This window comes from Saccostrea echinata, unplaced genomic scaffold, assembly GCF_033153115.1.
Source record: "Saccostrea echinata isolate AGI-Se365-2 ecotype Australia unplaced genomic scaffold, CSIRO_AGI_Sech_v1 ptg000058l, whole genome shotgun sequence".
NCBI lineage: Eukaryota > Metazoa > Mollusca > Bivalvia > Ostreida > Ostreidae > Saccostrea > Saccostrea echinata.
Genome location: NW_026889807.1, coordinates 4,200,379 through 4,344,557, shown reverse-complemented (window position 1 = coordinate 4,344,557; position 144,179 = coordinate 4,200,379). Strand labels below are relative to the sequence as shown.

General features: G+C 33.0%; 10 protein-coding genes across 11 annotated transcripts in view; 5 read left to right on the top strand and 5 right to left on the bottom strand.

The window, feature by feature from the left end:
- Positions 1-40,589: 40,589 nt before the first annotated feature.
- LOC133174567 (toll-like receptor 4) lies at positions 40,590-75,602 on the bottom strand. Its single transcript, XM_061309674.1, has 5 exons — positions 74,614-75,602; positions 61,433-61,468; positions 58,899-60,102; positions 41,562-41,684; positions 40,590-41,234 (listed from the first exon to the last, which is right to left on the bottom strand). The coding sequence occupies exons 1-5, from the start codon at positions 75,516-75,518 to the stop codon at positions 40,590-40,592; spliced, it is 2,913 nt and encodes a 970-aa protein (XP_061165658.1). The 5' UTR covers positions 75,519-75,602.
- LOC133174673 (toll-like receptor 4) lies at positions 57,807-58,513 on the bottom strand. Its single transcript, XM_061309763.1, has one exon. The coding sequence runs from the start codon at positions 58,443-58,445 to the stop codon at positions 57,807-57,809; it is 639 nt and encodes a 212-aa protein (XP_061165747.1). The 5' UTR covers positions 58,446-58,513.
- A 3,947-nt stretch (positions 75,603-79,549) lies between the features above and the next one.
- On the top strand, positions 79,550-86,608 carry LOC133174427 (toll-like receptor 4). 2 transcript variants are annotated; one of them, XM_061309549.1, is made up of 4 exons: positions 79,550-79,630; positions 82,540-82,632; positions 82,827-82,895; positions 84,164-86,608. In XM_061309549.1, exon 4 carries the CDS (start codon positions 84,165-84,167, stop codon positions 86,445-86,447), a length of 2,283 nt encoding a protein of 760 aa, XP_061165533.1. In that variant the 5' UTR covers positions 79,550-79,630; positions 82,540-82,632; positions 82,827-82,895; position 84,164; the 3' UTR covers positions 86,448-86,608. The 2 variants fall into 2 exon arrangements, with proteins under 2 accessions (XP_061165533.1, XP_061165534.1); XM_061309550.1 differs by lacking the exon at positions 82,540-82,632 and having other exon boundaries at positions 79,588-79,630.
- Positions 86,609-92,031: 5,423 nt separating this feature from the next.
- Positions 92,032-97,243, bottom strand: LOC133174715 (procathepsin L-like). The gene is made up of 8 exons (XM_061309799.1): positions 97,110-97,243; positions 96,811-96,916; positions 95,945-96,094; positions 95,020-95,143; positions 93,826-93,926; positions 93,239-93,404; positions 92,869-92,974; positions 92,032-92,162 (listed from the first exon to the last, which is right to left on the bottom strand). Exons 1-8 carry the CDS (start codon positions 97,241-97,243, stop codon positions 92,063-92,065), a joined length of 987 nt encoding a protein of 328 aa, XP_061165783.1. The 3' UTR covers positions 92,032-92,062.
- Positions 97,244-99,938: 2,695 nt separating this feature from the next.
- Positions 99,939-107,479, top strand: LOC133174566 (uncharacterized). The gene is made up of 2 exons (XM_061309673.1): positions 99,939-100,011; positions 106,838-107,479. Exon 2 carries the CDS (start codon positions 106,862-106,864, stop codon positions 107,477-107,479), a length of 618 nt encoding a protein of 205 aa, XP_061165657.1. The 5' UTR covers positions 99,939-100,011; positions 106,838-106,861.
- A 5,489-nt stretch (positions 107,480-112,968) lies between these two features.
- On the bottom strand, positions 112,969-113,954 carry LOC133174684 (uncharacterized). Its single transcript, XM_061309768.1, has 2 exons — positions 113,843-113,954; positions 112,969-113,309 (listed from the first exon to the last, which is right to left on the bottom strand). Exons 1-2 carry the CDS (start codon positions 113,942-113,944, stop codon positions 112,971-112,973), a joined length of 441 nt encoding a protein of 146 aa, XP_061165752.1. The 5' UTR covers positions 113,945-113,954; the 3' UTR covers positions 112,969-112,970.
- A 6,173-nt stretch (positions 113,955-120,127) lies between these two features.
- On the top strand, positions 120,128-123,702 carry LOC133174712 (procathepsin L-like). The gene is made up of 7 exons (XM_061309796.1): positions 120,128-120,270; positions 120,615-120,720; positions 120,824-120,988; positions 121,346-121,469; positions 121,958-122,058; positions 123,032-123,297; positions 123,584-123,702. The coding sequence occupies exons 1-7, from the start codon at positions 120,128-120,130 to the stop codon at positions 123,681-123,683; spliced, it is 1,005 nt and encodes a 334-aa protein (XP_061165780.1). The 3' UTR covers positions 123,684-123,702.
- A 2,146-nt stretch (positions 123,703-125,848) lies between these two features.
- LOC133174714 (procathepsin L-like) lies at positions 125,849-128,641 on the bottom strand. Its single transcript, XM_061309798.1, has 7 exons — positions 128,495-128,641; positions 128,153-128,258; positions 127,492-127,644; positions 126,955-127,078; positions 126,715-126,815; positions 126,285-126,556; positions 125,849-125,980 (listed from the first exon to the last, which is right to left on the bottom strand). Exons 1-7 carry the CDS (start codon positions 128,629-128,631, stop codon positions 125,881-125,883), a joined length of 993 nt encoding a protein of 330 aa, XP_061165782.1. The 5' UTR covers positions 128,632-128,641; the 3' UTR covers positions 125,849-125,880.
- A 4,765-nt stretch (positions 128,642-133,406) lies between these two features.
- LOC133174713 (procathepsin L-like) lies at positions 133,407-137,094 on the top strand. The gene is made up of 6 exons (XM_061309797.1): positions 133,407-133,546; positions 133,997-134,102; positions 134,537-134,813; positions 135,088-135,188; positions 136,079-136,350; positions 136,853-137,094. The coding sequence occupies exons 1-6, from the start codon at positions 133,407-133,409 to the stop codon at positions 136,950-136,952; spliced, it is 996 nt and encodes a 331-aa protein (XP_061165781.1). The 3' UTR covers positions 136,953-137,094.
- Positions 137,095-141,361: 4,267 nt separating this feature from the next.
- LOC133174682 (PML-RARA-regulated adapter molecule 1-like) overlaps positions 141,362-144,179 on the top strand; it is a 12,048-nt gene continuing 9,230 nt past the window's right edge. The window contains exon 1 of the mRNA XM_061309767.1: positions 141,362-141,421. Coding sequence (XP_061165751.1) covers positions 141,382-141,421 — 40 coding nt within the window. The 5' untranslated portion in view covers positions 141,362-141,381. The remainder of the gene's footprint in view (positions 141,422-144,179) is intronic.

The window sequence follows — 144,179 nt, the reverse complement described above, 5'->3', positions numbered from 1 at the left end:
TTGTACGGGAAATGCTTACTATGACTTCACACAAAAAAGCAAATGTCTTACAATACCATAAAATAAAATACTATGCGATTTTGCGACTGTGTAGTAGCTCATGAGTAAAATTTTAATGTTGATCAATGCTGATTTTTTTCACAATGAAATATAGATTTAATTGTTAAAGAAAATGCCATTTACAAATGTTAGATAGACCATTAAAACCAATGCAAAACCTTTGTTTGAATGTAATTTTTTAAATAATTTATTTAGAATGTACTGAATTAATTCTATCTTGTGTTTGTGTAAAGGGTTGGCATGTTTAACATTTAGGTGCCTCATGAAATCGCCCTTTCGCAAGGGCATACACTTAATAGATCTTGACAATTTTTTAATATAAAAAAGGGAATATTGCTTATCTTGAAAAGTGCTGCTGCTTTCTTGAAATAGAAAGCTTGGCTTAAAAAGTACATAAAATACTTGGTAAAGGTAATACATTTTTTCCAAATACTTGAAATTTAAACTAATAAAATGCGAATTCTATTTAAAGCAACAGCACTTTCAAGAACCTATAGAATAAGCAAAAAAAAAAAAAAAAAAAAAAACAGTTAAATCTTTAATTTTTAATTTCAACTAGGGTATGCCCTTGCGATATTGAAAGAACAAGTCTCAATAAGGCTTATCTGTGGTCCCTGGTTACTCGTCAAATTTCGAACATTAATAATTTTTTTTAAAAATTAAATTTTATTATTGACTAATGCCTTTTTTATTTGAATCATCATCTAAAAATGTCAAACAATAGACATAGGCAGCATACGAAGTGCGCGTTGAAGGAAGGGTCCTTTGATTTTCATGAATATCAAAAGAAATCGGTGACAGGTGCAAACAGGTGCACACTTCAAAGCTTTTGTAAACAACGAGCACAGGTTTGTTCAGAGTCGATTTTGAAATATAATGTGTATATTATACGTGTAAAGGTTAAGTGAAAATATCTTTGTTGAACAACCTTGTGCTCTATGTTTTCTAATTAAAAGTATTGTGATTTTGAATCTCTTCGCTGAATTCATTTACATGCGATTAACCTCTTTATGACATGTTTAGAATCATAACAAGCCAAGTGGTCTTGTTTGGTTCATCTTGTTATAGCTTTGATTTCCAAAGTTTTGTAAATAGAAAAGTGTATCTGTAGTTGATTGTGAATCTTGAACATATAATTCGTCTTTGAAAGAAAAAATATCATACCAAGATCTTCTCTGTATAGTATCTTTCCATGTAATACAGAAACCGTAGTCTGATCGGGGGAAAATGTTCCGGCATTTTTTAGTGCGATAGGTGTTAAAAAAAGGCTTGTATTTTTTTTTTTTCTTTTTTTTTTTTCTTTTTTTTTTTTGTATGTTTAATTATTCATTATAAATACACAATGTTTTAATTAGAAAAGTTCGTTATACACAATGAATACAAACAAAATACTGCATGCTATTATTTAACCGGCAAACCAAGTGTGTAAAAAGGGACCACACTACTATACTTAAGTATAATACTCCTTTGTGTATGACCTCCATGCAGTACACACTATATGCATTCATCACGCGACTGTCCAACCAGGTGACCAAACTAAATTCAATATAGAATGGGGTTTCAATGAGTATCAAAGTCAACAGCTCTACAAAATAAAAGGTCTTGATTTTTTCTCCTCTATATTCTGTTGATTTCTTCATATTACGCCTTACTAGTGCTGCGAAGAAAGACTACCTGTTTGAGTGAATAACCTGAGGATACTTGATAATTAATACTGGAAAAAGTTTACTTCTGATAAGATGGTTTTGAAACTGTTCAATAGTAGCTTTTGGCTTTTAAGAGACGAGCAATGTTTTCCTTTCATAGCATATCTGTATATGCAGGGGGTTTCGAAGTAACAAGAGCAGTATAAGTTTTAATCCCAGAAACAATTTTATAAGCATATGAAATTCTTAATCCTCTACTACTTAACATGTTTATAAATTAATTTTGTAGATGAATGTACTTTCTACATCTATAGAGATAATAATATGCATTCAACGTCTAACTTTTGTTAAGAAAAGGTTTTAGCATCTCAAGATGACATTACACCTTGAATTATATGTTACGCTTCGTACAAAATGTAGACTATCCGTTAAATCTTTATTAATAATTAAACGCAAAGTAAACACAAAGAGTTTGATTAAGAAGAAATGAAAATTTTATTTGATCATAAGGCTCAGCTATGGAGCATTTCTATTCTTTTTTTTTTTTTTTTTTTTTTTTTTTGATAAACATAACACAAATATCAATAAAAATGCATTCAGGTAAATTAATGCTCACGGTAGCTTAGTCGGTAGAGCGCTCGCTCCGTGATCGGGAGGTCGTGAGTTCGAATCTCGGCCGCGACTAACCTAAGTCGATAAAAATAGGAAGCAACTGTTCCTTCGCCATGCGTTCGGCACTTTGACTGAAAGTTGCGGGCGTACGTAGGCACGATAAAGATCCCTCACCGCTTAATGGCCTGAGTACCGAGTAAAGGTCAAAATTTGAAGCCCTTCACCGATATATGGTGACGTCTCTCTATATGAGTGAAAAATTCTCGAATGGGACGTTAAACAACATACAATCTATCAATCAATGTTAAACGGCTAGGAAAGCATTTCACTGAATGAGATAAAAATGCAATATATCGTTCACTTATATACTTGCCTCATTTAATTTAATGCCCTCGAGCGTGCACGTGATACTTTATACTCACCAAGATAATCAAAGATTAGAGGAAACTTAAGATTGACGAATAATTTTTTTCTATGAAGGTAAAATAAGCACGTATAAAAATATGCATTATGCATTATGCATTTAGTCAAAACTACCATTATTGAGAACCAGAAGTGCCATTTCTCTAGAAATATTGAAAAATATACGAAGTTCAATCATCCTGGAATTTTAGATAAAAAATACTGTGTTTTATATTTCCTTCTGTTTATAGTTATATTTACGTTTATGTGTATGTTTTGCCTGCTGTTTATGTATATTTACATTTTAAGTCTGTTAAATGTGTAACCAGTCAAGCTGTGAAAAAAATATTACTGCCACTACTACTTCTGATTATGTATCTTTGATTTTAGGAAAAAAGGTAGTTAAACTTGTCTAACACCACTGGTTCCAATAAAAATTGCCGGATTAGACAACATTTTAAACGAATGAATTTCCTAAAATTGACTTAAAGTAAATATCGTTTTAAGCAAGATCTCGAATTATACAACATCCAGATTAGACAAGTTTCAGTGTAGATCTTCTCGACAAACTTGTTTGTGGGGGATAGCACCTTTTAGATATCTTGTAAAAGAAAATTTGCTTAAAAATAAATTTTGTTCTATGTGTTTTAACAGATTATTTACATGTAAACAAATATTGACGAAAAAGTGCTTAAAAACTTATAATTTCTTTTTTTTTCGGACCATAAAGACGTGTGGCATATAAGTTAGAAATAAAATACCTTATGTACAATTTGCATAGCTTTACCATACGCAGTACAGTTAAGGTGCCAAATGGAAATATCGGCGAATTTCTTAGACAGAAAATACATTCGTTACGAGGATGGGCGATTCTTTGTAGGACTTTACTATTAACGGACAAATGTAATGTGGCTGAAAACCACATGTTGAGGACGTTTATATTTCTTATTTAGATCTGTCACGTAATGTGGCAGTCACGTGATTTTAGCAAATATACCTGCAGTATTGAGGTCATCTATGAATTACAATATTGCAAGGGCATAACCAAGTTAAAAATCTAAGTTTAATTTATAATTATTTTCAACACTCTTTGTAGTTTGTGAAAAGTGCTGCGAAGCTATATAGAACCTATATAGATTATACTATATAATTGCTAAAATTACATTTGTTAGACCGTATGTTGAATATTTTGCTAGTCAAGTACATTAAATGTAAATATAATTAATTCATTTGAAAGATTTCATCAGGTTCGCAGCACTTTTCAAATATCTTCATACCTCTTGAGTTTATGTGTAAAAGCTTGTTGTAATTCATCGAGGTTATGCCCTTGCAATATGTCGATTTTTTACGACCCTTCTATTACCCTTCAATGAATCTGCATACAAATGTACGGCAGTTTACTTGTCTAGGGAATGTACGGAAAGTATATGAATAAAATCATAAAATAGACATCGCATCCAAGTTAATGGCCTCTTATATATCTGCAAATAATATTTTATTTAATTACAAAATACATTTTTCATTGAATAAAATATAATTTGATCCGCCTCTCACTGTATACAAACTGCGTCAAATTTTACGATATGACGTCACATTGAAAAGTGCATTGCGATCAGTGAATTGTTTATATAGTGCTGTGTGGATTTTAACCAACGACAAAAATACATGCAATAGTAAGTATTGATGTAGTTTAAAGCTATCCAACAGTTTAAAATAGCGTATCATTTCATTTTGTGGTAATTTGAAGAACATTTATTTTTGTGTGATGTCATAGTAAGCATTTCCCGTAAAAATTAGGCTCCGCCTCCTTATTGCAGCCTTAAACGTGCTGCGTACCTGGAAGTTTCATGTTTCTATCTGAGCCGTTTATGAAAAAATCGGAGAACTAAGCAACCTTTCAAAAATCAATAACATAACGATATTTCCCGATCGGAAGTGCCATCATCAAAATCGGACTTATGTTGCTTAAGTTCTATAAGTTTCATAAGAATCAAATGAGCCGTTTTGGGGAAAATGCGTGCACAAAATCGGTAAGAAAAAAAAAACAATAATAACTTGAGCAAAGCTCTTTGGAAAGCAACAAGTAGGTCTTCCCTTCGATTTTAACTATCACTGCCTGTAAGAACGTTTCTTCATAAAAAAGTAGGCTTTTATCTTTGAAAACATAGTCAATGAGTTTTGGGGTTGCTATGGATTTTTGTATCCATGGAAACGAACCTAAAAGTTGAAATACAATATTTTTTTTCTTTACTTATTTCGATCCTTCACTGCTGCTTTGTACAAGATCGAAGAATGTTACTGACCAAAAAAGTCAGAATTACAGGAAATAAAAAACAGGGACTATTCGTAATCAATGGTTTTTAGGTAGTAAATGTGGTTACATTTAAAATACATCTTCAAATTAAAACTGGATCTTTTTTAAAAATCTTATGCTTTTAAGTGACAGATGGATACATGTAGGTTTCTTTGTTTCACAAAGTTGGTCAATGGCCACTTTGAAATACGGTGTCACAAATACTATCGACTTTGAAGCCATTCTCTATGTAGAGTTGTCTGCCGCTACTCTCATAACACGTATGTGGGAGCGAAGCGGAAATGATATCTCTGGATATAGAATGCCTTGAAACCCGTATTACAAATTATCATTAATCGCTCTTTACATTTTGATTGCACGCTTTTGATTCTTATCGGCTACAAAACGACCTCTACATGCACTTTCAATGAATACGACTAACAATGTTTATTTTCATTGCATCGACTCTGTAAACATGCTAGACAATACAATACTCCTAATATAAATGTAATATAATATTTTAGAAGATATTATTTAAATCGCATGTTTTGTGGACCATTAACCAACAGCTGTTGAAAATTTCGTTTTGATGTATTTGACACTTTCTTGTGTTGCTCTAGCTATAGAGCCAAGTCCTAGGTATAAATATATTCAACGAGTTCTTGATGGTCAAAACTCAACAAAGGAGAGTAATTGAATCTTAAACTGCATTTTGATTGGTTAATTTAGATATGTAGATTCGAATTTTGAATTTCAATTATCGTATTTTAAGTCTCGTATTTCGAAACTCAAACGTATGAGCCTTCTGGGCTCCCGTACTCTATATTTAACTTTTATGAAAAAAGAGAAAGAAATGGCTTAAAAGAATAAAAATAAAATGAATTTTTAAAAGAAAATGATGGCTTGACCTTCGACCTTGACTGTTTGTTCAAGGTGAAAGGTCAAGGATCTCATTGCAGTTGATCCCTTGTTTCTGAGATTATTCGATTCAAAATTAGATAATGAAAGCAAGGATTTTAAAGAGTAATAACTCACATAAGGGGTCATCAGATCCTTCCGCACTAAAAAGATTAAAGCTTTGTATTCGTAAGGTTTCTAGCAACAGGGACTTAAACTTTGAATGGGGACACTTCAGGTTTAAAGAGATAAAATTCTATAATGATTTAACAAGTAAGATGACATCGATTGCTTAATGAGTTTGTGTCATCTAATCTTGAATTCATAAAATAAAACAATCATTGTTTTTTTTTTTTTTTTTTTTTTTTTTTTTTTGGTGGGGGGGGGGGGTCAAAACGATGAATTAGCCACCTTCGGAGCACGATATTTACCTTGCCCTTCGACCTCGGAGAGTATTGTACTACTCAAGTGTCTAAATCATCGTACTGACCCCAAAACCTGCAATAATTGTATAGATATTTTTTAAAAAAAATAAACGATCTAAATTTCCCATATTTTAAATGACTCCTACCTTTGACCTTGCCAAAAATTCAAGGTCAAAAATTGAAGAATCTGCTACAATTGGTTTATTATCTCTAAGATTTAAGGTTCAAAAATAATTTCTAACCATCAGAAACCTTTAGGACAATATTTCAAAAAAGGCTTCGACGAATCAAATTTACAATGAATAGATTGTTTGTTTGTATGTTGTTTAACTCCCTCTGGAGAATTTTTCACTCATATGGAGACGCCACCATTTGCCGGCGGAGAGCTGCAAATTTTGTCCTATACTCGGAACTTACGGCCATTGAGCAGTGAGGGATCTTTTTCGTGCCAGCACCTACTGCGACACGGGACCTCGGTTTATATGATCTCATCCGAAAAACCGGACTCCACGTCCCACATACAGTGGGATTGAATAAATTGAAGAGGCTTTTTATATAGCTGAAGACGTTGACGAAGGTTTCATATCTATGGTGTACGACTTCAAGGGTGTGCCGATAATAAGGTTTCCAGTAAAGCGGGCATTAACTGCGAAAGGGGTAAAAAATCACATACTTTGGTTCGTTTTTGGAAATAAATTTAGATGTCGAGTTATCATAGAATATAAAATTTGTCAGTAAGTCTTTCGGTGTTATCAATCCTAGCAAAAAATAGTAATAGACATAAGCATTTTAAAAGCTCTTTTAATAGCAAGATGGAAAGACCTAATAATAATAATAATAAACATAAGCATTTCGAGAGGACTTTCCACTTAAAGTTGAGAAGAAGTTATGTATTTCAAGAGGTCTTTCGAGCGGAAGAATAGAAAAAAGAGATTTTAAAAAGTTTGAATAGTCATATTTTGAATGAACTTGACCTTTTTTCGTTTTAGCATATCAGATTTATCAAAAAATTAGGGGAGGAAATCAGAAACAAGAGTAAAATGAAAGCATGGCAAATCTCTTTTACCTTCATCTATGTAATAGATAACTATATTTTTCAGTTTATATTCTTTTCCTAAGTCCACCAAAACCCATGCCTCTGATTCGTTTACCGCAGTATATGAACAGGTTCTGTATTTCTGTAGGATTCTACCGTCGATCACTTTATCTGCTCCTAGGCTATATCTTGTGGAGCTTTGTGTGGCTGTACACGTTGTTTCTCTACATATGTTTTCTGTTTTTTTGATAAAATAAGATTATATTTTATGTAGTAAACTTCTGATTATGTATATCAAATTAACAATACATTTTTCTTGTTCAGCCAGATTTCAATATTCTTTCTATACAATATTTTTTTTCTCAGATTAATGTTAAGTGTAATGTGAATATAATTTTTATTTAAACCATCTCTCTTCTAGAGCTTTAAATAGTGTTTTAAAGACTAAATGTCAATATTTTCATAATTATTCTAAATATGTATGTACTCCGGTAATGTATATAAGGATGTTATATCATTTTGTCAGGAAATTAACATATAATATTTCTTTATAAGTTTTTTCATGACTTCCTAAGACCGTAGAGATGTGTACGGGTTCAAATGTTAAAAGGTGCAGATTTCTCTACTTTTTTCCCCACTGAAATATATTCTCATTGGATTAAAGTCTAAAATAGTAATTTCTAAGTGTATGTACTGATGTGCATTCATATAACTCAATTTTATTGATAAATAAATCTTTTTGTTTTGGGCTACTGAACATCCAAAGTACGATTTTCATCATATTTGCTTTTTCGTCCCCGTTAACACTTACAGTTAAACCAGAAACCAGAAACAAAACCTTACTAATATGTCAAATCTTATAAATGAAATAAGAGACAGAGGATTGGTGTCTTAATTTTCAAAGTGTTGTTAAAATTGAGTTTGCTACAAATGACGTCGTCAAAAGTGTTCGCAGCGCGAAGGGATGTAATAAAATTGTTTTGAATGTGGGTTGTCCACTTCAGAGACGGAGAACGACGTAAATATGACGCTACACACTAGAATGTTTGCAAAGAAGTTGTTTATGTCTGGCATAAGAGATTTAAGGACACTTTTAACCCCCCACCGAAAATAGTTAGAACTATAAGAAGTTTGTCAAATTCAGATAGCGAAGAAAGATATGGGTCACGATCGAAGTACATCTTTGTTTATTCTCGGCTTCTAACAATGCAAGGCGACCTCTTGACTGAGGTTTGAATATGATAAAAATTATGGACATTGAAGAATTTAATGAGGCCCTCAGTCAAGAGTGATTTGCCAGTTTGGAAACAAAAAGAGATGCTTGAGAGACGCTTGTTGAGCACACGTGGCAGTGCTTAAAAATGATCGTGACGTAATGAGATTTAAATTACGGGTGTTTTTGTGCTCCCACGTACATTTATGTATTTAATATATTTGTATTATTTTCTTATTAAATGTGTTATTATTATGAAACTTTAAAGTTTTATCATTAAATGTTGCTTTTTACTATGAAAAAAGAAATGAAAGTCAGCAAGGAGAAAGTTAATTGGTTTTCCTGTCTACGACGTTCTGAGACTACCCTCGTATAGCAGTATCTATGTAAATGAGCTAATTAAAAGGCATACGAGCTATATGAATTATGCAGAAAAAGTTAAAACTTATTTTCAATTCTACTACAGTTATTGCTGAGATCAAAGAAATACCGCGGACATTATTATCCAATAAATCACGAACTTCATCGAAAAATTATCAAATCAGACACACGTCAAACCTGTACGGTTGAAATGTATATTTCACTGTAGAATCTACATGTAATGCTTATTTAGACCATATCGATGTTTCGTCTTACGCAGTCTAAACATGTGTATGTCTGCAACAGCTATGTCCGTTTTTATAGCTTTTATAGCTAAATTCTAATTCAATATCCACTTGAATTTAACAAAATCTCATGATCAATTATGTGACAAAGTTGCCTTTGAAATAAAATATTTATTTTTTTAAAAGACAAGAATTGAGAGAAATGCCAGAATTAGTGAGATTTCAACATGTTCAGTTCAGTCCTACCAGGTATGTAAGAATCATGAAATATTTTAGCGCATTCCCTACCAAAAAATATTATAGTTAATTATAGTTTACTATAGTTAACATTAGTTTACTATAGTTAACTATAGTGATAACTTTGACACTATGAAAATTTTGGTTTACTATAGTGATAACTTTGAAACTTTGATTTATTAATGTGCTAACTATGAAAACTTTGATTTACTATAGTGATCACTATGAAAACTTTGATTAACTATGGTGAAAACTTTGATTTACTATAGTAATAACTTTCAAAACTTTGATTTACTATAGTGATAACTATGACACTATAGTAATCACTTTGGAAACTATGATTTACTATAGTGATCACTATGACACTATATTAATCATTTTGAAAAGTTTGATTTATTATAGTGATGTTTTTGACACTTTGATTTACTATAATTAACTATAGTAAACTATAGTTAACTATAATATTTTTGGATACGGTTTGACGACATTTTAACTGTGACGATATTGTATTCAGTTGTGACGGTTATCACGTCTGAAACAATGCGGCGTGAAAACGCACGCGATGACCAGTTATTCGGGTCTCGTTAATTACTTTGCAAAACATTTGGTTGATATTCAGAGTTATGCCAATTTTTCTATAGTAGTTCCCGTGGATAATTTATCAAGCAAAAATTATGTTTTCCGCTTTTAAGATTTTTTTAAATTATTTTTTAACGGAAATATTATTTATAGGTTAAATGTGATTTATAACAAAACCATTTATGTCGCAACTAATTTGAAGTTAGGCCAGAATTTGCGTTTAAGTGACTGGTTTATACACAACTTCTCAAGAACCACTGGGCGAATTTTAACCAAAAAATGGTACAATTTAAATTGGTAAAATGAAGGACCAGGCCTCTATTTCCAGGGTAGATACTAGTGATAAAGAAAAGGCAAAAATAGGATGGGGTCATCAACATCTGGACCAGTAAAGAGGACTTTCATATGATAGCTATCTGAGGAAGTCTAGATTCTGAACTGTTCAAAATATGGTGTATGGGGGTAGGTTGGGGCCACAACATTGAATCAGGTTTAACATTGAAATGTTAAGAAAAGATCTCTGTTTCAAATATTCTTCACGGGAATCACTGCATATACATCATGTTGGGGAAAATCTGATGCATAATAGCAGGGCAAAAGTGACCTAGGTTATTGTTTAGGTCTATTGGCCTCTTGTTTGAAAACAGTATTATTTGCTTTTAAACCATGTATGTAGTACACAACACGTATTTCACATAAATATGAAACAAACAAGATTGTAGCTGCATAATTTAGATGTGTTACTTAATACATTCGGTTATATACTCGATAATAATTTTTAAATGCTGCGGGATTCAGTTTTTATACTGTAACACACAAAATAATTTGAATATTAAGACCAATGAAGATTTGATGGGAAGGAAATTTTCTCACCTTTAATATTTTTACCTATTTTAATATGGAAGTTCAAGTTAAGCATATTTTTACTTGAAACGTTCGAATAAAAAGTAGAAAAAAACTCAGGCATACAAATATTTATATTTTGAAACATATTCAGGAGACTTTTTTTAACCATATTTTCAGGTAGATATATTATTCCTCTAAAATATATCGACATTTCTGTTAAGTAAATTTTGTAAAAGAATAATGACCTAATAATTGATATGAATTATACCTGATACCACCTCTGTCTTTACATGCGATTGGTTAAAATAAACAAAGGAAAACAAAACAAGAAACCAAACAAGCACATAGAATATCAAGCAAATAAAAAAAAAATAATACCAACCGTAGCAATAAATAACTCCAAGCAATATTGTAAAACATGTCCCCAACTGAACAGACATTTTGGAAGAGGGAGTAAAATGAAAATAACTCTTGAGTAAAACAATAATCAGAGTGACTGTGTTTGAAAGGCTGTCCAGTTACAATTCTTTAGGGTGCAATAAATGACGTCAACATCGATAGTCTATACAAAAAATAAATAAATGAATAAAAAAAGCACAGGGTCGGATTACAACACTTGAATTTGTTGAAAAGATAATCTGTTAATCAGTAAACTTGATGTAAAAATTATGAACTTCCCTATTTCTTTTTCAACGTTTGGGTTTTTTGTTATTGAAATTTTTAATAAGAGATATGAATAATATGAGAATGGAAATTATATGCTAATTTTTTTCTTTTTTATTTGAATATAAAACGAAGGTCATAGAGCAGGCATAGTGCAAGAAATGATTTCATGTTTGATAATAGAGAACTGTCATTGTTTACAGATATTTTAAGGTCGCATGAAGGCTTAATATGCATACAAACTGCACCTTTTTATTTTAAGCTAGATGTTTCTCTTTAATTTGCATACAATGTATACATGTGCAGCTAATTTACGGAGAGAATCTAATCAGGATTCTAAAAAAGCATTTTTGTGATGTCACATGACATTATTGATCAGGTGATAGATACTTCTATTTTTTCTCAGATGTTGCACAAAAATTCACTCTGTTGTTTGGTTACATCTGTTGAATATATTAAGTTAATATATTAAGTGCTAAGGGCAAAACTGAAATTTACTTGTTCAGTAAATATTTCATGAGAACTTACCTGCACACATGAAGGTATTTTTCCGTTCTTCGTCGCAATTTATACAAAGGAGGTTATACTTCGTACAATTCCCCAGAGAGATTCAGTTATAAAAATACTTCCATTATAGATTCACAAATCTATCTATCCTTATTAATCATTGATCTAATATACACAATTTTATAAATTCAAACTGTGTCTACGGACGTAAAGAGGGGAGCTCCTCGCATTCTACTTTTTTATAAGTACATGAATACGCCGCATAACAGACGAGAGAACGGGGTAACGGTATTATTATATAAATACTGCACGTAGTTGAGTGTAACATTGAAAATGTTCACCCCAAAGAAAACCATTGTCAACCGAGGCGCAGCCGATCAATTTAAATTTGTTGATAGAGGACAGATAGTTGACTGATTTTTGCATGTTTATCTTGTTTGTTTTTTTTTTTTTAATTTTAGGAAAGAAACAGAAAAAATATCATATAGTACATTTATTAAGATTAAAACCGAAAAAAATATGTTATGGGTAAATTTTACAATTTTAGGGGAAATGTTAATTTACTCCTCTTTATCTTCAATTCGCTTATATCAAGTTATTTTTTTTTTCCTTCAAAAAAATATCATATTCAGAAATCTTATTAAAATTGATAAAGTCAAATAAAATTGTTTTTTTTTTAAATTTACGTGTTTTCAAAATGTGTAAAATACTTATGAATCTACGATGACATTTTATTAACTCTAAATGCTATAAAAACAAATTTACAGTGTTTAACTATATAAGTAAGGGGAAGTACAAGGAATAATGACGTTGTGTGAATAGGTGGAAAAGATATCTCAGGCGATTTCTAATTATTCAGGTATCATATTAAGAAACTGTATAATAGCGATAAACCGCATGTTAAATTGTAAAATGGATTTTTTTCTCTTTTTCTTTTTTTTTCTTTTTTTTTCTTTTTTTTTTTTTTTTTTTTTTTTTTGGTAATGTAAGTGTCAAAAGGGACACTGATCATTTGTTTGTTTAAACATTACCTTCCTATATCCCTTCCAAGGAGCTTGTGAATACCGTTTGTGTAATACTAGTAGACTGTAAAGTTTACCACTGATTAAAATAGAGTTATTCATATTCAGTAAAACTTATGAATTAATAACTTTTGCAACAGCTTTCAGATAATATCATATGGTAAGCCATATGGCTTAAGGAATAAATAAACAAACAAATAAACCAATTCAGTACAAAAAAGAAATAAATAAGTGAACATTTGACTGTTTAGAGTTGCAAGGAAATTGCAGATGATGAAAAGTACATTAAATCCGATTTGATAATACATGTACTCTTATGTGATTATACTTTCCATTTTGTTTAATTCCTTACTGACAGAGTTTGTAACCTCTGCCAGGTCTTTATCATTTTCATGTCAGATTGGTCGGGTCTTTTCGCTGGTCAGTTATAAAAACTTGATATATGTATTATATTATTTATCATATTATATAAGTAGATTTTTTTTAAGTTTATTTGGTCAAGTCATTTCATATTTGGTAAGGTCATTAAATTTTCATGAAATGAATTGTAAAATGACAATAAATTTGTAAATGTTTTTGCATAGACATTTTTTAAATCTATCTATCTATCTATCTATCTATCTATCTATAGAAGACTCCGAAGTGCGATGGTCACGCCAAAGTGCGACGGTCTCGCCAAAGTCCGATGGTCTGCGCCAAAGCCCGATGGTCACGATGACTCGTTTCCTATGAGACCCACTGCGTTGAAGTGCCATGGTCCCATTCGCCAAAGTCCGATGGGGCGGAGAAACAATCAACGTTTATGACGTCACAATATTCCGACGTCATTCCTTGACGCCGTTGTCCTGCATTCAAAAGTTATCAATTCAGTATTCGTCCTCGCGTGCTATTTTACTAACTTTGCTTATTGTTTGCACCCAACAGAGATATTATGTTAGTCCTCGCACACCACTCGACTGATCAGGGTTAGTCCTTGCACGCTATTGGACTCATTATGGGATATATTCGCACCAACCCGAGAGACTTATGGTAATTACTTGCACTCTATTCGACTGATAAGGATTAGTCTCGTACCCGCCCAAGATATCTAAGTTATAGTTCTTACACACTTTTTGATCGATTTGGGTTAGTCCCACACCTATCTGAGAGATTAGTACTAGTCCTTGCATATAATATTTATTTGAATTGATTTAATATCTTTACATGGCGCGGCATCGCAATTTAGTGCAGTAGTACTATGACGTCAAAAACGTTTATTTTTTCCCGCACCATCGGACTTTGGCGTGTCAACCCATCAGGACTTTGGTGTGGCCATCGGACTTTGGAGTCCCATTGCACTTTGGAGTCCTACATATTTAATCTGAAAGTACTCAGTAGAACCCCCTTTTTAATTCCTGAAGACAACCCACCTTTGACAAATTGTCAAGGGGTTGCGAACTGATATTGAGTATCAAATGCATTGTTGGATCAATGTTGATTTCGTAAATTGAAATCATTACACAAATCAGGACAGGAAAAAAAAACCACATTTCTCAAATATTTTTTTTATATGAAAATTGTCTTTAATTTGTCAAAACATGCTCAAATTCCATAACACACTAAACAAAAGTTCACAAGGTCTACAAAACAAGACATTCACTTTAATTTGTCATGATTTGAGTTTTGAATTCCATTTCGCCATACGTCGTTGTATTTGTTTATCTTGTTGGAATCTCGTAAGAAATTGCTATCCTTGTTTCCTTCATCCGTTCGGTTTCTCTATAACAACAAAAAAATACAATGAAAGGAAGGGAAATGAATGCAACCTTGATGGGAAATAAGAGTTCTTTAAAGAAATATTTAGAAATTCATTTCAAAATACAGTTTAGTATTTATTTGGTTTCACAAAGAAATCATTAAGAACTCACCTTACAGTGATCAACACAAGGAACAGCATTCCCATCCCAAAAAGAATTCCCAAAAACAAAAAAAGTACTTCTGAATTGTTGGATTTTTTGTTTGTTTTCAATTTTTTTCCCAGAACAGAATATCCTATAATAAAGCGTGAAGATAAAGTAAGTAACCATGCTCAGAAGTCCAAATAAAAATTTTTAAAAAAATGTGAGCAATACAAACAAGGATCTCTAAAGAGGTGCCTGTCGGCCTGCTATATACACCTTTTTCCCCTTTTCATGTTCGTGTACGAATTAAGAAACCCTTAGATAATTCAGTATGAAAGTAGTAGCCTAGCACATTGAAATGAAAGACTTCAGACAACAGTTGACAGTGATTGTGTTTGTTATCAAGGTTATTAACCATAGAACTGGCAAAAAAAAATCATTTAATGTCAAGTTCTAGGAAATGAAAATGTCCTATAGATGTCTCTAATCTGATACATGAATTTCTTCAATGATATTTTATATGTAACGCAGCATAATTTGTTTAAGATTATCACAACAAAAACATTTTAAACTGTCATTTTTAATGAAAACTGAAGAAATTAACTCATCTTTTAGTATTATGCTGGGGAAATTTATCCAAATTGTCTCTAAGAAAACAATAATTCTTATGCTCTTGACCCCTTCTTCAAAGTAGTATGAAATTCAATATAGGTATCGGGATCACTTTGAAAAGTCTTTAAAATGAATTCTTCAAGATTCAATTATACATGTAGCTGTTAAATACGAGACAAAAATTAAAGTATGAATTAATTATGACAAAATATGGATTCAGCACAAAAATCCCATTTACTAGATGTTGATCTTAGTGACATTGTTATTGTAACAGCATTGTTTACGTATGTTGCTGATCATTCAAAAACTTATTTTTATATTAAGACTAAACCTAATTCTCTTAAACTACTGCACTGAAAAGTAAACTTTGCTTTTGATACATCTGTATACAATGAGGCACTGTGTCACGAAAAAAAGAGGCAAATAAAATTTATATTTTGAATTATGTCTTAAAATTTCATTCGATTATATTAAATAATTGATAAAATTTTAAGATTAACAAAATATTAAGTTTTGTAAATCGCCGCACTGCAATATGACGTTACTTTTCTCTTCATCTATACTTTTTAATATAAGTTTAAGAAATATAGTAACGTTTTGTTACTTTAAATATATGGGAAAATTTACACGTGTATACTTTTCTACAATTCTAAAGCTATTCTTTTTAGATTTCCGAGAAATCTTGTAAAAAAAAAAAAGCAATTTATTTTTTTGTGACATATCTGTTGAAAAAATCTTTTTGATGTTTATGTTGGTGTTTTGAAAGTTCAATGTAGATTTTTTCCGTTTGTAACACAGTGGCATAGGCTGTGGCGTCATATTCGAACAGTTAAAACATCATAGCCTGGCGATTGTGACATTTAAAACGCTGTGCTCTTGGATTTCAATAAATATCTTGAACCTTTTTTTTTTAATGAAAAGGGAGAATTTTGTCGCACTGTCACACAGTGACAGAATATCGCTTTGATATTCTGTCACTCTGTGACAGATAATCACTTTTATTCATGAATGAATTACAATATTTCAATGTTGAACATGTATTTAACTAGTCAAACTGACAATTGATATCTTTAAAAGTACTTTTTGTATAATACGTAAAAACGCCTTGCATGATTAATTTATTAATTATTAATTAATATTAATTTATTTAACTGACTAAATTACGGTATTCTTTTATGAAAATCATAGGGTATAGCATAAGGGAACTTCTTTCAGTGACGTACAATTTTTAACACAAGATCAACAGCGCTCTGTCAAGACATAGAATATTTCGCCAAGTTCTCAAAAATTTACATGTAAAAAAAAAAACAAAACACTTTTTAATTACAATTTTGTGTTCTATTTTTCCTCCTTGAGACAAAGAAACAGGTAACATGTTCACAGCGTTAATGAATCTGGAGAAAAGGCACTCTTGTTCGTTACATTTTTTTCTTTTCTGTATGCCTCCCAGAGTCTAAGGAACATCGGAGAAATTTTCAGAAACACGCATTTTCGTTATGTAATTAATAGAGCAAAACCTACATCAGAACTTCTTAATTTGTTTGCTTAATACCAAAGACCAGAGTAGACGATTTTTAGAGAATAAATGCATTTTTACTATAACATCAAGAGAACCAGTGACCATAAAATTCATAATGTGTGAAGCTGCACACTTGCTTTTCCTAACCATGTACTTAATTTATCTGCTAAATACCAATGAGCAGAGGAGAGGTTTTTGAAATGAAAAATGCACTTTTACTATATAATAAATAATGTTCTATCTAATACCAATCTCCAAAGCCAGGGACACCTCATGGCGCAAAAAAGAGGGATATGAATTAAGTAAAAGATCATGATGAGCAAATGGAACATTTTATGTTCAGGATTTGTGTATATGTAGCGTAGTCGAGCAGTAAACGGCTCTATCTAAATAATCCAATTGTGAGATAACTCCAGTTTTATTAATAATCCTTGTGACTTAAATAATCCAGCCTCCAAAGCATATTCTTTAGGAAACGCAAAATAAAATCATTTACAGTTTTTTTTTACATCACAATAAAATCCAAAGTTTCACAAATAATTAATTAAAACATCACTGGCCTAACCGCACTTTCACTACTTGCACCGTAATAGAAATACTAATACTGACCGCGCCTAAGCTTTTACTCGACCTATATATATATATATATATATATATATATATATATATATATATATATATATATATATATATATATATATATATATATATATATATATATATATATATATATATATATATATAACAGGGTTCTCCACAAGGGGTTTTACCATGGCGGCCCGCCATGGTTAAATTTATGTGCGCCATGGTTAAACGAGCTGCGCCATGGTTAAAATGGGCGGCCGCCATGGTTAAATTTTTTATTGCATTTTAGTATATACGAGGGGTTATCAAAAAGTTCGTGGACTAGCGCCATAAAATTAAAACCGCTTTAGGTACATCAATGAATTTTAAAACATTTAGTTAGCATCATCTTTTCTATCTATAGAATAAACCATAAATCATAAGTTTTATTTTTTAATAAATTGTTAACGTTTTTGTAAGTAATGGTATGTCCAGGCGGCGCACCCTCAATTTTGGCGGTTTTTCTACGTGAGTATAACTGAGAAAAACTCTTTTGATATGAGCATTTGTCATCCAAAAATCCCGTTAATTCAGGTATGTGGTACGACACATTTGTTCTTTAAAATTTGCAATTTTTACCCCATTCCGTGAGTTCTATGAAATTTTATCGTAAATTTTATATGAAGTGTCCAAACAATTAAGGCTTGAAAATGACGTCAAAAAGGGGGAGGGGTTTCTTTTCCAACATTCTATAAAGTTTCGCTCCTAGAAAAACTGGTATAAGACCCAGGGAAAGTTTAAACAGGCTACAGAAAAATAAAAAGCATTCAGAGTAATTGTTTTAAATACCCAAAAAGATTCAGAGAGATAAAAAAAATGTACAGTTATTGTCGATTTGTAGTCAGGGTGTCAAAAGTCAGTCATTTCGAAAAGTGACGTTGATCATGTTTGATAGAAAATGAACTCCAACAAGCTAAGTATCCTGGCAAAATCAAGTGAGGATCTTCCCCTATGTATATATCCATTTACAATACTATATGCATTGAAAGCAACTGTTCATGACATTGTAAAGTCATATACACAAGATGGGCTTAAGTCTTTACTTTACTCCAGGTAATCTCATCAAGATAAGTGTATGAGGTAGAGAGAGCGGACATTGAGAAACAATGACGTTGTCGGACGTATTAAAACAACATGGCGATAGCGCCGGGTGATCATATAATGTCTTTCTTATTTTAGAATAATTTGGCAAGTTCTCAACGAATCAAGCTAAAATTTTTAACATTTCTTAAACTTTTGTTGATTTATGTTCCTAATAAATTTTGTAAGCACAGACTACATGGTATTAATATTATCGCATCAGTCCACGAACTTTTTGATAACCCCTCGTACACCTACTTTTTAATGAATTGAGTAGTTAATTGTGTTTGTATCATGACTGTGGTGTTTTTCCTTTGAAGTCAAGTGTACAATAACTGGAGATACACCGATGGGCGGACCCAGCCAAAACTGTGCCGTGTAAATAAATTATTGAACACCAAGGCGATTTCAACATTTTAAATTACATGTATATTGAATCTGATTTACAGAATGAAACGGGCTTTGTTATATACAGAGACAAAATTTCGAAATGTTTTTACGGAACTCTGCAAATATTCGATCCACCGCATCGAGAAATCAAGTTCTTGACATGAATTCCACAAATAAATATCTTAAAATATCACACCTATTGTAATAGAACCTTCTAGCATCTTTGCTGTATTCTTTGCTCAACTAGAATAAAGTTCAGCTGTACTGCATCCATAGATGAAGAGTTATTAACACAGCGTTTTTGTTCATGCCACAGCTCTCGAATATGTCAAATGATCAACGGGTATCTTTTTTTTCTTGATTTTCGATTAACACCTGAATTTCCCTTCTTCAACTTCGAATTTTTCATCCTTGATATCCAAGTTGAAGAGCTGCAATCCGACGTCCTTTCTCATGAACACACACATAAAATGTGCGAATTAAAAAATACTGGCGGGAAGGAGAGAATATCCATGCGGTCACCTGACAAAAACTATTTTTTTTATTGGTGTAATGAAAAGTCATGCTTGAAAATTTGGAACATAACAATTATTGACGTTTTGATTGGCCATGATACAAGAAAGTTATTGAATATTTATTATGGTGTATTCTGATTTATTTGGACGAAGGGGCGGAGACTCGTGCTTCGCACTCGTCACCGCCCTTCGTCCAAATAAATCAGGATACACCATAATAAATATACAATAACTATTACTTATACTACGACTGCCATGCATCTGGCATGCCTCGAGGGAAAGCGGACTGTGCAAACAAACACGGTCGCTGATCGGCGACTATGCCGGGAAGCGTGACAATGGAGGGTCAATCAGCTGAAGATCAATATCTTGAGAATTAATTATCCTGTAGTATACAAACATGTAATTTCGGGAAATTCCAACGTGTTCACTATTTGATAAAAGATCATAACGAGCAGTAGGTATGCCCAGAAAAAATAGCCCTTTCAAAATTTCCTATTCTTTGTATTTAATCAATTCCCCATGCTTTGTTTTCAAGTATTAACTTTATTATCTTTCTGATAAAATGTACGTAAGTGCCAATCGTCGTCTTAGTTTTAGAGTTACCTCCCGTTTTTACGAAACTTCGCGTGGCGCTATTCTTAGCACGGGCACGTGGAGGAATAAACAATGGAGGAAACTCAGCAAAAATCCAATATATAGAGAAAAAATAACGTTTAGAGAAAGACAGAATAGAGAAAGCAAAATTACATTAATGCAAATTAATGCCCCCGGTTATACTACGTTACTTTTACCATGTATGCCACCAGTAAGTTTTCAAAGATCATGCAGTTAAAAAAAGCTTAGGCATTAGTAGGATGTCGGCTTTCGTTTGTTTGTGTGTCTGTTAACTTTTTTTTAAAGTACTACCAATTCATCAGTTTTTGTCATATTTAAATAAAACTTTTTATATAACAGGCAACATCAATTCTGTATATCAGTTTTTGAAAAACTGTTGCCATGGTTACTCTATCAAAACATTATTTTGAAATTCCTTCAAAATGTTCCTACAGTTTTGGACCAATTTTGGTACATTTGTAGAGTAATTAAGATACATAATCCTTTTTATTTTTAATTTTTTAGCTTAAAAAAATTATTTGTTATTTCAACTTTTTGTGCTGCAGTGGTTAAGTTTTGTGAATTAACCAATTGATTAATGAAGGTTAGGAAGTCTAACATGCATTCGTGTTTTGGTCGCATTGCGCCTTCACGCAGCTTCCTCCATGGTTAAATTTTCAAATGTGGAGAACCCTGTATAACATGCATTGCTCATGAGGAGCAATCTTTCTAAACGTGGTCAGTTATGTAAAGACATTGCTCGCGCGGAGCAATGATATGTAAACAAACATTGCGTAACAATAAAACAGAAGAATACTTTAAGATACCGTTACATATACCACAGAAAATTAAACAGATGAGATATGTATATTTATAATGCTTGTAGATTGAAACGAATCATGCATGGAATGTCACACTTTTGTTGGAGCCCTGAAATTTCAAAAGAGTATGGAATATGACATATTTCATCGATATTTAAGTATCCAGTGATTTTTAACTTTTTGCGTATATAGAGAATGCGCATTTTTACGATGTTCAATCTTTTTGAAGATTTATTAACTCTAATTTTCTTTTCATTCCAAAAATACAGTTTTCAGAAATTATCAAATTGTGCAAACTTTTGTCAGTATTTGGGTAGGGAAACCGTTTCCAAACCCACACCCGATCAAATTTGTGAAAATCAAAACCCACTCAATATTTACCCAATTTCCCGACATATTTGGAATAGATAAAAAAATATGTAAAAAATTTATTTGACATTATAATATCAATTTAATAGACGTACACTAAAATTTCTACGTCTGCGCCTTGCGTTGTACTTGCTGTACCCTACCAGTGCTTTTTTATCTTATCATTATTGCATTTTATGTTTTGTATATAAAACACAGTTCGAATCACGACCGCGACTGATCTAAGGCGATAAAAACAAGAGGCCCAGGGGCCACATCGCTCACCTTAGTATTCTGGCCAGGAAAAAGTAGAAATCAGTTCAGTCTTGAAATGTTTTGATATAAAAGTGGTTCGGGGAGGGGGGGGGGTTGATTTGAACTAACTTGAATCTATACTTCATAGGGATGCTTTTGAATTAATATGACAAATAATGGCTTTGCTGTTTTTAAGAAGACAATTTTTATTGATACATCATTTGTATTCAATGTTTAGCTATGATCCCCTGTTATAGCCCCTCTTTTCTCCTGGGGGTCATGATTGGAACAAAATTTGAATCTATATTACCCGAGGATGCTTCCATTTAAATATGACTAATTATGGCTTTGCTGTTTTTGAGAAAAATATTTTTAAAGATTTTTAGGTCACCTGAGTCACTCAGGTGACCTATTGCTATCCGTTTTTGTCCGTCGGCGTGCGTTGTGCGTCGTGCGACGTGTGTCGTGCGTCGTGCGTCGTGCGATGTGCGTTAACATTTGAACATTTTTAGCTTCTTCTCTGAAACCGCTCAACCAATTTCAACTAAATTTGGCATATAGCATCTATGGGTAAAGGGGAACAAAAATTGTGAATTTCATGGTCCCTGCCCCCCTGGGGCCTGAGGGGTGGGGCTAAAACCACCAAAATTAATGCAATCTTTAAAAATCTTCTTCTTTACTCCTGGACATCAAGCAGTCAAACTGTTGGCATCATTGTGATAAGCATTGAGTCCTCTACCAAAATTGTGAAATTCATGGCCCCAGGGTCAGGGGTTCTGGTGCTAGGGCGGGGCTATATAGATCATATAGTGAAAGTGCATTATTTCTTTGAAAATCTTCTTCTCTGCTCCTGGGTATTAAATAAACTAACTAAGTATATAGTAATGATGAGTAAGAGTACCTCTACCAAAATTGTGAAATTCATGGCCCCAGGGGCAGGGGTTCTGGTGTTAGGGCGGGGCTCTATTGATTATATAGTGAAAATGCATTAGTTCTTTGGAAATCTTCTTCTCTGCTCCTGGGTATTAAATAAACTAACTAAGTATATAGTAATGATGAGTAAGAGTACCTCTACCAAAATTGTGAAATTCATGGCCCCAGGGGCAGGGGTTCTGGTGTTAGGGTGGGGCTCTATTGATTATATAGTGAAAATGCATTAATTCATTTAAAATCTTCTTCTCTGCTCCTGGGTATTAAATAAACTAACTAAGTACGTAGTTAGGATGAGCAAGAGTGCCTCTTCCAAAATTGTGAAATTCATGGCCCCAGGGTCAGGGGTTCTGGTGTTAGGGCGGGGCTCTATTGATTATATAGTGAAAATGCATTAATCCTTTGAAAATCTTCTTCTCTGCTCCTGGGTATTAAATTCAGTAACTAAGTACATAGTTATAATGAGCAAGAGTGCCTCTTCCAAAATTGTGAATTTCATGGCCCCTGGGTCAGGGGTTCTGGTGTTAGGGTGGGGCTCTATTGATTATATAGTGAAAATGCATTAATCCTTTGAAAATCTTCTTCTCTACTCCTGGGTATTATTGAAACACATTAAATACATAGTTATGATAATCAAGGATGCCTCTTTCAAAATTGTGAAATTCGTGGCCCCTGGATCAGGGGTTCTGGTGTTAGGGCGGGGCTCTATTGATTATAAAGTGAAAATGTTTTAATTCTTTAAAAATCTTTTTCTCTGCACCTGGGTATTATTTAAACAAACTAAGTACATTGTTATGATAAGCAAGGATCCCTCTTCCAAAATTGTGAAATTCATGGCCCCGGGGACAGGAGTTCTGGTGCTAGGGCGGGGTTATATAGATCCTATAGTGAAGGTGAATTATTTCTTTGAAAATCTTCTTCTCTGCCCCTGGGTATTGCTTAAACAGGCTTAAGTACATTGTCATGATACACAAGGATGCCTCTTCCAAAATTGTGAATTTTATGACCCCAGGTTTAAGGGTTCTGGTGGGGGGGGGGGGGGGGAGGGGGCTTCTATTGATTATAAAGTGAAAAAGCAAAATTTCTTTGAAAATATTCTTTTCTTCTTCTGGTTAAAAAAGCAAAGAAGCTAAGTGTATAGTTATGATGAGCAAGTGTGCTTCTTCCAGAGTAGTGAATTTCATGACCTCTGGGTCAGATGTGCTGGTGTGAGGGTGGGGCTCTTGATAATTTAGAGCAAATGCATTAATTCTATTAAATAATCCTGTTTGCTCCTTAGTGTTAAGCAGATAAACAAAGTGATGATGAGCAAACATATGGTCCCAGGGTCAGAAGCTCTGGTGTTTTTTTTTTTTTTTGGGGGGGGGGGGGGGGGGGCTCTATTGATAATATAGTGAATCTGTAGTAAAAATGCATTATTTATTTAAAAATCTTCTCCGCACCTGGGCATATCTGAGGCAAACAGAGTAAAAATTTTTATAAGGAAGGGAATTTTTACCAGATTTTTGAACATCTGGACCATTTGGTCAAGTGTTCTGGTCCTGGCCAGGGCTCTATTAGTTTGTATTCTACTGAGAGGAGTTATTCCCCTTTGCCATTTACTTTTGATAATTTATCACTGTAAATAATGTACTTGAAAGGTAAATAGAGAATTATGCAAAAACTTTTATTGTATAATACAAAAAGTACTTTCATAGTTTTAATGATCAGATAGATTTGTAAGTAGTAGATAAATAAAAATGAGACAAAAATAACTTGTCTTATTAAATATTCATCAAAGACCAAGAGATGCCAATGTAAGAGATTTCAACAAAGGATTAAAATAGTACAGAAGCATTGATAATTTGTTAATATACTGTATAGTGATAGTGATAAATGGGGAACAGATTAGAACCTAATTTATGAACTGTTAATGAATATTAAGACCAATTATTTTGTTGATCATGATCACCCTATTTTTCTTGCTTTTGGGCAACAAAGCTTCACCTTTTAGTTCATTTTATACTCTATGCGTCCTTGAAATTGTTTTATCATACTCAGGTGACCGTTAAGGCCCTTGGGCCTCTTGTTTCCTATGTATTCTTATCTAAAACTTTGATAGCCCGTTGTTGCCCCACCCTAACCCCGGGGGTCATGTTTTGAACAAACTTGAATCTACATTACCTGAGGATGCTTTCATATAAATATGACTAATCATGGCTTTGCTGTTCTTGAGAAGAAGAATATGTATTCCTATGTAAACATTTGATCGTCCATTGTGGCTCCACTCTTCCCCTGGGGGTCATGATTTGAATGAATTTGAATCTTCACTACCTGAGGATGCTTTCATATAAAAATGACCAATCATGGCTTTGCTGTTATAGAAAAGAAGATTTTTGAAGATCCTATATATCCCTATGTAAATTTTTGATCGTCCATTGTTGCCCCACCCTAACCCATGATTGGAACAAACTTAAACCTACACTACTTGAGGATGCTTCCATATATATATGACCAACATGGCTTTGTTGTACTTGAGAAGATTTTTACAGATTTTTTCCTATGTATTCCTATGTAAAACTTTGATCATCTATTGTGCTCCCCCCCACCCCCACCCCCAGGGGTCATGATTTGAACAAACTTGAATCTACAACAGTTGAGGATGTTTCCACATAAATATGACTAATCATAGCTTTGTTGTTCTTGAGAAGAAGATTTTTAAAGAGTGTTTCTTTATATTCCTATGTAAAACTTTGATCGCCCATTGTGGCCCCACCCTACCCCCAGGGGGTCATGATTTGAACAATCTAGAATTTACACTACCTGAGGATGAGTCCACATTAGTTTTATCGTTCTTGTCCCAGTGGTTCTTGAAAAGATTTTTTAAGATATCTGCTATATATTCCTAAGTAAAACATTGATCGTCCATTGTGGCCCCACCCCACCCCTTGGGGTCATGATTTGAAAAAAAAACTTGAATCTACACTACCTGAGGATGATGCCACATGAGTTTCATCTTTCCTGGCTCAGTGGTTCTTGAGAAGAAGATTTTTAAAAGAAGCCATTAATTTTAAACTAATTTGTAATTATCTCCCCTTGGAAGACGACGTGGCCCTTCATTCGAACAAAATTGAATCCCCTTTACCCAAGGATACTTTGTGCTAAGTTTGGTTGAAATTTGCCCAGTAGTTCTTGAGAAGAAGATGAAATTGTGAAAAGTTTACAACGACAACAACGCCGACGACGCCAACGACGACAGACAACGGACAAATTTCGATCAGAAAAGCTCACTTGAGCCTTCGGCTCAGGTGAGCTATAAAAGTGGAGCAACAGTTCCTTCGCCAAGCTCTCGGAACTTTGAAGTGAAAGTTGCGGGTCCTTCGGAGGAGCCTTAAAAACCGAGATCCTGTGTCACGGTTGGCTTTGGCACGATAAAGAACCCTCACCTCTTGAAATCATGATGGGGCTAGGCTTGGGCCATCAAAGTTATACACAGGAGTATATACGATGCAAAGCATTGTAATGAATTAGAAAGTCAGAGTTACCGTTATTGCACTTCCCTTACCAGCTGATGCACACCAACAGAATTTAACCTTGATGTAAGTAATTTAATCGAATTATTTACAAATCGGTGGCACTTAAAAATAGAGATATGAAAAGGAAGAGAAATTTGTAACAAATATTATTGATGTTGGCATATGTCACCGGGTCTACAGGTGCCTGAAAGTCAGTCAATATATCGGGTCTCAATAACTCAGTGGTTAGAGCGCTGGCACTGTAGGCCCTGGGTTCGAGTCTCGGTTGAGACTAGATTTTTCACCACATGTGACACATATTCCATGTTTTATTAAGCTTTCAATAAATAATCACGCGAAGTTTAAGCGAGGTGAGGCGAGAAAAAGAGTTGCAAGCCTTCTCCCTTTTTATGTATCAGTCGAAAACGATATATTTAAAAACAGCTTATTGAGACAAAAGGGTTGCATTATCGATATTAGGTAGTGCATATTAGAGTACAAAAAGGGGAAAAGCTGCGTCGATCCGAAATAAAAAAAATGGAAAAGGGGAGGGGGTCCAGTCCCCAACTGCCTGTGGATTAAAGTTATACATAGGGATTCATAGGAATTTTTTTCTTAAAAAGCAAAACACAAAGCCAATGATGGTCATATTTATATGTAAGCATTCTCAAATAGTGTAGATTCACATTTATTCAAAACATGACCCCGGGGATATGGTGGGACCATAATGAAAGGAAAAATGTCAAAAAGTATAGTCAAGGAAATATGTAAGCATCCTCATTTAGTGTTAATTCAATTTTGTTCAAATCATACCCCCTCATTTTAGGGTTAGTCGGGACCACTAATGTATTAAAGCTTTTAAACACTAAACTGATTTTTGCTTTTTTCCTGGCTACAGTGCTCAGGTGAGCGATGTGGCCCATGGGCCTCTTGTGTTTAAAAAACTGAAATGTCTTGTCGATTTACAATATTTAAATATGCTTATTTTTATCATTGCTGTAACATAGTAACACTAAATAATATCAAATTTTAAAGAAATGTCTGTTTGCTTCTGTTAATTCAATTACGCACAAACTACGTTTCAAAACTATGGAGAGATTACCCAGAGATAGCAAAATTTTAGAAAAACGTTTGTAAATTGTGAATTCTGTACCAAATGACACATTAAGTCCAATTTCAAATCATTTCTTTAACAAATCAAAAGCACAGTATCGGAAAAATATTTCCTTTTTCCTTTTTCACAGAAACGCGTTACATCATAAGAATGCTAAAATTTCATGTGACAGGTCAATGAAATTTTGACATTTCAAGTGCACCCATATTCCTGCCGAATGGCAATCGAAACCGCCCTCGTTCTTTACAATTTACTTGAATAGGGGACGGGGTGTTTCACTCTAGAGCAAGGCTTGGCCTTAGAATGGACCTGTCTCAATGAGATAGCATCACTTTTGATCTATTCTTGTGGGGGAAATACAGTGTAGTGTTATAAAGTGAGGCTTCCCCCTGCTGTAGACTTACTATCTTTTGATAATTTTAAGTGACATATGGCTATTGAAGGGAAGTATGGCTTTAGAGTTAGTTTTCCGGGAAAGGATCACTCTAGAGCAAGGCTTCCGGGGGAAGTCTCACTATAAATAGGGGAGGGGGTCCTTCTACAGCAACGACAGATATATTTAATTAGTATTTGGGCAGGTCCTAAAACGCCAGCTATACATTTGACCCTTCTTTCTACGTTTAGAACATTAAATTGAAAATCCCCGAAAGCACCACGAACAAAAGAAAAGAAAGTAATGCAGTTATAGTAAAATTATTTTTTTGACATATAAGACGTATAGCTTGAAATAGAAAATATAAAATGTTTGTCATAAATGTCGCTCACTCACCAGCTAACTAAAGAAATTTGTGGAACTCATTTTTTTTTTTTTTTTTTTTTTTTTTTTTTTTTTTGTAAATGTACATGATTTTTAGCTTTCTGTGTTCTTATCTTCAACATTAAATAAAATAAATGTTAAAAAATATATGGATATTTTACTAGAAACAGACATTAACGGTGACCTTTTAGCACAACTTTATGATAAACGTGACAACTTCAAGTTTTCTATTGTAAATTCCCCTTAGTTATGTTGTAATATACCCTTATGACCTGCACATGGGGTATTTGTCTCCAAATTGATACAATACGCAAGAGCATACTCTACGTACGAACAATTTCTGAATCGAGGCATGCATGCTATTGACAAATAAGTCAATGATACAAGGAAATCAACAGTCCCCTTTAAAGTCATCATTTTACATGTTCTATGATTGATACAATGGCCTTGCCATCAAATACAATCTATCCTTTTTTTCGTTTGCCCAATCATGACAAGAAGTACACGGGGGTGTAATCTGTAGACAGGGAATGCTTACTCATCCATGGTACCTGATACCACCTCTGATGTTTTTCTGATGTTGGTATCTACTCTTCTACCGCTTTGTATTTTTTAAATGGAATACCTGTAATACAATGTACATGCATACTTTGCTATATATTGATTAGAAGAAAAGAAATCTTACCGTAAATTTTAATTTCACAAATTTCAAGCACAGGACCCATTTCTGCATATTTATCATCTTCTGGAGCATCATATATTGTTATAATTCGGATATATCTTGCCTTTTGTTCACATGAAATATACTGTATGCTTTGAGGCAAATCAGGGTAGACAGTGACATCTTTGTAACATTGAATCCAATGTTCTGCACAAGAGGTATTGGATACTTCTAAGCTATACTGCCTCAATCTGTATGGTTTCCAAGTTTCTTTAAAACATTAATTTCAATTATTTTTCATTTACTTTATTTTTTGCTTCAGAAAAGATTAAAAAGAATGTCGACAGAAAAAAAAAATTTAGTTGTATAAATGTGATATGCTTGAGATATCTGAAAGGTTCGAATATTATTTATCTTTTTAATCGATACATATCTTCTACTACAAGAGTTCATGTGTAACATGAAGTTATATTGCATTTTATGAAATAAGAAATAATACGTTTTTTCCAACATGCAAAAATACAACATTTTTATTATGGTGAAGCGAATCTATAAATCTCACAGACCATTCTTTATACAGCCATGCATGGGAAAAAAGGTTTCCTCTGAAAAATCTGAGAGGGGGGAAACCTGTATCATACTATGTCCTCTAATGTTTAAAAAAAATCTAAGACAGACAAATATATATAAACAAAGGGGCTCATGACAATAAAGATGATATAAAGTAATTCTTGTTTTGATTGATTTTCGTTGTGTTACCATGATAACTCAATTCTGGTAAACATTTCTTGTTTTATCCGAGTTTTTGAAAAAACTGTCAAACTAACTGCAACAGCGGCTTGCTACATGTAGGTACCACTACTGCTACTTAAATATGTTTGATTTCAGAGAAAAAATAGATATTCTCTATTATCTTTTTAGTTGTGATGTTTTCTCTTACTGAAGTTTGGAAAAAGAAAACACATGTCTCTTATGATTCATATCCTAGATAGTAATACTAAATATACTTGTTAATATTTCTAACTCAAAGCTTTCAAACGCACGTTGTCTTTTCCTTGTAACAATTTTTTGATATATAAAAAGCATCTTACAGACGAGTAACGTAATGATGAACTATGATTAAATATGAACCTCAAATGATGTCTTAATAAAGCTACCTATCTTGCATTTTCCTTTGTTTTGTTTGTTAGTTTTTTAGACAACACTTACTCTGCATAAAGCTTAATTGCCCGTAATCCCCCTTGCCTAATACCCCTGCAGATACTCTTGTGGTTTAAATTCAGTCAATTGTCATAGTTGATAATTTTAAAAGTTATTAGGTAAAAAAAAAGTTCCAAAAAAGCAATAAATAGCAAATTGCTACAGTCTATTTGTGTTAAATATCACAACAAAATTAGTTTCAAGACCCTTTTTCATAGATTTTCCTGATTTAAAAAAGTGTAATTGCAATGGCAATTAAACATCTTTTTGTGATTTTTTGAGGTAAAGTTTGGAGCTTAATACCCTTACAAAAATTTACTATAGTTTACAATAATTTACTATAGTTAAAACATGGATAGTTTGATTTACTATAAAACTTTACATAGAACTGTTTTGGAAATTAAGGTCCATAATATCTCTCTAATTAAAGAGCAGTGATGAAATAATATGTTATATACAAGTAACATTTTCTTTTTATATAAAGAAAACGCATTTAAGACTTGAAGAGAATAGAATATAACGGTTCAAAATCAAAATCAAAAAGGATTTACTATTGTACAAATTTAATTTACTGTAGTACAATTTTTGAAAATTACTAATCTGTGAAAATTGTTAGAACAAACCCACCAATGTATAATTTTTTAGTTTAGTATCATTCATCATGAATTGATGCGCAACTACAACAACGGATGAAGCATTTTTTTTTTTTTTCTATTAGAGGTCTTCAATCTTTGCTACTGTTTTGTAAGGGGATATCAACTTGTCGACATACCCACCTTTATTTAATAGAAAAAAAATTAAATTTTCTGGCAAGATATTCATATTGTCTAAATGCTATTTCCAGCCTTTGACAAAAATATGTTTCTACATGTAATTGTTTCATATTTTTTTTCTTTTATCCCAGAAAACTTAAACAAAAATATGAAGAAATGTATTTGTTTATAATGAACATTTGCGAGAATAACATCTCGCAAACTGCTCTCCCCTTGAGCTAACCCACCAATCGTTCTTGAGCATACTCCTATTGACATATGCAGCACTTTTTTTACACTAATTATTTGTGTGTTCATAAATATCAGAGGTAAGAGAACACAGGAAAACATGCCTTCTCGAAATCAGGACAGTAAATACACTCGGACAAAAATAAGTTTGGGAATTGAAAAAAACAATACTTGTAACAATTTGCTTATTTCTAGTTCTGTTCTGATCTGTGCAGATTACCTTCAAGCACACGATATTTTAAACGACAAACGTATACCTTAACCTCTTTTGAAAAAAAAAAACCCAAGAAATTCTGTAAATGAAGAGAAAATTTTGACAAACATTAAGGAAAACAACACACATAGGAGAAAAAGAAAAAATATCAAAATATCGAACAGTTTGAAAAAAAAAAACAATTGGTAGTGGACGACAGAAGCTTGGAGAATATTATTTTACCTTCATCTCTGTAATAGACGATTATTTCGTCCAGCTGTAATTCTCTTTTTAAGTCCACCATAACCCATGCCTCTGATTTGTTTACAGCAGTTTGTGAACAAGTGGATAATTTACCATCAATCACTTTATCTGCTGTTAGGTTGTATCTTGTCGAGCTCAGCTTGGCTGTACACGTTGTTTTTACGCAGATGTTTTCTGTATTTTGATAAAAGCGAGATTATACTTTATATGGTGTGCTCTCTGGCTATGTTTATCAAATACAATGCATTATTTCTTGTCCAGTGATATCTTACATTTTTTTGGACTTAAGAGATTACATGTACCTGAAATTAATCCTACGATTATGTTTTATGTTTGTGTTAAAGAATCGCATGTGCAAATGGGGTGATTTTAGATATGATTTTTGGGATAAAAAAAAAAGAAGACATAATTCATTTAATTTTGCTTTAGATTAAAAATAAATACAACAAGGGAGTTTCGAAAACTATTCAAAATTTTAATTTTTGATTGCACATTAAAAAAAAATTATAACATATTATAAGGCCATTATTTTTGTACTAGATCCGTCAAAGGATTCCTCAATTTTCCCAGGTGACCGGTCGACAGAAGATTCCTAATTTTTCAAGGCACCAGATACCATCGATTATATATTTAAGGAATTGCTTTTGCTATAGTTTATGGTTATTATGTAATGCATATTTGAAACTTTTAGCGTGGATTCTAATCGTTATATTCCTTTTTCATGCATACGATGTAGCTTAATTTTATCTCTGAAATATCAGTGCACTCTTTGATGTCTCTTTTCTGAATTCTTCAGACATAACGCTGACAAAAGATTTGCAAAGACGAATTTTATAAGCTCTATTTCCGTTCCATACTGCATATAACATTATTTTTATCACCTAAATATGGGGTATATATCTCTCAGTTGATTCGATACGCAAAAGCATGCTCTACGTATGTAAAATTTCTAAAGGGAGGTAAATTATTGACAAACAAGTTGACGAAACAAGAATATCAGCCGTCTCGTTTAAAGTCATCATTTTGTAAGTTCTATGGTCGATTCAATGACCTGTCAGCAAATACAATTTATCATTGAGTCAAATGCTGACTAACGTTTTTCATATTAATTGTTAGGCCATTATTTACACACTGAATTGTCGACGGATTTTTCCGTTATTTCCCGATCATGACAAGGGGCACGCGGCGGGTGTGACCGGTCGGCAGGGGATGCTCACTCCTCCATGGCACCTGATCCCACCTCTGATGTTTGGAGGTCCGTGTTTGCTCTGCTCTTATTTTGTATTGTTTAATGGACTTTTGAGCTTGAATACTGTTCGTTATCTCCATATATTTCATACTATTGTCAAATCCATGAGCCTGCATAAATAATTAGAATGATAAGTTAATGTAAAGTTAATGAGATGTTAACTAGACACATACTTGTTTCCGAACAATTAAAAACCATCTAAAGCATAAAAAAAAACTTTACTTAGAGGTTTAATTAAGATAAAATAATAAATATTCAAATCAAATTAAGTCAAATATAAGAGCATGGATAAAACATTTAGCCCCCCCCCCTCCATTCCCAGTACCTCCCCCTAAAATGAAGAAAAGGTAATCTTAGTTAACAGTTATGAAGCTCAAATAACATTAAAACAATACAAATTTGTGGACAGGGCATAGATCATGGACCTCTGCTGAAAATTCAGAAAGTTTGACAAGATGCTTAAGAAAAGAAAGCAATCCCTGTTGATAGATCACATAATCCGTGATCCGAATGTATTTATCAGAAACCTAAAGTTAAGTTAATTTAACTGTATTTATGAAGACAATCTTATTAACAACCATAGCATTTCTAAAGTTTGCTTTTGATCGGGGCTGTCGGGGAAAATAAGGAAAACAAAGAAAACAAACAAGCAATGCAGCAAAAAAAAAAAAAATAATAATAATAATAATAATAATATTTATAATAATGATGATGATGATAATGATAATAATAATAATACCAACCATAGCAATAGATGACTTTGAGTAATAATATAATCCATGTTCCCAACAGGATAGACATTTTGGCAGAAGGAGTAAAATGAAAATGTACTCATTAAAATTGTTTTGCAACGTAGTTCAAAATGACATTTCTTCGGGATGTTAACAGTCGGATTTTTATACCAACACCAATTTTCTTAGCAAAAAAACGAAACAAAACAAAACACAGACAAAAACCCGGATGTCAAAGCTTGAAGTTGTGGAAAAAACATCCTGCGTTTATCATTTATCCTAATGCATAAAAATATAAACTTCCCTATTTTTCCTCGCGATAGGGTGTCTTCTTATAGAATTTTTTATTAAGTAGAAATACGAGAATAGATAAAATAAGCTGATACCTGTGTTTTGTTTTTCATTGTCGTTTTTGTGTGAATATAGAATGAAGGTTTTTGGGCAACAATGATTCAAGAAATGACATTCCTGTTTGATAATAGAGAACTATAGCAAGTAGTGTAAATGTTGATGTGATTTTTACAGGTTCACTTTGTTTTCCAATCTAACTAGAGTTTACTAAGGCAAAATAGATATTCTTAATATTTTACAAAACGTGGTTTACATTTTTTAGTTGAAGGTGTTTTGTTTATTTTATTTTATTTTTTTCTTGGGGTGACTTTTTCTCATCATTGTGTATAAGAACTTAAGAGATTCTTAAAATGTACCTAAAATGATGTGTAAATTTAAGGATGCAGGCACGTATTTTAGAAATATATTTTGCTTATCTATTGTATTCAATCTTTCAAATGATTCCATTAGAATTAACAATTATATGACAAGAATCTTTCCTTTATTTAGTTCCTAAACGCTTTTTCATTTTTTATTGTTCCTGTCATTAGCAGATAAATGTTTTCCCCTTATAACGTAGCAAAATAAGCAAAGATTACTTCTCTGAACATATTTAATCTTGACTGGTTTTGCTGTACATTATTTTTATTTATTCTCCTACCATACAAAAGACTTTTCTTCCTATCCATTTAAATCGATAAAGACTTTTGTGCATTTTCATACTTTAACTTCATAATTTTTGAATGTCAGCCAAAACAAGAAATCCATAGGTCACAGCGATTGATGGAAGATTGACTACGTCAGTTTAACATTGATTGTCTTCAAAGAATTTTTTTTTTTGACAATCAAACGTTCTTTGGTGAAATTTTATTATTTCCAATATATTTCAATGATCTCCATTGCTGGACCAGCTATCAATACCCTAAATCCAGTAAACAAAACAAATCGTAAACATGGCACATGGACACCTTAGCACACAAGAGGTGTGTTCAGGTGCCTTGGAATATTAAGCATCCCTTGTAAACTGGTCACACATATATCTTGTTAAGGTAATGGAAAGGTAATGAAAAACTCCACAACCGTATTTAGAATAAAAGTGATGAACTAACAAATGGTATAAAACAGGTCAGCCAAAACACGACCCAACTCTAGCTTGTGTTTACAATATTAAAGGTCATCATAAAGACCATGGAATTTGCGAAAAAAGACTTCTAATTGTGTTGTTGAAATCCTTGTAATATCGAAGTAGAATTGTGAGTAGAGTGCGTCGATTTAAAATTGATCGTGCACGAAGACATTACTCTTGCATATCGAATCATGTGAAAGACATGAACATAATATGCAGGTGATTTTTTTAATATTACTATATTATAAAGAGAATATGACAGTTGAAATGCAGAAGTCACCCTGTTTGACATACATTTTAGTTATTAGCTGATCAGTATCGTCTATAATTAGTACAAAAAAACTAAATATAAAACAGATGTGGCAGCTTCTGAAGAATATTTACTTCCGCGTTCATTGAGATATATCGGGTTAACATATCACTGAAAAATATTATGTTTAACTCACAGAACGTTGTCGGTATATATAAATGTCAAATTAAAATCCATATCAAGTGTTTTATTTTATCTTCTCAATTGGAAGGCTTTTTTTAAAGTAGGTTCTGCTTCATAAAAACAAGTGAGATAATAAAAGGTCGCAATTAGTGCCAATCCTACGTCTAAAAGAGTGTTGGAAGACCTGGTCTAGATCGCCAAAGACTTCATACATATTGTCAATAAGCAACTCCAGCATCCCTTAAATATCATTTATTTTTTCTAGAATTAGACTGATTTTTAACAAAGTTAATTTTTAGATGACCAAAAAAAAAAAAGATTTGAAAAATGACCATTTCCTATGTACATTTCTATTGAGGAAGGGAGAGCAGACTTCTCTTTAATTTATCATGAGGAATGGTTGTATAAAGAGTAGAAAAGTCATATGTTTTGATGCTTTTGATGCTTGAGGATTTTTGAGATCCTTAATTTCCAACGCTCTTTATACTTGTATAGAATCCACATTTGTTTTACACAACTTCTTAAAATTGTAGTTGCGCAATAGCTTCTCCATCATAGCTGTAAATATTGTAAAGAGAAATTCCTTTTCCCAGAAGCACTGCCACCAGCTTATCAGCAAGGAAACTTTTATATGACATCTTATCAAGATAAAATGGCCTGACCTGCTCTACTCAAATTTCAGTATTTTTACTCTGTCCCTGATACTGACCATTACCAACATCAGTACGGAAGACATATTGTGATGAGACACAAGTTCATAAAGTTAACAAATTTATTCATTCAAATCAGTATAACAAACAAAATTAAAACAAGGCGGTCGAGGATTTCACTCAAATGCTAAAAATACGTTAATAAAACCGACAAATAGCACAATTAAAGGGGAACAACTCGAAATAACTCAAGAAAGTCAATCACTTTTATAAAAAAAAAAAGAAAAAGAAAAGAAAAAAAAAAAAGCTAAACTTATTTGAGGCTATTACTCATGACTTTCCTACCAGAAATAAGAAATAAATAAGCTATAAAATTCATAGGGGAAAATCACCCTTAAGATTCTAAAAAGTTCCCAGCAAAATTTATCTGTGGTAAATCGATCATATATTACTTTTGAGAATTACCCTAGGTTTTCAAATTACAGTAATTAAATTAATAATCAGTTAGAAAGACCACTTGAGGCAATCATCAAGTTATATTTTCAACCAATACTTTTCCAAAATATGATTTCTTGCTTAAATAATTGATAAAACCTAAGTTTAGAAATCAGACTTTGATTTCTATGAAATCAAGTAATTTTCATAAAATTTCTATTTCTTTAAAACCAGACTTTTCTATTAAGTTTAAATTAAATAACTAGATGAAAATTTACCAAATCTTGTTTGCTATCAAATCGCAGATGTCAAAAGTCTTTAACAAATATCCAAATTGTAAAGAACGTAAAAAAGAAATATTGCAGATCATATCAGAAAACATTTATTTTTTTACATACGAGTATTATCTGATGGGAGAAAACTGTTACTTATTGCTTGTTTTGTGGAAATAAAAGTTTAACTTTGAATATTTGCCCTTTTGTTCGAAATGAATTTTCACATATCTATTTTTTCTTTCTTTATTTATTTTTATTTCAATTCATTTTATTTATTCTTAAAAGGGAACCCTGGGAGATTGGATAATGTGTATCGCTTACAAAAACTTCAAATAATTTTATCTATTTGTTTAACTGATCGGATTAGCAGAGATAAGATTAGACGTAGTAATTAAAAAATATATATTTAAATTTCTTGAAACTCCCAGCTAGGATTATCAAGAAATAATGATTAAATTATCACAAATTTTATTTAAACTTTTTTCTTGTCTTTAGAAATATTTCTGTAAGACTCCTTTAACATGTGTGAAGAGAAGAATTTAAAAAGACGGGGTAGTTGTGAGTGTACCTGTCACGTCAATATTACGTAACCAAAATGCTTGTGAAATTCGGCAAGTGCTCTTCTGTATATATAACAGTGATACCATTTATCTTATTTTCTCTTTACCGCAATGTGTAATTCACAGCGCTTCCTTTTTGTGTAGCACTTCCCAGCGCTTCCGTTTGTGTAATTCTTCATAGCGCTTCCGTTTGTGTACATTACTCATAATGGTTTTTGAATACGTTGCTGTGTTAAATGACTCCGTAATCAGACAAAACCATCTCAGTGGAACAATATTAAATGTACATATTACTTAAAATAATTATTTCCGATTACGCTGACCTTTTTTTTCCAAAGAGAGTTCATAGTATAGTTTGAGTTTTTAACCTCTGATGGCAGTAGTTATTTTTTTTAAGAATGACGGGAAAATAAAAGTCAATTTTTGAGTTAAACCTGCTGAATTTTACTGTAAACACGTGAAAATGTTAAAAAGAAAAAAAGAAGAAGGATCGGATAGAAAATTCTGAAGCTTAGAACGTCCATTCAATTTTGACAATTAAATCCACAGGATGATGGTCAGTATGACCTGCTTTATTAAAAAAAATGTATACTATTTAGAACCTGTCAATATGAAATAAAAGATGGATTTTAAAAAATAATAAATATAATAATATATACCAAATACTACTATATCGCAGAAAGGGGTCGTGTACTTTTAAAAATACAATGAATGCTACGAAAATTAAAATGTTTGATTAATTTTTGAAGAGCCGAAATTGCAAATTAAAAGTTTTATAGAAAGAGATATATTTCTTACCATTATCAAATTCCTGTGAATCTCGTGTCAAAGAAATGTAGTTATTATTTGGTTTCAGCAAACGTAAGCGAAATGTTATCAACCCTTAAAAAAAATTAGTAGGCAGAAATAAAGTGAATGCTAACTGATAAATTTAATGAAGTTTTGTATTAATGTTCTACTTATAGAATGATACAGTTTTATATGGAGCAAAGAACTTTTATTTAGCTATAAAGAATTTCAAATTTTGATATGAAAAAAATAAAGACCCTGAAATTCTCTCGGCATAAAAGATACACATGTTAAAAAAAAGAAAAAAAGAAGAATTTTGAATCTTTATTTAGAAAGAAATTAAAGACACTAAAATTCTTTCGACATATTGGATACACATTTCAATTTGACAAAAAAGAAGACATTTTGTTTAAACAGTTATTTAGAAGTAATCATAGGACAAAAGTCCAAACATATTCCTTGGAATATTTATAAAGGCAATCCTTCGAAAATCGCCATATTTTTCAATCGCTAGGTTTTGTTAAATCCTATTTTACAAAAGTTCAAACTCAGCTGACTGAACAATGGAGTCAGAAAACTCAAAAGATAGACACATTCATATCCACAAAATCATGAAAACATAAAAAGAATACGATTTAATTAAACACGGTGAAATGTGTTGTCTATGTGATGACAAGAAACCACAAAGATAAGAACGAAAAGTGTATATCCAGTTTATCTAGAATGCAAACATACGATATTCTAAGTGAATTTATAGTGTTAAGAACTGTTTCAGAAAGCTTTCAAAGAGTTACTGTAAAGATTAAGTTTCAATATGGATCAGTTCAAATGTTTTGAATGAATAACACTCAAAAAGTGCATATTGAAAACGGTATGGTTTTAAAATGAGGTGCTGGTCAGAAATCAAGAGGTCCGTTTACAAAACATATAAAGGGAAAAAACTTAATTATGAATGTTGGCGTTATTGTGCAATTTCATCATAATTTAAGACTTACAGTGAATTATCTTTTGAAAAGTGATCAAAAAAGGACATGCGCGGATCTAGAGGGGGTTCGGGGGGGGGGGGGGGGGGGGTCCGTATCCCCCCCCAGGAATTTTCAGAGTTATCAAATGTATATACTAAACAAACTAAAAGTTACCTATGATCCCCTTAGAACACGCGGACCCCTCTTCATCGAAACCGTGATCTGTGTAAAGTAAATTTGGTGTGGAAAGTTATGGGCATGAAGCTTTAGAAGTCGACTACCCCCCCCCCCCCCAAAAAAAAAAAAAAATAGGTTTTCCAGGTTTGGGAAAGGAGTTCAGTTTTTCTTTTTTTTTTTTTTTTTTTTTTTTTTTTTTTTTTTTTTTTTTTTGCTTGTCAAGAATTTTCTAGGTTAGAATTTTTTTATTTTGACTGGGATGACCCCCTCCCCCCTTGGAAAAATATCCGGGATCCGCGCCTGCTGAAGGACATGGTTGTGTTTTTGTTTTTTTTTTTTAAGAAATTGAATTTTATCGTATACATGTATGACACACACACACACACACACACACACACATATATATATATATATATATTTCTATCTTTGTCTATAGTACTGTCTTATCATGAATACGACTTCTAGAATACTGCAATTTCTTGAAGTTTTCTCTTAGATCATTCACAATTGCAAGATATTCAGATTTCACTTTATATAGTATAGTTAGCATTATTACAAGTTGACGGACAAGGAATATCGAGATCGTAAGATTTTTTTTTTCTGTCAATTTCACAGTAGACATATGCATTGTATTAGATTGATTGATTGCTTATATGTTCCATTCGAAAATTTTTAACTCATATAAAGACGTCACCGTATGCCGGTGAAGGACTTCAAATTTAGTCCTATACTCGGCACTCAGGGTCATTGAGCACTGGGTGGTATTTATCGTGCCAACGCCTACCGTCACACGGGACCTCGGTTTTTAAGGTCTCATGTGAAAGACCCGCGAGGTGACATTCACTTCTAGTGCCAGGCGCTTCCGAAAGAACAGTCACTACCTATGCTTTACGACTTTTGTATGACGCAGTGCGGCGAACGAGAATCGAACTTTGGCCTCCTGATCACGAAGCAACCACCTTACCACTAGGCAGCCGTCTAACCACTAGGCTACCATGACAGGTAGGTATTGTATTAGAATACATAATAATAAAAAAACTTATCTATATATGATTCATTGAGTCTGTGTTTTGCCCTGTTCGCAATTCGTCTTTTTTAATGAATTCATGCGGTTGATCATTGGAGCTTTAACAGACCACAATATGGATATTTTTCCCATGGAATTGAGGAAAAAATCTTAAGAGCTAGAGGATCAAGATTAAAGCTACCTTAAGCTATTGTAATCTATGGTTCTCTTACTCCATTTCCATTCAGAGAAGTGGACACGGTACACATATACCTATTACATATGTTATTTGATTGACGTTTACATATTAGTCTTAAATATCGCTCATCTAATGAACAAGAAAGTAAATTGCATTCAATACTTTTTGGTCTAATATGCTTCAGAAACCTTTCATTTATATTGGTATATAAAAATTCTTTTTTTGAAAATCTAACTTTATACGAAATAAGTGTGAGAACTAAAAAAAAAACGATATACAATCTTATTTTTTCAATACAAAATAACATTTAAAACTAAAATTATAATCCGATTAAAACTAATAAATTTTTGGCCAATAATTTTTTTCCTAAAATTCATTACTGTTTGATTTTAATATTTCCCCAAGTCTAGATTCAAAGACAGTGCAATCTTCCATTTTTTCTTTGACCGGGTATTCCAAGTACGAGTGACTATTAATAAGATCCATCAGATACAAAGGGATATTTTTCATTGCCTTCTTCTCTAAGATTATTAGAAACAAAACATTTCCGCCGTTACGAGAATAAATGGCTTCCATTCTTGCCATGTTTAATTCAAACATGCACCAATATGAGTCTAGAAAATGTGACGTCATAATGCAGATTGTTCGTCTGCTACAATGAATGGCATTTGTGATATTGTCCATTATTCCTGTACCGGGAATAAAATCTCTATGATGAATACACAATCGCAAGTTATATTCATTTTCAATCTTATTCACAAGTTTAACGACAAATTTTCCATCTTGGTCAGCATACGAAATGAAGGCATCAAAACGGTAAAAGCGTTGATTGTTACCATCTTCTTCAACACCGTGACCGTGATATTTTTCTTTAGCGACATAATACATATATCTAAGTTTCCATCTATATCTAAATACGATGCGACTCACTGTTGTTCTTAAAGCAATGATTATCAATGACGTCATCACTACTATAATGAGAGTATACGAAGAACACTTTCTTTCCATTTTCTGAAGTAAATTTCCAATTTCACTCAACGGATAATTTTTAAATTGTTCAAATTCACATGTGTAATTCTCCAACATCAAAAAATTCAAAGTCTTTGAATAATGTAGCCACTTGACAAATTCGAGATTTTCGCAAGAGCACTTGAGTGGGTTACCCAACAAACTAACATCAACTTCTTTATCTTTTGCTATGGTATTCAAGGCTTTAATAACAGATGATTCGACAAAGGTCAATTGATTGAAAGATAGATCTAGTACGGACAGATTTCTCAGATGATTTATATGAACAGTAAATTCATTTAAAGAATTATAACTTAGGTTTATATATACCATCCTGTTATTCCCTTGGAAAGCAAGATCTGAAAGTCTATATATTCTGTTGAAAGATAAATCTAGAGACATCAGTCGAGTTTGATATAAAAACATTTCTCCATTCTTATCTTTTTTCAAAAACTTGTCCTAGAGCATTATTGGAAAGATTCAAAAACTCGATACCGGTAAAGGGTTTCAAAAATGATTTTGAAATATTACCGCAAAAGTTATCAGAAAAGTCAATATATCGAACATTTTGAATCCCAGTAAGTGGTCCAATAACCTCATAGATAATATTTCTCTGCGCATATATGTGTGTTAAATTGTTTAACGGTCCCATCGGGACTTTGGGGATGGACATTTTATACAAATTATCATGGTAATAAAGTGTTCGTAAATTAGGAGGAAAGTAGATGGTGTAGTTCTCAGGATCATCAAGAAATTCAGAAATGGATATGTCAAAAGATTCCTCATTTTTTATAGCATTGTTCTTGTTGTTTCCTAACGCAGGAGAACCTAGTTGGACCCCTTTAATTTTCCTGGTGTCATTGCATTTCTCAAAAAAGTCGCCAATCATTCCCACCTGATGAAAAGAGGACTGATAGCTTACGTTCAGTATCTCCAAGCTCTGTAGAACAGCAAATTCTATGATGTAGAGACCAAAACCTAACACATTATCTGCCAAATTCAGGACTCGAAGTGATTTTGGAAGTGAAACTAAAACACCTTTTTCAAGGCTATTGATCCTGTTTGACGCTAAGTTCAGTTCCAGTAGATTCGTGGTTTTCAAAAATGCAACATGATATATTTTAAGATCCTGACTGACCCCATAGGTGCATTGAAGTTTTTCAAAGTTTAACGTTTTTATTTGTGAGTCTTTCAAATCAGATGATATATTTGAAATGGCTTCAATGGTAAGCATATTATTGTTTGATATGTCAAGATTTTCAAGATAAGAATTATTTAGAAATGTTCCACTCTGAGTGTTGACAAGTTTATTCCAAGAAACACTTAAGTTCCGAAGTTCTCTATATCTTGCCACAGAGGAATTATTTAATGATTGTAAATAGTTATGAGACATATCTAAGTACATTAGGCTCTCTGGAAGGTTTTGGGGTACATTTAAAAATGTATTATTTGCAAAGTTGATGCCAATAACATTAATTGGAAAATCTGGTGTCATATTAAGATTACGACCCGAACAATCAGCAAAAACGTTTCCTTGGTGAGTTTTAAATGTGCAGGGATTACTGGGAGGGTATCCACATCCGGTTCCTGTATCCAAAAGTTTAAAGACAGGAATCAAAACCACGAGCTTTTCTCCTAATGTAGCCATGACTGAAAGCATAAAATTTGAAACTGTTTTTCATACAAACATATGAGAATGTTTTGTAACAATGAATTTACTTTTTTTTCGTTTTCTTTATGTACTTGTCAAAGATACAGGTATTTTATTTTATCATTAATTAAATAACGATTATGCTTTTGTCTTAACATTAAAACATGTCAAAAGAAATTCGATGAAGTAAGGTCCCGAACAAATTTTGTTTTTTTAGCACACTATTTGATTGAAGCCAAACAAACTCTTCTGATAAAATTTCCATCTAAATATTAATAAAAATGAAAATGTATCATGTTCTCCGGTTATCTTTTAATATTATACAACTATATATCGTTACATATAATGTAAAATATACTTCAAGGAGTTTTCATATTTTTAAAAACTTAAGATATTCGTTATAATTAGTTTTTTTTTCTGTTCCGGACGAAAAAAAAAAATCAAATTTTTGGCATTTATTTTCGCGATATCTTGTAGGACCCCCAATTTGGATGACTTCATTTGGCAAAAATTTGTGCTTTAAGTTAAGAGTTCTGTCTCTCATTAAACATGAATGATCAAGGTGCTAATACGAAGTCAAAAACGACATTCTCGCCGAAGAAATTCTGCATCGAGCTGTTACGAAAATTTTGTATGAAGGCAGGAAAATTCGAAAAATGAGACTTAAATATTTTGGATAGTGTTGTGCATGGGTCATTCCTGTCTAGGACTATGATGTGCAGATAGTATCAGTCATTTTTAGACTGGCAGGTTGGATGATATACGATCCGTAGGACTGCAGAAAGTTGATGAGTGCATTGTTAAATTGGCAAGGTACTGTATAGAGATGCATTTTTAAGTTGATGAGTAGAAGGGAAAAGTCTGTAGACCGAAAAAAAAATACTTACACCTATTTAAAATTTATAATTAAATTTGATTGAACCTGTCTTTTGTCTGCTATTCATCAATCTACATTCATTTAGGAAGACATTTGGCAAAACTCAAAACACATAATGATTTTTCTATAAATGACTTCTTTTCCACCCGTGATCGGAAGGCCGCGTGTTCAAATCACCTAACCTAAGTCGATAAAAAATAGGCAATAACTGTTCCTTCGCCAAGCGCTCGGCGCTTTAAAGTGAAAGTTGCGTGTCCTTCGGATGAGACCTTCAAAACCGAAACTCCATCTTACGGTAGGCGTTGGCATGATAAAGAACCCTCACTGCTCAGTCTCCCTGAGTGCCGAGTAAAGGTCACAATTTGAAGCCCTTCACCGGTATACGGCGAGGTCTCCATATGAGTGAAAAATTCTCGAACGGAACGTAAAACAACATACAATCAATCAATCTTTTCCACCCAAGTTTACCCCATATGATACTCACAAAAGGGAAAAGTGACAGAACTATTAGATTTGAAAATTGCATTTGTCGAAAAAAAAAAACTTACTTTTCATTCATTTATTCCTCCTAAGTTTTGCTTCAAGATTGTTTAGAAATATAGTTTTTTTTTTCCAGACAGAGGTATAACTTGATTTTAACTATGGAACGTTTGGTTCCCTCCAGTTTTCCAGTTCTCCTAGCAACGACATTTATGCTCCAAAATTTGTACACACTTCAATCGCTGTTTAAATGTTTGAGTTGCGGACGTTTTTAAATTATTTACTCACTTTTTCCAGTCACGTACTTCCTGAGAGAGGACTTAATTATCCTAATCAATTCAATTTCATATCCACCCTTTACTGTATCAATTACATTCAATCTGCATAAATATGTCATAAAAAATTAACACAAAATTGTTCTCAACCCCTCCTTATTGATACTAGATGTTTGAATGGCATTTGAAATTTTTCGAATGAAAAGAAAATGCCAAAAAAAAAAACATTCAAAAGGTAGTGGCATTGGAATTAAGTATTAACAGTATTCTATTAAAATATATACCTTAAAAAATAACACTTTTAAACGTCACGTTTAGTTAAACCTTAGAGGCAAGAAGATCTTCAATTTTAATGCTCTAGTTACATTAGTTTGTCACCCTTACTGGGTTGTCAATTGCAATGACATATACAGTTATTATGTACATTATTAAATTTTCTCCTTACTTCTGAAACTGATACTTATAACATGTTCTCAAAATTCACAGACAAGGGCTTGGGTACAGTGTTAAAGAAATTTCCATATATATATAAATATATATATATATATATATATATATATATATATATATATATATATATATATATATATATATATATATATATATATATATATATATATATATATATATATAAAAATCCAAAAAATCACAAAATATTTTCTGCAAGCGCTTTCGCCATGTTAGGCTCTTCAGGCAGTTATATATATATATATATATATATATTGTTTAAGGCATTCCAACCTAGCAAAAGAAGTTGTCGGATGACAACATGTCATTTGTCGATTCTATTCCGTTTTGCAAAATACAAATCTCTCTGTGACTTTAATTTTACGCGGAGTGGAATGAAACTAAGGGGAGCTTAAGATAATATCATACATTGCAAAAATCATATCGTTTTCAATAAATCTAATCTTTTTAAACAATAAAAGTGACATCCCTGCTGTTATATTATTTATTTCAAAACGAAATCCCATATAAAGAAGGAATGAGTGACTTTGTACGAAAAATAATTACGTCGAATTAAACATCAAATATCAAGCATAGACCTGTAAGGCTAATGTCATTTCTAATCGACAAAGTCTAAAGTTCTACAGAAGATATTTTGGAAAATATCTTAATCTTTAAATGCACCATGAGCATTTATTCTAACAGTCATTCTGCATCTATTTATATTTTTTTATTTATCTATCTGTATATTAATTTCAAAATAATAATAATAATAATAATAATAATAACACATGAACAAAGATACGGAAGAGAAAAAAACCGCAAATGGTTCCATTTCGCTCATGAAAATACCAATATTACACGGATATCGGTGCTTCGTTCACAAAAATACCAATATCTACACGGATATCTCTGCTATGAAGATGTTGTCACATTATATAATATTTTAGAAAACTACTAATGAATAATCGGAGATAAGTTATGTGCTCTAATGATAAGGAAGGTTTTTATCATATTTGACCACATTCTTTTCGTGTCTGGAATTACAAGGAAGTGAAATATCTTTTTCTCACAATGCACTCAAAAGGAGACCTAAAATTTCAGTTTTTCACTAACAACAAAATTATGGGGGGGGGGGATACAGAAGGAAAGTAATATTGATCATTTTTTTTATCCATTCAATCCGAAATAATCCACAATGATATTATGTATTTTGCAGAACGGAACGGAACTAATTCGTTTTTTATAATTAAAAACAAAAAACACCTTTTGTTGATAAAGATATCAGAATGCTTAATTTAGGGAATAACTATCTTCTCTTTTTCATTTCCGACCGTGAATGCTGATTTGAGTGTCGCAAACTGAATTTTACCGAAAGACGCGCCAGCGTAAGAAAGCAGATATTTTTCTCCATTGTAATGCAATTTATACATATCATTACATGTTTACGTCTTATTTTTCTGAGTTTGAATTTGATATAAGTCACGAAACGTTGTGTTTTAAAGTTGTTTTATTATGATGTCACAATAAGATTTTTTAATCCCAATCATGCTCTTTGAACTGTCTCAAACTTCAGTGCAGTGCCAATAAAAATTCAGGTTACAAAACAGTTCTATTAGATTTTTTATTATGTCATGTATTCGGAATGTGATGATGATTCTTTATTATTAATGTATTCAAGAAAAAAATGGTTTTAGATGTATTAAATCGAATTTAAAATGCGATTTTTATACATATGTTGACTCGATTATAAAGGATGCTACATAGTCTGCAATAATCTATTTCATTTCGGGTGTTTTATTGGCTAAAGACGAGTATGGCCATATAATAACTAAACTCTATGACGATCGGAATGGGTAAGGTTTTCATCGTCAGCTTCCCTCATTTATGCACAAATATTTAAATATCAAAAGCAAATGGTGTTTAAGTCTCCCAACTGATTTGATTCACAAGAGCATGTTCTTAATACGATCAATTTCAAACCGAGGCAAGGTACATGTACTGACAAATAAGTTGATGTAACAAAGATTAAAAAAAAAAGGTTAAAGTCAGCTTTTTTAAATGCAAAATCTATGATCGTTATAATGATCTTTTGCATAAATATAACAAAGCGTTGGGTCGTATTTTGTCTATCATGTTTCATATGAAACAAGGATTTCAACAGTACCCGTTTAAAGTCAGCTTTTATTTGAGGCGGGGTGTCATTTAGTGAGCTGATTGCTCACAGTACCTATATTTTGTAGATCTTCAATTTTATATCAATCTGAATACAAATTATTTCTTGCACCTAATCAATACATATTGCTTATAGGACCTCCTAGCTACATAGTTGTATGAGTAGCTTCAAATTTGAATGTAAAAGTTACAATGTATATATGCATCTGTTTGGGGCATCCTTATATTGTTGGCTCATTGCACACATTGTATTTGCATTTGATTTGAAATAATTATAATAGTCGTGCCCATACTATTGCCAGGCTTATTCATATAGAATTTAAAGTTGGCCATTTGTCTGAGATACACCTTTCCAAGATAATATCCAATTCCATTTAATTGGAGGCCTTGACGAAAAAAGGGTTGATTTCCAAAATAATAGACTATTTAGATTCAAGTTAAGTTAACGAATAGAGTTATTCACCCTGAGTTATTTTATGTTATAAAAGTATAAATTTAAAATTGTATCGTACACAAAAACGACAATGCAACTGTGTCAAGGCCCTTTTAAAAGGGTTACACTGCTTATTAAATAAATAAAATTTATAGTGTACTTTTCATGGATATCTAAGCACATAAAATGTATTTTGTTCATTTGCATCGAAGGGTTAAATTCATTCAACACCGTACAAAAGTTTGTGTTGTGAGGTTCTAAATATACTGTCTCTGCACATATTTTCTTTCTTTTTTTATACTTATAATATTTTTAATACATTTGCATTTTGGCTTACCATCATTTTTCCATACATATAATAGGTTAATATCGATATATCGATATTTGCTAGAACATTAAAAAACGTAAACATATTTAAGGTGATTCGTGATCAGCGTTGAGATTCGGCAGCGAAGATTTCAGATCAAGTTAGATCACAATCATGTTTCTCGCAGCCCGATTTTCAGCAATTTCATTTTTTAATGATTCTAAAACATGAAATGTAATTGAAAAGTATTAATTGATTTTTCCCACTCTTTTCCTTCTCATACCAAATAAATGAATTGATTGTTTAAATGGAACTATCCGAATGAAAGTTTTGGTGCATTTACGATAGAATAAGAAATGAGCTGTTAAGAAGAAATAAGCATACTACGTCATCCAAAGGAAAATACAGAAGACTTATTATTTATAGAAAATGTTTAAAAAGTTATTTCGATAGAATAAATCAACAGACAATATTGCGTTTGGAAGCTTTTGACTATGAAAAAAAATAGAGAAATGCATAATTATTCAATGTAAACGATTATAATTTGATTGATTAATCAAACAATACTGCCTTGAATCAACTGGAGTTGCGGAAAATTACGACATTAACCGAAAGCCGAAATCAAAGCAAGATCGTTTGAGTTATCTTTCTTGCATTTACTCTATTCATTTCCATAACATTACTTAGCTCATAACCTAGCCTGAGTCGGATTAACTTGAATTATCCTAGGTAAGTGTTAATCTTCGTATCATTTAATTTCTTTTTTGATTTGACAGTGAGATCCGAGTTTCCGGATCATCACATTGTAAATTTCATCGCTCTCTGATACTGAAGACGTAGTAAGAGGTACACTTTTTTTCTTGCGTATCAAAACACAATGAGTTTAACGTTACATAATCGACCCCAAAATTTTTTTTATTATTTTATCATGCTTTATAACGGAGGATTATATGATTAAGTCTCGTTTTCTTGACAGACACAGATCATCATATCGAACTCGGCGCTTTGGGTCTCTTTTGATCTGAAGATCTGCAAATCCACAATGTGAGCTGGCTCTTTGAATCAAGATTTTTAATGTTATTTACACTAAAATCCAGGCTTCTAAAAATTTGTCGTTTTTTGAATTGTGTATTTGACTAACCTGAATGCATTTTAAAAGAAATATCAGAGATCAAGTCTTTTAATTTTTAGAATACTAAGACTTCTATTATAACTGATTCCTAAAGTATCTATTTCTATTTTATATGTATGCTGTTTGCTTTCATTATTTTAATTAGTATTCTTTTATATTCAAATCATTAAGAGTTTAGATTTGAATAATCTTAAATCTTTTAAGAAAAAATTGTGCATTTATCAATAATTATTTTCATCTTTTGCACATGGTACATGTATATATACAATATAAATTGGTGAATAAAGCATAAAACGCGGACCCCCGGCAATTCATGAGGTGGATCTGGTGTCTAGGAGGAGTATGCATCCCCTGTCGACCGGTCACATCCGCTGTTAGCCCTATGTATAAGTCAAGTAGATGGAACATTCCGTAGTCGAATTCAGTATTTAAAGAAGGACCTAACATTTTTGAAAATATCGAAAATTGTGATTCATTTATCGTTTGTTTTTGAGTCTGTTTTAAGAAAAACAAGATACAAGTAAGAAATGTATTTTCTTGCCAATTGAAAGCATGATACGTGATGTACATGTGTAAGAAAGTGTCAAATCGCCATTGGGTATGACTAGCAGAAAGACCACGCATAGTTTTCTGGCATCAATTTCATACATCACTGGCGATGCTGGTAAAGAATAACACTTATATGTAGTCCGATCTTCGGACCTCCAATGTACTTGTTTTAAGAAATATGCTAATAATTGTTTCGATTTAATTTTAAGCAAATCTAAGGTAGTCACTCGGGTTTTATGCATGCTTTCTTTAAAAACGCTTACAAAAAAATAATTTGAAATAGTGAAAGTGTTTTTTCATTAATAAAGAGAATAAATTCGGCAAGTCAATGAAAATAGCAATAACAAAAGTATACTACTAGGCAAAGATTATATATAAATCGTAAAATCTATTTTTAGCTAAGTCTGGCCTAAAAATAAGCCATTCAACTCAATCAACACATGATATACATGTATTTTCTAGTAAAACATACGGAAACAAATAAGAATTAATTAAGGAATGAATTTAATAACTACCCAAGTTATACTGGTATAACCTGGGTTGGGGCAGTTTACGCTGTATAAACCGAGAAGCGGTTTATAAAAATGCGTAAACTGTCCCAACCCAGGTTATACCAGTATAACTTGGGTAGCTATTAAATTCATTCCTTATAATTTAATTTTTCATTATTAAGTGTAAAAAAAAAAAAAATAAGACAATTTCTCCTTCAAAAAAGCCTTCAATTTGTACGTATTTTAAATGTAACGTCAAGCGGATTGATACGTTTCTGACGTAAGTCATTGTGACGTAGGCAACCCAGGTTATACGATATAGTCTAATTTCTTTTTATCCAATCAAATTACGAGTTACAGCCGAAATTAAATTATTTAAGGAATGAATTTAATAGCTACCCAAGTTATACTGTATAACCTGGGTTGGGGCATTTTACGCTCTGTAAACCGCGAAGCGGTTTATAAAAAAGCGTAAACTGTTCCAACCCAGGTTATACCAGTATAACTTGGATAGCTATTAAAGAGCTGGGTACGTTAAGACCGATTTATGGCCCTGTAAAATCGGCAAAAATTAAAACGCACGATTACATTCTCTCAATTGCATCAATTAACTGTTAAGGTTTCCCTGTGTGTGAAATAGGAATAAATTTTTCTCAACTCACGTGCCCTTTCATTTATATAACGTTCAAAACCGGTCTAATATTCCGGAATTCCCCTTTTTGGACGTTTTCCTCCTCTTCAAGTCTATATTTCGATATGGCCGCACCCGAGTATGTCTGCGAAACTTTGCAGAAAGAACAAATACACTACGATTTTTAATATTAAAGAGAAAAAATAACCTTACAAAAGTGCGGCCACGTCCGTTTTTACAAAAAAATTGAAGTAAAAAGTGCTACAATTTTGGACAGACGTCACCTTTTCTCCACAATAAAATCTATATTTTTAAAGAAATTAATTGTTTAATTCTATATCTGAAGGCTTTATTACTTTTTATTGTCTTTTAAATTCGATTCTGCATTTCAAAAAAAATAATTTAATACAGTTATTTATGCAAATGAACACCATACAAACCTTTCTCAGTGAAATTTACTATGGGACATTACATGTAAATTAGTGACACAATGCATTGAAAAAAATGACGTCACAATGAGCAGTCATGTTGAAAAGATGTACTTGAAACAAATTCTTCAGTCTTTGCAACTATAATAAATATTCAATCAATATTTACAGCGTGAAAAAGTAATTTAACGACATAAGTTGAGATGGTTCAGACAATCAATTTACATTTAACCCTACATGTACCTCCAATTAAAACACGCGTCTCCTTCATAGTGAACATTGACTTTATTTGACTACAACAAAAGATTATTTTTTAACATTTTTATTGAAAATCATCAGCTTTCTTAAGTCTGTTTTATTCGTTTTCAATTTATATATGTCTGGGATTCATGAATGTCAAAAGACAATAGCTAATGATTGGGGCGGGGGAAGGGGGGAGGTAGATGGGAAGCTTGGCGTATAGCAGTCACCATTTGAACATTTCTTTTCAAAACTTGTTATCCTTGTCACTGTATTGTTGCAGATTTTTATTTGACAAAATTAATCATGTCAGAAAGGATTCTAGTGTTTTATCGCAGAATCAAGAAGTGTTTTATATATGACGGTACACTTCTAAATCTGCCACTGCCGACCTACATTTACGTATTGAAGGTCCGCAGCTGGGAATGGAAAAATTCTTACATGTATTTACACTTATCAATTATTTATACATTTATCATGCTGGAATATTGACATTAGTGTTTTCAGGTAAAATCGGGTTTAATTTATAATTTACAAGGAATTTTAGATAATTAAGTTGACAAAGTTTATAAGGCTTAAAAAACGTATACAGTTGTGTACGCTTTCGGCATTTTCTACAAAAATTTAAGTGAAACATGATACAATCAACCATTTTTATTGTCTATCTGTTCCCAGTTCTGTAAGAAATACAAACACGATCTTGCATTACTTGTGGACAAGACACACACCCCCCCCCCCTTTCCGCTCCATAATCGATGGTTTAACTCGTTAATTTTTTTTTCCAGAAATTGTTTTCCTAATACATTTTTAAGGCATTCCAATTGAAATGAAAAAAAAGATTACTCTATACATAATTATATTTATATTTATCTGTATAAAAAACGAATGTACATATTAACTACATGTACACTATTGTTAATCTTGGAGTAAGTGAGTATTTTTAAAAGGATTTTATCCAGATTAGTAATATATTTCATAAGAAATATGTTAAGTATTCCAATAGATGTTCATCGGGGCTGGAGGAGCGTCCTGTCAAATATCACCTCTGTGAAAACGGTGCACACTATCGCTAAATTTTAAAGATTCAACGTACGTCTATGATGATAATCCGTTCCAGAAAAAAAACAAAAGTATTTTATCGTTACTACAAGGACAAATGCACAGAATTGCGAAGGAAATGCCCCAGAGAGTTAATGTATCCAAAGGAAGTGATAAAATTATCATTGTCACCGAAATATATCAAATATCTTACCTACGGCTAACATGTAAACAAAGGGAGGAGTTCTAAAGAAAATCTTTATCTATTTTAATGCAGTTTTTGTCTTAGTAGATGACTAGATGTATCGTCTCGCAATTCATGTCAGCAGTTTGTTAGGTATATCTTTTAAGATTTTTTTTTTTTTATCAGACACTAACATGAAAAAGAAACATAATCAAGCTAGTGTTATAATCCGGGAATGGCAAGGATAACTCTATAAAGAAGCAATGTGACGTGTTTTGTGTATTGTTCCCACAAGTAACAAAATAACATCAAATTTCGTATAATTTGATAACTGAACTAGAAATAAAATCTCTATGTAGCTTATAAAAAGGGACGTGAAAGTGAATTTTGATTCTTCTATGTGAGTGTTCTGTTATTCTGCATTTCGATTATTTGTATTTTGTCTCTAAGTGAGGGGGGGGGGGGGGGGGGTGTTACTGATAATCAAGTTATACATGTACTATAATGAGTACCAATAAAAAATTATATCAAGAATTTGATTTAAAACTAAATACATCCCTTTCCAATTTCCTTTGTCTCCCCACTCGACTGTGACCGTTGATCGATCTTTTACTGATCGATATCAATGCAAGTGTCTGCCGTTTCATGCTGCATTGCTTTGAAGACGACATGCGCATATTTTCATAGCTGACGTGGATAAACTCTGTTTGTAAATCATACACACAATATTATATCCTTATTTTTATAACTTTTAGTTTTAGGGAATTATGCCCGTTAGAGTGTATTACAGGCTTCTGAATCCCTTCCCGAGAATTCGTGTGCATTTCCTGTCGAATTCACTACTTATAATTTTCGATTTTGTTAATCAAATAATGAGTATATACATGAAAAGTACTGTGTTTGTCTATAAAATTAAATTGTTAGCATTGGCTATATAAAATATTTTGTTCATCGAAAAATGGATCTAAACAAATCGCACACCTTTTTTTTAAGCCTTCGGAGATTCGCGGTTTTTATTTGAAACAATTTTTTTTCAAGGTCTGTAACGCAAGTTATGGTAAGGCCATTCCAAGTTTTTTTTTTTTTTTTTTTTTTTTTTTTTTTGGTTGTTTTGTTGTTGTTGTTGTTTTTTTCTATGAGCAGTGTACGCGGACGAATTGGTTTTGAGGTTATGAAATTAAAAACAAACACAAATTAAAATTAATAAATACAAAGCTTTGAAACGCAAACACAGAGTTAACTCAAATTAAAATGAACAAATACGAATCTCCGAAATGCATTTCACTCTTTTGGGATTGACATCTCTCTTTTTAAGTGGTGTAACATTTTTTTTTCAATAAACTATAGTAATTTAACTAAGTTTTATGGCGATGGCGAGGAGAGGTCTCAAATGATAATAAGAAATTCTAGAACTGTTCTGAAAATTCTGCGTTTTCCCCCCTTTGGTTTGTGTGTTTTCTCGGATAGGAAGATAGGTTTTCGAATTTAGGATAAACGCTAAACAAAGAAAAAACTTGGAATGGCCTCATCAATCAGGACTCTTATAATCGGTCTCCTCTTCTGGTTTGAACATAGAAAGTGATTGTGTGTAAGTATATTGGGGATTATTCCTGGTTAGTGTATTTTACATGAACCATGCAGTAAAGCGGATCCACTGGAATGAATAAATAGCGATCCATAAAAGAAATCCTAACATAAAAAAAAAAACATTTTAACGCAGTTTAAGACACCTCTTAACCCCGTAATAGTGATCGAGTAATTTATACGTTTATCCAAAAAAAAAAAAAAAAAAAAAAAAGAAAGAAAGAAAGAAAGAAAATACGAAAATAACAGCACTGCCATTTGTTGGAATGGAAAAGGGAAGTGGTGTTGATGGCTTTTTCATTGCCAAAAATCCAATTTTGACAACTTAAAATGGAATGTTTCAATTTTCTTTTTAATATTGATTCGTGTATTTTTAAAAATTTTAATGTAACTACATAGACAATGCGGAAAATGATCGAAGAAATCATTAGGACATTTTTACATAAAAAATAATAAATTTAATACGAGCACAATTTTAAAAGAAGTACTACCTTGTCTCGTCTGTATGGATGAATCAAGCTTCATTACTTGTCTGATGAAATCGATTGTAATAAAATTATATTTTCCTGTCAATTATTATACTCCTTCCAGCTATCAAACATACATTACGATGAATTGAAATAAAAGTTCAAAATTGTTTTCTGGAACATAAGGCAGGCTAAAGTAAATAGTTTCCGGTTCAGAGAATTTACAGATTTCTTTTAACGTAACGTTAAAATCAATAACGCCGTGATGACGTTATCACGTCAAAATTTGTAATTTATAAAGAAAACTCCCCATTCTTCGAGAACTCTGACGGAAAAACGGTTTGTGATAATAAAAAAAAAATAAAATGATTTCGAAAGGACACATCGTAGACATGTTTGTAAAAAACTGAAATCAAATTTGGAGACAGGGCCGCTCTGTTATACGTAACGTACCCAGTTCTTTATTCCTTATAATTTAATTTCCCATCATTAAAGTATAGCAAATAAGACAATTTCTCCTTCAAAAATGCTTTAAAATTGTACAAGTTTTAAAAGTAACGTCAAGCGGATTGATACTTTTTTGACGTAATTCATTGTGACGTAGGCAACACAGGCTATACGATGTAGACTAATTTTTTATCCAATTAAATTACGCGTTACAACAAAAATTAAATTATTTACAGATAATTCGTAAATTGGTTTAATTTGGTGTAATATAAACCAATGAACTAAATTTATTGTAAAAATCGTTTCGTGCAAACCGTGTAGCGTTTCGTGTAAACCGTGCAGCGTTTCGTGTAAGCTCCAAAGCGTTTCGTGCAAACCGTGTAGCGAGCGTGCGAGAAGAGTGTGAGAAACGTGCGACTTTCGTGTAAGAACCGTGTGAGAAACGTGCGACTTTCGTGCAAGAATCGTGTGAGAAACCTGTAGGATTCATTCGGAAGTCCTTTAAATTTATTTTTAATATGACTATTGTTGGATTAACATGTCATTCTGTGTTGTTTGTAATGAATATTATTCGGATATATCATACCGGTGGTATTTTAAGAGTGAAAAAAAAATACGGAAACAACAAAATAAAATTATTCGGTAGTGTATTACATATTTGTTTGATTTTCTTAAAAATTTAATAGAAAATCCAGATCGAGGCTAAAGCGTGCGAGAATCGTGTACAAAGCGTGTGAGAAACGTGTACAAAGCGTTTCGTGCAGGCTTTCGAGTAAACCGTGCAGCCTTTCGTCCAAAGCGTTTCGTGCAAACCGTGTAGCGTTTCGTGCAAACCGTGTAGCGTTTCGTGTAAACCGTGCAGCGTTTCGTGCAAACCGTGTAGCGAGCGTGTACCGTTCGTGCAGCGTGCGTGTGGGATAGTAGCACGTTTCAGGGTCTGTACATGTGATAAATTATTATTTAGTGTAAAGGGTATTTCCTTGTATAATTTTTCTTTGATTGTTTGTTCTCTGATTTGATTGTTTTAATTCTGTTAACAATTCAGAAATAAGAATCGCATAAGAATTTTATGTGTGTATGTAAATCATATTTCTCAATTCTTACCAGAATTACAGCCATCAAATCAAATTGCAACAAGGATTGTTACAAACGTAGACTGCATTTAGATTAATTATTCTTTTTTTTTTTTTTTTTTTTTTTTTTTTTTTTTTTTTTTTGTTTAGACAAACAATGTTGTCATGGTTACTAAAATAGAACTTCCGCGAAAGTCGTTCAAAACATTGGGCACAGTATCGTAGAGGCTGTTTTTTTTCCTTACCTTGCCGTAAAAAAAATCGACGTTGCAAACTTGAAATTCCTTTTTTTTCAGTGCACGTTTTATTCCATTCTATAATTACAGGTTCAATAAGATGTTTAAAGTTCTATCATGGTTAGTATATGGTCGACACATCTGAATATGTAGTATTACCTTGTATGAACGAAAATACATTGTATTATGCATATCTTCACCCTCATAGAGAAAAACCAAAGTCAAAATAATTTTGAAATAAATAGATGTCTTTTTGTGCTGATGGCTTGAAACTTGCATAGGCGTTAAACACGCATGTGCCAAATTTTCTTTTTTACAGTACTTAAGTAAACATCTAACCTTAGAGGGAAAATAGAAATAAAATGGTCAAGTAACTAGAGATACGCTAGTATCATGAGAAAATAAATGAAAATGATAAAAAGAAAATCGTGCGATGGAAGCCTTTGAAAATGAAAACTATGTTAAAGTACAACAATTATTAAATATGTGTAAACAAATCTACCTTTCGCAGTTGCAGAAGCAAACGTTAATCATTTAAGAGAAAAATCTTTTGGAATATAAATACTTTGAATGTTGTTGCAGATTGAATAATCATACTGTTGCAATAGAAATAGTATTTTCAAATGTCAGACAAGTTCTACCTGTGCTCATTGATTCAGTGGCATAATTACGATTTAAATTGTTTTACTACAATATTGCATATTTTTTCATGTTCATTTAATTATCAAAGATTTCAAAAGTTTGTAAAATAAGTATACACTAACTTTTTAGATTTAAGAAAAACTGAATCATTTAACCAGTCATTTTTTGTGTATCAGAACGCATATTTTATCCAAAAAAATTCTTGTAAATCGTACTTTACTCCTGGCTCTCTGTCTATCTGTCTTCTAGTTTATCGGGTGAATCAATATCTTCCAATTTTGTTGTCTGTATCATTGCATCGATGACGTTCCTTTCCCTCTTTAATGTAAATCATATACGACACCAATTTTGATGAACCACATGCGGATTTCGACAAATTATGTCTCTTCATTGATGCTCATGCCGAAACATTGGAAACCCCGAAATATTTAATTTAAAAAAATCAAAGAGGTGTGAAAAGGGGGTGCCAAAGACTGGAGTCTACATCGAAGGATCAGAGCTATGCATAAGGGAGATAGTGGGCACGAGTTACACTTAAGAATAATATGCATTATTGTACTGTCTTTAAGACATTTTGCTAAAATACTTTTAACATAGATTTCTTGGATGGGGATGGGGGTGACACAGAAAACAATTTTGCATCAATGCAACCTTCTAAGAACAAGAGAGAAAAAGTCAAATATTTTATTAATACTTGAAAAAACTAAGGAAATCGTGCAAGTTTCAATAAAAATGGTATTTTAATCTTAACACAAATGAAAACGTGCAACAGAAAAACCATTTTCTTTCTAGAAATCACAGTCATTTGATTTTAACGTTTCCCCAAGTCTAGATCTAAACGCTATTTCTTCCTCCGCTTCTTCATCCGGGTATTCCAGGTAGGATTGACTCTCAATTAGGTCCATCAGAAATAAAGGAACATTTTTCATGGCGTTCTTTTCCAAGATTATTAGAAACAAAACATTTCTACCCTTTCGAGAATAAATGGCTTCCATTCTCGCCATATTTAACTCAAACATGCACCAATAGGAATCTAGAAAGTGTGACGTCATAATGCAAACAGTTCTTCTGCTACAGTGAACAGCATTTGTAATATTGTCCATTATTTCTGTACCGGGAATAAAATCTCTATGATGAATACACAATCGTAAGTCATATTCATTCTCTAGTTTACGTGTGATATTAAAGACAAAACTGCTGTCTTTATCTGCATAGGAAATAAAAGCATCAAAGCGATATGGGCTTTTCCTGATGATGTCATTATCAAAGACCTGACCATGATATTTCTCTTTTGCGACGTAATACATGTATCTGAGCTTCCATCTATATCTAAACACGATGCGACTCACTGTTGTTGTTAATGCAACAATTATCAATGTCGTCACCAATACTGTGATAAGTGTATACGAAGAACACTTTTTCTCCATTTTCTGAAGTAAATTTACAATTTCCTTCAATGGATATTCTTTAATACTTTCAAATTCACATGTGTAATTCTGCAACATAAAAACATTCAAAGCCTGTGAGTTATGAATCCAGTTGACAAAATCCAGATTTTCACAAGAGCACTTGAGTGGGTTACCCAACAAATTAACAACAACTTCTTTCTCTTTTGCTATGGTATTCAATGTTTTCCTTGTTGAAGATCCTAGATGAGTTAACTGATTGAAAGATAGGTCTAATAGTGATAGATTTCTCATGTGGTTTATCTGAACTGTAAATTCATTCAGAGAATTATGACTAAGGTTTAAATATACCAACATGTCGTTCCTTTGGAAAACGTCGGCTGAAAGCCTATGTATTCTGTTGTAAGATAAATCTAGCGATAACAGTCGAATTTGATTTAGAAGGAATTCCCCCTCTGTGTCTTTCTCAAATACTTGTCCGAGAGCATTGTTAGAAAGATTCAAAAATTCAATACCAGTAAAGTTTTTGAAAAATGATTTTGAAATGTAACCACAAAAGTTACCTGAAAAATCAATATGTCGAACATTTTCAATGCCTGTAATAGGTCCAATTGCCTCATACATGATATTTCTTTGAGCATACACGTGTGTTAATTTGTTGACAGGTCCTATGGGTAGTTTGGGTACGGACATTTTATACAAATTATCATGATAATAAATTTGTCGAAGATTAGGGGGCAGGTAGATTGTATAATTTTTAGCTTTTGTGAGATCGTTAAAAAAATCAGACATGGATCCGCCAAAAGATTTTTCATTGTTAATATCATTGTTATTCTCATTTTTTCTTGATACAGAAGAGTTAAAAACAACTCCTTGAAATCTTCTTGTGTCGTTGCATTTTTCGAAAAAGTCACCAGTCATCCCCATTTGATGAAATGAGGACTGAAAACTTACATTCAGTATCTCCAAACTTTGTAGAACAGCAAATTCCATGATATAAAGTCCAAAGCTTAGCACGTTATCTGCCAAATTTAGAACACGAAGTGATTTTGGAAGTGAAACTAAAACACCTATCTCCAAACTATTTATTCTGTTTGATGCTAAGTTCAATTCCTGTAGAAGAGTATTTTTTAAAAATACAATGTGAGATACTTTAAGAATCTGACTGACTCCGTAGGTGCACTGAAGTTTTTCAAAATTTAACGTTTTTATTTGTGAGTGTTTCAGATCAAATGATATATTAGAAATCGCTTCAATAGTAAGCATATTATTGTTTGAAATTTCAAGATGTTCAAGATTCGAAATAGTTTGAAATGTACCAATTTCAATATTGACAAGTTTGTTCCTAGAGACACTTAGATTTCGGAGTTGTTGATATTTTTCCACAGAGGAATCATCTAGTGAATGTAAATTGTTATGAGACAGATCTAGGTACATTACGTTTTGTGGAAGGTTTTGGGGTATGTTTTGAAAGTTGTTCTTTGCAAAGTTGATGCCAACGACATTGTTTGGAAAATCTGGTGCCTTATTCAGATCAAGACCTGCACAATCAGCAAAAACGTTTCCCCCTGATGATGTACAATGGCAACGGTTACCGCAAGGATACCCATACCGAGTTCCTGCCTCCATAAGGGAAAAATCTGGATGAAATTCAGAACTCTGTATAATATCGTCATACCTGAAAAAAAAAAACAAATTAGAAACATACTTTGTAACGGTCTGAGATTTTGGAGTAATCAGTAAAGGTTAGGGGTCGATTACTTTCAAAAGAAATTTATTAAGGACAGATGATTCGTACAGTATTTTGTGCACATGAGATGGATTAGGTTGATCGTCTGATTTCTGTCTAACATAAATATCTTTTTTATATTAAGTTTATTGCGATATTAAGTAAACCCGAACTGTTTTACATTCAGTGTGAAAAAATGGAAATAAACATACAATAGAACTAAGAGTCATCTACCCACCGTTTGAGCATTAAAGTGTGTGAAGAAAAAGTTGTCGGTCAAACTTCCGTTCTGTGCACTTTTTTGTTAGTCGGACAAACGCATTTATTCTAAATGATAGTATGTTAAGTAAGGAAATATATTCTATTTCAACTGGTGTACCAACACTGCAGTAAAAATTCATTTTCAGAATGACAATGAAACATGTGATTTACAGAGTCTGATTAATAGACTGGAAGAGTATAGTAAATGAAATGGCTTCTCTGAGTAATAAGCAACGAGAGAGAGAGAGAGAGAGAGAGAGAGAGAGAGAGAGAGAGACGGGCAAACATAACAACATAAATTTTGGATATATATTTTTCTACTTCAAAAATAATTTTTAATGCCTTATAGATTCGATTTTTTTATTGATAGGTTGCATTGTAAATAGGGCACCAGTCTTCACTTTTCAATTACTTTTATCATTAAAAAAAAGTGAAGCGGCGATATTCATGATGTTATTATAATAAGGAAGATTGGTAACAAAATCAATACATGTATAACAAGATGTGTTTTTGAAACTGTAATGAGTTCTTTTGGATTTTGTAGAGTTGAGAAGGAAAACAATATCAATCAGAATAAACAAATAAATTTATTAACACAAAATAAATAAAATAGAAAGCAAATAAATTCTATGTCACTCACTCACTCTCACATACAGGCTCACACACCGGAAAGATTGATTGATTGATTGATTGTATATTGTTTTACGTCCCATTCGAGAATTTTTCACTCATATAGAGACGTCACCATATACCGGTGAAGGGCTTCAAATTTTGACCTTTACTCGGCACTTAGGGCCATTGAGCAGTGAGGGATCTTTATCGTGCCAACGCCTGCCGTGACACGGGGCCTCGGTTTTTAAGGTCTCATCCGAAGGACCCGCAACTTTCACTTCAAAGTGCCGAGCGCATGGCGAAGGAACAGTTGCTACCTATTTTTTATCGACTTAGGTCTGTCGCGGCCGAGATTCGAACTCACGACCTCCCGATCACGGAGCGAGCGCTCTACCGACTGAGCTACCGTGAACGGTCACACCGGAAAGAAACAAATGTAATAGTAAACTGTTAACTCATTTTTCACCAATTCCGGTACTTTACATTAATTCAATATTAACTTCTACAATTCTGATTCAGTAAGTATCAGATATCATATCAAATGAAAAATTCACCAAAATTGACTTAAATAATATTCCGAAAAAGCTCAAATAAATTTTAGTTAATAATTATATATACTTCAAAAAATAATTTCCTTTTCTTAAACGGCTGAAAGTTACTCAATAGTTACTATATCACAACTGCTTATAAATGTTCACCGGAACTCACACCACACGTGCATCCGCCATTAGCACTCATCTAGGAACGTCTAAGTCCTGTACCGTTCTCTCGTCACCACGTGGTAGTTGCTTTAACCGTAGCCCCGGTTCAATCGCCTCCCACTGCGGTTATCCTACCAACATCGGTTCTTGTTCAGCATCGACGATTGAACATGACACGACTGGCCCTCCATCCAACGCTCCCCACTGACCTCAAACGCTTATAACAGTCGTCAACTGACCCTCAGCCCGTCTTCTATGTGCACAATATTCTCTCAGCACCTTACGCACTGAAATGAATTTACGTTTACAAAAACCTAACCTATATTACAACTGAAAACCGGAAATTATAACAATAATCCAACTATTTACATTATTCGAACACTCTTACCGGCTAGAACTGCATACACACGCTGCAATAGTCCGCCTAACAAGTTATATGGCTACCCGTTAAATTCGGTGCTATATCTCACCGAAATATATTCGCCACTTGTATAATCATGCAGGGGATAAAGCAAACGTGGCACACCTCCGGCTGGTCACGCTACGTATACCGGACACCAAACTAGATCTGACCACTCCGACAAAACCGGTCCCTTTATATACTCGTAACAAAACAACCTCAATAGTAAGGAAACCCGTTAAAACCAAAATTAAAACAGTATATACAAAAAAAAATCAACTTCGTCACAGAAACACTGATGCCCCCGTATGGCAGCTTATGGCGAAGGTTAAAGTTTCTCAAATGCAAGTCAAAATCCAGGCCAAAAGATAAAAGATGTTGATACCCAAAGAAAGGTCTTGTCTATATAGGAATATACCTGTGAAATTTGAAAGACCTAGCTGCAACTGTTCAAAAGTTATGGCGTTGGTTAAAGTTTTTTAAAATAAAAGTCAAATGTCAAGGTCAAGGTCAAAGTGGTTTGTATCCAAAGGAAGGTCTTGTCACAAGGATTACATATGTGAAGTATGAAAGCCCTAGCACCAACCATTCAAAAGTTATAGTTTAAGAAGTATTTTATTCATGATATACATAAATGTATATACAATGAATATGGATTGAACAGCAGGTAAAAATGGCCTATATAAGTTCTCTCCATTAAAGATCAAGGTACAAATTATGAAATGTTACAATAATATATATCATAACTTTTACAAAGACATGTATTTTAAACTAATTTTTAAGGAGGATACAATGTACAAAATTGAAAAAAGAGGGGAATTGAACAATAAAGTGGAATAATGAAAGGAAAGAGAGAGAGAGAGAAAAGAAAGAGGGTGGGGATAACGGAAAAGGGGAAGAGGCTCAGAGCCATATATATATATATGTACTTTCAGTGTACATGCTGCACATTAATGCTTATTACATTTTCACATTCTAAAATCTTTTAGTATTTTTTTTATAAAATTATGATCTTGATCAAATAATAACAAATTTTCTTTAAGAGATAGACAATCATAACCAGACAATACAATATTGTTATCTCTTGGTATGTCATGATCAATCATATATGAAATCAAAGAGTTCCTGGCAAGATCATAACATGGGCATTGAAAGAAAAAGTTATGACCAAGGTTAAAGTTTTTAGAAAGTAGGTCAAACTCCTATGTCAAGGTCAAAGGGTCAAAGTGGTTGGTATCCAAAGGAAGGTCTTGTCACACGGATTACATATGTGAAGAATGAAAGCCCTAGCACCAACCATTCAAAAGTTATGGCCAAAGATAAAGTTTTTCAAAAGTAGGTCAAACTCCTATGTCAAGGTCAAAGGGTCAAAGTGGTTGGTATCCAAAGGAAGGTCTTGTCACAAGGATTACATATGTGAAGAATGAAAGCCCTAGCACCAATCATTCAAAAGTTATGGCCAAGGTTAAAGTTTTTCAAAAGTAGCTCAAACTCCTATGTCAAGGTCAAAGGGTCTAAGCGGTTGCAATCCAAAGAAAGGTGATGTAACAAGGATTACATATGTGAAGTAAGAAAGCCCTAGCATGAACCATTCAAAAGTTATGGCCAAGGATAAAGTTTTTCAAAAGTAGGTCAAACTCCTAGGTCAAGGTCAAAAGGTCAAAGTTGTTGGTATCCAAAAAAAGGTCTTGTCACAAGGATTACATATGTGAAAGATGAAAGCCCTAGCTCAAACCATTCAAAAGTTATGGCCAAGGTTAAAGTTTTTTCAAAAGAAGGTCAAACTCCTAGGTCAAGGTCAAAGGGTCAAAGTAATTGATATCCAGAGGAAGGTCTTGTCACAAAGAATACACGTGTGAAGTTTGAAACCCCAAACACCAACTGTTCAAAAGTTATGGCCAAGGTTAAAGTTTTTCAAAAGTAGGTCAAACTCCAAGGTCAAGGTCAAAAGGTCAAAGTTGTTGGTATCCAAAGGAAGGCCTTGTCACAAAGAATACACATGTGAAGTTTGAAATCCCAAGCACCAACTGTTTAGAAGTTATGGCCAAGGTTAAAGTCTCATAAAATTTTCCAAAAGTGGGTAAAACTCCAAGGTCAAGGTCAAAAGGTTAAATATGATGGTACCCAAAGAAAGGTCTTGTCACAAGGACACATGTGAAATATGAAAGTCATAGCTCCAACCAATCAAAAGTTATGGGCAAGGTTAAAGTTGACAACAGACAGACAGACAAACAGACAAACAGATAAACAGACAGACAGGACAAAAACAATATATCCCCGGGATCTTTCGATCCCGGGGCATAAAAACGAAGCATAATGAACCTCCAAGTACAGAAAGTAATTTTAATACTTCAAGGTGAGGAGTGATACGCCGACCTAAACTCCGAATTTCTGCTTACATGCATGAGCTAGCAACTCTTGATTGGTTAAGAATATTTAAATACAGCTGATATTGGGAAAAAAGAAAAAAAAAAATAATTATTAAACAATGTTAGATTATTCCAAATTAACACTTTAAAAGTAAGTCATAAAAGATTGGAACAGTCGATATGCTTCAATTTCATTACAATCATGCATCTTGATATGAATTATGACATATATATATATATATATATATATATATATATATATATATATATATATATATATATATATATATAGAAAGCACAAATAAAATTCACTTTTTATAAGGATACCACTTCCGCCCCAGCTCGGGGTTGAACTCTCGACCTACGGAATCTGTCTCCTAGCAGTACAGGAACAGCGCACTAGACCGCTCGGCTATCTAGGCAAGTCAAAAAACTTGCTTTCGATGCCGATGGAATTCTCGCGGCGCTGCCCTACAATACACTGTCATTGAGAATGAAAGTGAGATGCAGTTATTTGGACATTAGTTTTATTAGAGGATTGTTTCCAATACACGTTGTAATGAAATTAATTTTTATTTATAAAGCACATTGTACAACAACTCTTAAACTAACATAATTGTCCTAAGTGAAGAAATATTAATATAGAAAGCACAAAGAAATTCACTTTTTATAAGGATACTCATATATATATATATATATAGAGAGAGAGAGAGAGAGAGAGAGAGAGAGAGAGAGACTCCTGAAACTTGCTACTACCCAAAAAAAGGTGTGTCTTTCGTGCGCTTTTCGTTTCGTAGAAAGCGTGAAGCGTTCGTGTAAACCGTGCAGTGTTTCGTGTAAGCTTTAAAGCGTTTCGTGTAAGCTTTAAAGCGTTTCGTGCAAACCAAGTAGCGAACGTGCGAGAAGCGTGTGAGAAATGTGCGACTTTCGTGCAAGAATCGTGTAGGTTTCATTCGGAAGTCATTTATTTCAAATATGGCTATTGATGGATCAAGATGTAATACGTTGTTGTTTGTAACAAATATTATTCGGATATATTATACCGGTGGTATTTTAAGAGTGAAAAAATACGGAGGCAACAAAATAAAATCACGCGGTAATGTATTACTACGGAAGCCGGTAGGTGCCAGGTAGAAAAATATTTTATCTGGCGGCCGCCAAATAATTAACTGGCGGCCGCCAGATAAATAACTGGCTGCCGCCAAAAACTTACCTGGCGGCCGCCAGATAAAAAGATCTGGCGGCTGCCAGATAAGTAATCTAGCGGCCGCCAAATAATTATCTGGCGGCCGCCAAATAATTATCTGGCGACCGCCAGAAAGTTATCTGGCTGCCGCCAGATAAAATATTTTTTCTACCTGGCACCAACCGGCTTCCGTATATTACATATTTGTCTGATTTTCTCTCTTTTTTATTTAAATAAAGATGGATAGAAAATATGGTTAATGTAATTACATGTAATTATATGTACAACAATTTTATGGTATTTTATTTGATACTTTTTTAAAGAGAGCAATAGTGATTTTTTTTTTTTTCAAACGAAAATTCATCAGGAATCCGGTCTTGTCCTTTTCATTAATTTATTTGAATATCTTTGCCATTTTACAATCAAAGTATATAGAGAATATAGGTGATCAATACAAAATAATTGATAGATCAGACAAGCGTGAAAAAAAAAATTTAAAAAAAAAACTTTTCTATACGTTTCTATAAATGTGAAGTATGGGCATTTTAGGACAGGGAACACATTCTATTTATTTTATTTGTAAACGAACATAATTTTCTTATATAAAAAGACTGTAATACAAATAATTTTTGAAACCATGAGTCATTCATAGTACTAAAGGCATAAAATTGTTTGATTTATAATTATCAAATAAATGAAGTATGATTCGCATGCATCGGCAAACATAGGGTTAAATATTTCCGGGGAGGAGGGGTTCAATGAAAACACAAACATTTTAGGTTTTTCTTTAATAGATAATTTGTGTTTAATAGATAATTTGTGTAAAGGAAAATTATCGCTCTTTTCGGGGTGCGCCCGATACACCCCTTAAAAATATACTGGAATCTTTATACTTTCTTCTATATAATCTTCTTACATGTACGACTGTGATTAAGGTCATTTACAACTGCATCACGGACTTCCGCGTACCGGGAACTGAAAACTTATTCTGCTATTATTTCTTGTCAATCATGGCTAAAATGACACCCGAGAATAACAAATCAATTTTAATTAATGGTTTTATTTAGTATTTGATTGATACAAATAAATACTCCTGGATTTTATTTCTTAAATTTATCTTATTTTCTGTAAACAGTGAATTGATTTTGACAGTCTATTTGTGAATAAAAAATAGATAAAGAAATAAATATAATTATATATTAGTTGTTTTAATAGTCACACATTTCTAGAGCATAAGGTTTCAATTTTAGGACTTTGGACATGTATACATGTATATTGAATGTATTGTTAAGGATAAATAACACAAACAAACTTTTTTTCAGAAATCAGCAATATTTTTCAGATTTATATTCAAATAGGTAACCTGAGTAATGTTTGCCGTGTGAAGTGGGAAAATTTTGTAAGATTTTGTCACAATGTTAAAATAATGTGCAAAATTTTGAATAGAATTATATAGAAACCAAAACAAAGTCGCATATTTAAGCACCAAAGAAAACTTACCATTTCTTTATATTTTAGGGATTTATTATTTATGTCATCTCCATTCAAAATTAGTCAAAAAATATATATCAATCCAGGCATCAGATTTTTGTTTGTGTTATGTATCCTTAAGTGCCGAGACTATTGATTTCTTTCTTTTTTTTCTCTCTCTCTATTCTCTAGCCGGGCTTTGAATTAAAGATTTTACAAGGTGCTTGGTATATAAACACAATGCGTCAAAAGAGCTAAAGAATTACAATGCTTAACCCCCCTTCCCCCCCCCCCCCCCCCCGGTTTCTTTACCATATGAAATTTTAATGATGAATTAAAGTTAAAGTATGCAATTAAACTTTATAGTAACCATTCTGAATTAAGTGCATTTAATGATTTATCTGGTCTTGCTAGAGATATGAATATTTTTTCTTTTTTCTTTAGCGCGGGCACTTGTTTCTATAAGCAATTTTTTTCCATGCCAGTGGTATAGTTACTGAAACAAGTGCCCAGTATCTTGAGCCATGTACAGATTTGTAGATACAACAGTGTAAGAGCTCGGTAATCTAACCATCCCCCCTTCCTGCACAATGTTTCTATTTGACGCAGTATATATATTACGTTTGCAAATTATGAACAGAACCTAAATTATTCGAATGAATTTTTTTTTTAATAAATCACAAAATAAATAAATCGATCAATATTCTTTAAAAAAAGAAAAAAATCAATCCGTTAACAGAAATCAAACGCAATTCAATCAATTTTTTTTTCCAGATCAATAACTGAATTTATTTGTCAGTAATAAAACGACTTTTTAATTAATATCAAACTATAATTGCAAAAAATATTGAATGCTTTAAGGGATTATGAATGACATATTTTTTTTATTTTTCAGTGAGTCTAGCGGAAAAGGTTTGTACAGGTTTATATGGACGATGATAGTAGGCATTTCACACGGTGGGTCTTTTATGCAATGACAACTATAAGTATTAATTAATTACAACCGAACATTGAGTATTTTATCAGTTTATATTTTACTGGTGTAGCGAGTTTTGGTTTTTTACTGAATGTGAATAAATGCGATACTTAACTAATCTTTGTTTAATCCGTAATGATTTAAATAAAGTCCGAGAGATTCCGAATAGAAAATCCATATCGAGGCCAAAGCGTGCGAGAATCGTGTATAAAACGTGTGAGAAACGTGTACAAAGCGTTTCGTGCAGGCTTTCGTGTAAACCGTGCAGCCTTTCGTGTAAACCATGTAGCGTTTCGTGCAAACCATGTAGCGTTTCGTGTAAACCGTGGAGCGTTTCGTGCAAACTGTAGCGAGAGTGTACCGTTCGTGCAGCCTGCGTGTGGGGTAGCAGCACGTTTCAGGGTCTATATATATATATATATATATAGATAGATAGATAGATAGATATATATATATATATATATATATATATATATATATATATATATATATATATATATATATATATATATATATATATATATATATATATATATATATATATATATATATATATATATTCTTTTATTTCTATGAAATAATTATCACGATAAAACGATGTACTAAATTTTTATCAGTATGACTTTGTAAGGTAAAGCCTTGATTAGAGAAAAAGTCTGGTGCCTACGTTATACAGAAGCTAGCTATTGCTAAAATCCGGCTTAAAAAGGAATACGATTTATTTTAATTTCTTATTAGATATAGGTAGCATAAGATTAAATAAAATATAATGAAAAAGAGTATGTGAGTGTTGTGGGTCTGGGTCGAGATGCTTAGACTAGGGCGAGTGTTCTAAATCGAGGGCGGGTTGTCTCGGATTGTCGGGTGACTTGTTTTAGTGGCGAATTATCTTGATACCTATAGAAAAGCTTAATTTTTCTTAAAGAAATATATATCTTCGTTTTGAAAAAAAATAAATGCCTAAGGAACTTAATTTTAAACATATGAAAATATCTTATAAATTTTGAAAAACATTATCAGCATTTATTAAATTTATTAGTTTAATCAATTCATTTTAAAAGTCAATACGTATCTTAAAATATTTGTCATGTAATCATTTAAGATTAAAGTGAAAAAAGCGATAAACCATTTACCGATTAATATCGCTAAAAAATATATGCTATTGTCTTTTACTTAATTATTTTGCAAATATAATGGATGTCATCGACATATAGTACCGTCGGTGTTATAATTTATTCCCTTATATTTCACATATTGGGAAATGTAACACCAATGTTTTGAAATGAACTTTCCCGAATTTTAAAGCACACACAAACACACACACAGAGAGAGAGAGAGAGAGAGAGAGAGAGAGAGAGAGAGAGAGAGATTATAAAATCTTACTTTTCAGTCAATAAATCCCGAATGTGGTTTTCAAAAACTGATAATAACGATACAAGTTGCTCTTATATATTTCGTCGGATACGAAAAAATCTGCACATTTAAAGTAGAAAACCTGGCTTTTTCACAATTTTCCAGCTCAGAGACATTACACGTGATCGCAGTATATTTACACACTTCTATCTTCATAAGAGAATGTTGAATTTCTGATCATATATTAGGTATAGATTGGATTTAAATTTTTTTCTAGTGACTCAGCTGCTCTAGTTATTCAAGTGTATTTCGCAATACATTTCTCCGAAGAAAAATAAAACCATGGTGAAAGATGCCATCCCCATTCCTTATTTACTGTAGTTCTTTAAGTTGGTCAAGTTTATCAGGATGTTTATAACCTTTTAAACTTTATCTCTCAAATATTTAAACACCTTAAATAAAGCAAAACGGAAGCGTTGTTAACAATTAATGTCTCTTAGTGATTTAAAGATTTTTAAAACACCATGACATGCTAAAAAAAACATTTGATACTTAACAGAGAGGTCTTAGCACTTTAGGCATAACATAGTTCTCTCCATATACAATGATACATTTATCAAATGACATTCCCCTAATTATGCTTTTTGTCTTCAACACACGAAAAGTTCAATTATTAATTGTAATTATAATTAATATACATTGTATTATATTATAATATGACTTATTTGGAATTCTGTTTTTTTTGGGGGGGGGGGTGTTTTTTTTTTTTTTTTTTTTTTCTGTTTGTTTGTTTGTTTTTTTTTTTTTTGGATGAATGTTGTTTTTCTTTAAATACAAGTGTTTTCAACATGCTGAATAAATGGTATTAATTGTTGCAATTTACTGAGGTTAAATGTACAGATATATTTTAATTTTATATGCCGTATCTGTTTTTGTATTTTTTACATTGACAATCATTGCCTGATTCCAATGATCTGGGTCACGATTCAAAGTACTTTATTTCTGAGTGTTATAAAGTACCAGCCAGTAAATGTTTTCAAGCTAATAGCTAATAGCAAAATAAAATATTTTTAAGCTAATAGCAAAATAAATATTTTCAAGCTAATAGCAAAATAAAATACATCAAATTAGATAGATATTTACTTCATAAAATTATTTATTGAATCGATCAATCATAAAAAAAAATGAGATAAGTAAAAACTAACAAAAATGGACCTTTTTTGCAATTAAAATCCTTTTGTTAAGGCATACTTACAATAGGATAATTATATTGTTGCAAATATTTGGAGGTGACAGTTTCAAGAATCATTCTTTTCTTGCACCGATTTTTTTTTTTTTTTTTTTTTTTTTTTTTTATAAACGCCATTTTTATAATAATTAAGCAAACAGAAATAAACTTTGTAATTTTTTTGGTCCTTATTTTTATAATGAACTGCATTTAACCTCTAATAAATGAATAAACAGAACACCGTTGTGAACAACAAATATTAGCATTCCTTAGCTCTTAAGATCTTGATAAAACTGTACTTGATAAAAGCTAAAGAACTTCCGGGTATGTCTTTCCTAATAGAGGTTAAGTTGTAATACTGACCTTCTTAGTAAAACCAAGGCGATATTTGACAAGGATTTTTTAAGACCAATTCAAATTTAGGACATGCTCTATGTAAAAAGATTTTAAACTTGAAATGAAATTCCATAACCTTAAAACGAACTATTTTCAGAGGACATAAATCCATTCATAGATAGATAACCATTACTTTATTGTCCACCTCTTTCGCAAAGACGCGGAGATATAAAATCTCATTCTTCAGTTCGTCTGTCCATTTAGCTGTCCTTCTGTTCATCTGTCAGTTTATGGTTGACTGTTCCTTCGCCAAACGTCCTGGATTAAAAGTGTAAGTCATGATCTTTCGGTCGAGACCTTAAAACCAGAAGCCCCGTGTCATGACAGGCAATGGCACGGTAAAGATCATTCACTGCTCAATGGCCCTGAGTTCCGAGTCAAGGACTAAATTTGAAGCCCTTTGCCAGTGGTGATGTCTTTATTCGAGTGAAAAAAAAAATGGAATGGGACGTTAAACAACATGCAATTAATCAATTTTAATATCTGTATTTTGATTTTTTTTTTTTTTTTTTTTTTTTTTTTTTTTTTTTTTGGATAGATGTTATTACATTATTTGAAAAAAAAAGTCAAATGTGAGAAACACAAATAGCGTAATCATTTAATTAAATGAATGCGTAAGAAATGCTCTGTAAATACTTTTGATTCTAAGACGTGAACTTAATAATGATTTTTTTCTTCCTACAATTTATTTTACGAATTCTTTCGTACTTTAATAGAATATAGATTATTTTATCAACAAACATTTTCTTCATTTCTTTAAAATATATAAATACTATATTTAGGCGTTCTGAAATTCAAATGGTACCTTAAATGTTAAGCTGATTTTAACCAGTTACATATATATAAAGAACAAAGAAAGATATCCCTATATCCTAATGCTTAAACACTGATCGTGTTCATGTTACCATTGAAAAAAATGGAAAGCCTTCGAAAAAATACATTAATTTCCATATAGAGTGTTACTTTCCATAGAGTTATTTTACTCTTTAAGTACTTCACTGTTAATTGCTATTATACTGATGCAAATTTAAGACCAAATATCAAGCATCTTCAATCTTTAAGTATTCTTTCCCACTTTGAATCAAGGAATATTATTTCTAAGTGTTTTCGGAAGGCCCTTCTTAATTTTTGTCCATTCGTTCATATGTCCTGCTTCCATGATTGGAAGGTCGTGTGTCCGAATCACGGCCGCGACTGACCTAAGTCGATAAAGAAAAATGGGTAGCAAATTTTCCTTCGCCATGCGCTCGACACTTTGAAGTGAAAGTTGCGGGTCTTTCGGATGAGACCTTAAAAACCGAGGCCTCGTGTCGCGGTAGACGTTGGCATGATAAAGAACTGTCACTGCTCAATGGCCCTGAGTGCCGAGCAAAGGATTAAATCTGAAGCCCTTCACCGGTATATGGTGACGTCTTTATATAGTGAAAAATTCTCGAATTGGACGTAAAACAACGTACAATTTACCAATTAGTCATATGTCCAGCTGTTCACAATGTTAAAAAAATTAACATTTTCTCAAATTTATTGTCTACATGTTGGTATACATGTATATCATTGATATTTATAAATTTCTAACAGTTTCAATTTCTCTAGTCTAATTACCAGAGTTGTCTGGTAGAATTGTGAACAAGTTGTCTAGAGTGAAAAATAATCGACACTGTGTTCTAAAACTTTCACTACTCTTTAGTACATATTCATCAATATTCAGAGCATGTTCCAAATGGATATATGCTAAAAAACAATCTATTGGATTTTATGTTATGTGTTATATTGCCAAACGACAAACGGATTATGACGTCAAAGTGTCTAACGGAACGTTAAATGATTCCGCCGAATCGTGAATTTCACTGATGCAAACACTGGAATTCCCTTTTGTTCTATCATAAACAGTTGAGGGACCAAAGCTGCACACACACGCAACCAATAAAATGTTGCTTGTCCACGAACATTGACCCCCACGAATTTAAATGATTCCACAGTATTCAGAGTTAATACACGGGGAATCTCGTATGAAACCCTCACTTTTTGGTCTTACGCTGAAGTACCGTAATAAAATTCTTATTTTTGTCCAACCATTGTATTTCAAAAAACAATATTCAGATATACTCAAAATGATGAAAAAACACTTGTAAAAATTTAAGCTCCATGTACACATTATTTTTTAATAAAAACGCTTTGTCTACGATTTTACTTAGCAAGGCTTATTAATGAATTTTCTTCCGACACATTTTCCGGACATGCAAATGCCTCTACCTAAAAGACATTTTTTTTCCTTCTTCTGAACCTCTAGTTCTGTCCCTTTTCATTTAAGAGAAGGGGTACTCGTTGCATGTACCAAGTATATGCCCTAATGCATGTCTTTTAGAATTTTTTTTTTTCAATCTTTGTAACCTAATTTGAATGAAGAGTCATTTCAGGAAGTCTGTTTTGCTCTGGAATATTAATCAACTATTTCATTCTTATGATACCTTATTAATAAAAAAAATTCACTAACTTTGCACACAAAAGTAATTTTTTTTAGAAAAGAGTCAACAATTCTAATATTTTCTTATTCAAAAAAAAGGAAATAAGAACTGAAAAAATCACGGAAGTAAAAGACAAAACAAATCTAATTCCAAACAAATTTACAATACATCATCCCGTCTGTTGATAAGCACAATCGGTTGATTTTAATGTCTCTCCAAGTTTAGATTCGAAGGCTGAATATTCTGTCTCTTTCTCTTCTTCCGTGTATTCCAGGTAGGACTGACTCTCAATGAGGTCCATCAGAAATAGAGGAACCTTTTTCATGGCATTTTTCTCTAAGATAATTAGAAACAAAACATTTCTACCGTTTCGAGAATAAATGGCTTCCATTCTCGCCATGTTTAATTCAAACATGCACCAATAGGAATCAAGAAAGTGTGACGTCATAACGCAGACAGTTCTTCTGCTACAGTGAATGGCATTAGTAATATTGTCCATTATTCCTGTACCGGGAATAAAATCTCTGTGATGAATACACAATCGTATGTCATATTTATTCTCTAACTTACGTACAAGATTAATGACAAATCTACGGTCTTGATCCGCGTAGGAAATGAAGGCGTCGTAGCGATATGACCTTTTCGTGATGGTTTCATCATCAAAGATCTCACCTTGATATTTTTCCTTTGCGACATAATACATATATCTCAGCTTCCATCTGTATCTAAATACGATGCGACTTAATGTTGCTGTTAAAGCAACGACTATCAATGACGTCATCACTACTATAATAAGTGTATACGAAGAACATTTTTTCTCCATTTTCTGAAGTAAATTCTCAATTTCAGTCAACGGAAATTTTTTAAAATGTTGAAACTCACAAGTGTAATTCTCCAACATTACAAAATTCAATGTCGAAGAATAATGCATCCACTTGATAAAATCGAGATTTTCGCAAGAACATTTCAGTGGGTTACCCAACAAATTTACATAAACTTCTTTATCTCTTGCTATGCTATTCAAGGCTTTTCTCGCAGATGATTCCAGAGAAGTCAATTGATTGAAAGATAAATCTAATAAAGACAGATTTTTCATGTTGTTAATCTGAACCGCAAATTCATTTAAAGAATTATAACTTAGGTTCAAGTATTTCAACATGTTGTTCTTTTGGAAAACGTCACCTGATAGACTATGTATTCTGTTGAAGGATAAGTCTAGGGATAAAAGTCGAGTTTGATATGAGAGCATTTCTCCATCCTTATCCTTTTCAAAAACTTGTCCGAAAGCATTGTTAGAAATATTCAAAAACTCTATACCTGTAAATGGCTTTAAGAAGGATTTTGAAACATAACCACAAAAGTTACCGGAAAAATCAACATATCGGACATGTTTAAGTCCTGTGAATGGTCCAATTACCTCAAAAATAATATTTCTTTGCGCATATATGTGTGTTAATTTGTTGTTTGGTCCAATGGGTAGTTTTGGTACAGACATTTTATACAGATTATCATGAAAATAAAGTTTTCGCAGATTTGGAGGCAAATAGACCATGTAATTGTCTACTTTTGTAGGAAAATCAACATCATTAGACATTGATCCGCCAAATGATGAATCGTTGTTTAGGTCATTGTTTTTGTATGCCTTTTCAGAAGATTCAAGATCAACCCTTTGAAATCTTCTTGTATCGTTGCATTTTTCGAAAAAGTCACCAGTCATGCCCACTTGATGAAATGAGGACTGAAAACTAACATTCAGTATCTCCAAACTTTGTAGAACAGCAAATTCCATGATATAAAGTCCAAAGCTTAGAATATTATCTGCTAGATTTAGGACACGGAGAGATTTTGGGAGTGAAACTAAAACACCCTTCTCAAGACTATTTATCCTGTTTGACGCTAAGTTTAATTCCTGTAGATGGGTGTGTTTCAAATGTGCAACGTGATACATTTTGATAATCTGAGAGATTCCGTAAGTGCACTGAAGTTTTTCAAAATTTAACGTTTTTATTCGTGAGTGTTTCAAATCATAAGATATATTGGGTAATACCTCAGTTGTAAGAATATCATTGTTGGAAATATCAAGATGTTCAAGATTTAAATTTGTTTGAAATGTACCAATTGGAATGTGGAAAAGTTTGTTCCAAGAGACACTAAAATTCTGAAGTTGTCGATATCTTTCCAAAGAGGAATTATCTAATGACTGAAAATTGTTATGAGACATATCTAGGTACATTAGGCTCCTTGGAAGGTTTTTGGGTATATTTGAAAATTTATTCCTTGCAAAGTTGATACCAATGACACTTTCTGGAAATTCTGGTGCTTTATCCAGATCAAGACCTATGCAAACAGCAAAGATTTTTCCTTTGTGCGTTTTAAAGGTACACGGATTTCCAGAAAGATATTCAAATTTGGTTCCCGTCACGCCAAACAAAAAGATATAGATTACGATCAAGAACCTGCATAAGGCCCCCATTCCTGGAAACAAAAGAGTAATAGTTTAAAAAAGAAACATTTTCACACGTCATATTTTAAATAATATGCATCTGACAACAGTTTAAATTTTAGACTGAAAATTGATTAAGTACACAGGTTGCATACCTTTACGTCCCTTATGTTTATTTGTGAATATATATATATATATATATATATATATATATATATATATATATATATATATATATATATATATATATATATATATATATATATATATATATATATTGAAAAATTAGTGTTTGCACTTCGATCAGTATTGAATCACAGATGTAACTTACAATAATTAAGTTATATATTTGACTGTATTTTTCCTTCATGATTACTGATATATACTGGAATTTGGAAGATATATGTGGTAAATGAAGTCATTCTTTTATTTATTGTTTATCCCTGATCTTACTTATATTTATAAGTATCTTCTTAATTTTGAAATTCACATTTTTACCCAAGAAAAAGAAAATTAGAATCTTACTTTTCCAAACGAATTATCCTGAATAATTCTTTCCCAATCCCGTAGATGTAACAATGAAATTGAGAGATTTTTTTTTCACTTGGACAAACCCGGAAATTGACATATACTAGAAAACAAGCTCCAAGTTGTTTTTCCTCAATATCGTCATATAATGAATGTGTAATCACATAATACGCAGTCTACTTTGTTTCAACATCTTGAATTTCGGATGTCATCACTCATCTATTTTCATATCTGGCAAGATAAGTGCACTTTGAAGGAGAAAACAAGTAGGCCGATCCAGCTACTCAGTCCTATTTCATTAGCATCACATACTAATCATTACTAATTACAAATTGACCCGAAATCTCCGAGTACATAAATCGATATATATCCTTCCTTTTTGTAATTTCTCAAATAGTCAAACCTTTCTGAGAGATAAACTGGATATCAACTTCCTGTTAAATCTGAAGATCCTTACCGTTTTCATTTCATGAAGAATACGAAAGGTACATATATGATGTATTATTAGGGTTTTTTTTTTTTTTTTTTTTTTTTTTTTTTTTTTTTTGAGTATCATATTACGAAACATTAATAAAAACCACTCAACAATAAATGTAAAGGTTTGAAAGAAAATTGACATCTTATGACTGACGAGTTCACCGGAAAATCCATGAGTGCCAGTTTGTGTCCAAATAATATTTCCTGTCTTCAAACTTTGCACTATGTGACTAAGTGAGATATATTAGCCGGAAATATAGAATTCTATTATCAAATTCCATTATAAAGAGCTTTAAGTACTTGCACAGTTTTTGTTCATACATGCCTTTAAGTACTTATACAGTTTTGGTACATACATGTAGGGTTACTGATCGTGATGCTCTTTGATCATAATACTTTCTAATGCACATTAAGTGATAAACAGGTAAATTTTTAAATGTCGTTCTATAATGATATCTCAACTTAATTCAAAGAATCCAAAGGTATTTCCAGCAAAGGTTTATTCATTAACCGAATTCTTCTTTATCAATGTCAATTTTCAGTGACTTAAAGTAACGCATTACATGTATAAGGATAGCTTATTTCTCTGTATGATATCATGTAACCTACAAACGTTGAGGAGCAATATATGAATCAGACTGGAAAATACCTTTAGTTAACTAAAATCGGGGAATAATCCCCGGTCATTTTCTCGATTATAGAGAGTTGAATAATTGAAGTGTATAAATCTCAATAATGCCCCCCCCCCTCCTCCTTTTTGTAAATGTTCATAACGGATTGACCTGATACTTCTTTCACATGTTTATTTTTAATGCACTGGGGTTTGATTTTACAAAAGAACTTACAACTTAGACTAAAATCTCAAATTAACGTAAAATAGAAAGTTATTACATGTGGCAGAAATAAATTTTGATCGTAGTCGTAAGTTCTTTTGTTTATTTTAAAGCACTGCTTCAGTGAATCTTAAAATTTAAATGTACATGTATTTCTTAATTCGGTACATATAAAACGAATATTTTACAATTCCCAATAGCTTATTTATATGCAACAGTGTAATTTGATAAATTTCAAGGTATGGTGCATTAGATTATCCTTGGCTAAAATCACCGTAAATAATTTCAGTTTGATGCTGTCAAAATAATACCTATATGTTTCCTGATTTCTATGAGAGTTTGGCGATTGTCTATGTTTGAATGACAAATATTTGCCATTATTTTTAAGGTAAAAGAGTGAAAATGAAAAACTTATTCGAATGAAGGACTTCTATACACTGTATACTGAAGAGTTCTAACTCTATGGTATTTTTATGCAGTTTGAGTGTTCTGCCCTTAGATCTGAAATAAATAAATTTAATTAAAAATTGAATTACTAAATTTGAAATCACTTCAAGCATTCTTTACATTTTATTAGATCAAGTTGGATGAATTGAACAATTTATTTGCAATTTTCACCATCCAAGTAAGCAACAATGATTTCTGTTCATCAGTACTTCGTTATCTTCGAACAATTGTAGTGGGGTAAATGGCCGGAACCCTATTTTGAAAATGAAAAAGATAAACCCAATAGTTACACCTTCATACAATATTATTATCTTAATGTTCAAATAATATTTTCGTTGGTGTCTAGAGGGTCCTTAAAGGCGCGTGTTTCCCCTTGCATAACCTTAATGCTTCCATTGCTTCAAATGACAATTAAAATGTTCAGTTTGCACTTTGGTTTGTTAACATCTTATATTAAATAAATGCAACTTCCCGTTATGTATCTGCTTTCATAGAGACGTGATTAGAAAAGTTTAATCCTATATTGTGTGTACATGCATAATGTAAAGACAAAGCCTCTTTGTGCAGAAGACATGTGGAAGATTTTACCCCCTCTGGCACCTCCAGTCCTTCTCTTTTTAAAATAAATTCTATCGATACAATGCACTTTTAGTATGAGGTTGTATGATTTTATGTACTATGAAACAATTTTAGATTTTTTTTCGGTGGGAGAGGGGCCGGAGGGACACATCCTAACTCTTTAACAAGCAAGAGAAAAAAGGCTATCAGTTTTTATTATTAATTATCTTTGTTGAATATATCTTGGGAAATTATAAGGAATGGGGCAGGTCCCCCTGTCGCCGGTTGCTATAGGTTACACGATGCTTGCTTTCAAGCTTGCCTTTCAATATGATGATTTTATGATGATATATTGCACATTTCGCATTAGGACAATATCTGATATAGAAAAAAACTTGTAATTTTTACAACGTTTAGTATTTTTTTTTTTTAGTTTCTTTTTTGTTTTATTTCTTCCATTTCTATCAATATGTCTTAAATTACATGTATTTCGTTATTTGCGGACATGGACAATTCTGAACTTTCAGTAAATAAATCAGTTTCTACGTGTTGTACCATTAATGAACTTAACCGTATTTTATCAGTGTTCGTATGCTATAGGGATGGAAAAGGAAATGCACAGTACGCATCTGTTTACTGGAGTGTTTTGACCTCCTACTTGACTGTGTCTTTCCACGAGACGTGATATTAAATATCACGTTATTATCCTAAATTGTGGATATGTGTATGACTGACTTGTTTCATAAAAAAAATCTAAAGGCCGAATCTGTTGAGGTAGGTATAAGTTATTCAGTGTATATAACTTTTTACTTAAACTCTCTATCATTATATAACGAACAGCAATACATATATGATGTTATGCAAGATCAGTTCATGACAATGTATCTTACAAAAAAATTCAGAACTTCACATTTTTTTATTACTTAATTCTTAATTTGTAAAAAGAGGGGATTATAACCTTACAGAGCGTTAAGTTCTTTGCTTTTTATATTATTGTTCTATGCATCATATATCATTTGTTTTCTATCACACCGTTTCCTTGATCGTAGGAATAAGGAAACTCACCAGAATTGTTAAAATGACATTTCACACATAAATTGTACTGTAGATTACCTAATTTTAGCGACACTTTCATTTTGCAAGATATGCATTTAGCGTTCTAAAGGGATTTGAGTCAAAATATACATGTACATGAATTTTGGGTATTGTTATATAATAAAAATAAATGCTGGAATGACATTTCCGTAAGCAGATCATCTCGTGTATTACGCGAAGAAAAGTTATCGCGATTTGATTTGTTGATTTCGCGCCTTATGATAAGCTTTTTTTCTTTTTACACAGGGTATTTAGTAGCAAAATTCAATTTGAATAGAACAATAAAATATTTTTCTACTTACTTTTGAAACATTGAACATATTTATTCATTAATTCGGAAATGAGACCAAGACAGACATTTAGAACCCATTGTACAAATTCATCAACTGAGAAATAGGACCCTAAGAAAAACAAGGACTTCATATGAAAACTATACATTTCTAAACTCTTTCTTCATAATCTACAGCAGTACTTGGTTTGCATAAATAAGACTTTATGTGGTATGTCTCGAGAATCAACCTCGCTAGTCAAGTGTTTCCGACACTCTTCTTTACAATCCTTGTTTTTGAGGAGAGCGGCGTATCACAAACACTTTGCTGTACACTTTAAGATATTGTGTAATCGATCACTTCAGTATATCACTGAGGACGCGCCAGGGATTGTCATTGAGAATAAGGTTATATAATTTGCTCGCAATCAAATAATCGTTAACTTTCACAATATGTATTTTGTAGGTGTAACTTGTCTTATGTATGTAAAAGAAGAATCTTGTCTGATCTGTCGATTTGTAAGTGCTTCCTAGAAGAGATTGTTGGGTCTTTTACATAGAGTCATCACGTGCCAAAGCCTGTGCTAATTATTAGTTTCTTACACTAACATAACTTGAGTCACGTGTTTAGGGTATATAAGTACTTTTCATTATATACATGAAAAATAAATGTGATATCAAAAAGTATGGATCTTCTCCCTTTCATGTCAATGATATTTTATTATGATACAGAATTAGTTGAAAAGAGAGGGAATGAAACGTAAAATTCAAAATAATAAATAGTTTATAAATCAATAATATCAAACATGATTGATGAATGAATTTTTTTTAAAGATTTATAGGTTATTTAAATTAAAATAATTTTAAAGTTCTACGGCGTACGATTTGTTGATATATATAATAATTTCTTCAAGCGTTTTGTATGATATTTCATTTGCTATGTAATTTTTTTTTATCTGTATTCTATAATTTTATGATTTTCAATCTTCATTGAAAGCAAACCTAGCGCCAATTGACCAAAAAAAAAACGTTAAGGAATTCAATTTGGAAAAAAAAATCGATGACTAACTGGCACAGATTATGGAATCTACATTTCTATATTCCTTCAGTTACATCCCATCATTTAAATTTAGATTGTATAATGCATCACTTATATAAAATAGCGTTTCAAGAAGCATTAATTTTTCATTAATTTTGTATTCGATAACAAAATTTATTTGTATTCTTTAATTAGAATATGGTATACTTTTATTTCACAAAAAAAAATCGATGCAATATGAAAACGAAATAAAGAATAGAAATAAATAATTCAAGAGGACAATTAAAAAATTCAAATAGAAAAATATAGCAAATGCGTTATACTGTTTCCTTACTGTGTGTATACTGTAGATATTCGATTTCTTACCTTGCAATATTTACATCCACTGAATATTATCTCCTTTATTTCTTAAGAAAGTCATGATCGTTTATCAGTCAGTAAACGTCACTAAGCATATCACCTTTATAGATTTATTGACCTCTTGAAACATATAATATTTAACGTACTTCACCTACTTTAGACGATTATTAATACAGATATAAATATAAACAATAACATGTCTTTTTTGTTTGTTGGTAAAGGAATTAACGTTGTAGGTATTGAAGAAAAAATACTCCACGCGCTTATGCAGATTATGTTTTTTTTTTTTTTTTTTTTTTTTTTTTTTTTTTTTTTTTTTTTTTTATACATCAGCTGCACCATGAATTCCCATTCAATAACAACCATGGAAAACATTTTTTGTTTATTAAATCACCCCACCCCCTCCATCGCCCTTGTTTAAGTCATCACGAGACGAGAATCTGCTGGAACATCCTGATGATAATAACACGTAGTTTATCCTTTAGTCACTTTTAAGAATTTTCAGATGATTTCTAAGGTTGAATTATAGAATGTGAAGAGTTGAATTTCCCATTTAACACCCAATAGTATTTTTTTTTAATTGTGAATAATGATCGAACTGAATGTCTAAAAAAGATATATCTAACAGTAAAATTGAAAAATACAAAACGATCGAAACTCTGAATAAAAATGTTTGGAATTCTTTCTCTTCGTTTTTAGAGATATAAGCGGAATACACTTTCTTATTTTCTTGATCGTAAGTTATTATATAAGGAGATATCGGTGGAGAAAAAAAAGCAACTGCAAAACAACCGCAATCAACTTTATAATTGTAAACAGACATAAGTCAAATAATCTAAAAGTCAAACTACAGAAGTTCAAAAATATCATGTAGTATTAAATTCTAAGTAAGAACTTTTTTCAATGATTTTATCTATATAGTAGGATATGGCGGTGTTTAATGCAAAGGCTACCCAAAGAAAGCTACCTTAAGATCAACATAATCCGACCTGGTGTGCGTTTCAATTGTCAAAGGTACCTTAACTTTGATTTAGAACATTTGATTCAGTACATTTTTCCCGCAGTTATCAATGACTCACAAAAATAGACAATCTTTTTTTGTGGCTGCCTATAAATCTGCCATTGACCTTAACGTTAAACTTCACTTCACGGCCTTTATAATGTGAATATATTGGGGATTTAAATTCATGTGGTATTTTATCTTACAGAATGTGTTTATTTACCTGACCACCCAGTGACCGATGGCCAACAGCGACAGAACCAGGAAGATCTAAAAGGTCTGTGTACATTGAAAAGTTTTCGTTACAAAATTTTAGACATGTAATCAAGACTGATGATTATAATCGAGCATATTGCGGTTGTAATGGCATTTTAACAATCTCTTCAAATATTTTAAAGATGTATTCTGCTGAGAAAACTTGAATTAAACTTTTCATTTTTGACACTTTAATTCGATGTATTCATTATTTGAAACAAATTAGGGGAAAAAAATATGAGTCACTAAGCATATGGCATTGAAAACTTGGAGGGAAACCCGACTTCTTGGGACTTTTTATAGATAACTAATCGAGAATTTTTCTCTGAAAACATTTTCTGGAAATACCTTTTTTAATATATGTTGAGAAAGGAATAAAAATAGGAAAAGATAAAATGGGGCTAGTGGGCAAAAAATAAAACAAGTGGAGTTAAATTCTGTAAAATGATTGACTCCTCAGCATAAACAGCAGAATCCTTAAAATGGGAATGTGAGCTCAAAGACAGCATTTGTCTGAAAAATATGAACTAATATTGGGAGCACATGGGTTAATCATTTACAGGCAAGGTTGCATAACTTTCATTGTTTTTTTTTTTTTTTTTTTTTTTTTTTTTTTTTTTTTTTTTTACAATTTTAGAGACATGTACATTGGCTTTTTAAACAAGAACTCTCAGTATGAACCGGTATATAATCAAGCTCTTTACAAATTCAAACTTCCTTGTTCGAAAAATTGCAATGATAATATTTGTGACACTTTTATTAACTCTAGCCTGAATAATTTTTAATACAACACTTTCGAATCCGAATACAAATAAGACTTTATTTTTTAGCATAAATTTCAGTGTTTCTATATCAATATATATTGAGAACGCTCGTTATGTTTTCATTGACTTTTTTTACGTATTCGAATGGCGACTTTGCTTGAATACTTTCTCAAGAATTGTAAAAAAAAAAAACAGTATTTTCATAACTTACTTTTAAATTGTCATTGATTTTGCTATTTCCTATTGTTTGTAACATCTATTTTAGTATGAAAGCATTCCTATCCACCTTAAATGATATTTAAACCTGTACGTGCAAATTTCTATACTTTTGTACTATATTTTCATTAATGCTTTGTATTTACCGATAACCAGTAAAGCTAAAAGCAATAAAGAAGAATGATTTTCTTGTATATATAAAATGGGATATGATTTCTGAGGAATATACTATTTTTACTTTATTTAAATAAGTGTTAGTCAAAAGAGGTGGGAGAGGGCTGATTCTTTTTGTGATTTTAATCTTTTGTAGGATGGAATGTGCAGCATTTGAATTGGGATTTTTACTCACTATTATGACAATGATACGAATAAAAGCTTTGAGTTGTTCGTCAAACAAACACTGCGTGTGTTATAGAGTAAATGGACAATTATGGGCAAAATGTGAATATCTAGATCTCAAATCTGCACCATCTTTTAACAGTGACGTCATAGGAATAAATCTTGCTAACAATGAACTTTCTACTTTTCCTGCCAACCTTCCTTTTAACATCCGGTACTTGGATGTCTCTCGGAATCAGCTGAGAAACATTGATCAACAATCATTGGTAAAATATAAATATCTGAGGAATTTAAGCATTTCGGAAAACTCTCTTCAGACGATTGAACTGGGTTCCTTTAAAAACTCTTCAAATTTATTGCATCTTGATATTTCCGGTAATCAGGAACTAACTTTAGAGGTTGTGGCCAATATATCGAGTGATTTTAGAAATTCTGCTTCAATCCGAGTGTTGAATTTTGAGAAACTGCAGTGCACGTACGGGGTTAGTTTCATTGTAAAAAGATATCACACTGCTTACCTAAAGTATACACAGTTGGAGGACCTTAACCTGGCTTCAAATCGCATCAACAGCCTGGAACTAGGTGTTCTCACTGAGCTACCCAAGTCACTGAAGCATCTGAATTTGGCCAATAACGTACTCAGTTTTGGATTATATCTTGCTGAGTTCGGTGTGATGGACAACATGGTGACACTAAATGCAAGTTTTCAGTCCTCTTTCCATCAACTAAAAATAAAAGATTTTTTCATTGGCTGCAATGATACTAGGCCGGTTTGTGCCACTATGTCAGAAAACCAGCATGGAAATTTGGTTTCGAACAATAGACGATTTTCATCCCTACTAAGACCTAAAAACATAACAATCTACTTGCCACCTAAATTAAAATCTTTGTATTTTCATGACAACTTGTATAAAATGACTCTTCAAGACTTTGCTTTTACTTCTGTAACAAAATCTGCATTGTCAAAGGTATACTTGCAGAACAATATTATCTATGAGATGAATGGACCTATTACAGGCATAGACAATGTAGTTTATATGGACCTCTCCAACAATTTTTGCAGCAATATCTCACCAAGATTTTTCGAAGATTTCAAGAACTTGTGTTATCTTGATCTCTCACATAATGCTCTTGGTGAAAATCTGGAAAATGACATTGACGGTAAAATATTCCAAAATCTCCGTACGTTGAACTCGTTAAACCTTACACGAAACAGAATCGTCCGACTTCCTACGAAAATATTTCGGAATCTCAAACAAATAGAGATTCTTAATCTCAGTTATAATTCTCTGAGTGAGTTTACAGTACCAATCAATCAAATGGTTCGTTTGTCTCACCTAGACCTCTCCAATAACCAGATATCTACCATGAATACGGAAACTAGAAATATGCTAGATGCAATATCACAAGAGAGGCTTGTCTCTGTGAATTTGAAGAGCAACAAATTAAGATGTAATTGTGAAAACTTAGAATTTATGAAATGGGTGCTCAAATCAAAGAATGTTGTTTTTCTTCATTTAGATGATTATTTGTGTACTTTTTCCAATTCCTCAAGAATTCGATTCTCAAATATCGAGTTACTACAATTGATGGAGAAGCAGTGTTCCTCGTATACTCTCATCATCGTCATTATGACGTCATTAATAATCGTCCTCTTAACAATCACCATCAGCCGTATTCTTTATAGATATAGATGGAAACTGAGATATATGTATTACGTGGCGAGGGAAAAATATAAAGACGATGTTCAGAGACCAGATACATTAGACGATCAGTATTATTTTGATGCATTTTTATCTTATGCTGACAAAGACAGAATATTTGTGATCGACCTTGTTAAACGTTTGGAAAAAGAATTCAATTTAAGGCTGTGTATACATCATCGTGATTTCATCCCAGGAACAGGGATAGCCGATAATATCACGAACGCTATTCATTATAGCAGGAAAACCGTCTGTGTCATAACTTCACATTTTTTACAATCATACTGGTGCATGTTTGAACTTAACATGGCACGTATGGAAGCCATTTATTCCCGAAATGGAGAAAACGTTTTGTTTTTGGTGGCATTAGAGAAAGGCGCCATGAAAAAAATACCATTCTCATTCATGGATTTGATTGAATCAAAATCTTATATAGAATTTCCAGAGGGTGGAGATAAGGATGAAGTAACAGCCTTTCGATCCAAACTTGGAGATACATTAAGATCCCATGACAATGACTTTAGATCAGCTGAAATAAGGGTTGATGATTAAACATTGTGGGAAATGTGACTTTAACATTATAAAAGTAGAAAATACCAGGACAAGGTTGTGTTCTTGAGTATTTCTGAAAGTAGATGACAATAATAACCATTTACTTCTACCCCTCACTAAGAAATGAAATGCCTATAATAAAGTGTAATACATGAAATTCATATTTCAACAATTTCTTGATAAATTTCAAATTCTAGTACAAGCAAATGCCTAACAAAACAAACTATCGTCTCTATAGGAATACTTGGCTTAAAAGAAATAATTTGTAATCACAAACTTCACAAAATAACAATAATAATTAAAGGCAATTTTTATCATGGATTTGTTCGGATAAGTTCGTGGGTTTGGGTATTTAAGTTCATCATCCGCCCTCCCCTCTTCACTTAATTAAAATGTTGCTTTAACCCTTTTAATAAAAAATGTATACACCATCAGCATACACTGAGGTAAAAGTCGACGGAGATGACCTAAGATGACAACTTATAAATGGATAATAGTTTTTTTTTTTTTTTTTTTTTTTTTTTTTTTTCAATTAGAGTTATCTCTCTTATCAGTGTCGATGAACCTTAACAATTCCCAACAGGAGTGAACATTATTAAAATAACCTTTTGAAAAATTATTTGTTAACCAAACACTGATTTGTCATTATTTAATGCCGTTTAAAGAAAGTATACAGGATAAACGTTGTTACTGTATTGTATTAGCAAAAATATTATGCTTTTACTAAACCACAATGTATGGTACCATCACACTTTTAATATTATTGTTACTTAACATTACATCTTTAATAATCACAAAATGCACAGGTTGTTACCACTTTCAAGAAATCAGATACCCGTAAGTTTAAATGAAGCCCATCTAGATCCCTGCATGCCGTGCATAAGCTTGAAATAATTCATGAAATATGGTGATAACGAACAGTACAAATCAGGACTACAGCAAGCAAGGACCTCTAACATCAGAAGGAAAATCTGTCGACAATTCAGTGTGTAAGTAAAGGCCTAACAATTTGTATGAAAATCGTCCGTCAGGATTTGACTTAATGATAGATTGTTTTTACTAACAAGGTCATTGTATCGACCATAGAACTTACAAAATGATTACTTTAAAAGAGACTATTGATATTTTTTTTCTTAATTTGTCAGTAACTTACCATATTTAAGAAAATGTTCATGTGTAGAGCATACTCTTCCTCTCCCCACTCTCTCCCTCCTCTCTCACTCGCACAATCACTCCCTCCCCACTCCCTCCCTACACTCCCGTCCCACTCTTTCACCACTCTCTCTCTTTCTCTCTCTCTCTATTTGACCCCTCTCCACGTCCTCCCCTCCTCATTCTCTCTCACTCCCAACCTCCCATTTCTCTCCTTACTCTCTCTCACGCCCCATCTCTCTCCCCCTTCCCTCTCTATCCTTCCACTCTCTCTCCGACCCCCTCCCCACTTTATCCCCCTCACTTTCTCTCCACACTCTCTCATCATCTCCTCTCTTCCCCATTCTCTCTCTCCCACTGTCTCCCTCTCCCCACTCTGTCTCCCCACTCACTCTCCATTCTCTCTACCCTCAGTCTCTCCTCACTCTCTCTCAAGCCCCATCTCTCTCCCATCCACTCTCTCTCTCTCTCTCCGACCCCCTCTCCACTTTCTCTCTCTCCCCCCACTTTTTCTCCCACTCCCAAACTTCCTCTCCCCAACTCCCTCTCCCCACTCACTCTCCATTCTCTCTCCCCACGCCCTCTCCCACTCCCCAACTCTCTCCCCCACTCTCTCTCTCTCCCCTTCTCCACTCTCTCTTTCTCTCTCTCCTGTCTATCTCCCCATTCTCTCACCTCACTCCATATCCCTCTCTTTATTTTTTCTTGTCTGTTTAACTCAGTTACGTTTTGTTTTTCTGAAACAAACTATATATAAGCAAAATACATAGATGTTTTATAATTCATTTACAATAAAAACTACTGGGGAAAATACTTATTCTAAAACAATGAGAATATTTTAATCGATTTCTTAAAAGAAATTATAAATTGTTTATTCTTGATCAATATACTTTAAAATGAATTTCGTAGAATTGTTTATTTTTGCAATAAATGAATTCATTTTAATATAATAAGGGCGATAACTTCACACAACAGAAAATACTGCTTCCCAGTTCACAATTAGATCATTGCGTTGTTTGCGTATTTAATGAAGAAGAGTTTTATATGCTTCAAGAACAATACTTATATGTTTACTAACATGCAAGGAAGATGATATGTCAGTTTGAAATCCTAGTTGGATATTATTTGTTGTATCACTTTGAAAAGTAGATGTTCGGCTGATGCCCTAAATTATCCACTTGCAGGGAGGAGGTCTACAAAACATATTTTATTTGACCAGGTATGTAATTAGGGTTTGACATTCACTATTCCTTTCCCTAGTATGCATTCAGTTTACTTAAAATTTATAATTTTTATCCTGTTCAGACATCGTGTCGTTGCGTTGAATTAGCCAAAATGCATTTGCATTATGACTCCCTCGTTGTTCTACGCATTACCCGGTATGTCATATTTTCTCATTGCATATAAATGTTCTTTTGGTGCTTTATTCAGATGCGTACTGTTAATAAAACCTACATGTAATTTTACTTGTTGCATGGTTCTACTCTACTAACCATAGGTTTCCACTTAACGGTTTTGAATGGATAGTGTCAATTGATTAACCGTTGGGCCATCGGTGTAATTTGAGTAAATGTTCACCTTATAACAGGTCTTAGCCATGCTTCAGGGGAAATTTCTGTCATTCAATTAAGCAGTAAAGCAACTCAATAAAACAGAGAGCCATGCAAAATGTGTGCTTAAAAATAGTAACTGGATTGTCTCTGTAGCACATAGCGCCCTACTCAAGCCATGCAACATTATAGAGATAAAGTTTAAAAATCGTAAAACAATTGAAACAAGCATTCAATTCCTAGTCTGAAGGAAGAATTTAGATTACGAAAAGGACCGAGGGTGAGGGGGGAAGAGGGAGCGAACAGGTCAGAAATTCGAAATTTCTTGAGAACCCCAAAATTATAATGCCCGAAGTCTTTATTTATATGACAGGAGAAAAATGTGGAGAACCTAACTGCAGTGCATGATTTGGAGACAAGCCAATCTTATTTACAATAAATTATCAATCCTGTGTTCAATGTGTAAAATAATTGAGCCATTCATATATATCGTTTTTATTCCTCAAAGGTTTTGTTCCGAAATTGACCAGATATGTTTCTGACAATGATACAACTGTAGGAATGATATCACAAACCATTTTAAGGACAGGTTTTAGGCCCCACCTTTAAATTTTCACCTGCTTTCAATCTACTACCCCCCCCCCCCCCCCCCACCTTTCACCAGTTTCTGGATACACCTATGCATTGAACCATAAAAATATTGCACTAAAACTATTTATCAAAAGAAGAATAAGAGCAAGCACAACACACTTTTTTGTGCAGTTCTATATATTTTTGCACACGCAACTTCAAATGTCAATCAATGACAATACTCGAAAAACAAATTATATAAATTTGAGACTGCGAAGTTTTTTCTTTCATAGTGCAACATTCGTTTTTGTTTTTTTTTTTTTTTGTTTTTTTTTTTTATTGGTAAACATTTTTACATGTACTCAGTAACTAGTGGAAAGACGATACTACCGTGTATAGATTTGTGTCAATTCTTGGTATACCAAACACCTTTTTTTTTGATTAATCAAATGTTTTGATGCAAAAAGTCTCATTTTGTTGACACTAGCAAACGGCAAAATTCAAGGCATTGGTTAAGATTTTGAGCTAATCACTTTTTGTGCCCCTGATATCGAAGGTCAGAGCTCGAGGCATATTGATTTAGTACAGTGTGTTATTTTTTCACAAACTAAATCTTCCCTTTATTTAATGAGACTTTATTCATAAAAAAATCAAAGATATTTACGAGATCCAATTTTCATATCAATCTTCCTTTTCACGCAGATTAATTTGGATAGGGATCCAAAACTTTAATCTTTCTTACAATTCTGAAGAAAAAAAAGGAGACTATATTTTTACTTGTTGCACATTATTTTTCTACAGTAAAATCAAAGGGGATTACAATTATGGAAACTATACATGTTTTATTTATATGTGTCTCTTCCTTATATCAGCTAACAAAATGATCTTGACTTTTTAAATAATTACAACTATGAAAACTTATTTTATTAAATGTGATAAAACAAATCAAGGAATGTGCGTATTCTTGCTCTAAAAGTCAGAAAACATCATTATAGCCTTGTTAGGTCTTCCTTTAATGGGAATAAAACATCTTGTATTATTAATGTAAAGTATAATATAACCTTTTAATTTTGTCATTTAAACTTGAAAGCTTTTAGAAATGAACACTTCATACCATCAAGCTGCGTTATTTAACTTTTATGTATTTTACCTAAAAAGAATTTTTCTACCAAAACCATGCATTTTTTTTTCTCTTTTTTTCCAAAAAAATGATTCAGGGTCATTATTCTACAGGGTCATTTTTCTACAATCCACATGGAAAAAAAAATGACCCCAAGGCCATAATTTCTACAAAAAAGTCGGTCATTTTTCTACATAAAATATTGACCAGGGGGTAAAATTTCTACGTAGAAAAATGATCCCCGGTCAACATTGTACGGGAGTCACTTTTCGTCGTTAGACCGGCTCACATTCAATAGTCATCCCCCGTGTTACCCGGGCGTTCGGGTGATCGTCAGAATCAAGTAAACTAACTAAGTGAGATCGGAAGTATTTTTTTTTTAAAATGTGCTATTGAATAAATATGTTAATATTGGGTAAATTAATTTCAAATAGTGTGCACACCATTTTCCACGTGGGAAAAAACTTTAAAAAAAAATGGAGAGTTGTTGAACAGAAATAACCTTCCTTAAATTTGAAAATAATAATTAATAATAAATTAATTTATAATTAAATAAATAAATTGCAAAATAATTCATTCAGATTTGGTAAAAGATTTTCAGATTTATTGAAAGATTTTCAGATTTATTCAAAGATTTTCAGATTTTGTAAAGAATTTTCGAATTGATTACAAATTGAGAAAAACAATGAAATTTCAATTGTATTGATTCAAGGTGGAAGGGCAGATCACTCTTTTGGCATAAAAATACCACGAAATTGGAAATCTCCAGTGTGCACTATATAGAAAGGGGCCTTAAAGGCAATTGTGTAATTTTCCCGATATTTTATTTTCATTAATTTTGACATATAAGGGAGCAGTAATGAGAAAAAAAATATAATATGACGGAAAAATAAGTACATTTCAAATATTAAGCACTAACAACCAACAATATCGAAAAATAAACACAAAATCTTCGCAAATGTACTCCATAGCACAAGGCGTAGAAATCGCCCCAATTTTTTTTTATCTCACACTGCAGAACAAAAAAAAAAAACCATAATTAAAGCAAATAAAGACACGTGTATAATTCTGATTTTATTTTAAACCATTCTATGTCCATGTGTTTGACGTTTAAACTTTATACTGCCGACACTGAATCACTAATGAGATGCAGATGAGAGGATTGCATATACGGTACTAATTTAAATGGCGTTTGAATATTTCTGGTGGCGGATCCAGTTTTTTTACACCACTGGGTAGCAAGCACCTGTGGCAATGCCGCACTGGTTCTTCTTGTTTCTGGACATCATAATGTAACCTTTCATTCCCCACGATTTTCCCCAACTGAAAAAAAAAAAAAATTCTGGAAGCTGATCAAAGATTTCTAGTTAAGAGGATGAATAGTTAAAAGTAAATGATAACAGAGACTCGCAACTCTGGAGTAGATACGAGATTAATTACATTTAAGTTTTATCGTAACTTTCTATATACAATTTTTTTTTTTTTTTTTTTTTTTTTTTTTTTTTTTTTTTTTTTTTTTGGAGAGTGGGAAAACACTAATCTGTCGCAAAAATTTCTGTACAATGTGACATTTCATGACGTCAATTCAAACATTAAGGGGAAAAGTATTGCTTAAACTCCTTTCCAATTAAAGAGTATAAAAACAAGTTCTCACTTTGAGCATAATTATGCACGATGACATTAAGCGAATCGTGAATGGTGCAAAATAAAAAATGCTATATTTAAGTCATAGAATTGCATCACAGCATATGGAGACTAAATCCAGGGAGTTATAAAAGTCGGTTAAATAGTTGCATGGTTTAATCATCGGATCTTCAACTGTCATATTTTTTTTTTAAATCTATAGTTTGAAAAACTCATTCAAGATTAAAATTCAACAACCTCATAATTATAACTCTGACAAAGAAATTTTTTTTAAATATATATACATGTGTACTTGTGTGGTTTTTTTTTTTTTTTTTTTTTTTTTTTTTTTTTTTTTTTTTTTCAAATTATTGACTCAGAAGACACGGCTGTTAGGTCCGCCTACCTGTTTTTCACGAGCCAGTAGTCTTTTTTACCCTCCGTACCATATCCTACCACTAAAACACCGTGATCCAGTTTCTTCGAGCTGCAACGGGGCTCATTGTACACGCCTACATTTAAAAAAATAAGAAGCATTTAATTAAATTTATTAAAAAAAAAAAACAAATTTATTAGAATTTAAATTTCTGAAATACAAAAATCTATAGAATAAATTTCAAGACGTATAACAAAATTTGATTTTTTTTTTTTTCAAAGTCATCCCCTCATTAATCTACATGCATAAAAACAAAGCTACTAATCCGTGACAACATCCACCTCGAAAAACATTTGATCCGCCTCAAAATTTCATGACGTGCAGGATTTTAAAACCCTACCTCTGCTGTACAGCTGGAAGGAGCCATGGCTGGCGTCGATGCCGACAGAAATTGGACCAATGGTGGCCACCGCCTGCTGAAGGTCATCTTCACTGCCCTTTTTAATGTCTTTATGAGATTTTTCTGTGGCGCCGACATTTGAAGCGTCAAAGTGACATTTTCCGTTCTGTGTGTAATAAAGTATTTATAGCATCCTTTTTTAGGGGGCTTAAATATATACTTTATATTTAAATGTAACAAGATATCAAGATATATGACACTTTAATATCAATTTGCTCCGTTCTGATATACAACACTAAAAATAGAGTCATCTGTACCAAAAACATTTCGGTAAAGATTATTTTACACGTAGTAGTCAGTTGAACAGAGTTAATCATACGGGGCAATAATTAAAACAAACCATGACTGATCCGGCAGCTAGCATCGTTTTTCAGAGGAATGGGGGGGGGGGGGGTTAAAAAAATGAAAGGAGCATTCGAAGCCAGAAAAAGCAAAAGGGTGGGGGCCCCTTCATTCTATTCCCGCTAAAGATGAAAGTTTATCTTCCAAATTTAAATTAATATAATTACATGTATCAATGTTTATACCTTGGCGTGGTAAGGATAAGATTGTTCTGTGTCTATGCCTTTGTTTTTCTCAATGTAATTGAATGCTTTATCCATCAGTCCTCCCTGACATCCTTTGTTTCCTGGTGGGATAGAATATCCAGTAAATCAATATCCAACAATATTATACTTTCATGTAAATTAGTTGAATCTGATTCGTCGAGAAATATTTGCTAAAAAACGCTATTGCCCGCTGAATGAAGCCACACCCTCCAGCGTAGCAATAGTATATTGTTATTCAAAAAAAAAAAAAAAAAAATAGTGACTGCGCAGAATTTATGCGCGCAAGGTTCACTGCTATATTTATTTGCATAAAACATTTAGTATAATAAAATAAATATTGCATGTAGTTGAGTGTAACATTGAATATTTTCACCCCAAGAAAACCATTTTCAACCGAGGCGATCCATTTCTCCTTAATATGTCGCCATAACTTCTAATCAATTATAATTTAATTTTATGTGTATATAGCTCAACCTCAATTGATATAAGCTGTAGATTAGTTATATAAGTCTTAAGTACCTTCAGGACTAGAGCTATCCATATTGTAATATAGATTTACCCTGATATTTGGTTATACAGACATATCTTTCGGTTTTGAGCTGTCCATTTAATTATACTGATTTAGATAGACTTATCAGGGTATACATAATTACTTTGAGATTTGAAGCAATGGATATGGTTATGTAGTATTTTTGTAAGGCTTTGAGCGGTTCATATGGTATTTCAAAATTGGATCTACCTTTAAGTTTCAAGCGGTTCAAACTTACCCTTAAGTTTCAAGCGGTTCACACTTGCCCTTAGGTTTCAAGGGTTCAAACTCGCCCTTAAGTTTCAAGCGGTCCATAGCTATATGGGCCCACCTCTAGGTTTTAGATCGATCCATCTGGTCATAGACACTTACCTTTAGCAATCTGGACCTATCCATTTCGTTATATACGAGAGTTACCTTCATGCTTTTAGCTTAAGTTTTCCAGCTCTGATCCTTCTATATATAGTTACATGTATTAGTCTAAGTTTAGCATCAGGTCTTGAGAATCTCACTAAAATGTATTCCTACCATTCTCCTTGGAACAGCCCATTATGCTTTAATTCTACCTACATGCTCGAAGTAATACATTTAGTTGTGCCAATATATTCGTACCATTTTACCTTGATCATGAGCTTTAACCTTACCTTCTGGCTTGGAGCAGTCCACTAAGTTTTGCTCAGACAGCGATACTAGTTTATTGGTGGATTTGAAATGTTGACCCTCTAGTGACCCCGTGGTGGAGAAAGCCCAACAAGATCCACATTGACCCTATTTAAAAAAAAAAATCCTGGACACATTAGTGTTTAAAAAAGGAGGGGCTTTATAAAAAATATATATATCTATTCTTATTTCACTCTAGAGTTGTCTTTCTTGATACTGAAATCTGGTGTATGAAATCCTTAGTTTCAAGAGAACTTTTTCTTTTAATTTCATTGCCTTTAACTCAATAGTTACATTGTCCATGAGATAAAAAAGAATTCAATCTTTATAAAAACGCTCACATTCAGTTCACAGGCCCATGGATCGCTTTCATTCCACTTGCAAAACTTGGAGATTTTAAAATCTGTAAGTCAAATTAAAGTGTTCCAAAGGCCTGTGATTCAACCTTTTTGAAAGTGCAGCACACTGTTTTAGACGAATATATATGTCCTGTAATTCGATTCACTTTACCATTTTAAACAAATTATAAAATACAAAGTTTTAAAAAGTATTTAGCATAAGTGTATCAAATAATCATTTAGCCAATAAAATAAGCTCGACGATTATCTATTTATTATTTTTCCTAGAATTTTTTTCATTTATCACTTATAGTTGTCTTGTGACTCCAGAATATTTCCTGGACATTGAAAATGTCAATTTCAAAGACAACAGCTCTAAATAATGCTTCAAAACCTGTATACACTGTATATCAGTTTACATCTATTAGAAAATTTCTATTTTCATTTAATTAATTCTAGAGATTCTTAAGAATCAATCGTTTAAGCAAATTGCAACTATTCGGAACCTTAAGGACAAGTTAATCCAAATCACTTCTAATCTTTAAATTTCACAAAATGGGCTATTCGTTACCTGGTTTTTCACTTCGGTGACGTAACCTTTCTCCCTCCAGTCAACTGTATCCGGAAGGTCCTTTTCATCTAGAGTTGGTTTGAACAAATTGTACTCTGTCTTATTCGGCATTATTAAACCGTTCATGACTCTTGTGAATTCTTCGTTAGTCTATATTTAATGAGAATACATTTTGAAAGAATTGCAAATTTTTCAATTTAATTCAATTATTTAAGGTCAGACGACACGTTCCCCAATAATATATATAAATTTCCCAAGAGTTTGTCATTGAAGTATTGCTACTTTGCAATTGATAAGTTTCCTCACAAAAAATTAGGTACATTACCAGGCATTTGTGTAAGATACCAGAGGATGGTGTTTTCTATATGATCCGTTTAGAAATCGCTTGAATTGCCAATATCACAATTTTGGTGTACTTATTTTTCAGGACATTTTGAAAACAGTTTAGAATTAACAGGAGAATTGTGAATATTTTTTTTTTTTTTTTTTTTTTTTGTATATTACGAGGAGATAAAGACAATTATTTGAGAAACGTCGTCATACCGTAAGTTATTATTCTATGATAAGGAATAAGAAATGAAGAAAAAAATTAATACAGTTGAAATTCGATATCTTGAATATCAGTAAGTCGATTACTAGGAATATGTTGAAGTCTGTCGCAGGTCTCGACGTATATTCATCGATATTGAATTTTCATTATCTTAAGAACTCTTGTGTCTTGAAGTTTTGGACAGTTTCTTCATTTTTTTAGAGCTCTTGAATCTTGAAGTTTTTACAGTGTCGTAAAGTAGGAGAAATCGTGATTTGACCGTTTTAATTCTTTTAATATTTATTTATAAATTTAAATATTTATTGATTTCATTTACCATGTCTCCGTACTCATTCATTCCCAGCCAGTAGGTGTGAACTCCGCGATCCGCCTCCAGGTTGTGCTTCTCAATCAGTCTGACGTTATCCTCCCATATCTGTCGTCTGCATAAAGATTGATTGACTAATTGACTATTTAATTGATTGATTGATTGATGATCGATCAATTGGTTAAATAACTGACTTAATGAATAAATATATTGATATTGACTATTACATACATGTATATTTTCGAAATACAAGTTATATCTATTAAAGCATTTATTCACGATTTTGAACTAAGGTAATGCGTTGTCACCTGGCGGTTTCTGTGACCCCGTAGCTTTTCCTGTATGTGACTTGGTACATCTCCCATTCGCTGTCTAGCGTGACGTCAAACTGAGCAGCCAGGGCATGGACGGTCACCACAGCAAGCAACACTAAGCTCAACATCTGCAACATTATAACAGTAAGATGACTATATGCCGTTTATTGTGAAGATATCGATAAATACCCAGGCCGTGTAATTCTTGGTATAGTAGTATTTCTGAGGAAGAAATAGCAGCTTTTTTTCATTTATGCATTGAGCAGGGATGCCTGATATGATTTTTTTTTTTTCATTTCAAACCTACGCTTTAAATGTAGCTGCGGAACTATTGCTCTCCGTAAAAAAAAATATTGACAGACCGGAGAGCTACAGTGCCACCCATTGAAAAAACTGTATATTTATTGCGCACAGAAAAGTGCGCTGTTTCTCGATTTATTTCTCCGTGTTTTTCAAACTGTCATCTCAAAATATTACTAACCGTGTGTTCTTAAATAATTATTTATTATTTCCACACCAAAACATTCCTAATAACCGTTGTTTATAGCCTTTCTGAGCCTGAAATGATAGACAATCGAAAACATCGCCTATTTTACTGACATTTTGGGTGGCAAGATAATTTGTCCAACGCACTTCGTGCGAATGTCAACTATGAGAGTAGTTTATAGAGGTCAAAGGATTTTTTTTTAAGTAGAGCTTTTGTGCAGTTGAACTACGAATTTGGAAAATTAATCTAGAACCGAGCGCAACTTTTTATGCGTAAAAAATATACAGGTTTTTTTTTCTATGGGTGGCACTGTAGTTTACGAAAGCCGGATAGGCTCATTTTTGACAAGATAAAAAAATATTTAACTCGTTATAACGAGTTAGTATCTCGTTATAACGAGTTAGTTATCTCGTTATAACGAGTTACTATCTCGTTATAACGAGATAATTAAGTCGTTATAACGAGTTAGTTATCTCGTTATAACGAGTTAGTATCTCGTTATAACGAGTTAGTTTTCTCGTTATAACGAGATAGTTATCTCGTTATAACGAGTTAGTTATCTCGTTATAACGAGTTAGTATCTCGTTATAACGAGTTAGTATCTCGTTATAACGAGTTAGTTATCTCGTTATAACGAGATAGTTATCTCGTTATAACGAGTTAGTTATCTCGTTATAACGAGTTAGTATCTCGTTATAACGATTTAGTTATCTCGTTATAACGAGTTAATTATCTCGTTATAACGAGTTAGTTATCTCGTTATAACGAGTTAGTATCTCGTTATAACGAGATAATTAAGTCGTTATAACGAGTTAGTTATCTCGTTATAACGAGTTAATATCTCGTTATAACGAGTTATTTTTCTCGTTATAACGAATTAATTATCTCGTTATAACGATATTTTTCTCCTTATAAACGAGTTTATTTTATTGTTATAACGAGATAATATTTTGTAATATAGGTCTCTTTCTCTTCAAAAAGTAAGGAATGTCAGACTTAGAAGTTGAGGAATTTATCGAATTTATTAAGTCTATTTCAGAAGAAGCAGCCTCGAGAATGGAAAAAGAAAAGGTAAACGGTATATTTTATAATTTTCTAAAAGTCATAATGATAATTTTTTTTCTTTACTATATTGTAAAGGAGTGTATAATTATTGCCAATAGTATATATTGTTCTAATATTTACAGGTGAGAAATTGAAAGAAAGCTTTTCAAAGATTTTTTTTCTATACAAACATGCCTATTTCACGAATTAATTAAGATGATGTATGCCATAATCGATTTTAATTCATCGATGATCTAGAGAATGTTGTAACTACTCCCCCTTTGATTGATTCTGGCTAAAATTGTGTGTGTGTGTGTGTGAGAGAGAGAGAGAGAAGGGGGTTAAGAATGCCACACGACTTATTACTGAACATAGGAATTGAAAGCAGGCGAGATTTAGTATATTAATTGTGTTTTGAGAAATAAGCTGATTTGGGATAGAATGGACTTTATAAACTGGAAGGTTTGATATTCGTTTAAAATTTGTTTCCTGTCATTTGAAGCACATGCATATATTGTAATAACAAATTGCGTTAAAATAAATAATGATGGCCCAACAACGTTGGAAGCTATATCAATTACTCCAATCATCCAAAAACTTTTTATGCAAGATAGTATGTTTTATTAGGGGACGACCACTTGATTCTGAAGGGGGGGGGGTGACAATATTTTTCAAGTCATTAATAACAGGCGCGGATCCAGGATTTGAAGTTAGGGGGGCGCAAGAAGTAGGCAGGGGGTCTGGGGGCCGCCTTGAGGCCCCCAGTGGGTCCAGGGAGAAGCACTTGTAGGGGCCCAGGGGGTGAAGCCCCCGGAAGCTCATGGATTCTAGAGATTTTGTAGGGTAAAAAACGAGGTCTACCGGGTGAACTTTTTTACATTTTCTTGACGAAACTATGATTAACGCTAACTTTGACAATTTTAGGAGGGGGGGGGGCGCCTTAAATCCGCCACTGAATAATACTTATTTTCATGCCTGTCAAGGACAGATTATTTTTTTTCAAGATAATGAAGGATAGATTATTTATTTTCTTCTTCACTGAAAATGTTTGACAGCCAAAAAAAACAAACAACAAACAAACAAACAAACAAAGAAACAAAAAAAAAAAAGAAAAAAGAAAAAAAAAAGGAAAATGTCCAGACTCCAAAACTCTATTTCACGTGTGTGTTATTTTTGAAATCTTTTTAGAGACCTTACACACGGAAGTATTTACCCGTTTCTTTCCGATCCGTTTTTATTTTTGTTCATTTTTTATCCGTGAAGGAAGAGTAGCATGGCCATGGGTATTCGAGAACTCGGAGAAGCATAACGTTTTATTAACATGATTAACGTCAAAGGTCAAGTTAACTGGTAGGCCTAGATTGTGTAAGTATGCATAGGAAAGTGTATCATTTTGGCTTTGTATAACTGGTTAATATTGGAGATGGAATTAAGACGAGTCTGAAAACGTTATAATTAACAACTGATTAAAGGTGACTATGGTTGATAACGTGTATCTCAGCTGTACCTAGATAAATGATACTGTGGTGAGGGCTTGTCCTGAGACACAGTTATAGATTATTCTAACTAAATTGTTACAGAGGAAAGACTTCTGTATAATGAAATGTGTAGTATTACATAAGAAATTGATACTGTACAGGATGACAATAATGTAATTTTGCCCCAATCAAAGCTTATAAATAGTTCTTTCATCGCAAATAAGAACAACAGAAGTTTATAAATGTTCTTTTTTCTGTCATTAAAATAGTTTTAAAATTACAATTTCACAACAGTTTTCAGTAGACCCAAATTAGCAAGAGTTATTTCCCGTTGGCCGCCATATTGGAGGTCAACATGCTCATATTCCTTCATTATTCAACCAACTTTAACTTTTTACACTGGTCATTGTGGGGTAAGAAGCATTGTTTTTCTGAAAAATATACATTTGTTAAAGCCTCCTTTATTTCATAATTTTTATTCTATAAAGATTTTTCCCCAAATATTTCTGCTACACCCTCTTAGATTTGGTAAGACAAAGAGGAAAAATTACCAGGTTGACCACCAAAATGGCGGCCAAGGGAACTAACTCAGAGAAAAAAATTTGTCATATGAAAACTATCTAAAGTAATTGGAAGTAATTTGTATTTGACCATTTTTCAATTACTTGTAATTGTACTTTAATTAATTAAACTGAAAGAATACCATGTAATTTCAACTACTTTTTAGTTACTTTCAGTTAACATGATTAATCTACATAGAACATACACAGTCATGTTTTATTAAAAAAAAATATTTCCATCACAGTCATATTTTGCAGTTCTTTTTTAATCATTCCATACATCCTTAATGATAATCTTTCTGTTACATGGTAATAAATGATTTTCATATATTGGCTTATTTATGCTATTATTAGGTTGTTTTATAACCATAGTATAATTGTACATTTAGAATTAATACAAGTTGAATGTCTGACTCAATTTTCTAAAATTTGTACTACCCTTTTATATAGTTATGAAACAGTTTAATTTTTTCTTGCTTGATAATTAATATAATTAAAGAATAGGAAATAGATTGTGTATTTAGAGATCCCTTGTGGCAATTGCATTTCAAATCACAGCTGTAAATTGCTATAAAACAAAACAGCTAGACCTTCAATGCGTATTATTCAAATCATGTTTTGTTGAACTTCAAAGATTTAACCATTAGAAATGATTTAATATGATGTAAAAATGCTCCACTGACTCCAGAAAAAAAGAAATATTTATTAATTTCATTAACATCCCAACAGATTTTTATGCCCCGCCATGAATATGAACATGGCCGGGGTCTATAGTGTTTGTCATGTCCATCTTCTGTCTTTCCATCCTTTTGTCTTTTTGTCCTTCCTTCCTCCTGTCCTACCCTCACATTTTGCATTTACCTGGGCTGGTAACTCAGTTTCTTAGAAACTATTCAAGATAATTTTATCAAAACTAATATTCTGATACATGATACTGATGAGAACTATTCAGTTTCATCAACAGTGTCCAATTTTTTTACCTTGACCTTTCCAATGACCTTTGACTTCACTATTTATTGTGTATAAAACTCAGTTTCAATGAAACTATTTAAGATATTTTCATCAAACTTCATACACTCATACAAATTTTCATGTTGCATACTTATTGAACCACTTCGCGGTTTATAAAGCGTAAACTGCCCCAACCCACTTTATACTGTATAAATTGGGTAAATTGGGTAGCTATTAAATTCATTCCTTAAATAATATATAAAAATAGTGTACATGTGTATTTTTGTCTCATTTTTATAAATCTATTACTTTACAAGTCTACCTGACCTGGCTGATCATTAAAAACTATGAAAGTACATTTTATATTATACATAAAAAGAATTCTTGTTTAATTCTTTATTCAGTTGACCTATCAGTTACATTATTTAGGGTAATTATCATAAGTAAATAGCAAACCAGAATAGCATCTCTCGGTAGGGTACAAATTTCCTTACAATAGAGCCCTAGCTGCCCCATATCAGAACACTTGACCCGGTGGTCAAAAATTTCACAAATATGGTAAAAATACCCTTGCTCATTACAACTTTGTACTGTTTTCCTCCTCCTACATGTAGATGCCCAGAAGCAGAGAAGAAAAATTTCAAAGATTTTATGCATTTTCACTACATGACCAATACAGCCCCACCTAACCCATGACCCTGGGGCCATGAATTTTACAAATTTGAAAGAGCCATCTTTGCTTTCATAACCATGCCATGAATTTCACAATTTGGGTAAAAGACTCTTATTATAATCATGCCAAAAGTTTAAATGTTTGATGTCAAGGAGTAAAGAAATGTAATTACACACTACACACAATGACGCATAAAAGCAAATAGCAATAGGTCACCTGAGTGAGTATTCATTCACAAGTATTATCAATATTTGCAAAAATGAAAATGTAATTTGTTATTTCATTTATTACTTTTGCAAAGAAATTGTAATTTAATTAATTACATGCCTTAAAAACTATGTAATTTCATTGTAATTTAATTGAAGACAAAGACAATGTAAATGTAATTTAATTATATAATTACTTTTCAATGTAATTGACCCCACCCCTGATCACTGTAGTGGGTTCTGCCTCCTTTACTGGTAATTAAGCATGAAAATGTTCATTTAAAGGCTGGTTGCCCCTTTTTTAGCTCAACCTAACTGAGAGCATCTGTCCAGCTGTCTGTCTGTAAACTTTTTACATTTTTAGCTCACCTGAGCCGAAGGCTCAAGTGAGTTTTTTTTAACACATTTTGTCCGGCGTCCGTCTGTCTGTCCAGCTGTCTGTCTGTAAACTTTCCACATTTTCGACTTCTTCTCAAGAAGCACTGGGCCAGTTTCAACCAAACTTGCCACAAAGTATCCTTGGGTAAAGGGGATTCAAATTTGTTCAAATGAAGGGCCATGCTCTCTTCCAAGGGGAGATAATTACAAATTAGTGAAAAATTAATGGCATCTTTTAAAAATCTTCTTCTCAAGAACCACTAGGCCAGGAAAAATGAAACTTGTGTGGAATCACCCTCAGGTAGTGTAGATTCAAATTTGTTCAAATCATGACCCCAAGGGGTAGGGTAGGGCCACAATGGATGATTAAAGTTTTTCATAGGAATAAAATGGAAAAATCTTTAAAAAATATTCTTCTCAAGAACAGCAAAGCCATGACTGGTCATATTTATGTGGAAGCATCCTCAGGTGGTGTAGATTCAAGTTTGTTCAAATCATGACACCCTGGGGTAGAGTGGACCCACAATGGACAATCAAAGTTTAACATAGGAGTATATAGGAAATTTTTAGGTCACCTGAGTCACTCAGGTGACCTATTGCTATCCGTTTTTTTTTTTGTCCGTGGTCATCCATCGTGCATTAACATTTAAACATTTTCAGCTTCTTCTCTGAAACCACTCAACCAATTTAGGCTTATAGCATTTATGGGTAAAGGGGGACAAAAATTGTGAATATCATGGTCCCTGCCCCCCTGGGGCCTGTGGGGTGGGGCTAAAACCACCAAAATTAATGCAATCTTTAAAAATCTTCTTCTTTACTCTTGGACATCAAGCAGTCAAACTGTTAGCATGACTGTAATAAGCATTGATCCCTCTACCAAAATTGTGAAATTCATAGCCCCAGGGTCAGGGGTTCTGGTGCTAGGGTGGGGCTATATAGATCATATAGTGAAAGTGCATTATTTCTTTGAAAATCTTCTCTGCTCCTGGGTATTAGATAAAACTAACTATTAAGTACATAGTTATGTTGAGCAAGACTGCCTTTTCAGAAATTTTGAATTTCATGGCCCCAGGGTCAGGGGTTCTGGTAGGACAGGGATCTATTGATTATATAGTGAAAATTCATAACTTCTTTCAAAATATTTTTTCTACTCATGGTTATAAAGCAAAGAATGAAGTGTATAGTAATGATGAGCAAGGATGTTTTTACAAAATTTTTAAAACTTGTGGTCCCAGGGGTTCTGGTGTGTCTGTGAGGGGGTGGGGGGGGGCTCTATTGATAATATAGTGAAAATGGGTGAATTCTTTGAAAATCTTCAACTACATGTAATTGCATAGTTATGATGATGAGGGTACCTCTTCCAAATTTTAAATTTCATGACCCTGGGTTCTGGTGTTAGGGTAGGGCTGTTTTAAATAGTGAAAATGCATTATTTCTTTGAAGATCTTCTCTGCTCCTGGGTATATTGGAGGCAAACAGAGTAAAAAGTTTTAATAAGCAAGGGTATTTTTACAAGAATTTTGAACATCTGGACCATTTAGTCAAGTGCTCGGGTCCTGGCCAGGGCTCTATTAATTTGTATAGTACTGAGGGAAGTTATTTCCCTTTGCCATTCACCTTTGATAATATGACCAATTAGCTAGGGTGTCCACATTGTGGCTCGAACCTACAACCCTCAGATTTAAAATCCAGCGCTCTACCGACTGAGCTAAAGGGTTAACCCACTAGCTAGTGCTAGTAGGAGCGTGGCCTCACTATATACAACGCATAGCCACTTTTAACTCTGTTACAATAATTAATCACTGTAGATAATGTATTTGAAAGATTTATAGAATAAGAGAATTATGCAAGAACATTTATTGTATAATACAAAAAGTACTTTCTTAGTCTAAATGATCAGGTAGACTTGGAAATAATGCATGAATAAAATGAAACTAAAATAACTTATCTTTTTAAATGTTCTTCAAAGGCCAAGTGAGGTCAATGTGAGAGGTAATAGACATTTTGTTAAAAGTCTGCATGGTAATAGTGAGAAATGGGGGACAGATAGATACTAAAACAATTATTTTGTTGATCTTAATCGTACCATTTTTCTTGCTTTTTTGCAACAAAGCTTCATTTATCAGTTTATGGATTCTCTAAATTGTTGTACTCAGGTGACCGTTAAGGCCCTTGGGCCTCTTGTTTTAAAAATCTTCTTTTCAAGAACAGCAAAGCCATGATTGGTTATTAACTATTCGGAAGTATTCTAAGGTAGTGTAGAATCATTTTGAAAAAAAAAAATCATGATCCCTTTGGGATAGGATAGGGCCACAGTTGGTGATTAAAGTTACGCATAGGAATACATAGGAATTTTTTTTTTTAATCTCCTTAAGAACAGCTAAACTATGATTGGTCATAATTATATAGAAGCATCCTCAGATAGTGTAGATTTAGATTTGTTCAAATCATGACCCCCAGGGGTAGGGTGGGACCATAATGAAAGTTCAAACTTGTAAGGGAAAAAGTCACAAAGAAATATGTAATCATCTTTAGTTAGTGTAGATTCAGTCTTGTTCAAATCATAAAACTTTGTCATGTACATTTAGAAATATGTTGTGACTACAAACATGACAGGACAGACTACAGAAGCAAGTCTTTAGTTGAAAAATGTTTATTGTCAGACATTTTATCTTTAATTACAGCAGTATTTGTATTTAAAAACATTGCATTTGTTTGAATAAACATGTTATTGTATTGTAGTTATTGTATCAATAATGTACATGTATATAACTTTTTCTGAAAGTTATTATATTAGGGCTACGGACAATACAGGGCTACGATGAAACTTATGAAAAACTCCATTACATAGTGTAAATTCAACTTAGTTCAAATCATGACCCCCAGGTGTAGGGTGGAAAGTTTTACATAGGAATATATAAGGAAGATCTTTTAAAATCTTCTTCTCAAGGACAGGAAAGCCACGATTAGTCATATTTATACTGAAGCATCCTCAGGTGTTGTAGATTTAATTTATTCAAATCATGACTCCCAGGGGAAGGGGGTGGTGGGACCACAATATGTGATCAAAGTTGGAATCGGAATGGACAGGGGAAAATTCTGCTCTTGAAGAACTTAATTACTCAGGTGAGCATTGTGGACCATGGGTCTCTTGTTTGCAGATTGAACACATACTCAAATGTTCATGCATACAAAAAGGGGTGGGGGTGGGGGGTAATTCCAACTTTTATGACAAAAGTATATAATTACCCCCCCCCCCCTCAACGAAATAGAATTTTTGAGTTTGGACAATTCCCCCTTTTTAGCTCTACTGGTCAGAGACCAGAAGAGCTTATGCGATAGTAAGGTGTCCGTCATCTGTCCGTCTGTCAGTCCGCAAATACTTTAACCTTGCCCATTACTTTTGATCGTTTGGAGCCATGGCTTTCAAATTTCACAAGTGTATTCCTTGTGACAAGACCTTTCTCTGGATACCATCATATATGACCTCTTGACCTTGGCGTTTGACCCACTTTTGCAAAATTTTACCAAAACTTTAACCTTGGCCATAATTCTTGAACAATTGATGCTAGGACTCTCGTATTTCACAGATGTATTCCCTGTGACAAGACTTTCCCTTTGGCACCATTTATCTTGACCCTTTGACCTTGACCTTGGAGTTTCACTTACTTTTGAGAAACTTCAACCTTGGCCATAACTTTTGAACGGTTGGTGCTACATGTAGGGCTTTCATATTTCACAGGTGTATTCCTTTTGACAAGACCTTTTTTGGATATCAACATTTTTGATCTCTTGACCTTGCTGTTCGACTTGCATTTGAGAAAGTTTAGTACTAACCTTCGCCATTAGTTGCCATACGGGGGCATCAGTGTTTCAAAAACACATCTTGTTTCTGATATTGTTTTGAATACAATTGTAATGTCACTGATGTGTTGAACATTGTAGATAACTCCTGATTTGGTACATGTTATGAGTGATCAAGAACTTGCTGAATACATCCCAGTTCACGGAGATCGCCTTCGTATTCGAAAAAAAATTGGTCAGAGGGGTAATGAATTTTCAAAGAGAAAGAATAAATTACTCAAGATTCTACATGAAAAACTGGAGAAAAGGGCGTCAGGGAGAAAAAGACCACGCGATTCATCATCCGATGTAGAAGAAGAAACGATGCGGCGCCCCTACGGAAATAAAAATGCTGCAAAGGACACTCGTCAAATTGAGATTGGATGGATCCACAAGACATATCACAGATATAAACAAGTAAGGGCAAAAACAGGAGGTGGAACAAGGAAGATAATGTTACCGAAAGATGCTATGAAAGAAAATATAATGGAAGAAGCGAAACGATTATTTTTTCCAGATGGAGTATCACCGAAGGGACCTTTGTCGAAATTTGAATTCGACATTTGGGATTTTTCTGAGAGAAAGTTTAGAGACAACATCACTCTTAATGAAATGTACGAAGAAACGAAAATGCCTTTATTGAGATTTTACTTATCAACATATGAAAAGGGAACTGAAGATATTTCAACAAAACAAAGTGATCCGCGCACAACAGGAGCCGATTCTATCGAAGTACACTTATAAACACAAGTAAACCGGTAATACAGCCAGATAACAGTTACCCTGTAGTCAATATGGCAGCTGGGACCATGTCAGTTGAAGTTCCGCCGACACGAGATATTTTGTCAGATGCAATGAGAATGAGTGAAATTCCCTATGGTGATGAGTTGCCGGATATTTTGGAACTCCAAGGCCTTGGAAGATATGTGGATCCGCCAATAATTCCTCAGGATTTAAAATTTAAAGTTCACAGGGGTCATCTTCTTAACGAGTTAATTACAGATTTTAAAAGTGTGAACTTGGAGAGAGACATTATATCATTTGAAATTGTTATGCCAAACGGAAATGTTGAAATTGCAGAAGACGGCGGGGGTGTGACAAGGGATGTCCTTACAGAATTTTGGAGTTCTTTTTACGAACAGAGTACCTTTGGGACTAAAATGAAAATACCGTGTATCAGACATGATTACGGGGACGAGGAATGGAGAGCCATTGCTAAAGTTATCATATTTGGATGGAGAAGCCAAGGGTATTTTCCAGTTCTTCTTTCCAAACCTTTCATACAATACTGCCTTTTCGGTAGACCCAATGATGATTTATTAACTGCTTTTTACGATATTCTACCCGAACATGAAGCTAATACGCTTAAAGCAGCCGTGATGGATTACTCAAATGTCGATGAAGAAGATCTACTTGACATTTTGTCAAGTCACGAGTGCAAAAAGCTGCCAAGCCAAAAAAATGTTGTTCGGATACTGCAAGAAATAGCCCATAAAGAAATAATTCAAGCTCCGATGTTTGTCATCGACAGTTGGACGCCAATACTTAAAGATATCGGGATATCAGATGACCAGTTACAAAACATTTACAAGGAACTCACACCAACGCAAAAAGATGTCTGTCGAGCCCTTTGTTTTCCGGATACCATGAATCCAGATGAAATAACTGTTTCCAATCATTTGAAAAGATTTATAAAGGAGCTTACGAATGAAAACTTGAAAAAATTCTTACGGTTTTGCACTGGATCGGATTTATTTATTTGTAAGAAAATTTCTGTAGATTTTGTGAACGTCATGGGGCTCTCTAGGCGCCCAGTAGCCCATACGTGTTCTAAACTTCTTGAACTGTCTCGAAACTATGAAAGTTTTCCCCAGTTTAGATCAGAATTTATGTCTGTCTTGGAATCCAATGTCTGGGTAATGGACATTGTGTAAGAGAATTGCATCACTTGTTACGTATAGTAAGACAAAAAGTGTTTTACGGATGTCTGGAATGAGGAAGATTCACATGGTAAAGGCATGAGGTGACTGTCGGCCATATGGAACCTTCAGTGTTCCCAGGAGTGTAACTATATATAAATACATGTATCACTTCACGTAACAGCAACTGTTCTCTATTCTTTTTTTTTATTAATTTGTTTACATATTTCATGGTCTGAGAAAAAGACTGAATAGACCAGGGTCTTATAAAAATTTAGTTTTTATCCAATAAAAAATTATGGATCTGCCATTCTCTTATTTATTTACTCAGAGAAGTCCTATTAATATTTCAGCTTAGCATCCAGATGCGAAACGAATTTTACCTTGAATGAAAAAGGTGAAGATAACGAACATTGATCAAAAGATTCTTAAGATTGAATTTATTTCTTGGTTATTGAATTAAATTTGAATCCTTGGCTGTGGAGGGATTCCTGCGTAAACGAAATCAATTGAAACTTAGCAATATAAAAATAGATGTACGTTGTTTCTGACTGTTTATAGAAACACCCCCCCCCCCCCAAATAAAACCTTTCCAAATAAGCTTAATTGTGTCATCCTATGAAGAAGAGAGTTTCCAAAGGAAACAGCAGATAAAAAGCTTTTAATTAATCTGAAACCAAATCTCTATCACCAGAAGTCTAGTTTATTCAATGAAATCAAGGCTATTGAAAGTAAAAAAAAAATAAAAGACTAATAGCGAAGGCCTTTAACTTCACGCATATTGTACAAAGAATATTTTATTAATCTTTATCACAATGGTTTAGTATGACGTTAACCTATTTGCCATCTGGGTCAAAGCCAGAGAAGTAGAGTATTGAAATTTATCATGGAAAAAAAAAACAACTGTATCCCGAAGGATGGGAAACTGTGTCCCATCAATACATGCTCTTCAAAAGAGTAAAACTTTTGTTTTCACCAACAACCTGTCTCTTTAACAGATAATTACGATTAGTAGTAGAAGTTTGAAATTGATTTCGTTATTATAATTTCCAAGGTAGGGAAAGCCTCATAGGACACATGTACACCCCTACAAATGTTACTTTAATTTAGCAATTTAAATTCAAGACGTGGTATCTCTCTTTTGACTTATTTAAAACATGCTGGAGCCAGATTTGACGAAAAAATTCGGCAGTAATTGAGTAATTTAACAGAACATTGGTATGTGATTTACCGTTGAGGAAAAGTGTACTGTCTTAATGCAATTAAATACATGTACAGTAGCAGGATTCTTGAAAAGGGGTGGGGGGTTAGTAACAGGTTTTTGACTTATTTTAACTATATTTAGGTATAATTTAAAATGTAACATCCCATACCAAAAATTTATTTATTTATCTTATTTATATTTTTGGTCACAAAAGGGGGGTTGGGGGTTGCTCTGCCCCCTCGAATCCGCCAGAGATGTATTTCTCCACGTGCCAGTCAATGTCACTACTTCTTAATGTATATAGCTTTACTTCCTTAAATTATTTTTTTAATCCATTACTTGACAGTCTCGCACAGTATAGTGAAGCAATAAAATCGTACTTCGCGTTGTTCTTCTTGTTGTTGATGTTGTGTGTGTGTGTGTCTCAATACAGAAAATAGAATTGTTTTTTCTTAAAATATACTTACATAAATTATTTAAAAATATTTGCAATTTTCAGCTTTTCAAATAAATTGTCAACAATTATTTATTATTTAGTTATTTCAATTCAGAATTTAAACAGTTCATATAATAAGTGAAATAAAATACTAGTAATAAAATGTCCAAGCCAAATCGAGAGATACGGTAACACATTTTGATAAAGTCCAGAGACGTAGGTTGGTTATGCGTAAGCGGGTTATGTGAATTTTTTCTGCAATAGCTGCCACGTCGTACTAACAGACAAAGAAAGACATTTTATTGTTTATATTTATATTTTAAAGAAACATTCAACGTAAATTAAATATGTAAAATATTGTATTATAGATGTTTATGTCATTGTACGCATAATTGATGGAACAGCCGTTGCTTAAGAAATCTATGAATGTGGCTTGCTTAGTGTTGTTTACGGACTGATTAAAGACAATGGTTTTTCTAAGAAATACGGGAAATAAATTCAGTGGATGTAAATATAAGTTTGTTTCCCTCGCACAAGAAGCAGAAAAGTCCTCGGAGGTGTTGTTTAAGTGGAGAGCATCGTGCAGCTATATTTAATACTCTGGACACAAGCTAGGGTTGTGTTGTTTAGTGAGGTAGCGGTAGCATCTTTTTGATGTTCACCAAGACTCGTTACCAGAGACGCTTCATCGCAGCATGTCTGACTGATCCCTTTGAACTCAGGTAGTCCAGCATCTCATCCCACACAAGTCCTTTCGGCGAACGTTGGGTGCACCAGCCTCCATGCAGCCCAAACAGTGCGCACTTCAAGACCGCAAGGAGACTGAAAGTCTAGCAAACACTTAGGAAATATAAACTAATTATTAGTAATATGAAATATTATTGAAATAATGGTTATGGTTGGTCCACTGCGCTTGACCATCCATAATGAACAAATGATTCACGAGTGATAAAGTGAAAAAGACCCAGTTTAGTTCTCGTGTCCTTTTTACAATTTCTCGGTTAAAAGTGCATAATTGTGAGCAAATAGAAATGAACAATTTCTCTAATAAAATTAAAACGCCTATGCTATAAAATATTTTAACTTGATTCATAAAATGATTATGTAAAACTCTTTAATGTTTTTGGCGATTATGTTAAATCTTGCCCATGAAGGGTCTGTGAAGGAGTTGCGCCATACGGCACGCCCCGCAAATTGCAGACACGCAGGATTTTCTACATGTAGTTATAAGTTGATCGTAGTCTGTGCTATCGGTATTCTTTATCGAAGTTATATGTGGAATCAGTGATGCATCATATATAACAAAATCGGAACCACCATTCAGCATATTGACATCCACTGACAAAGAAACAAACTTTTTCTCTGATGTGGTTCGTAAGCAAAAGCAGATCCAGCCCCCCCCCCCCCCCCATGTATTGTTATGTGTTATATATTAAAGAGAGGAACTAGTAAGTTGAAAGAACTTGTTTCGTATCCTTTTGATTCTCAATAAAATATGTTCAAAACAAAACAAAGAAAAAAACACCTCTTATTTGTAAGAATTCGTCAGCTTCCGAGGGAACACCCCCCCCCCCGGGCTTTGCCCTGGTCCCACTGGGGACTTCATCACAGCCCCCAGACCCTCTGCCTTCTACTGCGCCCCTCCCATTATTAAATTCTTAGATCCCTCACTGGTAAGTGTCAAGTCGTTTTGGACAGCGTTACGAAAGTTACGCACATGCCATGGAAAAGAAATAACATTATCAACGAAGTCTACTTATCTTGGCCTGTCCCTTGATCTCTGAATTGGCATTTTATATTTAACAAAAATTTTGGTGCTTTTGGTTTAAATATAATTTTTCTGTATACTGCCTATGTTAGATGACGAATGATTTATGAAGTTCTTAGAAACAGAAAAATCATTTCCACTAGTCAATGTCATGCGATTTGTCAATTCCTATCGCATTTTCTTTTTATTTTTCTAAATTTTGTTGTCAATGAATCAGATATATGCATTATCATAGCATCAAACTATGATGTATTTTAGAATGGCCCCAATATATTTCCTCTCAGTCCCTTTAATTTCAAAATGGCCCCATAATTATATGAATACTTGGGCTATTCCCCATCTGTTGTTTGACTTTCCCAGGCACTGCTACTTGCTGTAGTTTCGCCAGAGTTGATGAGAAGTCCTCGGACATTATAATCTGTACTATAATAAGCTAAAACCGTAGAATAAAAGATTGAAAAACATATTTCCAGATGGGTGGGTGGGTGAGGTGTACTGATTGCCGTGGCAGTATTCTCAGAACTTTTAAGGATCGTGTCATGAACATACAAGTCCCATATAGGGATTGAGACATGCATACGAGTATACGATAAAATATGAAAGCTAGGATAGATTTCCCATTTTTATGTTCAAAGTAGAGTCTGTATAGTTCCCTATACTTGACTTCAAACTACCTTAAGGCTAAATTTAGCTAGGTGTACAGGCTTTGTTGGACAGTGATAAATATACCCGACTGCTTAAAATATTAAAATATATTGTACACTGTATTGCTCCAACCACTCCATACCCAGTGACAGGCTAAATTTTGAAGACGTCAATTTAAGCACATCCTATTAAAAAAATACAGTAGAAATTTATTCAATTGCATATCCATTTGAACATAACTGTATATTGCTATCAGGTTTTTATTATACATCCATGCTTTCAAGTTCAAAGCGAATTAAGCGTCTTAGTCTTTTATACAGATCTTTCGCCTCATCTGCATAGGATGGTTTTTGAAGATTATTTTCTCTTCTTATCATTTCGCATAAACAGGCAATGGTTTCATCACAGAGTATTGTCCTATAAACGGTCTCTTCTTCACATATATCAATTTCATTGTCTTCCACACGACAAAGTCTTTCTTCGGCATTGTACAGCTCAGGCATAGTATAGAGAAGTATTGGTCGCTGTCGTTCCGTTCCGTAGTTTTGCTTTGACTGGAGAGTGTGAGTATTCCACGTCAACTGCAAGGAGTCGAGATCTCTCTGTAAAATAAACCAACTGCCAAATTAGAAGATATACAGAATATATGTTTTTAACGATATATATATGGAATGGTTACATGTATGAGGGAAATAGCAAATTTATGGTTCCCCGAGGGAGGAAACTATTTATCGAGGTGGCTAGCACTAAAACTAAACTACTTAACCCAAATAATTACAATTTTAATTGCTAATCTGAATGTTTAAAAAAACAGTTGATATGAAATAATTCCGGACCCTTATGAAACACGTCCGGACGTACTCTGGGAAAGACTTAAGCGAAGGGTGTTGTGTGTTTGCACATTATTGCTCATGCGTTGTTTCACTTTTCAAAACTTGGTCTATCCAGAAACCATAATCATTTTAGTCACTACGACGCAATTTTAACAATTAATGACCAATATTGGCACATGAATACACAAAGAAACTCATTTATCGTTCTCATTTAAACAATCACTTTATGTTACAAACGTAGAAAATAATAGAATATACCTTTTATGAATAATGAACAATACTATGTAAAACATATTGATTACCTGAATTAAATCCATGAAGCAATACTGAATAAGTGATTTGTCTAAATGATCTCCGCAGAATAAATCAGAATCGTCTCTGCTGAATTCAGAAAACATATCCATGTAATATTGTCCCATTTCTTTTCGTAGTAAACCCCAGAACCATTCGATGCGCTGATTATGGGTACTTTTTCCATAGAGGAAACTTTTGTCCCCAGCAAGTTCGTCAGCATGATCTCTACGCAGGAACTTTTGCATCTGCTCCACATATGTGTTCTCTGTTCCAAGATCTGCTCTTATTCTCTGCGGACATCCACTCTTTCTTCGTACAGCTTTGATATAATAATTGGCTATCACTTTTGGGTCGCTATTAGTAATATTTGCTTCTAGCCAAACGATATTTCGTGAAAAGCCATCAATGCAACCGTTTATTGCAATTCCGTATGGTTTAAGCTTGTCATATGAGTCCATATGCCAAACATAGTTTGGTCCCTTACTGTGATACTGCCTCCTTTTCAGGCGTCTTCGTTTCCTTGATTCCACTCCTTCAGAATCCAATATCTGCAACAACAAATACACAGTATCCCTTGTTACGTTATATCCTGACTGTAAGCACTTTAGATGCATCCAACGATAACCATGCTGTCTTCCAGAGGACTCCAGTTCACTAATGATAAAAAGTGCAACCTCTAATATATCCGAGTAGTACTTTCTTCGAAAAAGTCTACACTGTTTTAGTTTTCGTCTCAGAGTTGATTTACTAATTATAATATGATTTTTGAAAGCAAGACAACTCAAAATTTCATCATAGTTCAAACCTAGCGCAAAATAAAGTTTGATCCATTTATTAACTGACTTCATGTTAATTCCAGTGATAATCACAACCATTTAAAATTGATAAAAAGCAATATTCCATGTTCATTGTTAAATAGCTTAAAATTATCTCGTTATAACGAGATACTAACTCGTTATAACGAGATAACTAACTCGTTATAACGAGATAACTAACTCGTTATAACGAGATAACTAACTCGTTATAACGAGTTAGTATCTCGTTATAACGAGATAACTAACTCGTTATAACGAGATAACTAACTCGTTATAACGAGATAACTAACTCGTTATAACGAGATACTAACTCGTTATAACGAGATACTAACTCGTTATAACGAGATAACTAACTCGTTATAACGAGATAACTAGCTCGTTATAACGAGATAATTAACTCGTTATAACGAGATAACTAATTCGTTATAACGAGATAACTAATTCGTTATAACGAGATAACTAACTCGTTATAACGAGATAACTAACTCGTTATAACGAGATAACTAACTCGTTATAAGGAGATACTAACTCGTTATAACGAGATAACTAACTCGTTATAACGAGATACTAACTCGTTATAACGAGATAACTAACTCGTAATAACGAGATACTAACTCGTTATAACGAGATAACTAACTCGTTATAACGAGATAACTAACTCGTTATAACGAGATAATTTACTCGTTATAACGAGATACTAACTCGTTATAACGAGATACTAACTCGTTATAACGAGATACTAACTCGTTATAACGAGATACTATCTCGCTATAACGAGATAACTAACTCGTTATAACGAGATAAATAACTCGTTATAACGACTTAATTATCTCGTTATAACGAGATACTAACTCGTTATAACGAGATACTAACTCGTTATAACGAGATACTAACTCGTTATAACGAGATAACTATCTCGTTATAACGAGTTAAATATTTTTTTATCTTGTCAAAAATGAGCTTATCCGGCTTTCGTAGTAGTTCTCTGGTCTTCCATTCCAATTTTTTTTCCAGACAAGTGAGCTACAGATCTGAAGCTATTTTAAATGATATCAATATAATTTTCGATTGTGAATTTTAATTGTTTAATGGATGCAATTAAAATGTGTTTTATTGCTTCTTCTAATCAAAGAAGATCCACGTACACATCTATATGCACGATTGTAGATATGTTTCATTGCTGATTACAAGAATTTTTAATCACATGTTATATATTTACATTGTTTTAGAATTCATTTTTTTTTAAAGGTTTTAAATTTATCTGAAAGAATTCATTCATTTCTTAAAAGATATTTCTTCAAAAGAAAATCTATGACATAAAAATAATAGAAGTATAAATAAAATAATTGGTTATTAATTTGTAGACAGCCATAGTCATTAGAAAACTCAGTATAGGTTTATATTGCATAGTTGCCAAAAACATTGCTCAGAAGAGAATAATATATGTCTATTTCTTGCGTAATTTAAAATTCCCTTTTCTATTACCTCTTACCTATAACTTTCCTATTACCTATCACCTATTACGAAACATCATCTTGCATCGATGAGAATCGGGTAAAACTTCATCAGTAATATAATATTCTTATATAAATCATTTACCACTCATACAATTACCCCCTTTCACTCCCATAAAAATGATTTTAAATGACTCCCACTACATGTAGCAATTAAAAAAAAAAACGTTGGTTTACTTTTTAACATATTTCTTCAGACTCTTCTTCAGATATTATTTTTGAAAAGAAAAAATCACATACCTTTGGTCGGGACGGACTTGGGTAACAGGAATAGAAACTCATAACCAGGACAGACCTCCTATACAAACTATAGTGGGGTCCGGCAAGGGGGAATCATGTTCCCGTTTCTTTTTCTTTTAACATTACAAGTATTTTATAAGTAAATGTTAATCAATACATTACAAATTTATCTGATCAAATAAAAAGTAGCGGAAAACTTTAAATAAAGGATTAGTAAAGTTAAATTACGAACTTTATTTAATAAAAGCAATTGCATTTAACATCTTTAGAGAGAGGGACATTTCTGTGTTGATAAGAATGTGTGTATTGCGTTTCAGAAGTAAGACTTTGACCTCTATGAATTGAAATTTAGTGTTAACGTGCTGCAAAATAGCTTATGAATAACACAGTTGACTGATAAAAGTCTTGTTGAAAATCATTGTTTCACAACACAACATTTTAGCACTTAGAAATCATAATGATATACTTTTTTCTTTTGTTGTTGTTGTTGTTGTTGTTGTTTTTAAAGGAAAAAAAACGAGCTGGTTCTAACAAAAATTAGAAAAAAAAATGAGTTTAATTGAAATATAATTAAGTTATTATTGTTATAAAAATAGGAAACAGCAATTAATATCGATAGTATTTCGTTCATGATGTGCACGTGCATATCCTAGCAAGAGTTTGGATCTCAATCCACTGTTTTGGTGTTACATATACACTGTACAAGTTTAATCTGATTTGATGAGATTGGTTCTTTCAGACATGTATGCCCCTAAATGTCCGTCCATCAATTTTAAATGAGAAATTTGTGTTCTGTGGTAACAATCATCAACGGCTTTAACAGTTAGCAATCAGTATAACACTTTCTTAAATTCAACTTTTTTATAAAATATATCTTCCCGTGTTTTTCTGTATGTTTCTAATGTGATGCAGATAACCTTCTAGCCCCTCAAGCCCATGTAAAGTTCTAAATTTAGAAATTACCGGGTGCATGGAAGCAAATGCAAAATTTAGAACATGACAGTGTCATTTTTTTCTGTTTTGAACTAAGCCTTATTTATTTTATTTCACTAAAATATTTTTTTTATGGGGGGAGGGGGGGTATGATGTGTTTAACGTGTATATATAAGTACACAAAATAGAACATGGTTGAACAATAATGACAAGAAAAAAAATGAACTAATGAGAAATACCTGTAGTAACATGGGTAAAGAGTTCACTTAAAAAACCTATCCCGATTTGACAATTTACGATAATAAATAAACAAAGGCCTAGATAACTGACACAAGATAGGGGGTCAAGGTCCACCGTTATCCTCCTCTGACCCAGTGTATGGAGATTCCTCCGTTGTGTTTACTTCAATCTTCAGGTAACAATTTATTTGTTTCATAAAGGGTAATTTCCTGATATTAGCCGTACCTTCAAAATTCTCAACTCTTGATCCCAAACAGGCATGATTGACCTGGACTAGTTTTATAATTGTAATATTTTTAAGTCAAGTACATTGGTACTTGAATAATTATTTGGTATTGTGTCATTTAAAGGTTAAGTACTATTAGTACTTAGGTACCTTAAGGTCACAGGATACACAAAATCTGGAATTAAAAGTGGAAATTTGATCTTTTTTTTCCTTTTTGGGATTCAAAATAGGTTGTAACCTTCATGTATGGTATCGATTTATTTTGGGAGAGTTTGGTTTGTTTGTTTGTTTGTTTGTTTGTTTTGTTTTTTTCATGTATTTTACTCGTCAGCTTTTGGAAAAAAGTTTGGTCAGAACTTCTAGCTTCGAACTATTGATTATAAATCAATTTTTATTACATACTTGAATTAAACTTTACAAATTATACAATATTCAATTTAAAAACTGCTTACAAAATCATAGAGAATCAAGATTTATGGGGGACTATTTCTAGTTGTGGAAGGATATTTAGAAGAAAATTCTTCAAATCTACAAATTTATTAAATTGAATACCTTGGAACTTTGGCCCTACATATTTTTTCTTTCGTTATCATATGCTAGAAATATTAAATATAGGTTTCAATTAATATTAGGAAAGCAATTTTTACACATTCACTGAGCGGACTTTGCCAAGAAATGAAAATGTATTGAAGAAGTCAAGATAAAATTTAAAAGTTTGCATATGATGACCAATATCTCAAAATTTGCATCACTGTCCCCACATTTTTCTTTCATAATTTTTAAACTACATAACACTTCCAATCGATCAGTACAGATATACAAAGCTTGATACAAGAAAAAAAAAGATCGCCTATTTATATTTTTGATACCCTAATATCATAATGATACTTTTTTAGTGCAAAAATGTCACACAATAATTTACGCGCATTAGTTTGCAGGATCTTTTCAATCAGAAATATTATTCAAACTATTTTACATCAAATAAGAATATATTTATTGCCATGGTAACATCTGGTAAAATATGATAAAAGTTAAAGTGATTAATCTAAATGTTACAATTTAAGTGCAAAAAGGTCAAATTAATAAGTAAGAAGCACACTGATCCCCACCCCCGTTTTCTTTGCGATTTTGATTCATCCTATACCAATAGTTATCTAAAGTAAACTCTATTTTCTAAATTTTTTAATTATCCCATGTTTTTAATACAAACTGGTTTTAGATCGATGTGTCTATCTAAAAGTTCAGAAAATGGTATTTAAATACAAGCTATTGGTACATAACTATTCGAAAGTTTTTCTCCTTTTGGATATGTAACCGTGCACGTTTCTGATACTTTTGCAAATGTGCGGAGCATGTAGTACCTGTAGGCTGTTTTCCATAGTGTAGCGCTTCATTAATCTTCTATAAATTTTAAGGTATAATAGCGAGCGCAGCGAGCGGCGCGAAGCGCCGCTCGCCCTGCGAGCTCTAACGACAACGCTTGGGCGAAGAGAAAATTTGGACTGTTCACACTCATCCAAATGAATTTTTTTTTTTCGCAGTAACCTCTGGACCCACAATGCAACACTGATTGCATCTCGCCTCAAACTACGTTCTCGCGGTAACAACAACTAAAAATTCACAAAAAAACTAACTCAATTTGATTTAATGGATATTGCATACGGATATTAGATTAAAAAGTTCTTTGATAAAATTTTGCACTTTTCAAACTTTACTTATGGAAATGCAACTAACATACGACGTCAGGTGACGTCACAGTCTAGACGTTCCAAATGTCTCGTGCGGTTTGAAGAGGCGGATCTTAAAATTTAGTGAACAACTGCGCTCGCCCAAACGGTCGCACCATCAACATATTATGTAACATGAAAATTTTTGGGTAAAGCCGCAAACAATTTTTTTCTAAAATATAATTATTCTATCATCACTGAAACGGATTTTGCCGTTACGTAAATGTGTACCTTCAGCATGAATAGTATAATAATAGGTTTTCGTTAATTTCAAACACACTGAGTATGACACATGGGTGATCCTTTATCCAAAATTTTAAGATATATTATTCACTAAGAGAGGTATACTAAAATAGAAAACATCATAATAAGGAACTCTTTCGAAAATAGTATGGAGATATTAATAAAATTAATTAAAGTTCATGCACGACCAATGTAAGAAAAAAGGAAAAAATTCTTGTTGCATCATATTTGTTTTTAAAAAAAAACATAGTCTTTGTCAACATTTCAATTATCTCTCTAAGGGGAGAGTTCATTCCTCCTTAAGCTTTTGTTTTATCTTTACACAAGATCATCATTCGTTTCCCACTTGAAAGACATGAGATTCTACGTCTTCGGATTACTTCTGGTTTCTTTGTTAATTCCTTGCTTCGCTGCCATATCGGAGTTGGACACCGAATGGAAAATTTACAAACAAGAATACCGGAAATGGTACATTTCGGATACAGAGGAGACGAAAAGGCAAGAATCGGATAAGGTCATATTTAAGGTTTTTCTGTTCGTAATTTCAGAAATTTTTTACTCAAGATTAGATTGTGTTTGGGGTCTTATTGTCGGGTGTTACTATTTAATTACTAAATATCTAAATTATTAATTATACCCTCATGTATTTATTGATTCTATCGTTTATTATTAAGATTTTAATATGAAAAATCGTTTTCAAAACTTGAATCATGATGAGTTTTACAGCTTACAAAATAAATCTGCAATTTTTAAAAGCTGTTTTTTTTTAAGTTCTAAAATACAGGATTTATTATAGACAGCTTTTACATCAATATTTCTCATAGATTCTTTACACTTTTTAGGCGGGAAATTTGGGAAGAAAATCTTGATTACATAAATCAGCACAATGTCAAATTCGACAAAGGCGAGCAGTCTTATTTCATGGGCTTGAATGAGTTCAGTGACTTGGTAATTATTAATGTAACGTCATATTTGAAAGATTAGATAGTGGAAAGCAGAAATTGTATCATGAAATTTCATCCTCTATTTTTCGAATTTCTAATCTTTACAGAGTCACGAAGAGTTTCTTCAACAGTTCGTTGGAGGATTCAGATTGCCTGACTTATCCAATCCTGACGATATTCCACTCAGTTCCGGTCTATCAGAAGGCACTTCCGGTCTACCCTCGGAAATAGATTGGAGGAAAGAAGGGTGGGTGGGACCTGTTGGTAATCAGGTAAAGATCACCTTTAATTTCAATCTCCAAATTAATTGCATTCTGAATGAAAGAATAACTTTAAGCTCTTCAGGGAGAAGTATTGGTTTTTTCTATTACACACACACACACACCCTCACACACACACACACACACACACACACACACACACACACACAAAACAAACGATTCAATTCTGTCCATTACTCAGTACTTATTTTTGGATTTGGGGTTTTACGAAAGGAAAAAAAGAGGAATATTTAACACCACACTTTCAATTGCTAAGCACATAGTTGACCCACGATTAAATCATGTACCCTGGAACAAAACTTTCACTTCCAAAGAAATATATCTGAGTTCTTTTTTTTTTTTTTTTAGTTTGCGTGTGGTTCTTGCTGGGCGTTTACTGCGACGGGGGCACTTGAAGGACAGGTCAAGAACAAGACAGGAAAGTTAATCGTGCTGTCTGTGCAGCAACTTATGGATTGCAGTGAGAAATGGGGTACGTTATCAAACGTCGTTCAGCAACAGAAATATTAAGGGAATTTGTCCTGGAGATACATGTATAAAAGATTCTAAATGTTAACCTTATTGAACTCCTAAGTTCCTTATCCGAAAGGTGCTGAGTAACATAGAAAGGGGTAAATTTATATAGGTAATCATTTGAAGTGTCAAAATCCTGAAAAAAAAATTAATATAGGTGATTATTTTTAATGAAGACAAAACAGGCATTTTTCTTTTTAAAGTAATTTTACAAAACCAGTAGATGCAAAATACAAAGAAACATGTGTAACTGTACATAGCGCTGATCGGTATATATTGATTCTTAAACTTAAACCCCTGAGTCAATTTTGAATTTGAATTAAATGTTCTCATTCAAAAGGAAAAAAAAAATCTTTCTTAGACCTTTTTGATAATCTAGACTTATTAGCCTATAATATCCAAGTGTTTGATAAATTCTGATATCTAAGTCTTATACAATGATTCTAGGGAATCACGGATGTGAGGGCGGTATGATGGACCTCTCTTTCAAATATGTCAAAGATGTTGGTGGAATAGAAAGTGATGCTTCATACCCCTATACGCCTAGGGTAATTGCTACACGCCTTAGTTTAATGTATTGAGCCTATGATAATATTTACACTTTTACAGTAATAGAAATGACAATTGTGTAATTCTAACGTGAGAAATGTTTTATCATCCCATCGCATTGACGTTAGGGGATACAGCAACGCGCTTGTGTGTGAGCGAGAGCGTTGGTGAGTTTGTGCATAACGGAAGTTATAATAAATTTACATCGAGATCGATGTCATTTACTGAATTGCAGGGGAATGTTCCGCTTTGTAGTGCCCTTGTTGCAATAATGATTTTTTTTACATGACATTTCTTACACAACTGTTTTAATTTCTCTGTACCTAGATAAAGATAATTATGATTTCTCAAAACAAAAATAATTTCCACGCTAAAGCCAACAATTTAAAGATTTTCCCCACCCTTCGTACACTAACACCTTTATGTTGGTTTGCAACATTCTCTTGAAAACTTTTTTTTAATTTTTTGCTAGATGCACAAATTTTCGATTCAGAACAAGCTTTGATTAGAAAATAAGTGATCAACTTTCTACGAATTCAGACTAATATGAAAAGAGATTGTCCTCTAAGAAAAAGCAGTTTAACTTATTATTATAACAAATTCAATGTTACTCGGAATCACCCCCTTTCCCCTAGAAAATGCGAACCCCTGAGTTCTTCGTGGACTTTCTCTTGGCCTAGGGTGGACCCCCCTCCCCCTCCTAAAAAATCCTAGATCTGCGACTGAGAAGTGCCACAAATTTTAAACAATGCATGGCGCTTACGGTCATAACAGTAAAGGTTCTTTATCGTGCCAAGACATTGCAGGTTATGGGACCTCAGGTTTACACCGGGAACGTGAATCGAACCCTGATCTTCCCCAAGCAAGAGCGCTCTACCATTAGACGACTGGTTCCTATTACGAAACTTTCACACTATTACGTCATTGCCAACTCTAAAACTATTTTCAACAAATTTCTTTTCTTTGGTAAAGGAAGAAACTTGTAAGTTCAACAAATCTGCAGTCGTAGCTACAGTGAAGGGTTACATCGATCTTCCAAAATCTGAACAAAAACTCATGGTTGCTGTGGCCACCGTAGGTCCTATCTCGGCTGCTATAGATGCCACTCAACGATCCTTTCAATTGTACAAAGGCGGGGTGTATGACGAGCCCAACTGTAAATCGCAAGTGGATCATTCTCTTGTTATTGTCGGGTACGGTGTTCTGGATGGTAAAAAATACTGGATCGCTAAAAATAGGTATAAGCTTTTTCTAATTTAAACTCTCAGTTTTTTTTTTTTATCAATGTAGGTAATTTTACATTTTTTTTATATTGTAACTAAAAATATATAAATTATATAATAGACAAGCTTATCATATAACAAGAAAATTTTATTCAACTTCTTCCAAAGTTAAGGCAACATTTCGTTCATTTGTCAACAAAATTGGCTGCTTGCTTATAAATCTTATTCATCAAAATCGTAGCCTATTAATTTGTCTAAGTGGTGAGTATTTTTATTTAAGCATATTCTATTTTTATTCCAGTTGGGGTACATCGTGGGGAAACAAAGGATACGTATTGCTATCTAAAGATAAAAACAACCAGTGTGGGGTGGCAAATAGCTGTAGCTACCCCATTATGTAATGCTAATAAACAGCTACAAATGTAGGCGTATATTTATAGAGATTTTTTTTTCTAGTGAAGCGTTCATTTATAAATAAAATGTCATCTTACTGTGTTGTTAAATTAATGAGTCTAGATTTGTAAGAATAAATTATCAAAAATCAAAATTCTAATGTATTGATTTTATTCTCGTTTTCATTCTCCCATTCAGATTCATCATAATTTTGTCAGCTTTGAAAATTAACTGTTATTTATATCGTTTCCTTGGCCACAGATGCCTGTTTGTTTACTGTTGGACCGGAAAAGTTTTCAGGAAGGAGACGTTCAAGATATCGACAAACCAAGGCCGTAACTACCAATGAGACAAGTGAGGCAAATGCCTCACTAAAATTTTAGGGTTTTCTGAAAAAGAAAAAGTTTTACTCTGAACTTTAATTGATTAACTAATTTAGAACGCATGTAAAAATAGTTCAAAACATGAAAACTTTCAAAGATGAGTCTTTAATTTGCTAAAACCCAGGTTTCGGGACCCGCCCCCCGAGAATCCTCATCAAGACACTACCCTTGACCCGCTTGGGATTTAAGTGACTCCGTGATTCCTTGCCTCACTAAAATTTGTGCCTCGTTACGGCCTTGCAAATGACTTAGATATTACTAACGTAAAGTAGGACGAGGGGGAATTACATAGTACTTGATCGTTAAAGTTTCCAGTCACCAATATGTTGCACTATAAGGAAATTGTCAAAGCCTAACTGCTTTCATATAATCAGGCTTTCTGTACATGTATTTTTTTTTAAATGTGTAAGGAAGTTACGATGAAACTTCGCATAAAGTTTATTATCTTAACCAAATTTATTCATTATGCATAAATTTGATGTGTACGTTGCAAGCCACACATCTATATATATTTTTGCATTATCTTTAAAATATGCATCAACGTTAATTATGGCAATTGTTTCTATATAAGGAAGGGTATCGGTGTAAATGGCAGCATCGACCCTTTATCAACTATGACAAATATCTTTTGTATGGTGTCCCGATAGGGTCATTGCAAAAGATATTAGCGCCTTAGAAACAACGCGCTAGCTTGAAAAAACAACGCGAAAGCGCGTTAATGACAACGCGATAGCGCGTTGATGAAATCGCAACTTCGCGCTTACACAACGTTGCAAAACACGATTTTGCAATAACACGCAACACGCCATCACGCTATCGCAACTTTACACAACACACCGCTGCGCTAGTTGTCTTAGCGCAACGGCGTGTTTTATAAAGTTGTGACGGCGTGTTGTCGGTTAGCGCACAGGCGTGTTGTGTAAATTTATGTTATCCTTACGTCTAGTGTGTGTTAGTGCAGAGTCGTTTTGTGTAAATTTGTGTTAGTCCGATGTCGCGTTAGCGTGTTGTCATTAACACGCGCTAGTGTGTTGTCATTAATGCGCTAGCGCGTTGTCACTTCTTTCTAGCTTGTTAATAACGCGCTAGCATGTTGTTACTTCTCGCTAGTGTTTTTCTAACGGGCTAATACACTTTTGCAATGGCCTTACCGACATACCATACTTTTGTTTATACTTTCTCTTTGTTTTGCATTGTCTTTTATATGGGAGGGCTAATGTATTGAAGATTATACAAAGAAGAAAACAACTAAAGAATAAAACGGTCCGATATGTGTATGTCGGTTTAATGTTTAAGGCATTTGCTAAAGATGCTTTTTGAAACATCTATATTTTTTAACTAAAGGCCTTTGTCCCTTGCATCACCTGGTTTACTCTATCTGCTGTTATTTACAGGAGAGTTCTAGAGAGGGGAGTAATTTGAAAATATTGAAATATATTGTAATGTTTTATCATCACAAAGTACCTTCATATCCAGATGTAATAAATTAAAAAGTAATCGTCACGAGTAGAGTTATACTATTTCTCAACTTGTACATAAAAAAAAAAAATATTGAGTGTAAGATGAGTGCGAAATATATAAATAGAAAGAAATCCCCTGTTAAGTTGAATTCATTATTGAGCACATCGTACATCACACCGATTGCACACTCCTTCGACCTACCTATTCACACATTTAAGGATTCATCACCAGACAGTCTCTATTTCAAACATAAAACATAATTCTTGTTTTAGAGAAATTTTATTTTCAGTAATATCATATAAAAAACGAAATTAAAAAAAAAACCATTTATTTAAGCAATAAGTCCCTTTGTTGCACATGTCTACACAGTTGGATAGCTAGCAGATGTCGCAATTCCACAGTTGTTATGCCTGTTTCTGGACATCATAATGTATCCTTTTTGTCCCCAACTTTCGCCCCAACTGCAAATACAGAAATAACATTAAAAGCGGATGTAAATATACGCATGCGCCAGTGAATAGCTTCCTTCTGTGTTACCGATGTCTTGATAACTTCGAACTATATTTGCTGATTATGGGATACTTTGAACTATTTGGCTTATTATGGGATACTTCGAACTATATTGGCTGATTATGGGATACTTTGAACTAAATTGGCTGATTATGGGATACTTTAGACTATAATGGCTGATTACGAGATACTTTAAACTACCATGGCTGATTACGAGAAATCTTAAAATGAATTCTTTTGTTCCCATGCCATTACCTGTTCTTGACTAGCCAATAATCTTTGCCGCTTTCTGTGCCATATCCTACAGCCAAAACTCCGTGATCCAATCGTGATTCGCTACAGAACCACTCGTGATAGACCCCGCTCTTGTACAGCTGGAAGCTCATGTGACTGGCGTCAATAGCAACGGAAATGGGTCCGACGGTAGCAACGGCGCTTTGAAGATCTGACTCACTCTTGCTCTTGATGTCCGTAAACCCAGTGTCTGTAGCACCAACGTTAGCTGCGTTGAAACGGCATTTTCCATTCTGTAAAATTGGAAGCGCTTAACTGAATAAGATTACTTGCACAGGTATATAATTCATTCATTAACTAATCAAACTATTACCCTCACACAAAGGTACACTTACTTTCTATACCCCCCTCCCCCCAAAAAAGAATAAAGATTATTCCAACGCTTAATTACCTTAGCCTCGTATGGATAAGACGCTTCGGTGTCGATTCCTTTGTTATCTTTGATGTACTTGAAAGCGTCGTCCATCAGACCTCCTTGACAACCATGATTTCCTAGAGAAAATTCGGAAGGAAATTTTATGGATTATAAGTGATTTTTAAGTAAAGCTTAGGGACACTACTCCAATGCTCAATTGTTCGGTTGGTTGATTAAGATTATTGAAGTTAGTTATTCAGTTGTTCTTCTCTTTACCTTCTTTCTGTGAGCAGTCGACCAAGTTTTGCTCAGACAGAGATGGCAGTTTGCCAGTTTTTTTGAAAGTCTGACCTTCGAGTGACCCTGTAGCTGAGAAGGACCAACATGATCCACACTGACCCTAAAGTGAGAACAAAAACATGTCTGAAGATAAAAAGTGATCTGAAAGTACAAAAATGGGGAAAACGGTTAAATCAATTCGAATTCTCTATCATGCTGTCATATTTTCAAATATTCAAAGTTTGTCATTGTCTGCATTCTAAGAAAAGATGGCCGTTAAATCAAATCTAGTTCCAGCAGAATCTTGTATTGTTAATTTTTGGAAATTTCTAAAGTGCAAGCAGCCTTGGAATAACTATTTGGAGACAATATACGATACTTTCTTTCATTAATGATTTTAAATCAACATGGCAGATGAAAAATATAGAAAGACCAGATAAGTAGTGGCGTAAGTAAAACATCTTTTTGCTTGAATATGAAGATGGGAGTCCCAAGTTTATTCATATTGCTTTGTTTAGCTCTTGGCTGTAATACCTGGTTCTTGATGGGGGTGACGTATCCCTTTGGCCTCCAGTCGACGCTATCGGGGAGATCACCAATGTTAGATGGAGGAAGATAGAGGGACGCCCCGCTTGTACCGTTCCTCATTCTGTATCCATTCATAGTCTTCCTGAATTCCTCATTTGTCTAAAAAGATATTCCTAGTTATACACAATGTGTTCCTTAAATATACCCCATGACTATTGTAGAACAATAATTCTTTTGTTAGATGTGAGAACTTAGAGCAGAGATACTGTATAGAGGGTTTCTTTAGCGGGTGTAAAATTTGGCGTTGTGCTTGCTCAAAGGAATGCCAATAATTTTGGCGGAACTTTTTTTGGCGGACACAGAGTACCATGAAGTTGAAAAAAGAGAGGAAATTCACCTTCTAGGTGAGTTTCCAGTACGTTAAATATACGTTTGAATACAGATTTACGCAAGGAAAAAACAATACCAGAAAAAAGGTAATTTTTTTAACAACAGACTGATCAAAGTTATTTTTCTTCTTTTAAGTACTAATACGCAAGGGTGCAAATTTAGCGATTAAAATTCTAGCGGCGTATTTCAAAACCGCTAAATAAGCCAAAGTTTCCCGCTATACGGTAATATCTCTCTCTCTCTCTCTCTCTCTCTCTCTCTCTCTCTCTCTCCGCACCATGTCTCCGTATTCGTTCATTCCCAGCCAGAAGGTGAAATCCCCACGGTCGGCCGCCAAGTTGTGCTTTTGGATATAGTCTAAGTTGCTTTCCCAGATCACACGCCTACATCACATACAAATAAAGCTTTTAAAATGATAAATGATTATGGCAACGCGAGCACTTTTTCATCTTCAAATATTCGAGCAATGAAAATGTGTGTGGTCATATTTAGAAAAAGTGAAAAAATTCTACATTTTTCGTGGAAAATATTTATTTGCATATAAAAACCTAATCTTTAAATTAACAAATATTACGAATCCGGACATTCTAACATTGAGAGATTTTAGTATTACATGTACCTCCTAGCTTCCTCTTCCGCTCCATACTGTTTGCCATGTTGCTTCAAGAAGAGTTGCCATTCAGTGTCCAACTCCGCTACTGGCAGACGAGCAAAACTAACCGCAACCAGAGCAGCTACGACAGCAAAGCGCAACATCTGGATAGTAAATCACAAGGTTGAGCAACAATTTGCAACATGATTTCAATACAGAAAATATGATTGTTTTATAGACTGGTCTTATCATGTGAAGTCCATGTGAATTGCATGGATGTCATTTTTCATACGACTTATAGAATACCATGTGACTTTTATCATATGATGTTATTGGTTATTGCATCAAACGTTAAACATATCTGAAGATAATTATCATGTTTTCATAACTTATGGAATACCGTGTGACTTTTTCATATTAGATTAAATCTGACAATCATGACACATGAATTGCAGATAAATATGTTCTAATTACTTGGGTGGGTGGAAATAAATTAAAGTCAAAACATGACAACAACACGAAGTCGAATATCACTGCTATCAGGTTAACCTAATTTCTATTTGTGTAGTGTTTATATTTTCAGATGTCTGTACATTAAAATAGGATTGCTATATATTGTATTATAACTTTGAATTATGTATTGTACTGCTTTATTCGGTATATTATTGTATTGCATACTATAAATGAGTGGAACTGTGGGACTGAGAAACACTTGACCAGGGGTTTCACCCCCCACTCCCCCCCCCCACCCCCACCCCCCCCCCCCAATTAAGGCTCATTGAGTCTTAAATTTTGTCATTATATATTATTTTTTATAAACTGATGGGCTGTATTGCCCAAAGTTATATATTCTGAATAAACTTGATATAATTAGATAGATATATTTTTGTATATACTATAGACATTTTGATACAATACATTACGGACATGATAAGATCAAAGATATAAATATTACGTTTGGCACCAAAAAACATACTTGAAATACACTGGAGGTTGTCCTTGCTTAATATCAAATGTATGGTATATGTTAAGTTTAAGGACATAGGCAACGTACTTAACAAAACTGTAATCTACATGTGCTGGTTATTTTTCAGGACATTTTCATAGTACGATAAGATTTTTAAGACAATTTTCAGCATACGTCAACAATGTTTTGCAAAGAAACTGAACATAATGAAAATCTTGCTTTTCCTTAAAAAGGAAACAAAAAAACCAAATATACAATTTCAGCTGAAACTTCCATAAAATTTGTTTTCAGGAGGTATACAACATCATAAGGTTCAAAAACTTTTTTGGAGCTCTCAAATTACAGAAAGGTAGGAAAAAAGTTTAAAACTACGTTGCGTGTATCTTTGAGCTGGGAAACTTTAATACTTAATAAATGTAATTGATTGAGAACTTCATAATTAACAGATTCATTTTTTTGTGAAACACAGTTCAAAGCAAATTGAACTTTTTTGTTATGATAATTTCTAATTTTTGTTTTAAGGTGTGCAAATAAAATAGCACTGTAATCAGCATATAAAATAAATTCACAAACGATATCAACTGTGAACACTAGTTAACATGTCATTGACAATTATATAAAATAATAAGTGGCCTAGAATTCTACCCTGCAGTACACCAGTATCTGGGGATATTCCATTGTCCTATGCATATTTTCTCTCAGACAAACAACTATTGCTTTGATTTTTTTCACATGATAAGTATGAAATATAGTGTCAAATGTTTTTGCAGATCAAGCCTAACCATTCCAGCACATAAACCCTTTGAAATATTATTATTTCTTAAGCTTATAAAATCAAATAAATGTATCAAACGAATTTCTATGCAAGTTTAGGTACATAGGATAATGATATACATGTGGTTGTCTTTATCTTTCAAAATGCTTAACATTCATCTTTCAGATCTTCTTTCCAAACATCAAATAATTCAATGAAAAATATCAAATCGGCTAAATTTTTCATTTTTCGGGGGTGGGTGGGTGGGGGGGGGGTGCAAATAAATCTGGCACACATTGAATCAATTACTGAATACCTTGGTTGTACCGATGACAATTTGGCTATCTTATCAGAACAAGAAGTTTATTGAAGTAAGACCTAATTATTGTGTACATCACTTTTATTATTATCATGTGTTAATGATAAGTGCGCCAGAACTTTTAAATGATATTTAACTTAATTGTCATTTAATTATTTTATCCGAATAATTTTTCAAATATAAAGGTATTGGTTTTAATATAAAAATATATGTTTTATTTAAAAAAAAAAAAAACATACTGCATTCTTTATTCTTATTTTTACTTGTTCATTCATATTTTTTCTGTTCATCTTAGAGTTTTCATTTTCCCTCTGTACTTACAAAATATCATACTTTATTAGTCTGTTCATGTAGAATCCTAATGTAAAAAGTTAATTAATCTTGTATCGTTTACGCATCATTTAATATATACGTATATATATGAGAATTATGAATGTTTGTAATTTTAAATCAAATACAAACCTTGAAAATTGAAAGCGTCCGCTCCTCAGGTAAACTTGGGAAACTGTGAAATTAGATCGCAAGGGAGTCATGTGACCGTCTATGTATATTTCTGTCACGTGACTGATAAAGCCGATGTACCGGTACAACTGCATTCATAGTCAATTTTAATTAAAAAAAAATTGCATTATTATTTGGTAATAATTCATTGTTTGTGAAGTAAATTCACCTGTAAAAGGTCCTCCAACAAAGCAAAAATGCAATGTTGGCCGATATGTATTCAAAAACACACAAACCAAATAAAAACGATGTTAATACTAGTAGTAAAAATAATTTAAAAATTAGTTTTTCCAAATTATTTCTTCATTTGTTTTGTATGCTACAAAAAAAGTTGGTCATACGAAGATGGATCATTACCTCCCTCATGTCCCTATTAACCCGTAAGAAGACTGCTTTGTCATTCTAAAACGGCAGTTTCGTTATGCGTTATATCTGCAATACATGTGTACTCCTCCATCGAGGATAGAAGTTTTCAATTACTAGTGTGTAGAGTTCACTATGTTCTAAATTTCGTAAGATAATACTAGAAGACAAGTTCTGAACTAATGCGTTCTAAATCTCCTGACCCGAATTTTCTTAACACTGTATCCTTCATTTCGTAAATCTAAACAAATATTTGGATGATAAATTTTCCTCAACATGCCTGTCGTTGTTTTCGGTGGACCCTCTGTTATCATTAATTGTTCTGATAAGGCGAGTTGTTGAGAAGTTTCAGGGGTTTGTTGCAATCAATGAGTCGTAAGGGGATATATGACCTTTGTAACCCCCCAAAATAAATAGGTCACATCCGATTGTCCTTGCAAGCCAATTTCGGGACAAATAAAAATGCAGAAAAATCACTGTTCGTAATCTTCAACTTTTTCATAAAAACAATTGTTTCTTTACTCCATAGGAAACAATGATTACGATATTAAAAATTTATATCCATAAAATTAAACTTTTTGTTTTTAAATGAGATTAATTTCTCTCAAAGAATCAAGAAAATGTTGAGAAATGTATAAAGAAAAAAACTCAGTGTTTAGTTTAAAAAATTGAATCAAGTTTAGTGATTTTAAACATTAATCAAACATTTATTTTCTACTATTATGTAAAAAGACAAACATCTATTAAATAAAAAGAAGAAACATTTACCGATATTTTTCCTCAGTGTTCAAAACATTGATCGATAGGCGACTAACACATGTACAGTCATATTTTTTTTAATCACATGCATTTCAAATTATAACTTTTCCTGAAGGATTTAGAAGTGACTTCGTGATTGAAAACTGAAGTTAACCTTTGGATCAAATCTTGTCTTGTAGTGGAAGCTTGTATCAGTAAAGTGCGGAAGATTAAGATCTTCTGACTCGGAAACATGAAGGAGGAAATTGACTATTTCAATCAGGAAAACTTAAAATTACTCTAATATTAAATAAATATCATAAAACCCCACTATTTACAGTATCCTACATACAGGGAAATTTTATCATTTGATTTATCAGTCAAAAAAGGGAAATTCCATAACAACATGGAAGATTAAGCCGTCGATGATTGTATCACGACATCGGGCATTTAACCTATAACCCCATGAGAAAGTTTTCAAAATAAAAACTCTTGAATATTAACTTTAATATTACAATTATTTACACTTGGCCATCAGGTGCTTGCTATCTAACCGCACGGAAAACACGAGGCGTCAGCTGACTCGTCACGCGCAAGCGCGGTGGTATCTATTTAAGGAAAAAAGACCCAACAATGATTACCTATTCCCCAGGAGACCAAGGTAAGGTACCTACCCGGAGATAGAAAAATTTGTATTGTAATTTTTTTTTACCAAAAAATATAATGATATATTTTTTGCATTCATAGAGGGTTATTTTTCATTTTTAAATTTCATTTCCATTAAGATTGCGTTTTAGTGGTTGTTGAATACATGAATTAAATGATTATATAATTAAATCTGAAAAAATAAAGAGTGGGAGAAGAAAATGACATACTTTTGAGTCTGCGAAAAGATAATGCATTTTTATTACGAAACACCACAGAGAATACTCAGAAAGGTTGCGTTTCAAAACTGTGTTCTGGTTCGTTACATGCATTTACATTTTAAGTTTCTTTATTGCTGTTTATGATGTCAATGCGATGATTTAGCTACCCGAGGAGTACGATATTGACCGAGCCCGAAGGGCGAGATAAATATTGTACTTTTTGGAATGCTAAATTATCGTAGTGAAAAAACACAGCAAAAGTTATTTTATTCTAAGAGACGCAGAATTTTTTGGGACAGCAATATCAATTTAATTTGAAGTTTCAAATCTATTTTTGATTTAATGTATTAAAAAATCAAACGCAATGTTTACTTGGAAGGTCTTGTGCGTACGAACATTATGAATACTTAATATTGAGTTTCTCGCTTTAGATGAAAATTCTGTTGGTGATCGCAAGCTTGTTGGTGGCAGCTTTCACTACGCCGATCTTCAACCAAGATCTGGATAACGATTGGGTCCTATACAAGCAAGGTCATAAAAAGAACTACGCACCGGAAGAAGAACAACTCAGGTGAGCTTGTTTCTAAATTGTAGGAAAGAATTTTTGAAAATTCTCAAAACAGTAAAGAGAAGCCGAATTTTAATATCCACCACAACACAGTCTATACTGAGAAATGCTTAATTTTTTTTTCATCTAAAGGCTTAAAAAAAAGTCCTCTCAAAAGTAGGATTACTCCCTGCAAGAATATTAATTTTGTTCGTCGAGGTTATTAAATTCCAACCAGTGAAAACATAAATTGCAGTAGGGGAGCTCTCCGTCGATCGGAATGATGAAATTTTGTGCCCTATTATTTTTAGAACGAAAAGACAATAGTTCGGACTTTCAATAATTGAGCATTTTTTCTAAATGAAAAGATATGTGATTTTTTTTTTTAAATAATGTAGTATTATATTTTTTAATCTTTGAAATTGTCTAAAAATTTAAATCAATAAATTCACGTTTACTTTTTATCTGTTCCAGGCGCCTGATTTGGGAGGACAATGTACGTCACATCCAGAAGCACAACCTGGCTGCTGACCGCGGAGAGCATACGTACTGGTTAGGGGAGAACGAATATGCCGACATGGTGAGTAAAATCTCCGGAAATGACCCCAACCCCCAAAATTTCCCAACTTTCTGACCTATGGAAAGAGTCAATGACTCTTAAAACTAGTCTGAGAACGATATATTTGTTATTATTCGAATAATCATGTATCAGTCATTTTATTATCAGCTTTATTGTTTCTCAAAATATTTTGAAATATTAAAATATGCCTGGAATTTAAACTCTACTACAATACCAATTATAGCTCATTGATTTTTGATTAATTGACTTGTACAGGCGAATTTACGACCCGAAGTAGGCCCCATATGTTCCGTACTTTTTGAAAAGACTCCTACTTAAATCTTATTTATCTTGTTCTTCTACAACTCTTTATTTTAATTGTACTTGAAATTAACAGAATGAATGCTTTCTAAATTTTTCGTTTAACTTATATTTTTTTTCTCTAATTTATTTAGACCATTTTTGAATTCCGGGCTGTTATGAATGGATACATCATGAACGCGAACAGAACAAAGGGAGAAATGTACATGTCGCCTAGCAACATTGGTGACCTTCCCGACAAGGTCGATTGGAGAGACAAAGGTTACGTCACAGATGTCAAAAACCAAGGTCACTGTGGGTCCTGCTGGTCTTTCTCCGCCACTGGGTCACTTGAAGGTCAACACTTCAAGGCCACCAATAAACTGGTTTCCCTTTCCGAACAGAATCTCGTCGACTGCTCACAGAGAGAAGGTAGTATAAACACGCCATGCATATTCAGGCGCGGATCTAAAAGAGATTTATAGGGGGTCGGGTCTGGTTTATTCTGTAGTGTTTGTTACTCCTTTATTTGTACATATGAGAGTCTGATTGGGAATAGTGTGTATCTAATTGTAGTTATCCACAATATTCTTCTTTTATTTAAAAAAAAAATCTGAATGTCTATCTAAGTCAGATTTAAGTCACTTCTTCTAAAAAGTAATTTAAATGAACAAAATTAGAATGAAAATAAATTCTTCAACTTTAGGAAACCATGGATGCAAGGGCGGATTGATGGACAATGCCTTCAGATACATTGAGAAAAACAAAGGAATTGATACTGAGGAGTCTTACCCATACACAGCTAAGGTATTAACCATTATTTATTTTAGGGGATGTGACGTATTTTTCGATAAGACTTAATGCAGGTCGTTGCTTTCTATATATACTTCTCATCGTCAAAAATAATATGTCTCTAATTTGGAATTGTTATATTATCTAGTATTCCTTTCTATTCATATATAAATAATTAATTCTACAACCAAAGTTCATCCAAAAATCCCTTATACTTCACAAAATACATGTATGCTGAAATCAATTCCACAATGAACCTTTTTTTCTTTACTCAAAATAGATTGAACCCCTGGTCATTGACACTATTTTTTAAAAAAAAGGTACGAGGGGACAAGTTTTTTCCCGGAAGTTATTCGATTCTCTCTAAACATTTGCTTAATAGCACTCATCCTCTACGAAACTCTGATTTGATCATATGGTCTTAAGAAGTATTGTGTAACCAACAACATTTTTGGCGGTTAAGTTTTTAAAACTCTAAAAAATATCATACATTCCGGAAAGATTTCCTCCAATCGGAACTTTTTTCTATTTATAAACAACATGACTGTACAGCGTTTTAATATTATTTTTTTCCCGAAAGGACTCTTTGGAATAAACTGTGGTTGTAAAGGAAATTGTTTATACATGTATGTGAATAAATATGAATAGAAAATTTATCAAATATCAATATTTTAAATCATTTGATTCATAAATATTACATTGGAAAAAATTGTGTACCCTATCTGAGAAGTTCCATACCGCAATTTTATTTTCAATACCCCCAGTTTTGTCAGTCGGATAAAAGCATTCTAAAGGCCTGTGGCCGGAACTCGACAGAGTGTTTCCGGGGTGTATTTTATAACGTTATGTATTCAGCCTTTAAACCGAATCGCCTCAACTCCGTTTTATTTATTTTCCTATGTTAGGACGGATTCTGCAGATTCAAGGAGAGCAATGTAGGCGCCACAGACACTGGATATGTTGATATTCCCCATCAATCGGAAAGCAAACTACAAGAAGCTGTTGCTACCGTCGGCCCTATTTCTGTTGCTATGGACGCTGGTCATAAGTCATTCCAGCTGTACAAGAAGGGAGTTTACAGCGAACCAGCCTGCAGCTCTGTAAAACTTGATCATGGTGTGCTAGCTGTTGGTTATGGAACTGAAAGCAGCGAAGATTATTGGCTTGTTAAAAATAGGTATGACGTAACTCATTCTTAATTTTTGTTATTAATTTGTGTATAGATATTAATATGTTAATGGCATATGTTGTCAGTTGCTGATTAGTAGCTTTCTGTTCATGACAAAAAAAAAATATTTGCTATTTTCCCGTCTAGTGGATCCGAAAACGAATAATCCGTAATGCTTTAAGGGACGACCATTTGATTCTAAAGAAGGGGTTGGAATATATTTATTTTTCAAAGATGGACGAATTCACTAGAAAAGTTTGCCAGGCACAAGAACGAAAAACTGTCAAACTTTAAAACTATATTTCGTGGACGGAGGGTGAAGGGGGGGGGGGGCTTAATTGCGCACCAGTCAAGGTTGACTGCCAAAACCCGAAACTCTATTCCGGGGGGGGGGGGTATATAATTTTCATATTCATCTCAAAAATCTGTAACCCCATTCCCCCCAAGAATCAAAGGTCGTCCTCTTTTGTATTTAACATGATTATAAGTAACGCTTCCTTTTTTTCTATAGCTGGGGTGAATCTTGGGGAATGGACGGATACTTTATGTTGGCCAGAAACAGGCGGAACATGTGCGGAATTGCCACTCAGGCCAGCTATCCCAAAGTTTAAACAATAAACAATCTCACCAGAGGGCGTGTCTCAACATACATATCATCCGAATTTCCTCCACATCTTTTTTCACCTCATTGTTTTGTTCTATTTGACTTTTTATCTTTTTTATCTTGATTAAAATATCTATTATAAATGAAAACTGTTGGCTTTTGTTTTTGTCTTTATTTTTAAAAAATTACATTGATATTTTTATCATCAGAGAGCAATTTGGAAAGGTAACTGATAAATAGTACTGTGGTAATGATCCTTTGCATAAGAGTTAATACTATTTTGATTAATGTAACTGCGAAAATCTTCCTCGGAAAAAGGTATTCAGAGGGTTCAGACTCTGTACTTCTCATTTGTGATCGGTAGAAAATGCCTAATGTGAAAATTTACATTGATTGAAGGTCTCTTTGAACAACGCAATGAAGATGTCGTGGATGCATATCATTACCGCTATATTTTCAAAGTAGTCATTACAAATACGTACTCATTACCGCTACAAAAAAAGGTTACATTACAGCTACATTTTAAAGTATACATTACCGCTACATTGCCTCTTTCGTTAGCCAGCGGCTTATGTATGTACAGACTGATTTAAAATACAACATATACATTCATAAGACCTTTTTCCCCTTGCTCGCCACGGGGAGGTGACAGTAGGACTTTGAGCAGGATGGGTTTTTTTCATTTTCTTTCCAATTTTTTATTTAAAATCTATTTTATTTAATAAAATATTTTAGAAAGTTTTAAAACCGAGCATTGTTCATGGATAAAACACACAGTCTTTACATAATTGCTAGAGCTTTGAAGGCCATTTGCTTGACGTAAGGCAGTCTGGAAATCTCACCATTTTCATATTTCGCTCAGATCCAAATTGTGCAACACTACATTGTGAGTGAATTATATTGAAATGGAACTCATATTCCGTGCCATTGCTGGCAGATCCGATATGATAGTTATCTAATTTACCTACGATTTAACAATTTTATAACACTTTCAATCAGAGAGAAAACAACCAAAAGAAAATTTCAATAACTTAAATTATCAAATTATTTTCACAGCAACTATTAAAAGTGATTCTGTATTTTCATAAATATTTAAATGGTACTTTTTGCAAGCAAAGACATTTTAATTTTTTTTTTTTTTTTGGGGGGGGGGGGTAAGTTAAGTAATAAGGCTATACTTGTTCTTAAAATCATCCTTTAAGTCCATTTTTGGAGGGGTCATACTGTGTGGCTCAATTACTGTTGGATCAAACCACTCATTTTCATTCGACGTAGGTTTCTGACGAAAAGCATCGGATCATTATTCCACTAGAAAAATTTTTATGTGAAAGGGCAAATATTGCAGCAGACAGCCCCGGCCTGATTGTACAGGGATTGATTGTGTGTGTGTTGTTTTACGTCCCTTTCGAGGATTTTTCACTCATATAGAGATCGACGTCACCATATACCGTTGAAGGGCTTCAAATTTAGGCCTTTACTCGACACACAGGGTCATTGAGCAGTGAGGGTTCTTTCTCGTGCCAACGCCTACCGTGACACGGGGCCTCGGTTTTTAAGGTATCATCCGAAGGACCCGCAACTTTCACTTCAAGGTGCCGAGCGCTTGGCGAAGGAATAGTTGCTACCTATTTTTTATCAACTTAGGTCAGTCGCGGAAGTGATTCGAACACACGACCTTCCGATCACGGAGCGAGCACTCTACGACTGAGTGGTGACGTCATTGTGCATGGAAATGAATGGACACACAAAAAACAAACTGAAATGTTGTGCTTGAAATTGGGATATGCAGAATATACAAGCTGCTATGCAGAACGATCAAAAAAGAAACATGAAAAAAAAAGAAGAATGAATTTTAGCTGCAGAACTGTAGCTCTCCGAAAAGAAAATTGACAAACCGGAGAGCTACAGTGCCAACTATAGAAAAAACTGTATATTTATTGCGCATAAAAAGTTGCCCTCGGTTCTTGATTTATTTCTCCAAATTCTTACCTCAACTGCACAAAAAGCTCTATTTCAAAAAATTCCTTAGACGTCTATCAACTACTCTTGTAGTTGACATCTTTACGAAGCGCGTTTGGCCGAATTGTCTAGCCACCCAAAATGGCAGTATTAACAAGTGAAATTTTGGATTGTCTTAATTTCAGGCCCAGTAGGGCTATTAACAACGGTTATAGGAAATGTTTTGATGTGTGAATAGTGCAAAAATGTGTTAGGAACACACAGTCAGTAATATTTAGAGATTGCAGTTTAAAAATACGAAGAAATAAATCGAGAAACAGCGCACTTTTTGTGCGCAATAAATGTACAATTTTTTTTCTATGGGTGGCACTGTAGCTCTCTGGTCTGTCAATTTTTTTCTTTCGGAGAGCTACAGTTCTGCAGCTATAAGATAATAGGATAAAATGCACGAATTAAAATGCATATAGGATGATGATGAAGCGTCTCACAATAGTATCTTTGAAATTAAGCTAGAAATCTCTTACTATTTTTTAAAGTTCTCATTAAGACTAATTTATGCGTCTTTTGTAACATAGATACAAAAAAGAAAAATAATCAGCGACACAATTACAGGCATTTCAAATCAATATCGATGGTTTGCACATGTTTATAACTGAAATTGAGGGCATGGTCCATGTTTTGCGAGGGGAGGGGAGGAGACGAATCTTGTGTAAGGGCTTTTCAACCATTCCCCCACAAATTTGATAAGGTTAAAGAATTTTTCCATTTAAGATCCATTATAAATGAGGCAAATTCTAAACACTTGTTTGTTTGTTTGTTGTTTAACGTCCTTCTCGAGAATTTTGCACTCATATGGAGACGCCACCACTTCCGGTTGAGAGCTGCAAATTTTGACCTAAAGTTGGCACTCAGGGTCATTGAGCATTGAGGGATCTTTTTCGTGCCAGCATCTACTGCGACACGGGACCTCGATTTATACGGTCTCATCCGAAGGATCGGTCTCCACGTCCCACAGTGGGGTTCGAACCCGCGACGTAAGGATCAACTCCTTACTCCGCGACACTACAGCAGACGCTCTACCACTGCGCCACTTGAAAACATTATTGAAATGCATAGAAACCAAAACAAAAATTCGTGTTGTAAAGAAAATATATCACACTTAATTATATTGTATGTACAACATATATGGGCCAGAGGCTCCGGGGGTTGGACCCCCCCCCTCTTTTATTTTGTGCCAAGGGGAGAGAGAGAGAGAGAGAGAGAGAGAGAGAGAGAGAGAGAGAGAGAGAGAATGAAAAAGAGATCTAGAGAGTTCTAAAAGGACATTTAGTATACAGGTATCGACCTTTCTTTAATTAGAATTGTTAAGTAACCAATATAAAGACATGAATAGATGGATAAAAATATTTTGCCATCGATATTCTTGAATTATTAATGAAAAGTTATTTGCAAGGTGATATAAAATTATTTAAAAAGAATAAAGGAATTAAAATTGATAAATATTTAGTAGACCCTCAAAGTTAAGGTCATTATAGAAGTGGGAGTGGGAGAAAATTAAGAAAGAAAGGCCCAAATTCTAAAAGAATTTCATGTATTTTTTCTTTATCATTAGAATCGGAAAAGAGGGTGGCAAGCCAAAAAGTCTGCTGTTTGACAGTCTAAAGGAAATATATGTATCTTGTTCCGTAGAAAAAAAAAGGTTATAATGTTTGAAATTAAAATTTAACCGAAACGAATAATATAAATTTTATAATGTAAAAAATAAATAAATAAATATTTGGACTTTGACACATTGGTACACTTTTTTGTATACATTTTTTGTATAATACAATGATATATTTTCTCTTCCATAGTGTATACATGTACATTCATAGTCAGTTCCTCTAAATAAATAAATAAATAAATAGATAAATAAATAAATGAATAAATAAACAAATAAATGAAAAAAATAAATAAGCATCTATTTCTAACTTTAAAAATGTGTGGAAAGCATATAAGGGAAGAATCTCAGAATGACATTAGAAAAAAAAAACTAATTTAAAGGGGGAAAAAACCGTGTTTTAATCCTATTTCCAAATATTCTCAAAAGTATCCTTCTATTCAATAATAAAGGATGATTAATAAATATCTTTCTTTCTTAAGTCTCTTCAAAACCTCTTTTAATTCATTGCTCGCCGATTACGCCCACTAAGATCCGCCAATCAGAACTTCGAATTTCCGCGTAAATAAAAATACACGCAACAAGGTGTGACGAACCACAATTTATCTTTGGATCTTTGAAGGAAATTAACACACATCATGACTAATTAGAACACGTCTCTTTCTCTCTATATATCGTCAATTCCTATTGTCAAATCTAGTACTGCGCGTCACTGTTTCTTTGGTTAAAGGTTAACTAATCCATGCGTATCGGGTTCACGCTTCAATAACTCATGTATAGTAATTATTACCATTATACCTTTCAACGCAGATGAAAGATGGCGCATAAATTTGTACTCTTGATAATATCATTATGTGGTAAGTAAATACACGATTTTTATTTATTTTTTTTTTTCATAATTATCTATTTTTTCTGTACAATTTGGAAATATTTTTTGTTCGATTTTAATGTCCAGTAAATTCAGATTTATCAATCATCTTAGATTGTAGATACTATACAGATTTATGTTCTATTAATAAGCTTCTTAATTTGAATTCTTGACAAGTTTTCTGTTTTAATTTTGTACTCATAAATAAATATTTGAAGAATAACTATACACCTTGCTACTTTTAGTCAAAGAAACTATTCTAAGCAATTGAGATGTATTTTTGGCTAATTTATTGCGAAGTTTTATCATTCAACATGAGTGATGGTGAAGATTGTATTCTAACTTTAAAGAGCCTTAATATATCCTTCATTTCTTTTATAGCTATGAAAAAATGAGACACACAAATATGATTATGGGTAAATATGAGACAAAAGCTTAATCAGTCCCCAACTATACCCTAAAATTATGTCTCGATAAAACGTATGCTATTAAACTCATGTCAACTACAAATGTTGCGATTTTCTGTTTTTATTAAACTTTTTTTATATGTAAGAAACACCCAACATAGAAATCATAGATCCGCCTTGCTTCTCTCTCTCTCTCTCTCTCTCTCTCTCTCTCTCTCCACAGTTTAATTGAAAACGATGCATAGTGGCTGTTCAAAATTCGCTTAAGCCAGAGTCAAACTTCACCTGATCCTTTCAAATTTTAGAATTAATTGAATTGGAAGATATTATTAATTGTATAGATTTGAAATCATTAAATTCTGATTTACTTGCGAAACATAATTTTAGTAACTCATAATAGATGGCCTTGGATATATTCTACATGTTAAAGAACGAATGATTAATGCAAACAAAATTTTCACCCTCTCGATCACTTTCAAGGCATTAGTTAATTCTTGCATCAGCGCTCAAGGGGAATTAAGCAAGGAAATCTACTTTCCCCTTTATCCTTATTGTTAATGCTTAACGCTTCATACATCCGGCCTCTCAATGACAAATGGCAGAAAAAGACTGATTTTCTTTCATATTTTCCTGGTATTGTGTCGTTTTCCTTCAAATAAATCACAATGCCAGACATGGCCATGAATTCTTATAGCAATGATATATGACTTTCACTTTAACGTTTTGAATGTAAATGTCAAAGTCTAAGTTTTGTGTGGTAGTATGACATCCTTTTCTATCTCTCACAGAACAATATTTAAAGGTTAAAATTCTTCCGTTAAAATTTGGCATTTTTATTTATTAAGTTTGTGTATTTTAATTATCTTAAGTATTCTCATTGAAAAAAAAAAATCCCCCTAAATAAGAAAAATGAAGTAGCCTTTGCTAAAGGTACAAGGCGAGAAACAGGATATATCTTATAACCTGACATTTTAAATGATGAATCAAGTGCATGAGTAGGCTGGGGGAGGCAAAACTTGTCAAACTCGCACTAGGAATTGATTCTGCATACGCTCTCTCTCTTTCTTTCTCTCTCTCCATTCTTCAAACTAAGTGCTCAAAAATTCCTATTATCTATAACCGCCACTTTGTTATTTCTATCAGCAGAATATGTAGAACTTTCCCCGCTGATTAATTAAAATACAGTGATAATAAAAACTGACACATTGATGGATCGCTGTTGAAACTGTAATTAATAAGTGTAAAGGTTCAAAAGGTTCTAATCCATGTTTTGTATCACGAACTTTCAAGAACCCTTTTACAAAAAATATATGACATACAGATAAATTCGTAGATGCATCAATCAAGTATTTATGTACGGTTTTTACTGAATTTTTAGATTTTTTTTTTAGCAATTCCAGAATTTTAAGTTAGGAAGCAGGGAAGGGGGGGGGGGGTTGAAGTGAGTTCTCATTACAAAATTTCTTAACTGAAATGTAGGGGGTTCCACCTAGATCGGCCACTGTGAGACATCAAGGGCCCCAAAATGCATTTTAAAACATAAAAGTACAATTTAAACATTATTTAACATCAAAATTCGATTTTTTAGAACAATTTATTAATCAGGCTACACTGTGTCCATGCCAGTGTAAATAAATGGAAGGCAGTATACATACGTGCGCATGCTAATTAATCATTTTTAACCATATACATGAACATTGTGCCTGCATTGTGGATTTATTTAAATATTGAAATAAAGTGTCCTAATCAATTACCTAATGCAATTACTTAATGCACGCTATAAAACCAGTTTTTGTCAAAAAAGGCGTCTTTATAAAATATATAATAAATGATCATCTTAAAATCGCTTACTGAATGGTGGCCCGTAAAATCAACCTTCTCTAATTGATTGCGGTCATAAATAAAGTTGATTATTTTTTATTAAAAAAGTTTTAATTATAATTTCCAATAGACAAAAAATGATACTATGCATGACGATATTACTAATGAAGAACGTACTAGTCATTTAATGATTCAGAGTTTTATGATTTTAAATATAATTTAGTTTATCAGATTTTTTAAGCTGGGGAAAAATATACCTGTATTTTGGGGGGCTGAGGAAGGGGGTGGGTGGTTGGGAGGATTTTGTGCATTCATCTTTCAATCATTTGAGACTTCTAGTTTGTAGATGAATTGAAATCAAACTGAATGAAATAATATATTTTTTCTTCAATATAGAATAATTGTTTCGTGTGATCATGACAATATGTATCTATTGATTGAATCATTGTGTCAGAATTCTAATCCATTTCGATCAATCATATGCATTAAAATGAGGCGTTTTCGCACAAGCGAATTGAT

What these genes read in the sequence shown, in the direction of transcription:
- LOC133174673 (XM_061309763.1), bottom strand. Translation starts at nt 58,445, where the DNA reads ATGGAGAAAAAGTGTTCTTCGTATACACTTATCACAGTATTGGTGACG.
- LOC133174567 (XM_061309674.1), bottom strand. Translation starts at nt 75,518, where the DNA reads ATGTATCACGTTGCACATTTGAAACACACCCATCTACAGGAATTAAAC. An exon ending in CTAACAATGCTCTCGGACAA is followed by an intron (nt 41,685 to 58,898) that starts GTATTTGAGAAA and finishes CTCTAGGACAAG; the next exon opens with TTTTTGAAAAAAGATAAGAA. An exon ending in TCCAAGGGAATAACAGGATG is followed by an intron (nt 41,235 to 41,561) that starts GTATATATAAAC and finishes AATTTACTTCAG; the next exon opens with AAAATGGAAAGAAAGTGTTC.
- LOC133174427 (XM_061309549.1), top strand. Translation starts at nt 84,165, where the DNA reads ATGGAATGTGCAGCATTTGAATTGGGATTTTTACTCACTATTATGACA.
- LOC133174715 (XM_061309799.1), bottom strand. Translation starts at nt 97,243, where the DNA reads ATGTTGAGCTTAGTGTTGCTTGCTGTGGTGACCGTCCATGCCCTGGCT. An exon ending in GGGGTCACAGAAACCGCCAG is followed by an intron (nt 96,917 to 97,109) that starts GTGACAACGCAT and finishes ATCTTTATGCAG; the next exon opens with ACGACAGATATGGGAGGATA. An exon ending in TGAATGAGTACGGAGACATG is followed by an intron (nt 96,095 to 96,810) that starts GTAAATGAAATC and finishes CATTAAATATAG; the next exon opens with ACTAACGAAGAATTCACAAG.
- LOC133174566 (XM_061309673.1), top strand. Translation starts at nt 106,862, where the DNA reads ATGAGTGATCAAGAACTTGCTGAATACATCCCAGTTCACGGAGATCGC.
- LOC133174684 (XM_061309768.1), bottom strand. Translation starts at nt 113,944, where the DNA reads ATGGATATGTTTTCTGAATTCAGCAGAGACGATTCTGATTTATTCTGC. An exon ending in GCTTCATGGATTTAATTCAG is followed by an intron (nt 113,310 to 113,842) that starts GTAATCAATATG and finishes TTTATTTTACAG; the next exon opens with AGAGATCTCGACTCCTTGCA.
- LOC133174712 (XM_061309796.1), top strand. Translation starts at nt 120,128, where the DNA reads ATGAGATTCTACGTCTTCGGATTACTTCTGGTTTCTTTGTTAATTCCT. An exon ending in CATACCCCTATACGCCTAGG is followed by an intron (nt 122,059 to 123,031) that starts GTAATTGCTACA and finishes TCTTTGGTAAAG; the next exon opens with GAAGAAACTTGTAAGTTCAA. An exon ending in TACTGGATCGCTAAAAATAG is followed by an intron (nt 123,298 to 123,583) that starts GTATAAGCTTTT and finishes TTTTTATTCCAG; the next exon opens with TTGGGGTACATCGTGGGGAA.
- LOC133174714 (XM_061309798.1), bottom strand. Translation starts at nt 128,631, where the DNA reads ATGTTGCGCTTTGCTGTCGTAGCTGCTCTGGTTGCGGTTAGTTTTGCT. An exon ending in CGACTGCTCACAGAAAGAAG is followed by an intron (nt 126,816 to 126,954) that starts GTAAAGAGAAGA and finishes AATTTTCTCTAG; the next exon opens with GAAATCATGGTTGTCAAGGA. An exon ending in TATTGGCTAGTCAAGAACAG is followed by an intron (nt 125,981 to 126,284) that starts GTAATGGCATGG and finishes CTGTATTTGCAG; the next exon opens with TTGGGGCGAAAGTTGGGGAC.
- LOC133174713 (XM_061309797.1), top strand. Translation starts at nt 133,407, where the DNA reads ATGAAAATTCTGTTGGTGATCGCAAGCTTGTTGGTGGCAGCTTTCACT. An exon ending in CGACTGCTCACAGAGAGAAG is followed by an intron (nt 134,814 to 135,087) that starts GTAGTATAAACA and finishes CTTCAACTTTAG; the next exon opens with GAAACCATGGATGCAAGGGC. An exon ending in TATTGGCTTGTTAAAAATAG is followed by an intron (nt 136,351 to 136,852) that starts GTATGACGTAAC and finishes TTTTTTCTATAG; the next exon opens with CTGGGGTGAATCTTGGGGAA.